Raw genomic sequence first — 144,179 nt, forward strand, 5'->3', positions numbered from 1 at the left:
TCTTTTTAAAATCTTTTATTTTCTCTGCATTATATTTATATTTTCTTTTAATTCTTGAACTCTTTTAAGGTTCCTGACTATATATGTCATTTCTAAGTTGTTTATATGAATTTATTTTTCTCCTGTTATGGGTCCCATGTTCCTGCTTCTTTGCATGTCTAGGTATTTTTCACTGGAAGCTAGACATTGTGATATTGCAGTGCCAGGTATTAATTTTTACGCATTTTTGTAAAGAGTGCTAAGTTATTTTGAAATCAGATTGATGCTTTGGAAGGTTTTTATTTAAGTTTTATTAGGGCTGATCCAGAATAGCCTTTATCAGAGCTAATTTTGTTCTACCACTATGGCAAATTTCCTTCCTTAAAAATGATGATTATGAAGACTATATAGTGAGGTGAAAAAAAAACCAACCAAACAAAATAAAATAGAAACTTAAATTTGGCCATTCCCACTATGGCACAGTGGGTTAAGAATCCAATTTCAGTAGCTCAGGTCACTGCAGGTTCAATCCCTGGCTTGGTATGGTGGGTTAAGGATCCACAGCAGCTCTGGTGTAGGTCCCAGCTGCAGCTCAGATTCAATCCCAGGCCTGGGAACTTCCATGTGCCAAGAGGCAGTCATCAAAAAATCAAGTAAATAAGAAACCTACATTTGTATTCATACTATTATAATTATTTAAACACTCAAATGCATCAGATATAATATTAAAGAAAATATTCTAAAATGTGAAAAGTGACTATACTAGTGCAGTGGGAAATGGGTAATATTTTCCCCCATTCGATGTACTTTGATAATATAGAAATGCTAAAATGTATATACACACAGGCAGGTCTTCCCCTCGGTGCCTTGATTTCCTACTCTGTAAAATGGAAATTTTGATAGTATCTATCATACTGATTTATTGTGTTAATTACATGGGATATAATGTATTTAAGCATTTAGCAGCCTAGGGTCTGGAACATGGTCAGTACATCTTTTTTTCTTTTTCTTTTCTCTTTCCCCCCCAACAAAACCACTGTTGATCTTGTGCAGGTCAATTTAATGTATTGTGCAACACTCCTAAGTCCCACATTTATATGTATGTATATACATGGGATAGATAGATAGATAGATAGATACATACATACATACATATAGCAATCCCTATTCATAGAGACTACAGAAAAAAATGTCATCCCCTGTTTCTAAATATCTGTGGTTGAAAACTACATGTAAAAGAACTACAGATTAAGAGGCACAGGAATAGGCTCTTTGAATAAATGTAAAGCTCTTTTATTCCCCCTCTATTTCTTTAATGAAACAGAATCCTTTACATGAATAACAAAACAGGAACAAAAAAATGTGGCATAGGAGTTCCCATCTTGGCTCAGCGGGTTAAGAACACAGAATCTGTGGGAAGGCGGGTTCGATCCCTGCCCTCATTCAGTGGATTAAGGATCCAGCGTTGCCATGAGCTGTGGTGTAGGTCACAGATGTGGCTTGGACCCAGCGTTGCGGTGTGGCTGTGGTGTAGGCCGGCAGTTGCAGCCCTCATTCGACCCCAGCCTGGGAACCCCTATATGCTGCGGGTGTGGCCCTAAAAGGACAAACAACAAAAATCAATGTGGTACAGTGAAAAATGTACAGGACTGGGAATGAGAAGATCTGTGATTTTTTTTAAAAAATCAGTTTATTAAGAAAAAAATGTAGGAGTTCCCATCGTGGCTCAGTGGTTAACAAATCCGACTAGGAACCATGAGGTTGTGGGTTCGATCCCTGGCCTATCTCAGTGGGTTAAGGATCCGGCATTGCTGTGGCCTGTGGTGTAGGTCGCAGACGTGGCTTGATCTGGCATTGCTGTGGCTGTGCTGTAGGCTAGTGGCTTCAGCTCTGATTAGACCCCTGGCCTGGGAACCTCTATGTGCTGCAGGTGTGGCCCTAGAAAAAGACACAAAACAAAACAAAAAAAACCCCCCAAAACAAAATGTAAAACAGAACAAAAACAGATCACCGAAAATCTGAGGTCTTGGTCTTTCTCTATTTCTCTATTTTGTTTGTTTGTTTTTTTTTGTCTTTTTGTCTTTTGTCTGTTGTTGTTGCTATTTCTTGGCCGCTCCCGGCATATGGAGATTCCCAGGCTAGGGTTGAATCGGAGCTGTAGCCACCGGCCTACGCCAGAGCCACAGCAACTCGGGATCCGAGCCGCGTCTGCAACCTACACCACAGCTTGCGGCAACGCCGGATCATTAACCCACTGAGCAAGGGCAGGGACCGAACCCGCAACCTCATGGTTCCTAGTCGGATTCGTTAACCACTGTGCCACGACGGGAACTCCTATTTCTCTATTTTAAACAAGTTCCTCAGTCTCTCTAAAATAGCTTCCTTCTTATAAAATGAAGTACAAACAATAACTAAGAGTTCTTCTGGCTCTAAGAGTTGAAGATTTTTATCTATTAAAGAAATAATTCTGCTGCAATACCTTCTTTTTGTGGCAAAGGTAAGACACTCAGACCAGTGTTGCAACTTGTAAATTGCAGAGGGGTGGGTTGCAGATTCTAGCACACTTCCTCCTAGTTAGATGCAATCAAATAAACTAGAGGTCAGATATCAAAGCCTAGGAAAAATTACAACGGCTTCCCAAGCTTTTTCAGATGAAGATTTTTATTGGTCTACATGAATCCGCAGTCTTGTGTTTTGCTCTTTTGCTCTCTTTCTGTCTGGATTAATCTGTTCACCTGGTTTAGAAGCTAAGCTAAGCTTCCCGTGTTTGATCACACATTCTTGAAATTTGAGAGTTTCAGTTAGTTACCAAAGGTGAAGCATTAAACCCTCCATGACAGAATGTAGTTTCCAGGGAGTATTCCCATTATATTGTTGAAATATAAAATGCTGTGAATTGGGCATTTTATTTGGGACTTTAGGTACATTCTTCATTTAATCTGCCTAGGAACATGGCAAAGCAGAGCTAGCTCTGCCATTTCACAGAGTTGGAAACTCAGGGACAGGGAGCTGAAGTAACTTTCCCTGTGGTGACATGTGCCAGTAAATGGTTCCACTTGGCTGACTCTGTACTATCATAATATCTAGATTAATCAAATGAATCATTTAGGTAATTCAAGGAAGACATCCACTAGCCTCCAAATTAAAAGAAAGAAATTCAGAAACATGCCTGTTATGTATTAAAAAATCTCCCTCCAATGTTAGTTATAATATTTTCTCCTGTGTTTCCTGTCCTGTTTTAAGAGAGTATCTGTATCAAATCTTGAAAGCTGAGTAGCTACTGATTAGGAGAATGACCTAGAAAGATTACCCAACAAAAGACACAATCTTTTTTTTTTTTAGGGCCCCAATGGTGGCATATGGAAGTTCCCAGGCTAGGGATCAAATCGAAACTACATCAGCCAGCCTACGCCACAACCAGAGTAATGCCAGATCAGAGCCGCATCTGTGACCTACACCACAGCTCATGGCATCGCTGGATCCTTAACCCACTGAGCGAGTCCAGGGATTGAACCATCAACCTCATGGTTCCTAGTCAGATTCATTTCCTCTGTGCCATGATGGGAAGTCCAAGACACAAACTTTCATGTGTGATTACCTTGAAGTAGTGAACTTTACCTTTATTCCAATCCGTTAGACACAATACTTTGTCCAGATGCAACTGTAAGATAAAATCTTCTATGACCATATTACAAATAGGGTTTAAAAATGGAAAACTTGAATTTAATAATGTTAAAAAAGACCTTTATTTTTTAAGGGTAAATAGGCTTATCATTCTTGTAAAAGATTGAGTGACAGTAATGTCCCTTTGTGTAAACCCTTTAGTCAGGGTCTTAACCCTCTAAGCCACAACGGGAACTCTGGGCTGTCTGTTATTGACAAGACACTGAACTGAACATTATGAGAATTGTCAAAATATGTATGGCACAATCACTGACCTCAAGAAATGTACAATCTCCTAGAGCACAAATAACTAGAATAGTAGAATGCTACAGATGCTCCTGGAGATGCGAGTACAGTGTTATAAGAAATTAGCAGAGGAAAAGTGGAGGTGACATAATTTTAGTTTTTGTCCATATCGAATATGTTTTACTCTTGGAATAATAATAAAAAGATCCCATGAGTTCCCATTGTGGCTCAGTGGGTTAAGGAGTGGATGTTGTCTCTATGAGGATGTGCGTTGAATCCCTGGCCTCACTCAGTGGGTTAAGGCAGTCCCACTGCCGCAAACTGCAAGGCGGTCCTCGCCTGCAGCTCTGATTTAACCCCTAGCCTGGGAACTTCTATATATCACAGGTGTAGCCATAAAAAGATAAAAAGGAAAAAAGCTTCTTTTACTTGTTGTTTAAAGAAGGGATATTGGTAAATTCATGGTAGAGAAACAAAGGTACAGAAGTAGCCATGCAAAGTCAGGAATACATAAACCAACTTCTTTTTCTTTGCTCAGGGAATTAACAGGAGAAGCGAAAGTCACTGCCTTCCCCAGCAAAGTTTCAAAGCAGTGATGTAAACTGGGGAAAACTAGGTTTCAATTAAGATAAGCAAATTAAAGGAATCTTTATCTCTGGAGGACAGAGATATTGACTATCATCTTGCACACCCATTTTAAAGCTGAGGAAATTGAAGCACAGATAACTGAAGATATTTGTCCAAAGTCATATAACCAATTGGAACAGAGACAAAACTAACATCCATGTCTCTAGACCCCATGCTTTCCCTGATTCGCGGCGGGTGTGTAGGGTACTGTCAGAGGCATAAAGAGAGTTATATTATCATTATTGGATATCTACAGGTGTGCCTTATACACAATAGGCATTCACTACTTATCCACTAAGTGATGAAAAATTAAATTAGTAATGCGTTATTCAGTGTTGAAAGGACACATAAAATAATACAATTGTCTACTTGATGTCCTAAATATCTAATAGAGATTTCAAATTTTCCATGTCCGATAATGAACCCCTGATCTTCCCTCCCCACCCCTGCTTCGCTCTCAGTTCTTCTCTCTTCTCCTGTTGATGGCAACTCCATTCTTCTAGTTACTCAGTTGAAAAACCTCGAACTCATGTCTGACATCTCTCTTTTTCTCCTCCCACATATCCATTTTATCGATAAATGCTGTTGCTTCTACCTTCAGAGCATCTCTAGAATCTGACCTTTCTCATCACTTTCCTTATCATCACTGCCTTAAATCAACCCACATGTCTTTCTCTTGGATTGCTGCACTAGTCTCTACACCAGGCTCCCTGTTTCTACGTCTGCACACATCCAGTCTACTCTCGAAAGAGAACGATTCTTTTAAAACTGAAGTCAGATCATCAGTCCCCTAACCCCAGCTCTAAGATAGACTTTCCTCTCACTCTGAGTAAAGGCCAAAGTCCTTCAGTGAAATAAATGCAGCTTTATTCATAATAACCAAGAGGTGGAAACAACCCAAATATCACCAAATGGATGTATAAGTAAAAAATGGGGTGTATCCATATAATGGAATAATACCTGATAGAAAAAAAAATATGCTACAACTTGGATGAAATTTGAAAACATTACCCAAGTAAAAGAAGCCAGTTAGGAGTTCCTGCTATGGCTCAGCAAGTTAAGGACCCGATATAGTGTCCGTGAGGGTGCAAGTTCAATCCCTGGCATCATTCAGTGGGTTGAGGATCTGGGGTTGCTGTGAGCTGTGGCGTAGGTCACAGACATGGCTCGGACCCCACATGCCTGTGGCTGTGGTGTATACTGGCAGCTGCAGCTCTGATCCGACCCCTAGCCTGGGAACTTCCATATGCTGCAGGGGCACCCCCACCGCCCCCGCAAAAAAAATTATCCTGATGGAGTCTGAACTCTGGTGGGGTTTGATAGGAAAGAAACAAGTAAAATGCATACATTTTCTGAAGAAACAGAAAGTAACGGCATCAGGAGAGACGTGGACTTGTTGAGTCAAGGGCTGAAGGAGGGGAACGTTCCAACAGAGGGACTATTCAGAGCAAAGGCCCCGCATCTTCCTGCCTCTACCGTTCCGTATTCCATTTCCCCATCCTCTAACATTTAAAGAAGGAAGAGTTTCTGCTGGACGGAAGAAAATAATGTACTCAGTAACTCAAGGTTTTGGTTTCTTAGGGCCGCTTTAGCAAATTACTACAAATGAGATGGCTTAAAACAACAATAATGGGGAGTTCCCGTCGTGGCGCAGCTGAAACAAATCCTACTAGGAACCTTGAGGTTGCCGCTTGGATCCCTGGCCTCCTTCAATGGGTTAGCGATCCCGCGTTGCCGTGAGCTGTGGTGTAGATCACAGACGCAGCTTGGATCCTGCCTGGCTGTGGTGTAGGCTGGCAGCTACAGCTCTGATTTGGCCCCTAGCCTGGGAACCTCCATATGCTACAGGTGCGGCCCTCAAAAAAGTAAAAACAAAACAAAACAAAAAAATAAAAAATACTGTGTTCTCTAAGTTCTGGAGGCCAAAACGATCCTCTTGGGGCTTTAGGAGAGAAGCCGTTGCTTGCCTCCTCCAGCTTCTGGTGGCTGCCTGAGCATCTCTGGCTGCATCACTGCAACCTCTGCCTCCATCTTCACAGGGTCTTCTCTTTTGTGTGTCCACGTCTTCTCCTCTTCTGTCTTTTGTAAGGATGCTCGTCACTGGATTCAAGTCCCATCCGGGTAACCCAGGATGATTTCATAGCAAGATCAGTAGTTTAATTATGTCTGCAAAGACTATTTTTCCCCCCCAAATAAGTTCACATGCATATATTCTGGCAATTAGGATATGAACATAGCTTTTGGGCAGGGACCATTCAATTCACTACACTCAGTAAATGTATTAAAGATCGACTTTGGCCTTATTATGGACTTCCTCACATTCCCCATCTTTTTTTCCAAGTTGAAAAGTTGTCTTTTAGGAGTAATTTTTTTTTTTGGGGGGGGGGAACAGAGGCAGCTTGTATGCAGAACTGAGGAAAATATCCAAGAATTATCTGAAGTACAGATATTCATATGACCATAACCGTTAATGTGGTCCAAGGGCCAGATGGGCTGGCCACTCTTTTGGAGTTGGGACGACTAAATGGGTTAAATTTCCAGGACAATTATTAATTCTCTGCTGGCAAAATATCAAAAAGATAAATTTAATCAGAGTTAACAATCTGGAAAATTGAAAGAATTCTTCTATTTCTAGCTTTTTTTTTGGTTTTTTTGTCTTTTTAGGGCTGCACCCACAGTATATGGAGGTTCCCAGGCTAGGGGTCGAATTGGGGCTGTAGCCACCAGCCTACACCAGAGCCACAGCAACACGGGATCTGAGCTGCATCTGTGACCTACACCACAGCTCACGGCAACGCTGGATCCTTAACCCTCTGAGCAAGGCCAGGGATCGAACCTGAATCCTCATGGATGCTAGTTGGGTTTGTTAACTGCTGAGCCACGACAGGAGCTCCTCTACCTTTCTGTATCCATTAACTACACAGCTGCTTCCTTCCTTATTCGTGTTTAATCCATACTTTTGTTAGCTTTTTATAGTCTGTCTTTATTGTGATATACCTGCAATAAAATATAAAACCTTTACAAGGTTTAAAATACAAAACCTTCACCTACTAATTTCACACTATTAAATTGTACATATGTATCCATGGGAGCACCACCCAAATTAAGTACCCAGAAGCCTTCTTCATGCCTCTGCTCAGTTAATAATCCCTTCACCAAAGGTGACCACTATTAGAGTTCTATCACCATAAACTAGTTACCAATTTTTAAACTTCTTATAAAACAATACAGTATGCATTCTTGAGTCAATTTCCTTTTTTTCAATGTTGTGTCTGAGAGGTTCATCCATGTTCTTCTGTGTAGATGCAGGCCATTCTTTTTCACTGCTGCATGGTATTCTGCTGTGTAATATATCCTAATTTACTTAGTCATTTTATTTTTGATAGCATTTGCACTGTTTCCATTTGTAGGGTATCATGAATAAAGCTGCTTTGAAACTTCTTGCACAAGTCTTTTTATGGACATATGCCCTCATCTTTGTTGGGGATAGCCGTAGACGTGGAATTGCTGTGCCATAGGATAGACATATACTTAGTTTTAGTAGATATTGCCAAAGAGTTTTCAAAGAAGCTATGCCAATTTTCATTCCAGTTGGTCCACATCCTCATCAACACTTGACATTGTCAGGATTTTTAATTGTAGCCATTATGATAGATATTTAGTGGTTTTAATTTGCGTTTCCCTAATGACTAATGATGCTGAGCATCTCGTCCTACACTTATTGGCCATTCGTATATCCTCTTTTGTGACGTGCCTATTCAAAATTTCCTCCCCCTCCCGCCATCCTTTAAAAAAAAGTTGGGGGTTGTCTGTGTTTTTGATTGATTTTTAGTTCTTTATACAGTCTGGATATAAGTCCTGTTTGTGAATATATATATTTTCCTAATCCGTCCTAATTGCCTTTTCACTTTCTTACTTGTGTATTTTAGCTGTCAGCAACCTTTTTCTGTAAAGGTCCGGATAGTAAATATTTTAGACTTTGCAGGAATGTGATCTCTGTTGTAATTATTCACCTCTGCTTTTGCAGCACAAAAGCAGCTGTAGAGAGCCATACATTAAATGTTTATACATTTAAGCATGGCTGTGTTCCAATAAAACTTTATTTATGGACACTGAAATTTTGAATTTCATATACATTTCACATATCATGAAATATTATTCTTCTTTAGAGTTTTTTCAACCATGTGAAAATGTAAAAAACATTTGAGCTCACTGGCTGTACAGAGACATATAGTGGGTTGAATTTAGCCTTTAGGCCATAGTTTAACTATCTTGGATCTATTTTATAAACATAAACTCTTATTTTTTAATGAATTCCAATTTGTCTCTCTTCTTTTGTCATTGTTCCTTTTTATTCCCATTTAGGAAATCTTTGTCTACCCTTTGTCATAAATAGGTTCTCCTTTGTTTTATTCTAAAAGCTGCATCTTATTATTCATGTTTTCAAATTTTTAAAAATTTAACCATTTTTAAAAATTGAAGCAGGAGTTCCCGTCATGGCTCGGTGGTTAACGAATCTGACTAGGAACCATGAGGTTACAGGTTTGATCCCTGGCCTTGCTCAGAGGGTTGAGGATCCGGCATTGCCGTGAGCTGTAGTGTAGGTCACAGACGAGGCTCGGATCTGGTGTTGCTGTGGTTGTGGTGTAGGCTGGTGGCTACAGCTCTGATTAGGCCCCTAGCCTGGGAATTCCACATGCGCAGGTAGGGCCCTAGAAACGACAGAAAGACAAAAAATAAAAATAAAAAATAAAAATTTAAGTATACTTCATTTACAATGTCATGTTAGTTTCAGGTATACAGCAAAGTGATTCGAATATATATAATGATACACATATATATTATTCTTTTTTGATTCTTGTACATTATAGATTATTACAAGGTATTGAAGACATTGAATATAGTTCCCTATGCTATACAATAAATTCTTGTTGTTTACATATGATAGTAATAGTATATATACAATATGTCAATCCCATCCTCCGAATTTATCTCTCTCCCGCTTCCACTTTGGTAACCATAAGTTTGTTTTCTATGTCTGTGGGTCTATTTCTGTTATGTAAATAAGTTCATTTGTATTTTTTTAAATTCATATTTATGTCAATGATCCATCTGGGATTAAATTTTGTGAATGGTTTTACACTTTTGTTTCTACGTACTTGAGTTCGTATATACATTTTTCTAGCTTTATTACGCAGCTCTGCCTTATCTACTTTGTGAAACTTTCCCTGATGGCCCTATGTGGAACTTACCCAGGGCTAGCTCTATGGCCCTGCTAGCTTTTTATTCAACAACTACTTTTTGATGATTTATTATGTATCATGCTAGGAACAAAGGTTTGGCTTTTGTCTGACGATTATTGTCTTTTGAAGAAAATAAGTCCTTACAAGAAAATGTGATAAGTGCCAGGACAATATTGCAAGTATGTATGTTTTTCTTGGACTAAAAAGAGTTATTTGAGGAAAGGGGTCATAAGCTTTCATTTGATTATCCCTAGCATCTAGCATGAATTCTAGTAGAGAATAGGTGTTCATGAAAATGTGAGTGATTAAATGAATGAAGAAATACCCATACATATACAGTGAATAAGCACACACATATATGTATATAGTGAATATGGATATGGAATGTGTCTATGTATGAATTCAGTAAATAATTACATCACTGTATTTGCATGTGTACACACATACACACACACACACATCTTCATAACTACTTTTCTTTCCAGACACACAGCTAAAGTATCACTTGTGAAAACCACTAATCTTGCCCTTGTATGCCTTAGATAGAGGACAAAGTTAGTCAGTACAGATTAATGATTAAAGTCTCAGTAGCTCCTGTGTCCGACTGCCTAGGTTCAAATCCAGGCCCTACCACTTAGTAGACTCATAATCTTAGAATTTCTTAACTTCTCTTTCCTCCAGTAACTTCATCTGTAAAAATGGGAAAACCTTCCTTAGACAGTTGTTTAATAAGTTCATACATATAAAATAGAGAACTAAAGGCTCAGTGAGGACAGGAATTCTCATCTTTGTTCATTGCTGTACCCCTAGCTCCTAGAATAGAATCTGGTACCTATCAGGTACTCAATAAATACCCATCATATAAATGACAGGAAAATATCAATAACCCTGGCCTATTATTACTTCGTGTATGATATGATATAACAATTCTGAATTTCCATTGCAACCATTCCCCATCCCCCAACCCATCCCCCAAGCCTGACAATTTTCACTTTGGGAGTCAGAGCATTTTTCCTCAGTGACACTAGGTGGCAGCATGGGTCTCTGTTTGAGTTATGGAGCACGCTCCAGTTTCACCCACTCGAGACAAATTCTGCCACCTCTTTATTTGTAAGTTCTTTCCCATTCTAGATTTTTTTTTTTTTAAGATTTAATGAACAACATTAACTGTTTGAATGTTCATAAAGTTGGCTCTTAACTGCTCTAATTTCTAGCTAAAGAAAAGATTATTGCTTGCAGAAAGGTAAAAATATTGACATGAATTGAGGCTGCTTTACAGTAACTCTACTGTTTTGTGTTCTTCAAGCTCCCTTTTTGTAACAAATAACTGCTTGACAAATCATGAACCTAAATCTTTCTTTTCAGTGACACAAGATGCAACATGCTGGTCTTTTCCAAGTCTGTAAGAAAATACAAAACAACATAAAACTTCTCCTCCATCTTTTTAATAAAGACGTGAGATTAATTCTGCAGTCCCTCTAAATTACTCTATGAAAACAGAAGAGAAGTAGAAATTTCTAAGCACCTTTGAGGGTGTAAAGAAAAGAATCTTGGTTTAAAAATTAAGAGATCTGGAATTTTAGTGCTTCAGGAATCTCCTTACCTCCAACTTTAAGCAAATCCCTTATCTTTCAAAAATTCGATACCTTTATGGAGTTCCTGTTGTGGCTCAGTGGTTAGTGGATCTGACTAGCATCTATGAGATGCAGGTTCAATCCCTGGCCTTGCTCAGTGGGTTAAGAATCCGACGTTGCCGTGAGTTGTGGTGGTGTAGGTCACAATGAGGCTCGGATCCTGCGTTGCTGTGGCTGTGGTGTAGGCCAGCAGCTACACCTCCGATTCAACCCCTAGCCTGGGAACCTCCATATGCTGCAAGTGTGGCCCTAAAAAGAAAAAAAAAAAAAAAAATTCAATGCCTTCATTTCTAAAACAAAGATAATCTCTGCCTTAACTCACCTGAAATGAGATCGGTGAATGTAAATGCCTTTATAAACTGTAAAGGGCTCTAATTTACACTGCGTGAGCTAATGTTAGAATATTTCCATTTTACCTTCAGGGAAAACCATTTATAGCCAGTTAAATGGGCTTGCCTCAGTTTTCTCATCCATAAATTGGGCTAATGATAGCAACCCCACCTACTTTGAGTTGTAAGAATAAAATAATAGATGTGAAAATGTCTTTAAAATGAAAGTACTCTTTCTTGTACAAGACTATTAGTTTAAGCAAATAGCTTTTCTAGAGTTTCACAACCGATCCTGAAGAAAACAATGTATAACTAAATTGTCTAGAAGAAATAAGCATGTTTGATTTACTACCTTCAGAAATCTCAAGAAATTGCACATTCAAAAAAAGATAGAGACGCTGAAGGTGTTATTATATTTAGGGGAAAATGAACAAAATTAAATGGTACATTCAGAGTCAGTACTGGATAAATATTTTTTTTTTTTGTCTCTCTGTCATATCTTTATTTTCAACCTAAGCAGTCTGATACAAGAGCTACCAAGACTTTTATCGTTAATCTATACTTATAGGGTAGATAACTAACAAGGACCTACTGTATAGCACCGGGAGATCTCAATGTTCTATAATAATCTATATAGAAAAAAAATAATCTATATATAGGAAAGATCATGATTATATTTTGTTTTTATCTGATTACTCACCAAATACTGATCATATGCACTAAAAACCTGATTCACTTTGCTGTGGACCTAAAGCTAATATAACATTGTAAATCGACTATACCCAATAAATTAAAAAAAAATTAATCTATACTGAATACATTTTAATGTCTATTTAAAGTAGGTATATTGTAGAAATATTCATTTAAAATATTAACATTCAATTAACATTTGTCAGCTACCTATTGTGTAATAGCTATTTTCAATGTATTATTTCATTATTAGTTGTGAGTCCCCAGAACCAGAGAAAATATCAGTCCCATTGCAAAGTGGAAGAACGAAGGTTCAGAGAGCTTGTTTAGTATATCTCAGGTCAAACAGCACAGCCAAGATATTCAGACCTCAAATCCTCAGCTTCTTCCTGCCTTGTCTTAGGAGTTTTACGGGGGGGGGGTGGGAGGTTAGGTGCAGTTTTTTTTTGGGGGGGGGGTCTCTAGTGCCTGTGGGAACACCCATGATATTTGAAACCAACACTTGCAGTGGGTAAGCCCAACAAGTTTTGGTTTAGGGTAAAAAACACCAGAGGTGGAATGTAATGCTTTTAAAGAACCTGGATAAATGAATACTTGTTAGCCCAAACTTAGGTCTCCTTAAGTGAATTTCAACGGCTTGGGAAATTTGGGCCCTGACCTTTTGACTACACAATTTTAAGTAAAGAAACGCAGTTACTTTTCCTTTAAATATTTCCAGAGCCAATTCATGCGTTTTCAAAAAATTTAAAAAATGATTAATTATTAAATGCGAGGGGTTAAAGAGAGAGAGAAATAAAATTATGAGGTAACAAGAGGTCTTAGAAATGAAGGCCGTTTAAATCTCTTGGGAGGTATCAGTTATTTAAGAATGATGTGCTGTTGTTACCACACATAATAAGTTAATCTTTAAAAGGCATTTATCCCCGCTGATGTTATAATAGTTTTTATACAGACTGGCTTAGTGAATGGGATGTCATTTTCAGATGTGTATTTTGGTAAGCTATGTTTACCAGGAATTTTAACTACTTAATTATTTTGAAATAACACCATTTTAAATCAAGTTTGTTCCATTGCATTTTACTTGCTAGTTAGACTGTTCAATTTTAGGATTTAAAGCAAAGAGGCCTTCAGATGTATGCATCCTGGGAGGCTGTTTTATTTCCTTTTGTCTAAAGAATGATAGTGACACTGTATTATGACTTGTTCAAGTCAATTTTAATGAATATCTGTAGTGTTCTGTTCCCTTGAAGAGTTATCCAAATGTAATAGTTGTTTGCATCCAACTACACGCATCAATTAACACCGTGATCTTTTTGTTATGAGAAAAATAGTCCACGGAGCCTTGTAAATGGGAATATAAAGCTCTTATTTAAACATCCATTTATTTTCCCTTTTACTGGCTCCTGGAATAACAGATTTTTATCCTTCTTAATAAGTAGCTGAGTTTAATCCAGGGAACCTCAGAGCCAAAAAGGTTCCTAGTATTCAAACTAGTGCCAGCCAAAGTTTACCATCCAGTAACTTTAAAGAGACCCAACAATGATTGCTGAGTTATAATACCATTTAACTACAGTAAAAGTCTGGCTTTTAAAAATGTCTATTCTTAAATTAATAAAAGTCATTTCACAGAGAAGAAAAAGCAGACAGGAAATGTAAAGGGAGGTAACTGTAAAATTCAAATAATAGAACGGGGTACCATACAGTGGAATTTAAGTGGCTGTCTGAGGGGCCACCGATGCCCTAGGACTTTTGAAGCTCAAAGGAGGGGAAAGATCAGAGTGGGCTGCTGAAGTTACAAGAACTTGCTCTCAAAGCTGTGGCTTGGCGATTTAGACCTTCAAGGATGATTATCGTAACAAAGAGAATTTGGTGGGCCAGGGAAGACCCTTGAATCCGGGAATTCCTTTTAGAATGTCAGTAATAGTGAAATCAGCCTCATATTGTTTCCGCAGTTTTAACATGTCAAGAGAAGGCATTTCTCACTGAAAAGCTGTCTAGGAAATCTGTTCTCTTAGTTTCCCTGGCTTTGACTTGCTGCTATTTGAAAGGAGAATGCTGTGTCTGATGGGCAGCTAGGTACCCTAGCTTCATCCAGAGCTGTCTTAGAGATTCAGTTACTCTTGCTTCCAGAAGACAGCAATTTTGCCTTCCTTTACCAGCCCACTTGTTCTACGCAGTCTGACTTGAGCTTCATTCAGCAGGCACCAAACTCTGTGTGCGGTACTGGGGAGAGGGTTTGGAGCTGATAATCTATAGAGCGGACTCATCTTTACTAACTATAACACCAAATCAGACTGTAATAGGTACTACAAGAGTGCTGCAAACCAAGTGCTGAAGGTGAAGTTAATTCTGTCCGGGGATCAAGAAAGGGCCCAGAGAGAAGGTGCTATTTCAGAGGATTCTAAAGCAAGAAAAGCATTTTGGTAGTTAGAGAAGGGATGGATGTGCAGAGACAGAGGGAGGCAGAGGCCAGGGTGTGGAGTGGGAAAGGACTATTGGAGAAAGGCCAAGTGGCTGGATCTAGGGATACTGAACCCTATAACAAGTCAGTAAAAAAAATCATGATCTAGAACATGATGGAAGATAGAAGGAAAGGTCCTTGCCTTGGAAATGTTTATGCTCTGTCTGGGGGAGAATTAATTCACATAGAAGACTGTGAAAGCACATGACAGCCTCTACTGCAAAGCGTTAGATTGCCCCCCAAGCTAGAGATATGCTAGCTCTGGGAGAGCTCTCCTGCTTCCCTGGACAGCTGCCCCCAACACTCAATACTGATACAAGCAGGCTGGGGGCCAGCCGAACTGGCAGGGATTTGGAGGGCTGGGAACTACAAGGAATAAAGTAAAGGTTAACACCTACACAGCATTTCCTATGTACCTAGCACGGTTCCAGGCGCGTCTATGGATTAGCTAATGACATCTTCATAATTACTCTATTTAGGAGAAAGTTATTATCTCCAGCTTACAGATGGGGAAACAGAGGCACCGAGCCACAGCCAGGATTCCAAGCCACAGGATCTAGTCCCAGAGCCAGTGCAGTCCTTTTCCTGTTCGGAGCCTCAGAATCTAGCCCAGTATCCAGTGCTGAGTGTTCAGATCTCAAAAAATAAACAAACAAACAAACAAAACAAACCCCCCCCAACAATTTATTTGAGTATTTTCAGGAGGAAACGATTCAAATCAAAACAAAGACTTGAAAGCCCCAAATATGTAAAGGAGGATAAAAGAGGAGAAACGCTTTTTTAGCTGTACAGCCTCAACGTTTGCCTGATCCAAGGCTGTTTCTTTTTATTTACATTTTTTTTTTCTCGTTTTGTGACAATTTAGTGTTTTTGAACGCTAGGGGCTCCCGGATTCTCTGGTTTGAAAGTAACTTTTCCTTTTAGGATTTTTTTTTTTTTTTTTTTTTGGAAGGGGGTGGGGGAAAATGTGGCCTTAATTATCCTACGTCTTAGGCTGCTTAAGGAAGGGGCTGTGCTTTCGGAATCCCTTCTGAGCCAAGTAAGGAGGTCCCTCTCTTTGCCTCTCTCTCTTTTTTAAAGGACCTCATGAAATAAAAGTGCCGAAAACAAACCCAGGCGATCACAGCGGCGGCGGCGGCGGCAGCAGCAGCAGCAGCAGCAGCAGCAGCAGCAGCAGGAGGAGGAGGAAAGTAGGAGTTGGGGCAGCGCTCCGAGGTGGCTGGGCTCCGCGCAGCTCCCATTCATTAAGCAACCAGCTGCGGAGGAAGGTGGCCGAGCGCCCGCGCTGCCCCCTCGCTGCTTTGCGCACGGACACGCCAGCTCCGCGCGTCCGGAGCAACGCAGCGCTGCAGAAGTTTCTGCTCGGGAGTTGACTCTCTTCCCCTTGGACTTTCGAACGATTCGGGGTTGAGACAGGAAAAGCGGAGGAGCACCAGGGAGCAGAAAGCACCACCGCCTGCCCTTGGAAGCGGGGCAGCGGGGCCGCACTCTCCCGCCGCGCCCGGAGAAGCCTCGGTCGGGAGGCGACCCCGGCGTCTGGGTGTGTGGCTGCAGTCGTGGGGCGTCTTGGCCAGCGCCATGCAAAACTACAAGTACGACAAGGCTATCGTCGCGGAGAGCAAGAACGGCGGCAGCCCGGCGCTCAATAACAACCCGAGGAAGGGCGGCAGCAAGCGGGTGCTGCTCATCTGCCTGGACCTCTTCTGCCTCTTCATGGGTGAGCCCAGCCCCTCTGTCCCCCCGGCCCTCAGCGCCCGTCCCAGCCCGGCCCGGGGCTGCGCGCGAAGCTCGGCGCTCGCTCCTGCGCGGGGCCCCGTCTCCCGGCCGCGCCGTGCTGCCCGTCCCGGGGGCCCCGCAGGCTTTTCCCCGCTCCCGGGTTCCCGCCCTCCCCGATCCTGCCGCCTCCCCGGCCTGTAAAGGAGTGTCGAGCGTGCTCTAGGCTTTCGCGGGCCACTTGGACACTCAATCTAAAAAGCTGCCTGCAGTTGGAAACGCAGGCAGAACCCCACGAAAGGTGAGGGCTTGTCCTCTTAGGAGAGGGAGGGGAAGTCGGTGGAACCAGGAGCCAGAGCCGGCGTAAAGCTGGTTGCCTTCCATCGAGTAAAACGGATCTCCTGGAGCGCCGGGCTCTTGCCTGGAGAGCGCTGCCTTCCCAGGGCCGAACGTAAACATCCAGCCTTTCCGCCGGGCTGCCTCGGCCCAGGACTTGCAAGCCGGCCTCTTCACTTGTTGCTCTCGTGAACGCCCTCCAGGGGTTGGGAGGGTGCTGTCTACCGGCTTGATGCAGAGTACCGATTCTGCAGACCCCTACTGTGTGCCAGGTGGTCGTTTTAACCAGCCGTCTCCCCGACTCGGTGCAGGAGGAGCGAGAAAGTTCATTTCACCGATGAGGAAACTGAGGCATTGGGAAAGCTAGCCAGGGTCATGCTTCAGGACCACAATTCATTGTACTCCCAGAAAATTGAGGCGGTAGCCCCGTTTCTGTTTTCCCAGCTAGTTGGAAGCCACTGCTGAAAGAGGTGGGAGTAAAGGGACTGGAGTGGGAGTTGGTAAAGAGGATTTATGAACTCGCCTCCAGGGCGGGGGGTGACTACTGACAGGAATGTACGGGAGCCCCGAGGTTTGGAAGTCGGCGTAGTTTTTTTTTGTTTTTTTGTTTTTTTTTTAAGCCAATCATAGTGTCAAGGAAAGCATGCTGGACTTGTCATCACAATACTGCCACTCTGCCACATGCGGGGTGTGCAACCTTGCTGCCTCTTTGGCCTCAGTTTCCTCATCAGTTGAGTGAGTGGGCTGAACCAGATGCTCTCCAAGGCCCCTTCCTGCATTAAGAACTCGGATTTGGTCCAGGGGCTGTTCTGCCAACTCTGCTAACTGAAGAAACATCTGTGTTCCCAATTCAGTTCCCTTAAAATAGAACTAACTGCTGCACGGAGGCTCAAGTCCCCTTTGAAATGGATTTGTCCATGCAGCGTAGGCAAAGCCCAGACTTCTGGGGCTGGAGTTAAGCGTCCCTGTGTTCAGGACCCTTTCTGCAGTAGAGTCCTTCCTGAAGTCCATCTGTCCTTGGCTTGACTGTCCATCGTCAATTTTGTGAGTCTGAGAAAGGAGGGACTTAGAATTTAAAAATAAGAATGGCTCCCTTTGCATAAGCAGACAGCCAAAGGTCAAATTGTGCTTTAGGGAAGGGAAGAAAGGTAACTGTGGTTCAGGTGGCAAATCCCATTCCTATCTCTTCATATAAATTCACCATTAAGATGTTATGTAAAGGCATTGTCACTGGGGGGCCTACCTTCCTGAAGGCAACTGAAGGCTCATTATGCACAGTGGGAAGATTAGTACTTAAAGTCTCCCTGCCAAGCTATTGAATTTTTAAAAGCCCTCCCTGGTCCTGGGGGAGTACCATGAACACATAAACACATTGAAGCTGTTTGCTGTAAACTTGCCTGGGGCTTCCCAGTATTTACTGGTGTGTTTTGTTGGGGGTAGGGTGAACTCTTTCTACACTGTCTGTTCCATGTACCTTCCTACCTCCTACTTGGTGATTAGGAAAGCAGAGCCAGAACATGCTTGACAGCCTTTGGACAGTTTTATTGTTCTCCCCTCCTCTTTCCCCCCTTGTGATTTCAGAAGGAAGTCCCAAGAGATGGTGTCTCTTATCAAAGGAAAGAGTGTGAAGGAATTCACAAAAAAAGACACACCTATATTAGCTATAGTTTAGCCAGGCACAGAGAAACCCCAAGACACTTGTTGTGCGTTGATGGTGTAAGTAAGATGTATGTTTGCACGTTTCATCTCCTCATCTGCCCCAGCTCTCCCTGTGTCTTCCCCGAAGCTAATATTCTATACCTAGCTGTTTTTTACTCACTCACTGTTGGTCTGTTCCAGCAAATAATTTTGTTTACTGCAAAAAAGTTAATAAGGTAACAGAACCTTCTATTTTACTGTCAGAATCATGTAGCTATCTGTGTTCAGGCTATGGGCCTTGCCATTAGCATCATGTCAAAAGGTCATTTTCAAAGTGTCTCCCTTATGCATAGGCCGAATTATAGTATCACTCATTCAGTGCCTCTCTACCACCTTTAATGAGAAACACAGTGAGGTAAACATTTACTTGAGAAATTTATGCAGGAGAACTTGATTTGGCTCCCACAAGAAAATTATTAACACAACATGTGATTTTAATATTCCACACATCGCAGTCCTAAAAAATTGTTTCTACGTGGTTCTCTTTTGCCTACGACTGTCAGTATGATTTAATTTTTATGTAGTTTATTGATCATATGGTCTGGATTACAAGGCCCTAATCTATGAAAAAGGGAGACAGTTTTCTGTTTATTCTCTCACAGAGATATACAGCAAGTTTCCTCTCCTTGTATCTGGAAAAAATAAAAGCTGATGTGCAATATACGTGTTATGTAAGTAGAAGTACGCAAGCAGTTTGACCCCTTTCACATACCTTTTTGGAACGTTAAATTCTTGGTGAATAAAACAGGAGTCCACTGTCCTTGTGAGGACCCAAGGAAGCTGGTGTCCAGAATCGCCAATGGGAGTTTACCTCTCAGTGAATCTTTGCTGATTATTGCTTTCGTAAATACAGTTAGGAATCTTTGCATTGCAGATTTTTCTGAAATGGATTTTGTTTTCCTTTCAATTGCATAATCTGTGTGGCCTCTGGGATTTTTCGTGCACAGTGCTCCTGCTGTACCGTGTTACAAGAGAGCAGCAGAGGATATTCTCAGGCAAGGGGGAAGGAAGGCACAGCTACTGTCTATAGCTCGGTTAGGCTCTGTTTCAAAAAAAAATACATGAGTTCATGTACTTTGCACTACAACCCTTATGAGGAGATTATCTCCATTTTACAGATGAGAAAACTGAGATTCACCATGAGTTCAGTCTGAGTTGATCCCTAATCCTCAGTGAGCATGACTGGATTCCATCCCCCTTTTCTCTCCTCCTCTGAAAAATCCTGAAACTCAGATTCTCATTAGAAAATTCTGAAGCTCCGTTTGCAGAAAGCCTTACCCTGCTGCCTTTTCCACGTAGTCATTTGCACTAAAGCAAATGAATAAAGGTGGTTCAACTCTTTGATCAGTGATATGGTCTCGTTACCCCAAGGCATGGTTTTGACTGGGGGACCAGTTCTAGCACTCAGTAAGTCCCAGATTTCGAGGGTACCCTTTTATCCCATGAGTCAATTTCGAGGGTACCCTTTTATCCCATGAGTCAGTGTGGTTCCAAGGAAAGCACAGATGACAGCCCATGGCTGGAGCACAAAAGGGTTTGGTAAATCCACGCAGAGCTTCTCTGCTCCCATCCCCCATTTCTTCCCTGTATTTATTCCTCAGGTGTTTACTGATTCCTTCTCCCAACCCATGTACTTTGATGGGTGGGCAGTGTTAGATAGGTCCAGCTTTTCGGCTTGGGGACTTTGCTCAAGGCCCTTCATCCTTTGAGATCGGTTAGCCCATCTGTGATCAAAATGGCCACTCCATTATGTTGCTGTTAGGATCAAAGGAAAGATTGGATATGAAAGTTATTTGTCATCTCACAAGACTTGGGCAGATCCAAAGGATTTCGAATCCAGAGCCCTCGACGAAGGTTTTGTGGTTGTCTCCATTTATTGTGTCTCAGAATCATAGGTAGACGAGACCATGAAATAAACTCAGTAATGTTGGTATAATGTGAAGACCATAAAGCATCCACTTCCGAGAGGTCACATTGGGCCAGGAAGTTGAAGACACAGGATTTCCATTCATTATTGATCTAAACTTTAGCTGAGAAGGAGCCCCTAAAATTTAGCAGAATTCTGGAGCCTCTAACCGTAACAGTGTACCCTGAGCCTGCTTTAGAGAAAGTTCGTTTGTTTAGAAAGACTGTCTTCATTGGCTTTTGATACTGGAGGGTAGGTGAGCTGAGCTTATGGTGGGGGTGGGAGACATTTGGGTGGGTTTGGCATGAAAGACCTCGCTCCTGTGTCATTCCCCACCAGGGAACAGTCAACAAGGCAAAGAGAAAGAAGCTCAAATGGGTGAAAATAGAGGAATGTGGATGGTCAGCAACTATGCTATAAAATTTAGTGGTTCTAGGACTTCCCGTTGTGGCTCAGTGGCTTAAGAACTGGTTAGGATCTATGAGGATGCAGTCTGATCCCTGGCCTTGCTCAGGGGGTTAAGGATCCAGCCAGCCGCTGCATAGGTTGCAGATGCAGCTTGGATCTGGTGTTGCTGTGGCTTCTGTATAGGCCTGTAACTGCAGCTCCTATTATTATTACTATTATTATTATTATTATTTGGTTGCCCCTGCGGCATGTGGAAGTTGCCAGGCTAGGGGTCAAATCGGACCTATAGCTGCCAACCTATACCACAATGACAGCAATGCAGGATACAAGCCAAGTATGTGACCTACGCTGCAGCTTGCAGCAACACTGGATGCTTAACCTACTGAGCGAGGCCAGGAATCGAACCCGCACCCTCATGGATACTAGTCGGGTTCATAACCCGCTAAGCCACAATGGGAGCTCCATTGGATGCTTCCTGATTTACCGTTAAATGGCTGAGATAAAATTTTAGAACTAATTCCATCTATGGGATACATCAAATCATGATGTATTATTGTTAAACTTCACTTTTAGTAGTGAAAGGGAGGCCATGTGATGTAGTGAAGAGAACGGGAGCCTTGGAGCCAGAAGTTCAGGTTCCAGGCCAACCAATGCCACCAGCTTCTTGTGTAACTGTGGACAGGGTGGTTGTTTATGGGTCCATATCGGTGAAACGACTGGTGAGGCAGGATGATGTCTAATGTCCAAGGCTGCCACGTGACATTCTGGGACCGATTTCTAATAGAGGAATGACACTTGCATTTTTTTGTTGTTGTTGTTTTGTTTTGTCTTTTTGCCATTTTCTTGGGCCACTGTGGCGGCATATGGAGGTTCCCAGGCTAGGGGTCGAATCGGAGCTGCAGCCACAGGCCCACGCCAGAGCCACAGCAACGCGGGATCCGAGCAAGGCCAGGGATCGAACCCGGAACCTCATGGTTCCTAGTCGGATTCATTAACCACTGAGCCACGACGGGAACTCTGACACTCCCATGTGTTGAATGTCTATGTGGTCCTTCCTCTCTGCTTAGCTCTTGATTGTATATTCACTCAGGGAGTCATCAAGGGTGAGGAGTCTGGAAACAGGAGCTCTAAACTTGTACTGAGTGAGGTCAGGACATTCTCTTGACTTTTGTGGGCCTCGGTTTCTTGATTATCATCACAAAAGAAAGGGACTATGTCATCTCAGACTCCTTCCAGCGCTCTGATTGAGTTTATGAATCTGCTGGTGGATCCTGTGATGTAGAGCCCAGTCATTGCTTCTTACAGAGTACTTATCAATTGAATTATGTTTTTTTATCAAAGAACTATTGCTGACAATTAGCTTAACTTGGTATTCACTCTGGAGGGACAATAAGCACCGCCTCTTCCTAGACTTACTTCAAACATGCTGGGAAACTGGCTCGATGTTCCCTGGCCAGATGTGCCCTCTGACCTGCTTCCTCAAATTTCTAGGAATTAAAGCCAACAAGTAAGCAAGCACAACAGGTGACCAACCTTCTTTTGGTTACTCAGTTATTAGCATCACTAAGTATGTATTTTTAATAACCCACTAGGTTTTGATAACTTAATCTACCACATGAACCAGAGAATATAGAAACAGATTTTCCTTAAGTTAACTGGTGAACCTCCCTGGGTTGAAATAAAAAGGGAGCTTCTGTTTTGTAGGTAAGCCCTGTTGACGTTTCAGCATGGTTGAAAACCTATATTTCCTCATTGTCCGGATTGGCTAGTTTTTTTTTTTTTTTTTTCCCTTAGCTCTTTCTTCCCTTTTTCTTGTACGTACTTAAGAGATACATCTCCTTTGTGGAAGACTGCTGAAGCCAGAGTTGGTGGCCTCTTCCACTTTCAGCCCTTTTGATTTCCTGTTGAATTTGGATTCTCTCTTGACCCCTTCGTGTGCAGTTGTTTGGGCTGACAAGACCAGCTGTTCACAGCATGATGCTAATGAGACCTGAGTTGAGGGCTTCTCCCCTGTGCAGGCAGTTATATTTATGGAGACTCCCTACCCTGGGTGTGTCAGTTCAACCTGGCGCATATTATTTTTGGAATGATCATTTAGGAGACACCTACCGTGTCAGTACTTCACAAGCGCAGCAGATAAGGAGACCCGTCAGGTGTCGAATCCAGATTCTCAGGCACCATCCGAGAGATGCCAATTCAGTAGGCTCTGGACCAGGGCTTAGGATTCTGTGTTTTATAAAAGCTTCTGGTGATTCTTATCAGGGAATTTGAGGATCATTGTGGTTGTTTAACAGCTGATGTCTTAAGGGCAGTTGAGGAAGGGCAGTTGATTTATATAGAGGGACTGAATGTTCTGCCTCTTTTTGCATTGTTAGGTTGTCTGTATTTTTTTTATTTCTGTGTGTGGCCAGTACACCTGTCTTTTTCAGTAAAGATACTCAAGATTGTTAGAATTCTTTCAAAAGGAAAAAAATGACCTCTGGGTGCTGGCCTAAAGGTCTCCTGTGATTTATAGAGTAAGGACTTGGTGGTGTCTCCTCATTACTGAGAGCCTGGGATTTTTATTTATTTCTGGTCTTTAAACTGAGTTGTCTGTAGTGGAAGTTGTTAGCCAAGTGACCACTCACTTTGGATAAACGAGGTGTTAACCCTGTAAATATTTTCTTTTGAGATATTGCAGTTTGAGTTTGAGTAAAAAGTGAAATGAATACATTAGATTTCTGAAGAGAGTCTTTAAAAGATCAAAGTTAGCTTGGTAAGATATTGTCGAAACAATACAAGCTTCGGGTTTACCCACATCTGGGTTTGAATCCTGACATAAAGTCATCCATAGGTGTGACTTGGCCAAAAATTGTTGAACCGTTTAGGCCTCGGTTTCCTCATCGGTAAAATAAGCAAGCAAACCTCGTGACACCCTTGTAGGGTGAAACTCAGGTGAGATCACGAACCTGAAAGCACTTTGAAAAGGTAAAAAGCACTAAAACATCAGGTGTTGTGTTGTTATCATTATTCACAGTAATAGTAGATTTTTCCTTTCCCAGTGTTCTTACTCTGCAATAGTTGCATAAAATCCTTTCATTTTGTGGCAGCAAAGTTGCCTGAAGTATATTTGGGGGACCAATTTTGAGGAGAATCCTAAGGAAGAAAACAGGCAGAGAGAACACAAATGTTTTCCATTAGCCAAAGAGAAAGCAGTGACAGGTTTGGTATAAGTCATAGTGTGGAAACCTCACTAGCTTTTTGGCGGTTACACCCTTCCCTTCTGGAAGGGACCTAAAGGCCATATCATCCTCAGAGGTGTAGCTACACCTTAGGAAGGCTGGGAGGGAATTTGGACAAGTGGTCTGTTTTAGGATCAACTCTTTTTCTTGTTTTTTTAAAGGGGCCTCACTCAGGCATATAGAGGTTCCCAGGCTAGGCGTCGAATCAGAACTACAGCTGCCAGCCTACCCCACAGGCACAGCAACTTGGGATCCGAGCCTCATCTGTGACTTAAGCCACAGCTCACAGCAATGCCAGATCCTTAACCCACTGAGTGAGGCCAGGGATCAAACCTGCGTCTTCATGAATGCATGCTAGTCGGACTTGTTACTGCTGAGCCACAGTGCGCGCGAACTCTAGGGTCAGCTCTTATGTGTGTCTTTTGACAGCCCCGGGTGGGGGGGAATCTAAAAAGAGCAGCTGAGGAGTTCCCGTCGTGGCGCAGTGGTTAACGAATCCGACTAGGAACCACGAGGTTGCGGGTTCGGTCCCTGCCCTTGCTCAGTGGGTTAAGGATCCGGCGTTGCCGTGAGCTGTGGTGTAGGTCGCAGGCGTGGCTCGGATCCTGCGTTGCTGTGGCTCTGGTGTAGGCCAGCAGCTACAGTTCCGATTCGACCCCTAGCCTGGGAACCTCCATATGCCATGGAAGCGGCCCAAAGAAATAGCAAAAAAGACCAAAAAATAAAAAATAAAAAATAAATAAAAAAATTAAAAAAAATAAAAAGAGCAGCTGTGATTGAAAATAATCAAAATGCTTATCAAACAAACTGGGCTTCTTAGCATATTTATTATTCAGGCCAACCATGTGGCATAGATATTAGGTTCCTTTTATAGATGAGTAAACTGAGGTTTAGAGAAGTTAAATAACTTGCACAAGGGTGCCCAGCTAGTAAGTGGTCACTGAATTTTCCAGAGCTCTTGCCAGCTTACCTCGCTGCCCACTTTTCAGTGCAGTTAATGCAGTGAAGACTCTTTTCTATTTATTTCATTTCATTCCATTTATTTCCATTTTACTGAGTGCGAATATGTACAATACGTTGTGCAGGGTCCTGTGTAGGACACAACATGAGTTTTAACTCAAGGATCTTATTGGGCAGTGGAGGGGACAGAATTTTATATAAATAATTGCAGATCAGCTTGGAGTGTGCTGACCCAGCCTCCCTGTGGACCTAGTAAGAAAATTCCATCTAGACAGTTCTCCAGTGCCTAGATTCATGGACTCTTTAGAATTTGAAAGTATCCTGGGGATTTCATTATCAACAATACCCAGGTCATTTTTTATCTCAGTCAGAAAAATAGGCCTCTTTGAACAGGGGATGGGTGGAGGTCCGAGGGGGAGGCACAGGCTTTATTTAAGAGACAGACAGGTGTACAAATTCCCCTTGCTGCTCAGCGGCAACTAGCCTTACTGGTATCCATGAGGATGCAGATTTGATCCCTGGCCTTGCTCAGTGGGTGAAGGATCTGGCATTGCCATGAGTTGTGATGTAGGACTCAGAGGCTGCTCGGAGCTGGTGTGGCTGTGGTGTAGGCTGGCAGCTGCAGCTTGGATTCAACCCTTAGTCTGGGAACTTCCACGTGTAGTGGGTGTGTCCCTAAAAAGTTAAAAAAAAAGAGAGACATGTGGGCGTTTGCTTATGGTTATTAGGTGAATGTGCTTAGGCAAGTTATGACTGTTTTTGAGGCCTCAGTTTTCTCATTTGTAAAATGGGATCGCATGTTTTGTGAAGTTGTGAGGCCATGCCTGGTATAGCGTCTGGCGTGGTATACTCACCAGCTGCTGTGGTCATTGTCACCTCAACCTATTCCACGCCCTTGGTTCACATAGGAGGAACCGGAGGCTTGGACTGGTTAGTAATTGTCCAGCGATAGTGAAAAAGCAGGACCTAGAACCCAGGTCTTGCCTTTATACCGTTTAGCTTTTCTGGTGTGTACTTGTCCGTTTGAAATTTGATATCATTCATGGGGCAGTTCTCTAGAGAGCTCTCTGCTCTTTTTTCTCTTGCCTGTGTCAGTGAAAAGAAAAACAAGGCAAACAGGTTTTGCTTTTATTAATCCAAATCAGGGGATGATACTTGAGTGAGGTCAGAGATCTGAGGGGCAAATTTGAAAGACTAGGCAGTTTTGTTTTGTTTTTGTTTTTGTTTTGCTTTTTAGGGCTGCACCCTTGGCACATGGCATATGGAAGTTCCTGGGCTATGGGTTGAATCAGAGCTGCAGCTGTTCCTACGCCACGGCCACGGCAACACAGGATCCAAGCCATGTCTGTGACCTACACTGCAGCTCGGCAACGCTGGATCCTTAGCCCTCTGATCGAGGCCAGGGATTGAACCCATGTCCTCATGGATACTAGTTGGATTGGTTTCTACTGTGCCAAAACAGGAACTCCCAGGACTAGGTATATCACTTTTCTTCAAACTGGCCTTTCTTCTGGAAAGTGCTTACGACCCAATGATCACAGCCAACTGATTTGAACTTGAACGGGCACTATCTTGTTCACATGATGTGTCCCAGGAGAGAAGAAAGTCAGCCCACGTTTTCCATTTTTTGCTTTTGACTGAGGGGGAAACTGAGTCTCAGACAAAATAATTTTCTCAAAGTCATGTATGAGGTGGTGATTCCAACACTTAAAAGAAGGCTTGGTCAGTTTCTCCAACATCCTTGTGAAACTATTCTTCCCTTAGGTCAGGGTTGAATTATAAATTATGATCTGCCTTAAAATTCCTCAATTTACAACAACGAAACCAAACAACACACATAAGATCCCGTTGGCGACTTATGAAAGGAACTTGCTGATGTCTGGATGCTTTGAAAGTATACATTGCAATCAGAGTATTGGTGGGAAGTGTGTTTTTGAGGTTTGTCACAAATTAACAAAATTATATGCCTAGAGAGTTTTGCAGAGAAATGCAAATCAGTGTAAGCGCCTTGTCATAATCAGCAGTATGCTTTGGTTCCTGTTTATGTGTCCCTGAAGCACATAATACACATGATTATATTGACACGAAGGAAGTCGTTCTCGTTGATGTTTCTTTATATCTGGCTCCCACATTAGTTTGTGGCGTCAATCAGTGTAATTCTAGAGAGCCTATTTAATTAAGTCTATGTTTGTACCCATCTTTCAAGTATGTCTTCTGTGGTTGTTTCTTAAGCATCTACTTAGTGCAACTACCCCCACCCCCTTCTTCCCCAGGGTGGGGTTGGGGGTGGGGTTCCTTGCCCTTCAAGAATTCCCAGGCTGGCAAATGGGTAACAGACTTTTGCATAATTTTACATACTGCTGCTGATTTGGGAGTCATAAGGGAGGGGCTATAGTTGCCTGGTGGAGAGCAAAGAGCTTGCCTGAGGGCATGGGGCTGGAGAAATAATAGCCCACCTTCCACTACTCAGGAGCGGTTACTGCAGCTGAAGGAACAATGGATGCTGAGATGCGCCCGAACAGATTTGGGAAGGGTCTGTGTTTGGAGGCTGGGGTGTAAGTCCTGTGAGTTGGAGGGGAAAGAGGATGTCGAGGATGAGGCTGGAGACATGTTTAGGAGCCAGATTATAAATGGAAAATTTCATGTAGAAACTGAACACAGTTTATACCTAGGAGTGGAATAGCTGGGTCATATGGTAACTCTATATTTAACTTCTTAAGGACCTGCCAACCTTTTTCCATAGCAGCTGCACCATTTTGGAAATATCGAAAGATGTGTTAAAATGTGTAAGGAAAAAAAGTTTAAAAAGTTGGACAGCATTTGGAATTAACATATTTGTGAACAAGTTTGAAGAGGGGATTGATTGAATCTGATTTGTGTTTGAGGGGAGGGAAACCGAAGGCCAGGAGGGAGACCAATTGGGAAGCCGAAGAGAGATGAACCTGAGGCAGTGGAGACCGAGAGAAGGATGGATGAGAAGGAGGTTAAAAGCGATTATGGGGTGGCCTGGGGGTTGGGAGGGCCTGGTTCCTCATCTCCTGGTTGGGAGGTCCCTGATGCACTCTTTTCCACAAACCCTTTAAAAGTGGTGTTTGGGAGTTCCTGTCGTAGCGCAGCGGTTAACGAATCGGTTAACGAATCCGACTGGGAACCATGAGGTTGCGGGTTCGATCCCTGCCCCTGCTCAGTGGGTTAACGATCCGGCGTTGCCGTGAGCTGTGGTGTAGGTTGCAGACACGGCTCGGATCCCGCGTTGCTGTGGCTCTGGCATAGGCTGGCAGCTGCAGCTCCGATTGGACCCCTAGCCTGGGAACCTCCATATGCCACGGGAGTGGCCCAAAAAAATAGCAAAAAGAAAAAAAAAAAATTGGTGTTTGTAGACTTATGAACTAATCTATTATAGGATTAGTAAGTGCCTCTTCACAACCTCATTAGAGAGATGAGGCTGTAAGTTTTATAAACACACACATACTCATGATACATATACATGTATACACATAACATACACATATGTTTGTATTTTTTGCTCTGGAATATTTAAATTTCTCAAATGCCTCTTAAAGTAAATGGGAAAGTCCTCTTGGTTTAGAGAAATGGTTTTCCTTAGGTTATAATGGTATTTTTGTTTTTTATTTATTTAGTTTTTAAATGATTATTTTTTCCATTGTAGCTGGTTTACATGTTCTGTCAACTTTCTACTGTACAGCAAGGTGACCCAGTCACACATACACATTCTTTATAATGGTATTTTTGTAATTGTTTTGTTGAGATCTAATCAATATACCATAACATGTATTCATTTCAAGTGTACAATTCACTGGTTTTTCGTATATTCTTGGAGTTGGGCAGCCATCGCCACAATCCCTTTTAGAACATTTTCATCACTGCAGCAACAAAAAAACTGTACCCGTAGCTGTCACTCCACATTTGTCCTTCTCTTCCCCCAATCCCGGGACAACTACTTATCAACTTTCTATTTCTTGGCCTTTCCCTCAGCATAATATTTTTAAGGTTCGTTCGTATTGTAGCATGTTTGTTCGGCATGTTTGTTTAGTATGCATCAGTATTTCATTTACTTTTATTGCCAAGTAATAGTCCATTACGTGGACGTACCGCCTTTGGTTTATACATCTGTCAGTTGACAGAGCTCTGGGTTATTTACATTTGGGGATTATTAGGAACAGTGCTGCTTTGAACATTCACATGCAAATTTTTGCTTGGATGTACGTCTTCCATTCTCTGGATACACATACCTTGGAGTGGAAATGCAAGATCATATGGTACCTCTATGTTTAACTTTCTGAAAAACTGTCAAACTCTTTTTCATAGTGACTGCCCCATTTTAGAAGTTATCTCGGAGTTCCCATTGTGGCTCAGCAGTAAGGAACCCACCTAGAATCCACAAGGACTTGGGTTCGATCCCTGGCCTCGCTCAGTGAGTTAAGGATCTGGCGTTGCAATGAGCTGTGGTCTAGGTTGCAGACATGGCTTGGATCCCACATGGCTGTGGCTGTGGCGTGGGCCAGAGGCTATAGTTCTGATTTGGGAGCCCCCCCCCAATGGCCTGGGAACTTCCATATGGTACCTGCAACCCTAAAACGCAAAAAAAAAAAAAAAAAATTAAGATTAATTAAATACGTGTGTGAGGGGGAAATAGAAAAGTTAAAGCTTCGGTTTTACCTAAGACCTTTGGAAATTAACATATTCATGAAACCGCTAGTGTTGCTTTGTTCTTCAGAGAATTTTTCACAAAGAAACAAAGTTTTCTATCAGTTTAGCAGTGTCACTGCATTTAAAATGAGTGAGCAGAGAACAATAAAGCTGCCTGAGGAATCGAGGCTGGGTGGTCAGCTAGACCCTCTCACCCGCTGAGTAACGTATTTCCATAAACCAGGGTGGGATAAGCAGATTCCTGCTTCAGCAAAATGAGAAACAGCTTTCAATTTTCAGAGTGCCGTGAAGAGTTAAAAGTACAAATATTAAAATCTTATATTCCTCGGATGTCAAGCAGAATATAAGATTTTAATATTTGTACTTTTGACAGTACTCTTAAGACTATGAAGTAGAACCATTGTACCTGGTACAGTTGATATTTTTTTCCCACCCTTTCCCCTCCTAGAGATATGACTGTATCCCATGACTATTTAAATGACTGTGCATCTTTAGATTCATGTGCTAGAGGCTAGGAGATATTAAAGAGTATCAGACACAAGCACAGATCTTTAGGATTTGGCTGGAGTGTCAAGTTGAAATTACAGTGCAGATTAAGCTATAAGTGCATGAGAAATTAAACCGCATATAATACAAAAGGATGAGTGAGGATAAGGCACTCAGCCTTTAGGACTAGAAGTTTTAGATGATGTCTTACTTAATCTTCCCAATAACAGCATAACCTAGATGTCAGTATCCAGTTTTGCAGCTCAAGAGATGGTAAATGATTTGCCCAAGTTCACACAGCTAATATGTGTTAGGCCTGAAGTTTGGATTCAAGCCTGACTCACTAACGACAGTTGCTAACCTGTATTGAGGGCTAGCTGTGTACCTCTCACTGGGCCAAGTGGCACGCATGCATTCTCTTATTTAATCCTCCTACTGAGCCTGTGAAGTCTTTATTCCTATTATCTCCGTTTACAGAACTGAGGTTCAGAGCTGTGAAAGATAACTTACCAAGAGTTAGGCAGCAAGTGAGTTTTTGAGGGTCGGGGTCAGACCTGAAGAGTCTGTCTCATGAGGCCATTCTCTACCACGAGGCTCTCCTGCTTTTGCTTTGTATCTGAAGCCCAAGTTTCCCCGCTGCTCTCTGTGGGCTCTCACATCAGTAACACCACGTGATGCATTGTCCAAAATGAGTTAGACTCGTGACGGTTACCCTGAATTCTCTGGACCCGTCAAGGTCCATTAGAGCCATTACAGGGCATCTCATGCTCTGCTCTGTACTTCAAAAATATCTGACATGCTCTGTACATTCCTCAATGATTAACTTCCCTAGACGAACTCAGGGCATCCACCTCTCCTGGACGAGTCAGGCACTGGCCCTCTGTGCTTGTGATTTGAATGTGGAATGACACGTGGCCATTTACTCTGGTCTTAGTGGTTATTTCCACTCAATAAGAGATACGATTGGCACACATGCTTTGATGAACAGAAGTGGAGAAGTGATTTAAGAACAGTTTACCTGGTAAATAAAGACATCTTCTGGATGTCACAGAGGGTCAATAAGGAACTGTGAGGGGTCTTTGGCGGTGACAAGGTTGGACATTCTAGCATGGGCAAACAACTCTGGATTTAGAGGGGAGGCCGCTGGGTCCTGGCAAGACTTCTTAAAGGAAGGGGGGACTTGAACTAGGCCTTTGTCACTCACACGAGGCAGCAGTAATAGGCCTCTCTGTTGGTGACCCTTTTTGTAGCATGGGCTCTGTCTGCTGTCTTTGTGGTCTGGGGTAACCTTTGGGTCACCTTGAGAAATTGTGAGCTGCTCTGGTTAGTGGCTGTGGATGCGGCACCTTTATTAAATGCAGTAAATAGAACTTCCACAAGTAGCCTCTTCCCCACAAATGCCCCACATTGTTATAAAGTTAGCAACCACTGACAGAAATTGGCAGGAGTACTCCCAGCCACATTTCGTTAGACACTGGCCCAAAGTAGCTGTTTTGGTCAATTTGGCTTCGGTAGGGAGGAATGGCCTAATATAGTATTTCTTATCCTTGCATTTGTCCTGCTGTCATCTTGTTATTTTTTTTTTTAATTTTTTTAAATTAATTTTTACTTCATATTGGAGGATAGCTGATTTACAATGTTGTGTTAGTTTCAGGTGCTTCAGGTACACAAATGCATCTCTCTATTTTTCAGATTCTTTTCCCATATAGGTTATTGCAGAATGGTCGTTTTGGCCTTCCTGGATGGTTTGATTAAATGCCTAGTGTCTTCTTTTGAAGCAGCTGCATGTACGGCTACCGGAGGGAGGAACATCTGGTAGGCTAAGATTTAAAAATATTTCTGAAGATGCCACCGACTTAGAGTAGTCCTCCCTTATCTGCGGTTTCCCTTTCCATGGTTTCAGCTACCCTTGGTCTGAAAATATTTAATGGGAAATTCCAGAAGTGAACACTTCGTAAGTTTTAACTTGCGTGCATTCTGAGTAGTGCGATGAACTCTCTCGCCAGGATCCCCAGCTGTCCACATGGTCTGCTACTGACCTCCGCACTGTCACAGCCTGATGCTGACCACTCGATGCTGATGGTCCTCCTTGTATCATCAGAAGGTCAGTAGTGGCCTGGGTCGCAGTACCTACGTCATGGCTTCTCTTTATCTCTATCTCATCTCTTAGGCCTTTTATCATCTCACATCATTCCCAAGACAGGTGAGTACAGTACAATCAAATATTTTGAGAGAGAGACCACATTCACATAACTTGTATTACAGTATATTATCCTAATTGTTCTATTTTCTTATCCGTGACTATTGTTCATCTCTTCCTGTGCCTAATTTAGGAATTAAACTTTGTCATAACATTGTATGTACAGGCAAATTCATTGCACATGTAGGGTTTGTTATCTGCAGTTTCAGGAAGCCCCTGGAGGTCCTGGAAGTAGCCTCTGAATTTAAAAGGGGACTTATGCCCTTGACTCTTTTGTTAGCAGGCTTCTCATTTAAATCTGTTCGGAGAGAGAGATGGGCTCCACTTACCCTAGTAAACTATTGCTTTGGATGGTCAATACTGTAGGCATCGCATGAATGCAGAATTCTTGGGCTGGCTGGGAAATTAAAGTATACTTCTTGGGTCAAAGCATTTCAATACAGGGCTTTCAATCCCAGGGGGAAATAAGCTGTCTTGATTTTAGGTTTAATTTTCCAAAGGCTGTTGATGGAGTTGATGAACCCTTAATGGTAATTTCCCTTAAGTTTCTTGCTGGCAGGTGGGGCAGCCTCGGCTGTGAAATCTGAACATTAATTAATAATCCCTTTCACTGAATAATTCTGCCGAAGGATAATGTATGCATCTGAGAACTTGAACATAGATCTTCTTTCTTGCCTCAATTCATTTTTCTCATTCTAGCACTTCAGCTCCCCTACCTGCTAAAGCCCACAAAACAAAACTCCAAAACCACCCTGTCCAGAATGTCATTCTCCAAATGTCAACAGGAAAAAGGCTGGGAAAAGGACATTTTTGGACCCTTCCATTAGAGTCAGGCACATTCACGTATCTCATCCAGTTAATACAAGACAACTGTGAAGGGGAGGTACCGCCGTTAACGGATTTTACAGATGTGGCAGTTGCCCTTCGGAAAGGTCAGGGATCCTGCATCTGGAAAATGATGGAGCACCTGGGGTAAGAACCACCTACCACCTTTGGATGCTCTTTCCCCCCACAGGGAAGCTGGCACTGGAATTTGCACTGGTTGCTCTTTTCAATGATAAGCATATGAAACACACAGCCAGCCAGAACATTTTAAAATGATCAGGCCTTGTGAAATGTTCAAGTGTGATTTGGGGTTTTAAAGCCTTTTGCCCATTTTAGCATTACCTGTTTCTTTGTAAACTCCTGGGGAAAGAGATTAGACTCCAAACCTCGGGGCTGGGTGGGGGAAGGGTACGAACTTTGCTGGCCGGTCTGCTAGGGGCTTGTTAACCTGCTTGAATTTCACAACAGCCTGTGGTGGGAGGAGGGGGTGGGGTTCTTTTCAACTTTCTTAGAACCTGGTCAGCACTGCCTGTCTCACCTCTTTTTGGTGGTTGGTGACACACTGTATTAATAATTCAACTAGTTCATCACCAGCAGAGATGGTTTATGAAGATTCCAGGGGATCAGCTTTACTAGAATCTCCTTGGAGCTGGTCACTTGGGCCGGACATCCACTTTGATTAAACATACTTCCAAGAGCATCTGAACTCCAGTTTTGTAGAGCCAGAGAAGAAAAGGGCAGAAGTTGCTAGCAGGAGAAACTTTGCAAAGGGAATGACCTTTCTGCAGAGGGATAGCAACTTCGGATTGTATTGTTAATTCTTATCGGTCTTCTCCGAAGGCGGTAGAAAGGCAGGGAGATGCACCCTTTTGAGTGCCGCAGCCTACACGTTGGTTGGCGGGGCTGTGGATTTCCCAGGCTATTGTAGGGCTCCTATTCAGCTGGGATTTGAATGGCGGTGTGATTTGCATGAGAGCAAGTGTATAAAGTAGGGCTCTTTCTTCCCCCCTTTCCTCAAAGAAGTTTTGTGGTGTTTCTTTTTCTGACAGAGTTGGCATGAAGCTTTGACAAACACAGACCCATGGAAAAGTTAAACAGGACTTAGAGCAAGCCCATTTTGTACAGATCCCTCACTATTAGAATGCAGAGCAGCTGGCAAGAGGCCCCTCAGATCTTAGGAGTCCTAGGGCGGGCCGTTCCTCCACTGTGGACCTGGGATGAATGGGAAATGCTCACAGGACCAATGGGAACGCGGATCGCTGCCTCTTTACCATTGTCTGTGGTCAGAAAACCAAGGAGGAGAACATTCCTGGGGCTCTGATATCTTATCTATCCCTCAGTATTTATTGAGATAAAATACAAAGAGATAAGAAAGAAATCCTAGAGGCGGATCCAGCCCTCCAGGGGCAGGTGAGAAGATGAGAAGATAGACACACAATCCTTCTTGGAGAAAAGGAGGCCAGGTGTCTTGAGCTGGTCATTAAATGAAATTTTAAAAATGAAAAGTCAAAGAGGCTTTCCTGGGCTGTGTGCCCAACTTTGCTGTGTTCGTCCCTTTATTTAGGGACAATAAAGTGGAGACGATACTTCACTCCTAACCTACCTCCTGGAGCTCCTGAGAACAAGGGTATGGTATCATATATATCGATCAGAAAATGCTTTGAAATTGTAAAGTCACATTTGTGCGATAAAGGCATACATTTTTTGCCCTCTGAATCTGCTCTCTCTTCTCCATTCTCCCTACTTCTATCCCTCTTTTAGGTGGATGCTATCACATACCTGGATCTGAAAACATTCCTTTACAGGTTTTATTTCAAGGGGGATAATCTCTCCTGAATATCATCTATGCCTTAACTATAAGGAATCGTTTCTCAGCACTGCAGTTCTGATCACATAGGCCCTCCTTTTCAGGATTTTTGTTTTTTTTTTTTCTTTTTGTTTTTTAGGGCTGCACCCACAGCATATGGAGGTTCCCAGGCTGGGGGGTCGAATCGGAGCTATAGCTGCTGGCCTACATCACAGCCAAGCAACTCCAGATCCGAGCCTCATCTGTGACCTAAACCACACGGCAACACTGGATCCTTAACCCACGGAGCAAAGCCAGGGGTTGAACCTGCATCCTCATGGATCCTAGTTGGGTTCCTTAACCGCTGAGCCATGAAGGGAACCCCCTGTTTAGGATTTTTATGACCCCCTCATTGACTGCGGAATAAAACTTCTTGGGAGTTCTCTGTTGGCCCAGCGATTAAGGATCCAGTGTTGTCACTGCTATAGCGTGGGTTTGGTCCCTGGCCCAGGAACTTCTGAATGCTGTGCACATGGCCAAAAAAAAAAAAAAAAAAAAAAAAACAAAAACTTCTGAGCATATTTGAGGCCTCTCAGAATCTGGCCCCAGCCAACCCTTTCTGCTTTCCATTCCCTTGCTTCCTGTCCCCCACCCCTCCACTCCCCATTTATGCCCTGGTCCAGGCATCTCCCTCCATTCTGTGGCTATTCCCTCTTATAATCAACTCCAGTGCCACCCTCTCTGAGAAGCCCTCTCTGATTTCCTTTGGGTAGAATTAGTCCTTCCTGGGGCTTCCAGAGCACTTTGTATTGACCTTTCTTCTGTCAAAATTTTTGGCTTGGATTAGAGTTTTATCCAGTTCCATCTTAATAGAGTATGACCTCTGTCTATAACAGATGCTTGAAAATTTTTATTTAAGTCAAGACCTTCAAGAAAATGTCCTGGAAAAGTCATTTTAGTAAATACAAATAGGAAGTAAAAAGAAAAATACAAATTCTGTTGCCTCGACTACCACAGTCCTAAGGCAGCCACTGGCACAAGTATCTCTTCTTGCTGTAAATAGCTGAATTATTATTAAGTATAATTATAAAGCTAAATACTGCATGCTTAATATAGACTTCCTGCAAATCAGTGTGATGAAATGGAAAAAACCTTTGCATGCTAGAGTTTGTAAGAGCCTATTATAAAGTATTAACTAATCTGAGAGATTGAGAGTAGGTAATTACTTAAAGGCAGTTTGATATTTTACATTCTTTTTTTTTTTGTCTTTTCTAGGGCCACACCTGCAGCATATGGAGGTTCCCAGGCTAGGGGTTTAATCAGAGCTGTAGCTGCCAAGGCTACCCCAGAGCCACAGCAATGCCAGATCGGAGCCACGTCTGTGACCTACACCACAGCTCATGGCAACGTCGGATCCTTAACCCACTGAGCAAGGCCAGGGATTGAACCCGCAACCTCATGGTTCTTAGTCGGATTCGTTAACCACTGAGCCACCACGGGAACTCCTTACATTCAGTTTTGCATTCATATAGTGTTTTGAACTTGGTCAACAGACTGAATCTGTACTATGATAGCTTTTATTAAAAACAAACAAAATTTTAACTTACTCTGAGAGCTAGGGCTGTGTTTTAGGATGATTTTTCTCATCCTAGCTTGCCTTAAGGAGGGGCTCTGAAACCTTCTGTTGGGGAAAGATGCCCAGGCAAGCAGGGGGTTAAGAAATCTGGGTTTCAAAGTTTCTGCTGTGTCAGTGGGTTAAGCATCCCACTGCAGCATCTTGGATTGCTACAGAGGCGCAGGTTCCATCCCTGGATGTGTTAAAGGATCCAGCATTGCTGCAGCTGTGGTGTAGGTCTCAGCTGCAGTTCAGATTCAGTTCCTGTCCTGGGAACTTACATATGCTGCAGGTGCGTCCATTAAAAAAAAGAAAAGAAGTGTGGGTTCCTGCTCTTTCTTACGCACTTATTGAGTCACTTTAGACAAGAAACTTTCCCTCTTTGTGACTGTTGCCTCATCTGTGACATGGGACAGTTAAATCTTCCAGCATGCAGAATTCTCTAGTTGTGTCTTAAGTGCTTCCTCTGAAATCTGTCTTGGTTCCTTAAAAGCTTATGAAGTTCATACTGAAAGAGGAAGGGAAGGATTTTCTCCTTTCAGCTCTTTTCTGTTTGATCATATTATTGCTGTACTTGTTCTTACTTTTATCACTTCAAAAGTATTTGGTTCATTGCTTTTACTCATTGAAAAAACTTTCAAAAACAGTCTCCTAGTATACTGGACACTGCACATTGTATGTTTGTCTTTTTAGATATTTATCTGGCTTAATCTTGCTTCTCATAATTCTGATGGGGCTGAGACTGAAGTCCCAAAATGTCCAATTCACAAGAGAAAGGAACTAGCTCCTAATGTGTTTTCCTCAATCCCTGCCATATCCTTGTGGAATGGGTGCATTGCTCCAGTTTTATAGACGATAAAACTAAGGCATAGGGAGTTCCCATTGTGGCTCAGCAGAAACAATTCCAACTAGTATCTATGAGGATGCAGGTTCGATCCCTGGCCTTGTTCAGTGGGTTAAGGATCCGGTGTTGCTGTGAGCTGTGGTGTAGGTCACAGACGTGGCTCAGATCCTGCATTGCTGTGGGTGTGGTGTAGGCTTCAGCTGCAGCTCCAATTTGAACCCTAGCCTGGGTACTTCCATATGTTGCACGTGTGACCCTAAGCAATAACAATAACAATAACAAAAATCTGAGGCGTAAAGCGGTGGGGTGTTAGGAATTAACCCCCGATCTGTGTATCTTATGTCAAAACTCAGGCTTCAAGATCCTTTAATCAGTCTTCCTGCTTTCAGCTGGATCTAGGGCAACCCCTCTAAACCATTTTTCTTGGTTAGTATCAAGCCTCTGCTTAATAATTCCAGTGATGGTGAAGTTTATTCCTTGGAAGCAGTTCTAATTGTTTAAAAAGTTATGTTAACATAAAATCCAACTTCCTGTAATTTTAACCCAGCATCAGCTAAGTTTTGTACCATGTTGGCAAGTTGTTATTAACATTGATAACAAGGAGTTCCCTGGTGGTTTGGTGGGTTAAGGATCTGGTGTTGTCACTGCTGTGATTCTGGTTATGCTGTGGTGTTGTTTGATCCCTGGCCTGGGAACTTCTACTTGCCATGGATACAGCCAAAAAACAAACAAACAAACAAACAAACAAAAACCCATATTAATAATAATATTAGTTTTATAATTTAAAGATCTTGAATAAATGGAGGTGATGCATTATTTCAATAAGTATTCATTACCTTTTGTGTACCAAGTACTGTGCGAGGTGTGGGGATCTAATGATGGATCAGATGTGGTCTTTGCACATGAGTCTTCTAGAGCAAACACTGGGCAGCTGCAGTTCTAGAAATACAACGAGGACACTACCAGAGGTAGTGTGAATGGAGCTGGGGGGTTGGGGGGCAGAAATGACACACTGTTTGGATGGGCAATCAGGAAAATTCTTGTTAGGGACCATTGTCAAAGAAAGCATTGCATTGAAGAACCCCCCCCTGAGCAGAGTGATTCCTCTGCCTCAGCTTTAGCCAGTACTGATCACCATCCATTAGAATAATCTTAGAATGCAGAGAGTGGAGGGGCCTAAGCATCAAGAGTTTTCCCCTGCCCACTCTCATTGTATAGATGGGAAAAATGGGTCAGAGTTCCCCTGTGGCTCAGTGGGTTAAGGATCTGGTATTGTCACTGCTGTGGCTCTGGCCCTGGAACTCTGTATGCCTCAGGTACAGCCAAAAAAAAAGAATATGAGTGAAATCCAGAGGAAATAAAACCCTTACCTTGGGCAGGTTCACGTTTAAATCCAGTGAGTACCACATTTAACGCATCCGTTTACGCTGTGGATTTGGTTATTCTGCAAATCAGATAATGGTCCCAGGTGTCAGTAATCTACAAAGCCTTTTAAACCTTAACATCTCAAAGCACAGTAATATACTCTTAGAGTAAAAAATATTCCAAAAATAGTATGTTCAAAGGGGATAACCCTCTTACCACCTCTGCAAATCCCCACCAGCCTTACTTGGGGTGCACAGGTATTCTCACTGGTATACAGACTTCATCTGTATAGGTCTCATTGTTTCCTAGACACACCCCACAGATGTCTGCCTTCTGGCCTTGAATCCTGCCTTTGCTCTTCCATGCACTCTCCCCTTCTCTGCCTATGGGAAAGGGTATCCATTCCTTTTTTTTTTTTTTTTTTTTTTTTTTTTTTTTTTTTTTAAAGACTACACCTGTGGCATATGGAAGTTCCCATGCTAGGGGTCGAATTGGAGCTGCAGCTGCTGGCCTATGCCACAGCCACAGCAAGGCAGGATCTGAGCTGAATCTGCAACCTACACCACAGCTCACAGCAACGCCAGATCCTTTAACCCACTGAGTGGGGCCAGGGATCGAACCTGCATCCTCATGGATGCTCATCGGATTCTTAACCTGCTGAGCCACAATGGGAACTCCCAGAGTATCCATTCTTCAGGCTGGTTTCTGCTCACCCCATACCCTCATCATACCCCAACGCTGGGGTATTTTCACCTCCTCATTTCCAGTCCTTCCAGCTGTGACACTAGGTAGTGACCCTCAATCACTTATATGCTATTGGTCTTTCTTTCCCTGAATACTGAGACAGTTGAATTAGATGATCTTTAAGCTCTGCTGAAGTCATCAAATATAAAAGACTGCACACTGAGGACAGTGCTTCGTAGTTGACTGTGGTGGGTTGCTGAATCATGTCCCGGGGCTGTGACATAAGAAGAGAGATAGAGGGATTCACCCTAAGAAGTTCCCCCAGTTGAAACTGCAGAGCCGTAAAGTTTTAAACTTTAGGAGGCAGTGGAAAGAGGATGTGTCCTGGGGGGCAGTGCTGGTCTCAAATCTTGGCTCTACCATTTGCTCTCTTACAACCTGAGGCAAGGGTTGTAACCTCTCTAACATCAGTTTCCTCATCTGCAAAATGGGGACAACAACTCCTGTCTGACAGATTGTCCCAAGATTGTCCCTACTGCAGACAGGAGGCTATTCCACATCAATCTCTACCCTCTTTCCTAAAAACTTGTTGTTTGGAAACTGTTATCTGTCATAGCTGGCAAGCTTCGCAGCAAATAAGCCTATGAGAGAGCGTGTGTAATATACAAAGTATGGATTAGATGGAGTTTATCTGATCTGTGGAAAGTAACTCTGGAGTCCTTCCAGGGAATCATGGAGCAGCTGCACAGATGCCATTACCTTCCCATCTGCTCTTGCTAAAGGAAGGTGTTTTCCAATTTGGAGAGAACATTTTGGAAATTTGTCTTTCATGCATTCCAGTGTTCTGAGGCAAAGCTTGCCTGAGAGATTGAGCAGAGCGTATTAACCAATATCATTTAAAGCTGATTAAAACTATCATCTTAATTAAATACAAGAGAACAAGAAGTTCTCAGTCTTCTGGTAGCAATTAAAGACGAAAGAGTCAATTTGAAGTTGTTTTTCCAACTCTTAAAATAATACTCCCCCCCCCCCATGAAAAGAGTTCCTTCGCTATAGACATGCCCTCACATTGAGGTTTTTGAAAGCTGTGAGGACCACAAACCTGCTGGCAAAGCCTTCTGCTGCCAAGGCATCGGAGTTCTCAAAAGCAAGAGGGTTCAAGCTCAGGATACGCTGATTTGGAAAGAGAGCCCAGACAAAGGGCCTTTTGAGGCAGGAAGCTGGGTTTTGGCTGGAGCACAGAGCAATGTGGGATTGGAAAAGCGCCCTGGGACTTGCTGAGGAGAAGAGGGACTCAGAGATGGATGGAGGATGTATAACGTTTCTCCATACGACGAGAGTTTCTTTCAAAACCCTCGAAAGTTGGTTTCAGGAGCTGTTATCTTTCCTCTGTCCGCCTCATCCGCACGCCTGTACAGTGGGGACCTGAAGACACTGTATGTCTTTGAGCCGAATAGGAAATGATACATGACGGTCCGCGTTCCCCTTCTCGCAAGGTGCCCGGCCTGAAGACCAGTGGTTTTCTTCCAACACCCAAAGCAACCACACTCGTGAATTCATTCATTCACTCACTCACTTAATTGCCGTATTTACGGATCACCTGCTGCGTGCTCGGTTGGGGTAGCTCTAAAGCTAAAGGGCGCAATGCTCCCGCAAGGAGCTCAGCATCTCATTGACCGAAACTTGACGTGCTTCCCCCTGTGTTCACATACACGGGACCCTCCTCCCCGCCGTCACCCAAACTGTGGGTGACCTGCCCTGCCGTGAAATGCCTAATACTCACCTTCACAGATGCTCTACATAGCAGCACCTGACCAACAGGGAGCCCAGCAGGGACCCTTCAGGAAGAGAAGGGCTGCAAGCGTGGGAGAAGGCTCAATGCTGTACCTTAAGGAGGAGGAAATAAATGCTGCTGGATTCTATTCTTCACTCTCCCCCCACTTTTCTTCATTTTTATATATTGTATAAATTATATAATATGTAAAATTTATAGATATATATTAAATTTTACCTATCCCGCAAAACCTTCCATGACCAGATAAGACTCATTTCCTGTCAACTGCTTGCTAAGATAGATGGAGGGAGGAAGGTGGAGATAGAACAGTAGGAACCACAGAGGGGGAAAAAAGGGGGGGTTTTGGTGGAACCATTGGCAAGAGAACTTACACTGGAGGGGCTGGGCCAACAGAGACCATTTACATTCAGGAAACTGATTTTCCGGAAGGGAGAGGGCTCACAGATGTGCAGAAAAAAGGGATAACCTTTCGTGTTACTGATCTTACGTGTTTGCTCTGGGCACAGTCTTTAGGGCACTAGCCTGCAGTGGACCCCTGTCCCTGGCAAAGCAGTAAAGCTATCTTTTTCTCCTTTACCCCCCCCCCGCTCCCCTCCCAAAAAATTTACTCTGTGCCCTAAATGCGCATCAGTAATGTTGCCCATGCCTGTGTGTCTTCCAAGAGTCAAGAATCCGAGCCTACTCAGTCTCTTTCTTGTAGCCTATGTGCCAGTTCACCGCGAATTGCGCCTACACAGTCTCCTGTTTTACAGACCTACGCTTGGTCCACAAACGCAGACACGCTTGAATTCAGAGGTGCGGTGGCCTTGCATTGAGTCTGCGTCGGTTGCACCAGTATCAGTTAGAGGTTATCATGAGAGGTAGGGATGGCTGTTCCCTCTTTTGATTCTCACTGCAGGTGGTAGTTTCCATGACTTAATCAGAAAAGCAACAATAGCTGATGAACCAGCTGTATAACATTCAGAAGAGCAGTTCCTGATGTGTCTCTAGCTACCCGGGCCACACAGGTAGCTTTTCTCTTCCTCTTTGAATTAGAGTATTTTTAGGGTAGATAAAGATTTGGGGAAAATACTGTATTCCTATGGGTATTCAGAGAAGTATAGAAAATAAGTGAGCCTTTATGTGGAATCCGAACAGGGAGATCTGAGGCAGGGACCTCTGTTTTCGACTTTTTTTTAGTTCTAGTGTCTAACTCTGGCTAATACGTATGAGTCGTAAAGTAAAAATTGAACCAAATAGAAAAACCCAAGTCATTTTTGATACTAGCGTACACTTTTAGTCTTTTTTTCTAAAAGGTAAATTAGTCTTTCATCATTGATATTTTAAAACTACCTTACTTAAAATTTGGGGAGAAGGGGGGGAAATCACCCATAATCCACCAGCTGACACAAATATTATTACTATTGGGCATATTCCCTTTTAGTCATTTTTGTTTGATTTTTCTTTCAGTTATTTAGGTACATAGGTAGGATTTTCTGTGTTGCTAGCAGTCGCCATAATCAAAGTTATTTTGCCTTTGCTTGACCATATGAGCATCAGAATGAAGCATCACCCTTTAATCACACACAGATTTCTCATTCACTCCCTTTCTCTTCCCTTCACCCCGCTCCCCCACACCAAACTCTCTGGGGTGGGTAATTGTTGCCCCCATTGGCTTGGATGTCTCTAACAGTACCACACACTGGATGGCTTAAACAGCAGACTCTCTTGTCTCACAGCTATGGAGACAGAAGTCTGAGGTCAAGGTGATGCGAGGGGATTCTTCCTGCAGGCTGTGAGGGAAGGATCTATTCTTGACCTCTCTCCTTGGCTTGAAGATGGCTGTCTTCACGTTCGCACTGCAGTCTCCCTCCGCCCCTATATGACTGTCTCCGTGTCCAGACCCCTTTTCAGCAGGTCACCGTCATTACTGGATCAGAACCCACCCTAGCATCATCTCTGTAACTTGATTACCTCCTTAAAGACCCCATTTCCAAATAAGGTCGGTCATACGTGGAGGTCCTGGGGGTTAGAACTCCAACATATCAATTTAGGGGGAGCACAATCCAGTCCTTAACCCCCCCCCCCGACACCCATTTATATGTGAGGAAATCGAGGTCCAAGCCAAGTAGCTGGAGATTTGAATTTAGGCCCAAGTGACTCTGGAATGATGTGTTATCATCACATCCTGTTCTCTCCCCATGAATTGAAAATACTCTGAACAAAGGGGAAAAAAAAATTCTTTCCTGATATGAATTTGATTAGCATGAGCTAATGTTTGATGGTAATTAACTGCTAAATTTAACTGGGTTTGACCAATCGAAAGCTGTATAAATCATGCTGTTTAAAAATAAAAGTACAGCACACCACGCTTAGTTAGAACGTCTTGGTGCTCTAAAGCACTTGCTCAGCCTGTGCGCAGTTTCTTACATTCTTCTGTGAAAGTACCAGGGGATACAGTGAACCTGTAGGCTTTATGGCACCCCAGTAATCCCTGGCAACTGGACCACACGTTGCAGCAAAACCGATCAATATTGCTTATCAGTCAGCAATTTTTATCTTGTTTCTCTATCTATCTTTGTAGATGCCTTTTCGTTTTTTGTTTTCCTTCTCCTGCCTTAGTGACGATGGCAAGCTGCATGCACACACCCCATAGACATATCCCGCCAGTAGGCCCCAGGGCAGGCTAGGACCAGGGTAGCAATGACCAGATAATATAGCCAGTCATGGTGCAGTTGTGCAGGGCATGGATATCTGTGTCCCTTTGTCACTGAGTGCACTCGGGCAAGTCACTACTCTTGGTCTTAATTTCCTCACATGAGTTAGGAAAAAAAAAAACGACTTGACCTATCACCATTGCATACCCCCTGTTGCTCTTATGTCTGCTTTGTTCACTATTGATGCAAAATAAATAGTTATTGGACAAAAGTGAGTGAAAAGAAAGTAAACACAGAGTCTCCTTCGTGTGACATGAACCAAGGAAGAGCCAAGTGACGCTGCATCCAAATCAGCAGGAAGTGCCCAGAAAACCCTGGATATTTTCCTTTAGCTGAAAGTGATCAAGCATGGAAAAGACATGGGTATTTTAGAAAACTCTGCATAAAAGTTGCCTGCTTTAAAGGAAAGGAAGAGCTCCTATAAGGGGACATAGGGCCACCCAAGTCATCTTTCTTCATTCGGATGTATTTGGTGGGGAAGACCCTGAGCAGGAACAGTAGCTTCATGAATTGAGTGCACACTGAATATGGTACGGTAACTCCAGACTTCACAGTAACCTCTCAAGATGGGCTCTCCTGGCCCCATTTTTAAAATTAATTAATTAATTAATTAATTAAACGGCCGTACCCATGGCATATGGAAGTTTCTGGGCCAGGGATTGAATCCGAGCCTCAGCTGTGGCACCATCCTGGCCTCATTTTACAGATGGCCTGGAGAGGTGAGCAACTTGCCCCATGTCACAGAACTGAAAACGGGCAGATCCAAGCTTCCAAAGCAAATCTAGTTGATGGTAGAGCCTGTGCTTTTCCTGATGATCCATATTGCCCGTCCCGCACTCCCATCTCCTAACAAAACTAAAGCCTGGGTGGCTTTGGTGATACGTATTGAGGAACCCCACGTGAAGAACATCATGGACTTCTTTATAGGCCGAGGTAAACCGTGTCTCTCTCCTTCTTACAGAGGCCACGCCATCCCATGTTCTTGATGCAGTAACATTTATGGAGCCTCTCTGTTGCATGAAGCATTATATGAAGCATCGTGGCATGTGGTGTCCTTTTTGTGTCCCATCTCTGAGGGGTTAACTGACATGATTAAGGTGGACAGAGAACCTGTGAGTCTGACTGCACAATCCACACACGTGGAGATAGACCACGCTGTGCTTTGCCATGGGCTTCAGTGACCCACAGATGGCTTGCTGTCCCCTTTAGCCATATACTTCTTCTCTACACCTAGTAGTCTATACCTGGTTAAGCTCCCGAATAGTGCTGTGTATTAAGATAACCTGAGAGAGTCTGAGACTAGCAATGAATTTCAGAGGGGTGTTGGAAGCCAAGAGGGGAATAGCCCTAGTCTCCTTCCTAGAGAGCAGAGAACCTTTATTTGAGGTGTGCTGCCCAGGACCTGGCTTGGTGTTAGGGCTGTGAGAGGTTTTAATACATCTTATTCAGGATTGATGGGGATGTGTCTGAAAAACGGAGAAGGGTTTTCCTTGGGAAGGTGCTTGTCATGCATCAGTGAGCAGGGAGCTTCAAAGTTCCTGCACTCTAATCCTTCTTCCCCATGGCTGCCAGGGTGCTCTTTCTCAAACACAGCCTGGCCATACTGCCCACCTCACATATATTCCTTAATTTCGAGTCTCTGCTGTGCATCCAGCACTGTGTGGAGAATAAATAAAAACCCCCTCCCTGCTGGCTAGGAAATCAGTCTTGTTTGAAAGCCATATGTATTCAAAACATAATTTTAGAGCTGTTTAGAGATCACTCAGGCTAGCTTAGAGAGGGCTCTGGAGAACTCTCTTCTTTTAGGTTGTCCATCTCCCTGCTGAATCTCCAGAGTGAACTTCGAAGGCTCCAGGCAGAAAGGTTCATGCCAAATATGCTTCTGGGTGTTACCGAGTAGGGCAGCCTCCCCTCTTTCTTTAATGACAGGGAGGCTTGGCCAGGAAAAAGAGACTTTGTAAAGTCTTTGAAGAAGCCAACTTTGGGCTCCAGGACCCAGCCCCAGGCTTCGTCCACTGCCCGGAGGCCTGCTGATGTTACTCTCCACTCTGTTTCTGTCTTCAGACCAGGCAGTCCTAAGGCACATATTTTTTTCTTTGAAATACATATCTTGAAACCATATGTATCTCAGGGTTTTTTTCCCCTTCTGAGATAGGCCTGTGATGTTTGGTGTCTGAAATCCCTCTTTCTTTTTCAGAGCCATCCTGGCAAAGATACTACAAAGCTAGGTTCACAATAAGGCAGAAAAGAAAGTGAGAGAATTGGAGTTCCTGTCGTGGCTCAGTGGTCAGCAAATCCAACTAGGAACCATGAGGTTGTGGGTTCGATCCCTGGCCTGGCTCAGTGGGTTAAGGATCCAGCATTGCCGTGAGCTGTGGTGCGGGTCGTAGATGCGGCTTGGATCTGGCCTTGCTGTGCGGAGGCTGCAGCTCCGATTCGACCGCTAGCCCGGGAACCTCCATATGCCGTGTGTGCAGCCCTAGAAAAGACAAAAAAAAAAAAGAAAAAGAAAAAAAAAGAAAGTGAGAGAATTACAGGTGTGGATTTCACCAGGAACCCTAGTAGGAAAGATGAGTTTTCTTTTTCTTTTTTTGGCCATGCCCATGGTATGTGGAAGTTCCTAGGCCATGGATCAAACCCGAGCCACAGCAGCAACCCGAGCCATTGCAGTAACAACACCGGATCATTAACCCACTGCCCACAAGGGAACTCTGACAGATGAGTTTTCCATGGGGATGACAGGGAGCTTTTTGAGGGCAGGAGCCCTGCCTTGCTCCTCTCAGCATTTCCCAGCCCTCGCACACAATAGGTGCTCAGTAAACACTAGATATTTAGTAGGCTTTATACTTTCATTTATTTGGTATATGCATATAAAAATTGCATTGTAAAAGCCCTTGAATTCAAACATGAAATTGTTTTCACATTTTAGAGTAGTGATTCCTAAATCACCTTGGGATAGAATCATTCTCTATTTTTTATTATTATTGTTTTTTGTCTTTTTTTTTGGTGGGGGGAAGGCTACACCTGTGACATATGGAAGTTCCCAGGCTAGGGACTGAATTGGAGCTATAGCTGCCAACCTACACCACAGCCACAGCAATGCCAGATCTGAGCCACATCTGTGACCTACACCACAGCTCACAGCAATGCCAGATCCTTAACCCACTGAGCAAGGCCAAGGATCGAACCTATGTCTTCAAGGATGCTAGTCAAATTTGTTTCCACTGAGCCATGACGGGAATTCCTCTTTTCTCTCTCTCTCTCTCTTTTTTTTTTTTTTTTTTTTTTTGCTTTTAAGGACCTCACCTGTGCTGTGGCATATGGAAGTTCCCAGGACCTACACTGCAGCTCATGGCAACGCCGATCCCTAACCCACTGAGCAAGGCCAGGGATCAAACCCGCATCCTCATGGATACCAGTCAGATTCGTAACCCGCTGAGCCGTAGCACAACAGGAACTCCCAGAATCATTCTCCTAAAAATAAGAATTCTCAGGCCCTTGTCCCGGGAATTCCAATTGAGGTCTTGAGTTGGTTCCATGTATTTTTTAAGAGATGCCCCTGATGATTTAGATGATTGGCCACATATGAGAGGCACTGTCCTGGGGATAATCTTGTTCGATCCTCCTTGTCACCCTTAGAGACAGACATGAAAATAAGCACCGGCCTTAAGGCCTGGAACCTTAGAACGCACACACACAAACACACACACAGAGCTGTGTGCAGAGGGATACAGAAAGGATATATGCAGAACAATTGGCCAGTATGCCCTGGGTCAGATGGAGAGGGGCGATGGGCAGAAATGATTTGCAAGCCTAATTAGACCTGCTCCCAGTTCTCAAACCTGCAGCTCTAAGCCTCCTGCTAATTGGCAGTCCCTTAATAGATTAGGACTTGGCATCGGGTTTGCATGTTATTATAAACCACACACAGAAAAACACAGTGGCTGAGGAACTCCTGCCAAACCCAGGCCTGGGTTTTTGTGAGGCTTTTTGAAGTGTACTGGTCTTTCAGGATTTTGTATAGTCAGTGTGCTAAAAGGCAGCACACCATTCCTTTGGATGGAATTTTGAAGGGTGAGTTTGTTGAATAATTAATTCTCCTAGACCCATTCTGTCATCTTGATGGACAGGCAGGAGCCCACAAATGCAGCCCCTGCTCTCTGCGATCCCTGGAGCACAGATAGGAGAGATGATTTCTCATGGGTGGATCCTGTCCTATGTTTGAGATCTGTCCCTGTCCCCTTGTCCCTTTCAAGCACTTGGTTTGCTGGGGTGGGGGGCACATCATCAGAGCACATCTGCTGGAGCCACGCTGTGTGACACTCCACAACAGGAAATCCTCACCGCAGCCCTTCCAAATGCCATGACCTGTGTTGCCATGAGCACACGGAGGTCCTGAGAACTCACTAGTCCAGGGTCACACCCCCACACCTGGGTCTGCTCACTCCAGACTGCCACCAAACCCAACCAAAGCCGGAAGACCCTTTTTCGTTATTCTCAGTTGATCAATCCAAGCAGCAAAAGGGTTTCCTGCCATTTACATCCTGCGAGGGCATACCTGTTTGCCTCCCTGGGTAATTAATCAGTGTCCCCCTCCCCCTGAGATTATATAATAGGGTGCCTGGTCTGAGGTGGGGCTGTCAGTTACAGAGGGCCACTGTGCAGAGGGACAGAGCAGTTCTGCAGAAGGTGGCTCTGAGGGAGGGCAAAAGTCTCTTACCGGCTGCCCAAGGTGCAGTGCAGCCCAGTGTTCCTCGAGCCTTTGAGCAAGTCCAGAGCCTTGATCTCTGCTCTTGTCCATCCATTTAGGTTCCAGTTGAGGATCCTTCCATTTCCCCCCCCGCAAGTCCATTTCTACAAAGGGAGAGCTGTGATGGAGGCTGAGAGTTCCATGAAAACCTTCCATTTTTCAGGCAAACATACCAGCCAGCTCTCATGGCAATACCATGGTGAAGGGGAATAATGTTATTTGGCACTTCGCCCTTTTAAGAAAGTGTATGTGTCTGTGTGTGGGGGTGGTGGGGAGGGTGGGGGACAGGCAGGGTTGGGGGGAGGGTAGAGAGAACAGTGGGGGCTTTGTAATTTACTGCAATAGAGGGGTCAGGTGGGCAGGGTCATGAGGAGAGGAGGGGTGCAGAGAAGGCCTGAGCCACCCTGCTTTGGGGTTCGGTACCCTCTCCTCCCCCTCTTCCCAATGCATACATTTTCGAGAGTTTGTAAAGGGGACATTGAGGAGTTTTTATGTTTTTATTTGGAAGAAGGACTCTGGACATTGTGTCGCTCTGAGAGAAGCTGGTTCCCTGCTGCTTTGCAAGGATTAAGGGCCTGGCTTCCAGAACTGTTGAAGAAACATCCCAGGAACTACCACCCTTTTCTCTCAACAGCTGAAAAATGCATCGTGGAGTGGTGGCTTCCTGGAGAGTTTTGGCAAGAAGTTCCCTCTGGAACAGTAGGGTTCCTATGGCACTCCACTTAGGAGTTCTCTGCTGCAGCTGGCTCTCCCACATACATCTGAATGCCCACCTTTTGTTTCCCTGATCCTGGTGGGGAAGGGGCGGGGCTGCCAGAGCCACCAGGGGTGGCCCCAGAGCGAAAGGATTTCTGTCTAAGGAGGGCTGACCAGTTTATGAGAGGCATCCTTTCTGAGGTTCCCTCAAAGGCACCAAAAGGTAGGAGGTGTGATTGATGGCTGCGTGGCACTGTGCAAAGCCAGCCTGCCCCGGTGGTATTCCTGCTCTGCTGCTCTGTGACCCTCTTTTTCCTTTTTTTTTTTTTTTTTTTTTTTTGTCTTTTTTTTAAGACTGCACCCGCCGCACATGGAGGTTCCCAGGCTAGGAGTCGAATTGAATGAAGCTGTAGCCACTGGCCTACACCTGAGCCACAGCAACGCCAGATCCAAGCTGCGTCTGCAACCTACACCACAGCCCATGGCAACTCTGGATCCTTAACCCACTGAGGAAGGCCAGGGATCGAACCTGCATCCTCATGGATGCTAGAAAAGCAGATTCGTTTCTGCTGAGCCACAATGGGAACTCGTGACCTTATTTCTCATCTCCAGTGCTGGCCTTTGCAAAATCAAGCTGATACTGCTTACCTGGAAAGGATCATTGGGAAGAATAAATGAGCTCCAGCTCCAAAGTGCCTTCAGTAGTATCCAGTTTGCAGCAGTAACTCCCACTTGCCTCTAATCCACACCGCAGCGTTGCAGATACCTCCTGCTTTGACTGAGCCAAGAGCTGCCAATCATGAATTTGGCTGATATCTGAAGGTCTACAGATGTAGCGATGTTTTCTGGAGCTGTTCTTTATAAATGAGCTCTGGAGGGCTCTGATTGGCCAGGCTACCTCCACAGACTTAAAAGGAGTGTGCCCCTCAGTTGCCTGAGCCAGGGTAGTGGGCAGGTGGTGATGCCCAGCTCTATGTAAGGATGCCATGGAAACACAGTCTTCAGTTTATTCAGAAAATGCCCTGCACTCCTTGGATAAAGGTGAAAACTCCAGCAGAAGTTCCTGCGTGGTGCAGCGGGTTAAGGATCTGGTATTGCTGCATCTGTGCAACTGTGGCTCGGGTTTGATTCCTGGCCCAGGAACTTTCACATGCCCCAGGTGTGGCTAAAAATTTTTTTTTTTAAGTGAAAAAAAAACAACTAAACTTAGGAAGGTCCATAAGACCTGTGTGGTAAGGCCTCGTTCATTTTGCATGTGAAGAAAGGAGCCCCAGGGAGCGGAAGTGCGATGATATAGTTAGTAGCAGAATGAATACTCATGGATACAACTTTTTTGTTATCAGTTATCATTGGTTAGTATTTGTTTTGTAAGGTGGACTTGGCTAGAGAACTAAACTACCCCAAACTCATTTGTGCTGTCTTCTCCGTGCTCTCAGGCCTTACTTCACTGAACACTGGCCTGGAAGTCAATTTCCTCCCCAGGATCCTGGCGGAGCTCACCCAGCTCAGTCCACAGGCGGCTCTGCTCAGTCGGTGAAACGTTGGCTAATTTACTAGAACAAAGTAGAATGACCCCAATATATCTATCTGGGCTACAACTAACTACAATCTATAGCAATCCTAGCGGTGCTTCAGTTAGAAACTCTTTTCCTCTGAGGAAGAAATTTCTTCTGGAATGAATCACTTTTTTTAGCTCTGTTTTTCCTTTTTAGCATCTTCTCAGTGTGTGTGTTTTAGGAATTAGAGGGTCTCCCTCAAACGGCTTTTCTCATTTTTCCTCAGGAGTAAAAGGTGGGAAGGAGATGAGGGTGGAACACAGAAGCAGTTTTTTTTTTTTTAGAGGGGGGCTGCTTTTTGGTTCTGGACTTTTTTTTTTTTTTTTTTGGTCTTGCTTTAAATACGTCATTGGTATTCAAATGACAGCCAGGAATCATTGAAATGCATTTACTCTGTCAGTCAATCAACTGGTATTGCGTCTGCCTCTTGGCTGCCAAGACTTGTGCTAAAGGGCGTCCTCTGTGCTCCCTGAACATTTTAGAAATGCCTCCGTGGACGTTCCTGTCACATGGCATCGAGGGGAATTGTCCCCAGCGTGTGCCTTCTTAGAGAGCAGGGACCACTACATATTAATTTCTGTAGCTCATAATTCTCTCCATGAGGAGTTTCCGCCTTCGAAGCAGCCTTTTTCTCCTTCACTTTCTCACCACCCAGTGCAATTTGGAGAACTCTGGTGGGGGGGGGGGATGCACCAAGCAAGCCTCAGATGTCTGGGAGAGACGTTTGACTTCTGCTTTAATCAGGTGTTCCGTAATGCCACTCACTCCCTGGGTACGGCTAAAATAAAAATACCGCCTCTAAGGACAGCACAGAGAGAGGAAATAAACTACAAATTAAAAAGTGATTAGTGAGTGTTTAGGCAGAAGGTCAAAGGGATTATTTTGGACTTCAAACTTTTCAGCTTTCAGGGCTTGGATTCAGTTACGAAATTACATCCCTGAATTATTTGTGCAGGTGGCAGCTGTCAGATTTGAAGAAGGTTTCTGTGCTTTACAAAAGGAACATTGACAGGGCTGGGAGTGGGGAGCCTGCTCCTGGGGAGAGGGCTGTCTTCTGCACCACGCACTGGAGTGGCTCCAGTCTTGTGCAGGTCGCGTCACCGTCCTTGTCTGAGCTGACACAGCCCTGTCCTGCTTCATCTCGCCACCTTCTTTGAGGAAACCAGTCCAGCCGGTTGATTGGCATCATGTAAACAGGCCAGAGAGTCGATTTTCAGGATTAGGAGTGCAGGGAACTAACCTTTGTTCAATACCTACCCCATGGTATTTCATCCTCTTCAAAGTGGCTGTTGGTGTCCTCTTTTTCACAACTGGGACTCAAAAAGTTCAGCAATTTGCTGAAGATCGCTCAGATTGTAAGTGGCAAAACTGGTTTGCACACCCAGGTCTGAGCTGCTTTCTTGAAATCAGCGCTCTTCTTGTTGGGAATTTTCTTCAGGGCAGCGATTCCCCAGAGGATCACAGCAAATAGATTAGTTGGGGTGGGGGTGCTGCTGAAAGGGATCCTTAGCCCTTGGGCCTGCAGGGCAGGGTGGCAGTGGCAGCTGAGTCACTGGGCAGCATCCCCTCAGTTTACCCCTTCAGAGTATTTTCTGATAGTTTCATGACGCGAAAAATCTGGGCAGCTGGTGAAGATTAAGTGTCCTAAAGATAGATCAACCCGTCCAACCACCACCCTTCTGAGACTTGAAGCTGGTTAAGTTCTCCATAAGATATTCCTGATGCAATTGTCTGCTCCTTATGAGGGCATGTGGTCCTGTGTGGCTTTGGGGGATTGTGTTAGAGAGATAGGATTTGGGATATGAGAAAGAAGAAATTAAATTCAGAAGTAACAGGGTGGGGGCAGATCTAGGGTCAAAGAGTGTACTGGGGGAAGAGCCCTATCTTCTGAATTTTAGTCCATTTTCTATACATTTGTTCAATACATGTTTGTTGAACACCCACTAAGTGTCATGAATTGCTCTTTGTGCTGGTGAATAAAATATATGGATCCTTTTCTGAAGAGACTCTCAGCTAGCAAGGACACTTACCAACAAGGAGTAATTAGAATACTAGGGGGTGTGTGTGTGGGGGGGATGTCAGCCTTCCCGTCTAGTAAATGGAGTAAATGACACCTAAGATCTCTCCAAAATTTTACCAGCATATTCCTGAAATATGCCTGACTCCATTTAGAGTAAGATTTGTAACACTCACAAATATCCAATGGATTTTATTTTTTGTTTATTTTTTTGGCTGCTCCCAGAGCATACAGAAATTCCCAGGCCAGGGATGGAACCTGTGCCACAGCAGTGACCTGAGCCGCAACAGTGACAATGCCGGATCCTTAACCCACTGAACAAGGCCAGGGATCGAACATGCATCCTCATGGATACAAATTGGATTCATTTCTGCTGCGCCACAGCAGGAACTCCAATTTGGGGATTTGAAAACATAGATGGGGGCACAGTCTTGGGTTAACATTGAGACATAGTCAAAGACACCATCACATACCGATACACATATGTATACGTATGTCTGATGTGGTCATTACTTATCACAGAAGACATTGCTGAACCAAGAGTTAATTCTTTCTTCTTTTTTTTTTTTTGGTCTTTTTAGGGCTGTGCCTGCAGCATATGGAAGTTCCTAGGCTAGGCATTGAATTGGACCTGAGCCACAGCAATGCCAGATCCAAGCTAGGTCTGCAGCCTACACCACAGCTCAAGGCAACACCAGATCCTTAACCCACTGAGCGAGGCCAAGGATCAAACCTGCGTCCTCATGGATACTAGTCAGATTCTTAACCTGCTGAGACACAGTGGGAACTCCAAGAGTTAATTACTTCTATTTTTATAGGTTCAGCAAGGACTTTTATGTTCTCCAGAACAGGGGTAGAAAAGCCAGGGGCCAGGTAGGTAATGGAAGTGACAGAAGTAGACCAGTATAGGAAGGTTGCCAGTACTAAAGCAATGGCAGTGGAACTGGTATGCAGCCTTGGTGTCAGAGAGATGGTGGGGAACAGTGGTGCCCTGGAGAAAGTGAGCCTGTGTTGCCACCACTGCGTATGTTGCTGACCACATGCTGTAGCGCCGGCTTAAAAAGCCGAAATCTGAATGTTACATGAGACCTCCTATTAACAACTAATGTAAAAAACCTTAAACACTGGGTGGGCCAAACAGAGCATTTCTGCAGGCCAGATTTGGCCATGGGCTGCCAGTTTGTCACCTTTGACCCAGAACTTGGACCGTGCTGTTTGGTGGCTTAGCTTGGCGTGCCCTGGCGGCCTTGGGTTGCCTCCCAGCAGGATTTTGTTCTGCTTCAGCTCTTCATGTTTGGCCCTACATCTGGCTCCAGTCTTGGCTTTTTGACTATGTTGAACTTTGGCCTTCCAGGTGTCTGATGTCCTGCCAGCCCCCAGGTCGTTTACTTTACTGCCACGTGAACCTGGTGTTTTGTGTACACCTGGGCAGCATGGCTTGGACCGGAGCACACTGCTGACGCATGAACGCTTAACTATTGGAAAAACAAGATGAAACGTTCGTTTCCACCCTTAGTGTAGACTTACCTCCCATTCAGCCTCCTGTGATCTTTGAGAATGCGTGGCCGGGTTCCTGCTGTGGTATTTCTTCCCTGTGTCAGGGTGACAGGTCCTGCTAACTACTATCAAAGCCCCTTCTGTTTGCATAATCCCAAGAAGTCCCTGGAATTAAAGGATTTTATAAGCATGGTTTTCCCTGGGGATCAGATTGCATTTGGGAAGGGGCTTTTGACAGAACTCTGACCGTGTCTTATTCCCTTCCTAAAAGCTTCCTGTCACGTGCAGACGCAGGAACTAACATTAATGGAGCCACACAATGATTGAATATTGTATAAGGTGACTCGGTTAGTCCTCCCAATCCACTCTGTATGTTGGCAATGCTTGCACAGTGACGGACATGGTGTTCAGAGAGGGAAAGTGACTTGCCCAAGGTCATATAGTAAGCATGACAGGTGACAGAAGTGGAATCCTATCTGCTTGGCTCTGAAATTGCTGATTAAATTGGGAAAAAAGGTAACTCTCCCAGAGTGGGTTACATGGCTAAGAGACTTCTTTGAGAAAAGATATTTACGTCTTGAAGGGATGAATCAGAGTTTGCCAGTGGTACTTCAACCCAGATGTTACAAATCTTACTTCCCAGAGTTGTCAGGAAGATCCCAGGTGATCCTTTATGTAAGAGCTTTAAATCCTCTGCGGGTGATTCTCGATGCTTCCTAGCTCTGGGCAATGTATCGCAAATGAATATATCTGGGTCATAAAGGCGACTGAGGCAGGAGTTGGCTGGATCTGTGCAAATCTGTCTCAACGTCTGAGACGGAGCCCTTCCTTTTTATCATTGTTCAAGATCAACACGCACTTTCCAGAGCTCTGAAACTTTGCAAATAACCAGCATAGGCAGAGTTCATGTGTACCTAGCAAGAGTGGCTAGCTGGCCCCATCTCAGAATGAACTTTCGAGTCAGAGTATCATATTACATACCCGGGTTACACTTCTTATCAACAGAGTGGACACTGAGGCCATTATCATTTCTCTGGCCCTCCTTGCTTTGGCTATATATGGATAATTAATTTAGAGCATTGTTTTAAGTGTTAATCAGTTGATATATCCAGACCTCTTGGCACACAATAGGTGCCCCATGGTGTAATTTTACTCATCCTTATTTTATTTACCTTTTCTTTTTGTCTTTTTTAGGGCTGCACCCGCGACATGTAGAGGTTCTCAGGCTAGGGGTTCGAATGGGAGCTATAGGCACTGGCCTACAGCACAGCCACAGCAAGAGGGGATCTGAGCCACATCTGTGACCTACATGACAGCTCACAGCAACGTCGGATCCTTAATCCACTGAGCAAAGTCAGGGAATGAACCTGCATCCTCATGGATACTAGTCAGGTTGGTTAACCACTGAGCCATGATGGAAACTCCGCTCATCCTTATTTTAAAAGAGGATCAAAAGAGAGAAAGGAGATCTTGGAAGTTACCCCGTTTTACTTGGGACAGAGGAAAGTCCTTCTGGCTCTGGTAGTCTTGTAGTACTAGAAAGAAAATATCTCACTTGCGAAATATGTAACAGTAGCAAAAGAGGTCTGGAATTCTCTCAATGAAAGGTATGAATCATGGACTGTTGGTCAGTTTGTTTTTGTTCTTGATGGATGTTCCTCGTGGCAGCCTTTTAACTGGAAAAACCAAAACTGTTAGGGTTTGTAAGGTGGCATATTAATTATTGTAAAGAATAAAATGATTTTTTTTGGCTGCACCTGTGGTATGCATAACTTCCCAGGCCAAGGATCAACCCCCAACCACAGCAGTGACAACACCAGATCCTTAACTGCTAGGCCACCAGGGAACTCCAGAATAAAATGTTTTTACTTTAAGCACTTCAAATAGGAAAGGCCATCCAGACACAAATTTTCACACCCACAATTACACTGAAGACAGGTGACTCTTGATCATGGAGCCTGAGACTTTCTGAAGTTGAGGAACCCCAAAATAATGCCCATGGTTGTGTCCCCAGCACCTCATACATCGCCCAGTACTCAGGAACTGTCCACACATACTTGTGGAATCCAACTAAAAACCCAGGACGTGGGCCCAGGAAACCCAAGTGCCAGGACTAGACCTGCCATTCTTTTCTTCATTTCTACCATGTCGTTGCTTTGGATTCCAACAATCTTCTTTTTGTGAAGAAAGGGCCTGAACTTTCCAGTGCTGAAGAATTGAGCATTTGTCAAAGAGAACCTCTAGATCCAGGACATGGCATGTTCACACCCGCCAGTAGCAAGTGTTTTTCATGGCAGCCTCTTTCAAAGGTGGGAAACGCCTTCAGAGTCAACCTAGTTTTGTCTCATCTGGATTGTGTCCAGTCTAAAAATCTGGACAAATATCGTAAACCAAAGAAAGTTTGCACACTTTGAAGACCAGTAGCAATTAATTACTTTAAATAGAAACCCTGTCACTTACAAGCAACATAAATATTTGTATTTTGAACCTCTAAGTAGTAGTTGGGTTGACCATTCTGGCCTCGAGTGATTAAAAAAAAAAAATCAGTTGGTCATATTTTAACAGGGAATACATTTATAAAGAAAGGGAGGGTCAGGTCATGGAGTAAGAAAACATGAGCCAAAAGAAAGACAGACCTGGGTTCAAATCCCAGTGACTGGTTGACTCACTTGGGAACCTTGCAGAAGGTACAAAACTTCTGGCTTGTTTTCCATTGGGTACACATGAAAATATTGACCTGTAGCGTTTCCTAGCTGTTGTGGAGTTTAAAAGACATTAATTCCTAATTAGACGCTAAGCTCCTTGAAGTCAGAAGCCCACTGGATTTCTAACACCTGGTCCAAATGGGTGCCATTCGCTTGCTTTGACTTCAGATGAGCCGCTTAACCTTTGTAAGCCTTCATTTTTTCATGGATGAAGTGGGTAAAACAGGAAGGTCCGTAGACCTCTACCCTGTAGGTGAGAAGCATGATTTCAGCAACCACATGTGGATTCTTTATCCAGTATTACTGTGTGAGTAGATACGTAGGCTTTCTGCAGATGTAAGCTGAATTATTACTGTCGCAAATGCTGGGCTTGACTTATCTTCAGGTAACGAGCGCGCAGGTGAAGTGGAAAGTTGGACAGCTCTGGAAAGGGCACTTGCGGGACCTGGTCTGTGGGAGCGATGGGAAACCTCTCCCCTGTGTTCTGATTTCAGTCGTGCAAAAGGACAAACATGTCTCATTTACTCTCCCACCCTCACTCTTTCCCTCCCCTCGCAAGGGCTTTCTAAAGAGCACTTTGAGAGTGGGAGGCTGGGTTTAATTTTGCACAAACTTGAAGCTGGGGCTGGGTCACTTGGGTAACACTTCCCACATGACTTTATCAATGGGTGGGCCACGGAAACTTATCCCTTGTTTTTATACGCCCCACCCCCAAACCGCCCAACCTGCCCAAGTGTTAGTTTTTCAAAGCCCAAGAACTTTCAAAGGCCTGAACCCAACACAGGGGCCTTTCTTCATGCTTTGATTTTCTGCCCATTAAGTGTTTGTCATTGAGTTCATATTTCGCCTCCTCGGCAGCCTACACATCCCAAGAGGTCCCTGGAGGTTTGGGGAGTTAATTGATCCTTGATTAAAAGAAGGAGAACTGCTTCAGTCTAGGTCTAGCATCTCCAGATGGGGTGTGTTTTGTGTGTGTGTGTTTGTGTACATACATTTTGGTTCTGCTTTGCAAAAAGCTCGTAATGTACCTTTTGATTTATCTAGAAAATAGATAAATCTCCATTCCAGGATGTTGACTTCAGAGTTTTAATTATATTAGATACCAACATGTGGGGTACATGGTGAATGTTCAGCAAACAGTAGCCCATGCTCTTGCCTTGACTCTTTCCAAACAAAGCGTTTTTTTCTTCCAAGCACGTGAGGTTTGCTGAGCTTCCGTGACTGCATTAATCCTCAGAGGTGCTTCCTTCCCTCTATTTTAAGGGACTGACTGACTTTAGAAAACACCCAGGTGTCAGATCCTTTGAGCCTGGTCCAGCTCCACCACGGACTGGCCCGGTGACTCTGGTAAGTCACTTTAATCCCTCTGAACCTTAGGGTGACTTAACGTGTTAGTTTTTATGACTGCCTCTCCAAGGCCACTGGAAGACTGGGACTCCAGCTCCAACTCAGTAGCCCCATCCGTGCCGAGAAGAGAGCAGGCAGTGGAGCTCTCAGACTGCCGAGGTTTATGTGGGGGTCCCTGGAGTCTTGTGTCTCTCATCCCCGTCTGTAGCCAAATTTAAAATTGTATCCTCATCGTGGCAACAGCCCTCAGTTTTTGTGGATGGATTATTGCAATCCTTCAACTACACTGAGTTTTCATGAGTGCATTTAGCCCCTGGACCCCAGAAACTTCCTCCTCATAGAAGGGGCAAAGTAAGCCTCACATCTGGGCTATCTTGTTTTTTTGTTTTCTTTTTTGGCCACGCCTTGACATATGGAGTTCCCAGGCCACAGATCAGATCAGAGTCACAGTTTTGAGTTGTGCGACAGCTGCGGCAACACCGGATCCTTAACCCACTGTGCCAGGCTGGGGATCGAACCCGTGTCCTGGTGCTGCAGCGATGCTGTGCATCCCACTGCACCACAGTGGGAACTACTGGGCTGTCTTTCGTGTCCCTGGTAAAGTGTTCTTTTGTGCCTTTGCTGTACCCTCTACATACATCAGTCTTCGTATGAAAAGTATTTTAGTGCACTTGTTTTCACGACTCTCTTATAATACCGTGAACCTCTGGAGGGCAGGAATTTTGATATTCTCACCCCTTGATTTGCCATGGCTAGCACTGGGAGTTTGCTTGAATGGGATGATCAGGGGAGTTCCCATCATGGCTCAGGGCAAATGAATCTGACTAGTATCCATGAGGACACAGGTTTGATCCCTGGCCTCGCTCAGTGGGTTAAGGATCCGGCGTTACCGTGAGCTGTGGTGTAGGTTATAGATGTGGCTCAGATTCCGCGTTGCTGTGGCTATGGTGTAGGCTGATTCGACCCCTAGCCTGGGAACCTCCGTATGCCACAGGTATGAGCCTTAAAGAAAAGAAAAGAAATGATCAGGGACTACAGTGGTTGGTAAGAAAGGTGGTGCCAACGTTGGCAGTGGAGATCCTACGTTAGAGCAGGGCAGCCTCTTCTCTGTGTCCTGCAGAGGCAAGGCACAGTGTTACGTCTCTTGAGGACCAGCTGCCCCGTGGGGGGGTCATGTTTATGCCTTTCCCATCAACTGAAGGGACTCTGAGGTTACTCTTCTCCTGGAACCAAGTCAAAATTTGACTGGCATCACCCCCCCCCCCCAGTCATACCACAAGTTTGCAGGGGAAGACAGAAAAAGCCACTGGGTTTTCTAAATGCTGTCTCCACGCCTTTTAAGAGAATAAACAGAGTGTATTCAGATCCAACATCTTGTCTGTTTTTGCTCATTATCCACATAACTGGAACCGGAAACCCTCCCCAAGGCTTGGACAAGGAAGGAAGGAAAAGGATTTGGATCGCTCCCAGATTAAGAGCACAAAGGAACCGACCACTCAGATTTCTTCCCTAACCGTCTCTGCGGGATGGTCCCCGCCTCCTTCCTTTTCACACTGGTTGTGTGTCCATGCTGTGCGCCAGACCCTGTGCTGACACCACCCGTGCTGTGGCCTGGCTTCTTCCCATGAAAGAACAACTTCCTGTCCTGATGTTATTCCATTGTACGTGTCTTCGCTTACTAGATCGGCCGCGTCCTGCGGGCAGGGCTTGTGTCATCTTTGCATGCCCTGTCCTCAGTGTGCATATTTAAGACACAATAAATATTTGCGAAGTAAACGAAGGAGTGAATGCATTAATGTATCCCAGCAAACCCAAAGCAAGCCTGCCTTCTTTGCCTTTGCGCAGATGCGGAGGGGATTTGGGCAGTGGGAAGTTACTTGCGTGAGTGGAGGGAGCTGTGTCGAGATCATTAACTGAGCTGACTCCACCACTCTTATGGGTTTTATTGTCCTTAGGAACATATGTTTTACAGGCCTATCATGTGAACTCTATTAAAAATAGACGCTGGGGGGCCAAGAGCCGAGCACAAATGTAAGGAACTCGGGGTCTGTTCCCTTCCTGAGTTTATTAGCAACGCTTTGGCTCCCAGGCACCACAGAGGCTGCGGCTGGGCTCGCGCTTCAGCCGTCAGCACGACGTGTGGAACTTTAAAAGCGGACTATTAATATCATACGGCTGGCCTCGCAGCTACCTTTCATCGCCAACTTGGCCACACTTCCAAATGTTTCGGCGGTGGAATGAAGATGGTTCAGGCCCCTGTGATCGCTTTTCCCTCCCAGCCCCCAGCCCACGAAGAGGGGCTCACGGCACTCACCAGGTCTAAGCCAAAACGTATCTTCACCGTCTCCCCTTCCTCCTTTTCTCCATCACCGAGACGGGGTTTCAAGAGCTCACGGTTATTGCCTTCGAGGGCCCTCTGTGTTTACTTTAAGAAGGTCAGGCACAATGCTGTGGTGTGTTGCTGGGCTTTCTTTTCAAAGCACCAGTATGAATTTGATAAAGTAAATTGTTGTTCTAGCAGGAAGCAGTTAGGGGTCACAAAATAAATAGCTGTAGAATTCAAATAAATCCAAAGAATAAAACCAAATAAATCCATGTGTGTATGCACAGTGATACATAAATACACTTTTTAGAAAGTGTGCCTTTTTTTTTTTTTTTTTTATCGCTGCCGTCTGGACCAAAGTCATTGAAAAACTGGAGTTCATGGTACTTTTTTTTTTTTTTTTTTTTTTTAATAAGGGCAGCCTGGGCCTTTGAGCACCATGACATGAGTTAATTCTTTTTGAGAAAAAAAAAAAAAAAAACATGAAAATGGAATCTTATCGTTAAAACAGTCATTTATAATGGGTGTTTTCCACTAGTGAAGTTCACAGGACGGAACCAATCTGCGAAGTTAAATTAGGGATTTGGGCCCTTTGGGGTGGACGAAGAGACTCTGAGGGAGCTAAGGATTCTTTCTGAGCCTCTGTTCTCCCCACTTACAGACCATCGATAATAGTGTTTTTAAATGATTTTAAAACGAGCGCTCAGGGTTGTTGGGCAATTCGATGCAAAAATGGATAGAAAAAACCTTACACATTGTTGATGCACATCGATGGCACCTGTTATCGTCCAGATGTTTTCCCTGGTCTTTTTCAATCCTGACATTGCCGTTGCTCACAGTTTACTTTAACTTTGTAAGGTGGTGTTAGGGCTTGATATCGAACTTGAATGTACGGGAGGAAGTGCTGTGAAAAAAAAGAGCATGAACCAAGACAGAGGCTCTGGGTCCTGTTTGGTTGGAAGGTATGCCAGAAGGTTCAGGTCATGGGAAACTCCCGGAAGTCATACTCGGGGACTTTATCTTACCCTCTGCAATGGGGACTCAGTGAAGAGGCTTGAGCAAGGCAATGACATGCTCATGGCCATGATCAGGAAGTAAACCAGTGGATATGTGTGAGCGGCATGGAAGGTCAGAAGGCCACTCTGGAGGCTGCTACTGTGTCCAAGAGCTATAATGGGCCCTCGTTTTTTTTTTTTTTTTTGCCTGAGGTTTTGAGAGCCTTTTCCTGGCAGGTGATGGAATGAATCCATTTTCCATGACCTTTCAGAGAATGGCATCTGAGCTGGCCACTGATAAACTAGTGGCAGCTGCAAGCATGCCTGTGTCCCTAATGCCCCTGGGCTCTGTTCCAGGGTTGCGGGCAGCGGGGCCCAGCTCCGCTCTGCTCAGTCTTCGTCAATGACTTTGAATAGTGAAACCAAAGCCCTGAACATGGCATTCCCTGAGCAGCTACTAGGTGCCAACACTGTGCTTGAAGTTTTCTGTGCTTTGTTCTCCTTCACTCATCACCACAACTCATATGTGGGGAAACTGAGGCTCAGGAAGATGGAGAGAGAACCGGAGGTCACATTGCTAGGAAGTGGCAGATCTGGGGTTCAAATTCATGTTGTCTGACTCCAGGTCTTCAGTTTTTCACCCACAGAACCTTGGATGAGTTTCTTGAAGGGGAGATGGTTGGCTTCAGAGAAGAATGTACTTGGAGGCGTCATACGACAGCATGAGACTTAGGGCTGTTTTAGTGGTGATGGCACACTGGGCTTTGAGTTTTAGCAGGTTGTTGTAGAGCAGTAGGGGAAAAAAGCTCCTGCCCCACTGCATCCAGGTCCTCCCTCTGTGCGCTTGATCGGGACAGGAGGATCACCCTACACTCTTCTCAGTGGGGACTAAGGGGGGAAGGGGTGTGTGTAGAGAAAGCTCCCTCTAGGCTATAGCTCACTACAGATGCAAGGGATTTGCTTCACCGTCAGTGCTGCTCTTTGGGGTGGTCTTTGCTGTAGGTCATTCTTCGGCTTCTTTGCACTGATGTGTTCCCCCTTCTCTCTCTTTTTTTTTTTCTTTCGGTATATGAAGCGGGCCTGCCCTTCATCATCATCGAGACAAGCACCATCAAGCCTTACCACCGGGGTTTTTATTGCAATGACGAGACCATCAAGTACCCGCTGAAAACCGGGGAGACAATCAATGATGCTGTGCTCTGCGCTGTGGGCATTGTGATCGCCATCCTCGCGGTAAGCATCCAGACTGCCACACTCCACCTGGCTGACTCCCCTGGGTCACATCATAAACTATCCGAGCTAGCAGGGTTTGGAAGAGCCAGTCGAATTTCCCTGGATGAACACTCTCTTCATGCAGTTAATAGTATTACTAATAGTTTATTTAAAATGCAATATTTTAAAATACTAAATATATATATATGATAAAAGTAGACTAAGCAACCTCCTAAAATACTTTGCATACATTACCCTTGCAACAAGAAAGTGTAGACATTGTTCTAACATTTCTTCTATAAGTTAAGAAACTGAAGTTCTCGGAGTAAAAATAATTTGCCCAAGGTGACTCAGTTAATAAGTGGTCAAATTGGGATTTGAACCTAATTGTCCCGAGCCTCAGAGTCTGAGCTCCGAGCCTCTGTGTTAGATGAGGGAAATGCCTTACCAAATATCTCAAGCATTTTCTGTATTCTTTCCACACGATCATGGTGTAGCTCTGACAGCGATAATGCCACTGGCATTTCTGGCCTATTGTTGAATTCGCTTGTCCAGAGGCTGTGGTGCCAAAGTGCAAATAAAAAACGAGACTTGCAATCCAGACACCTAGGTTCGAGACCTGGCCGTCCACCGACAAGCTGTACATCTTTAAAACCAGGGTGATCCTCTTGTTTCAAAGCTTTGCAGCGAGGAGTGAAAGAGAGCATTAATATGGAAAGTCTTGGCAAAATCTTACTTGCTGACCAGGTTACTGATACGCAGGTGTACAGCCGAGAATTTACATCCAGATCTTCCCCTAGAGGATGAAGTCAAAAATGCAAAAATGTGCCACAGACTTGACAAGATCCAGAATTATTTTGTGCAACAGTAGCCTCATGGGAATCAGTGCATGGTCTACCTGAGCTCCACTTAGAAAGTCACTGCCCTGTTTTAGATGTGTCCATTTAGGGCAGGGGAGGCGGAGAGTAACCGAGGGTGCTCCAGTTGTGATTTGTAGTTCATACACTTGCACAGCCGTCCGTTCTGCCCCTGCAGTATTTTGCCTTGGCCCTGAACCCCAGCCATGTGGACAGAGGGATAGGTATCATGTCCACCGAAATTAAAAAAAAAAAATCTCTCTTCCAGATCCTTGAGTCATCTTTGTGTTAGTCTTGGCCTGATTATCTTTAGCAAACCCAGAAGGAAGAACGTTAATAAGAAACGTGTGAAATAGGTGCTGGTATCTGTATCATACAAATGGAAAGTCAGAAGCTCAGTGGGGTTAAATGAAATGCTCAAAGTCTACTGCCAGTGAACAGTTGGAGACTAAGCCTGGCTTATGCTGACACCCTCGATCCCATCTTAGACGTGCTCTCCCATTGGAGGTTGGCTGTCCCAGCCGTGCGAACGGCTCAGTGAGATAGGTGGTTAACTACTCTTGCCTTCTCAGCATCGAATGCAAGCTGCTGATGGTACAGGAAGCACACATTTCATGAAGTTTTTCTTTTGACTTCCCCACTCCGGGGGTTGGTTATAAATGTTGAGACCCCTCTTTGTTTTGTAAGAACATCGTAAACCAGGCACACAATCAACAGTTTGACATTCGGGGAGGGGGCAGGGAGGCGAGCAGAATTCTTTCCAACCTTTAAAAGAAAAACAGTCCATTTGGCAACTGTAGTAGTTTCTTAAAAGTGGACTAAGGATCTTTGTGTTCAGAAGCTGAGAAATATAAATCTGATTTTACTGTTTGCTCCAAATTAACAGTGCGGAGCTGAGTTGTCTGGGGAGAATGGCTTCGCCTAGGGAAAAAAAAATGTGACCGAAGGTGAATACCTGATCAGGCTTACTGAGGTTTGAACAGGTGTTTTTGACACTTGGAGGATCAGTTAATTGAAGGCCTGAGAAGCGGCGGCTAACCTGGGAGCAGTAGAGATAAAGACAGCACAGGGGCTGGGATGTCCTGCGATCTTCTCCGTCTTTCCACGCCGTTGTTCGTGGCTGGCTTTGTAGGCAACTCCCAGACACGGTGACGGTCCGGTGGAGAGAGGCGCTCCTCAGAGGCCTGGGTCCCCCTGGCTTTGTGACTTGCTGGTTTCTCTAGGCCTCATGTTCCTCGGCTGTAAAATGAGAGTGGTGTCTGCCTTCCTTCATGGGGGCAGCTGTGGGAAGCCACTTTCCTGGGCATGCGCCTTGCTGCCGTGGGCTCCTTAGATGCAGGAGACAGGCAGACCTCCCTCTCTGAGGTCTGCGTGTCTCATCCATTCTCCCTTCCCCAAGCCAAATTCCTGGTCAGCAGCTCTTTCCCTGCTGTTTGCCAAGACCAGCCCCTTCTTCCTCACCAGATGCTAGTGTTTCTAAGAAAAAATCTGCTTTGAAGAGATTGGTTGTGACTGACCTCTCTCCCCCCCGCCCCGTGCCACGTTGATGTTTTAGTTAAAATGCTCCCCGACCTCCCAGGTTTCCTTGAAACAGTCACGTGCTGTGGCCTTGGTTCTAGGATGGGCAACAGCGATGCTTCCCTGTCCTGTATAGTGTCAGCAAAATAGGCTTGAGCGGGGCTTCTTTCCAGTTCTGAGAAAGCCAGGCAAGCAAATGCGGCCATAAGCCGTGTCCTTGGTCAGGTGCTGCGCTTGTGCCATTGAAACCTGGGACGGTGTTCAAGCCTTTCACCCTCGGGGAAAACCACCTCTAGACAGGGTTTTCTTGTGTCTCAGTTTCGCATGAGGTGAGGGGCCTAAGTTCTGCGATGGCACATGTAGCAAATTAACAAACCTCATTGCACCTCCGTCTGTGAAATGGAGATAATATGTCTACTTAGGAAGGTTTTCAGAAATAAATGAGCTGATGTATATAAAGGAACTCAGTGCCTGACACATGCAGTATACACAATACATGTCTACTGTTTTTATTGTAAGTGAGCAAACAGAGTCGAAAAGTGGTGAAGTGACTTCGCCAAGACCTTCTGTCTAGTGAGAGTAGACTCAGGAAAGGAATTCCCGCCTTCAAACTCATCACACCTCCTCTCCTTCCTTGTAATTTAGTCCTTAGACCCCGGGTCCCTTGACTCTCGTGCCAAGGCTCTTTGCAAGAAAGCTTTTACCTCCTGACTCAGCTGCCCCTGCATTTCAGCTGGAGGCATGTGTGAGGGGGGCTCCAAATGAGGTCTGCTTGCCCGCAAGGACCAGCGTACTCTTGAGAAAAAGGAAAAGCAAAGACCTCAAAGGAAAAGTGAATAATTCACTGTAATACAGATGATCAATTCTGGAAAAGCTGTGTAACTTGAATTCAACAACAACAACAGCCCCACGTCCCCACTCTCCCACTGTGACTGGTCAGAGAGCCTGGCTGGCTCCTTCCAGAATCTGCTTCTGATCAGAGGGCGTGAACGACAGTCAGGGGGGTGGAGGGGGACCTGGAGCTGGAAATCTAATCATGCTGCTACTTGCTGCCCTGGCCGCCTCCTGCCGAATGTCAGGTTTATTTAAGACAGCACGAGAGGCCCTGGCCGATTTGGATACCCTTGCTCCTGTCTGAATGGTCCCCACAACAAAGGGATGGCATGCCCGTGGAGTTTAGAGTGTGGTTTAGAGATGCAAATCATCAGAAGTTATAGAGAAAGCAGACACCTTTCTGTGGGAGAGATGTGGAAAAATCCAGTCATTTTGACCTCTTTTTCAGCTGTATCTCGAATTCTGGAATTATAGCATAATAGGAATTCCTTCCAAATCCACAAGGCAGTGGTTCCTATCCCTGCCTTGTCAGGGTTTAATGACTCTAACAGCAGTGAGATGAGGAGTGAAAACAGTAAATATCATCTCCTATCGAGCCTCCTCTCCCTCGGCCTTGCATTGCACTGCGAAGAGAATTGTGGGCAGAGATTTTGATACGGAAAAAAATGCTCAGTATTCTTTTTGAATAAACTTGGGCTCAGTGCTTGCCTCGGTCAGACCCCTCAAGAGGTTTAATAGAGATTATTAATATCTAGGAGTTGAAGTGTGATGAGTCATGGGTGATCCTCTTCTCCCTCCAGCCATAAAAATGCTCCTTTCCCTCAGATCCTATTGATGCTGACCCTGTAATGCTATTCGTAACTAGAGAAAAAGCTCAGACTGAGGTTTGTGGCCTAACTTCTTTTTTTTTTTTTTTTTTTTTTTTTAATTTTAGTGGAGTACAGTTGACTTCCAAAGTTGTGTTCGTTTCAGATATACAGCAAAGTGAATCAGTTATACATGTACTTATGTCCATTTTTTTCCCATATAGGTTACTAAGGAACATTGAGTAGTCCTCCGTGTGTTAAATAGTAGGTCCTTGCTAGTTATCTATCTTATCTATAGGAGTGTATGTGTGTTAATCCCATCCTCCGAGTTCATCCCTCCCCACCCTTTGGTAACTACAAGTTTGATTTCAAAATCTGTGAGTTTGTTTCTATTGCATAAATGAGTTTTTTGGTATTGTTTTTATTAGATTGCACATATAGGTGATATTATATGATATCTGTCTTCTCTGACTTCACTTAGTCTGATAATCTTTAGGTCTATCCATGTTGCTGCAATGGCCTTATTTTGTTCTTTTTTATGGCTGAGTAATACTCCACTGGGTATATGTACCACATCTTCTTGATCCACTCCTCTGTTGATGGACATTTAGGTTGCTTCCATGTCTTGCCTATTGTGAATAGTCCTGTGATGAACATTGGGGTGTATGCATCTCTTCAGATAATGGTTTTCTCGTGGCCTAACTTCTGTGCTTATTCATTCTGTGACTTATCCTTCAAGTTCTGGCAAAGCCACTGACCCCTATGGAAAAGAGCCATACCTACCTTTCCTGTAAATTAATGACAGTATTTTACCAGCTCCACAGGTTCGTGCTGGGGGTTGACTTAAGGGACATTCCGTGTGTCATCAGTGAGAGTCCTCTTCTTTCCTCTAGTGTCATACAGTTGACAGAGTGACCTTTATGTGGACATTTTCTTCTTTGCACCTGGTTGTGATCCTGGGGGTGGATTGGTACAGCTGAGGCACCTGGGTTCAAGATATGAAATGACTTTCTTGTAACTAATTAATGGCAGGGACAGACCAGAAGTCTTCTGATTCTAAGGCAAGGCTTTTTTTTTTTTTTTTTTTTTAACATATGACACGCCTGCTGCCTTCTAAAGCCAGCCTCCCTTCCACATTGCTTATCAAGCACCCAGGGCGTGGGAGGTGCTGGGGATCCAGTGTTGTACCTCACCCCAACAAGTTGCATGTTGTCTTTTGTCACTAAACAGCCAGAGGCTGCCCCATCTCAAGCAGACAAATAATAGCACCTTGAATACACATTGCTTTGTAACGTGATTCGTGTCCACATCTTGTCTCCCCAGCTAGATAATAGGTTCCTGCAAAGCAGAGATCAGGTCCTTTCCTTCTGCACGTGGTAGGTACTAAATAAACACCAAGCAAACATCTCCTCCTGGAAGCATTCCTTGGCTGCCTCCTCCCCTGCCTTCCAAAGGTTGCAGAGATCCCTGGGCTCATCTCTGTCTTTGCAGTCACTGTACTGAGCTGTCATGTCTGTGTACTTGTCTATTTCCTGGTTATCCTGACAGCTGCATCAGGACAGGGACTGGTCTGATTTGATTTTGGTGTGGTTTTTTTTTTTGTTTTGTTTTTGTTTCTTTGTTTGCTTTTCAAACAAACAAAGGTTCAGTAGTACCTTTGGCATATAAAAGTTCCCAGGCTAGGGGTCAAATCAGAGCTACAGCTGAATCAGAGCTATAGCTGCTGGCCTACGCCACAGCCATGGCAACACTGGATCCTTAACCCCATTGAGTGAGGCCAGGGATCGAACCTGCATCCTCCTGGATACTAGTTGGGTTTGTAATCCACTGAACCACAACAAGAACTCCCTGATTTGATTTTGTAATGCTAGCGCAAGTCACAGACTGGGATGCTCAGTACACGTGAAAATCACAGAGGAGGCTACACATTTTGGGCAGAAACTCAAAAGCCTCAGACCAAGAGATGTCAGAGAGCCTAGGGAGCAGGGACAGTGTCCTATTTGTTTCTCTAAAATCTTAACGATGGTCCATGATGCATATGGGGCCTGCTCTGTATCACATGCACATTTCGGGCTGGAGAGACAAGAAGAAGAGCTTATACCTCCAGGACTTGTTTATTCAGGATCAGGCTTCAGTTGCCCCACATCTGGACTTCATTACTTCCTCCCTCCCCACCCCCCCCATCTCCCTTTATCTCAGAGAGCTCTGCCAAGAAAACAAGGTTCCCCAAGATCGCCTCCTCATTAAAGGTTAGTTGAGTTGAAGTCGGGCTGGCCCGGCGGTGCCTTGGTGGGGGCCCCAGTCCCCCCGTTTACAATGCACGACATCTGTGCAGTTACCGGGACCACCCACGGAGAGTGGCCGTGTTAATCCTTCAACTGTGTCATCCCTGATCAGAAGGCTTCAGAGTTCTCCTGAGACCTTACCCCTGGGGGTGGGGGTGGGGCGCTGTTTGCGACATTGAGATTAGGATTTAGGTTGTTGCCTTTCCCCGTCACCCCCACCCCCACTCTCTGCAGCAATTCTGCCTTAGTTTCTATCCCTCTTAGGGGTTAAGGGCATATTGGAAAATGTATCTAATATGAAGGTGATAACATTCTTCATTTAGGTGATAATGCTGAGGAGGCTAAGAAATCTGTGTGAGTCAGTGTTAGGGGGTTGGGGAGAGAATCAGATACCATTGGCGAGCTATCTAGTGGGCTGGAAACTAATATGCCTTATCTTAAACCCTCTTTAGCAGCTACAGGGGGTAGGTATTATTTACCCCGTTTTACAAATGAAGGAGGGTCCTGAGGCTTAAGGGGGAATGTGGCTAGAGTGAGATTACTCAGCTTGGTGAATGGGGAGCAGGAATGGAAACCCAGGTCGGCCTGGCTTCAAAGCCCAGCATGTGGACTGACATCGAAGACCCACTCCCTGCTGGCGGCTGTGCAGAATGCCCTTTATTTTGTGGGCCAGAAGAACTTGAGTTCCTGCGTGTGCAGAGCCCAAGGTATGGAGGAAGACGAAACATCTAGACCACTGGGCAGGTGACCCCCTGAGATGCACAGGGTGAGGCATTGTGATGGGCCCCTTGGCCTCGAGGTGGATGCCCACAGATACTGTCCTCGGAGCTTAAGGTCTAAAGGGGAAGCAGGGCCGGTGCAAGACTGACTGTAGCATCAGACCCTCAAGGAGGCTAAAGGATTGGTCAGAGAATTAGAAGAGTCAGGGCAGTGCAGAGTGGTGGGCCCCACAGAGGTGAGAGCTTCAAGGACAAACTAGGCAAATGCTGTAGATGGGCTAAGGTGTGAGAAAAGTGCTGCGGGAGTTGAGCGAAGGTCACCGAAGGTTGTTTTCATTGGTGAAGGCTTCAGCATCACCATCATTCATGCAGCACTTGTCCCATTTAACCATCACAATCGGACTTCCCGTGTGGCTCACAACATGATAACTATCACAACCACCCTGAGCCCTTGGTGCTGTCACCGTATCATCCCCTTTTGGACACAGGAGGAGACCAAGAGTTCTAGAGCTCAGACTCTTGAGTAGAGGAGCTCAAACTCTACCCCAGCGTGCTAGTTGGCACTTGAGCTCTACTTGGAAGGGGAGGTGGAACTTGCATCAGAAATCCTGATCTTCCAGGCAGAGGGGATTGCCTCACTGAGACGGAAACAATAGGGTGTTTTCGAGAAATGTAGAGCAGACCTGTTTGACTGGAGAAATAGAGTGTAAGGGAGTAGACAAAGATAAAGTGGGAAGGGATTGCTGCAAGATTGTGAAACTCATTGAGTGTTAAGGAGTTTTTACTCCAGTTAATTGGCTAGAGGTTGATGAAAGTATTCTCAGCTTACTTGGCCAATTTTCTAGCCAAGATAAGGATGCAGCCTGGACCACAGAGGTGGTAATGCAAGAGGAAGGGAGGGAAGGGGATGGTGTGAGACACCTTGCGTAGGTGGATGAACGGAATTTGATGACAGCAGGGTAAAGAAGAGGGAGGGGTCTAAGATTTCCTCTCCTTGCAGTTATAGGCTTGGTGGCATCTTGGCAGAAATAGAGGAAAGAGAAGTGAGGTTTGGGGCAGAGGTTGGAACGAGGGTGACTAGGTTGACACGACATGGCTTTGATAACTGCTTGGAAGATTTGGCAGAAGACTGGAACAAGAATGAAGGGATAAAGGGCAAGCTGAAACTAGAGAACGAGGGAGCTCCCGTCATGGCACAGCAGAAACAAATCAGACTAGTATCCATGAGGATGCGGGTTCGATCCTTAGTCTTGCCCAGTGGGTGGGGGATGGGATCTGGCTTTGCTGTGAGCTGTGGTGTAGGTCGCAGATGCAGCTCGGATCTGGCGTTGCTGTGGCTGTGGTGTAGGCCAGCAGCTGTAGCTCCGATTGGACCCCTAGCCTGGGAATTTCCATGTGCTGTGGGTGTGGCCCTGAAAAGAAAAAAAAAAAAAAACTGGAGAAAAAGATGCCTTTTGGAAGTCATCTTCACGGAGGTCATAACTGAAACTATTGGAACAGCTGAGATCTCAGTGGAGCGGCAAGGATACAACCCAAGGAAGGCCCACATTTATCTGGTAGAACACAGAAGTGAATGACTGGAAAGAGAGAGGTGTTTGAGAAACAGCAAGAAAAGCATAGTGGCAAAATTAGGGATGCTAGGAAATTCAAGGTCATAGAAGAGAGGGGGAGGCAGTAGGTGATGCTCCAGAATAATCGGGAGACTCTTGCATGGATAGGCAGAGCTGGTCAGCTAAAAGACACGAAGCTTTGGGTCCCTGACTTTGGAAAATATGATGCTTCATGCTTCAGACTGCCTTCTTAAAGCTTGTGGGCTTAGGGCGGCCACTGCTGATTTCAACCATAAATAGCTTCTGTGACCTCTCCCTGGCTTCTTTGCTGTCCATATTCTAGATTTTGGAGTTTCAACCTACCCGCAAAGCCCAGAAACTCCGCTGGTGGCCTTGGACAGATCTAGGTCCCCAGTGCCCTTTCCGGTCTGTGAGGCGCTGATCTCCTGCCAAGAGGCTGAAGACAACTGAGTGGGAGAACGGGAAATTAAATTCCTCTTCAGTTATTTCTAGTCATTACCGATAACTGCGTTTCCTTTGTCGTAGATGGAGCATTCAGCTCAAACAAAATACAGTTACACTTCTGTCTCCATCCTTAGAAGCAGGACCCATTTTTCCTTTCCCTTGGGACTGAGAAATAAAGTGAGAAAAATGATCCTCCTTTCATTATTCTCCATCATCCAGTGTTTGTTGAATGAATGAATCTCTTCTAGGCTGAAGGAAGTTCACTGATCCTCAGCGCTGAGATGTGAAGGGGGAGCTTGGTGCTTGGTGGCCGGCAAGGTTAACCTGACCTTCCCAGGTGCTCTGTGAACCTCTGACTCACTTCACTGGAGAGGTCCATCCTGCCACCTGCCAGGGCTTCTGAGAGAAAATAGCTGGCTTGATGCCATCGGATAGCGTAGGAGGGCCAGTCTGCGGCCAAAGCCTGCCACTGCCCATGCCTTATCCCCAAGGGTGATTCAGTGGCCCCTCCGGCCTTCACTATACTCACTTAGAAAGTGTAGATAATAGCTTAGTAATTCATAGGATGTTGTGAGAAGCAGATACCAATGCAAAGGAAAATGACTTGTAAGCTGTAACACGCTATGCAAATGTTATCATTCGAGCGGATCAGAATATAGGGAAGTTTGCCCTTCAAACTCAGCAGGGGAAGAAGATGAGTTCTCAGTCTCTGAGACGGTTGGGACACTGTGCAAAAGTCTTACTTTCCTTTTCTTTTCTTTGGCCATGCCCATGGTATGTGAAAGTTTCTGGGTCACGGGTCAAACCTGTGCCATTGCAGTGACCCACGCTGCTGCAGTGACAAAGCTGAGTCCTTAACCTGCTGGGCCGCAAGGGAACTCATTTTTTTTCTCCTTTTTTGGCCACCCAGTGGCATGTGGAGTTCTGGGATCAGATCTGAGCATGCCTCACTCAATGCCGGATCCTTTAACCCACTGTGCCGGGCCAGAAATCGAACCTGTGCCCTGGCGTCTGCAGAGATGCTGCTGATCCCATTGCACCACAATGGGAACTCCTCTTTTTTTTTTGTCTTTTTGCCTTTTCTAGGGCCGCACCCACGGCATATGGAGGTTCCCAGGCTAGGGGCCTACGCCAGAGGCACAGCGACGCAGGATCCAAGCTCATGCCAATGCCAGGTCCTTAACCCACTGAGCAAGGCCAGGGACCAAACCCTCAACCTCATGGTTCCTGGTCGGATTCGTTAACCACTGCGCCACAACGGGAACTCCGGGAACTCCTTTTTTATTTATTTATTTACTTTAAGTCTTACTTTTCTTGGGATAATCTACAGAGTGGATTGTTAACACACAAACAATGCAGTAGGTGTTGCCCCTGCTCTCTGGGATTGAGGTGTCCCTTCTGCTTTGTTCCGCTGAAAAAGACATCCTGGATAAGATGGTCAAAACCATCATACTCATGCCCAGTATTTTCTGGTTCTGCAGGGGTGGTACTTCCAAACATCAGTGTGTTTTCCAAGGAGCTCTTGGAACGCTCTTGGAAAAGATGTTTTATATAAGTACAAGCATTTCTTGGAGATACTGTGGGTTTGGTTCCAGATCGCTGTAATGAAGCCAATGTTGCAATACAGCGAGTCACACAAAATTTTGGTTTCCCAGTGCATATACGTTATGTTTATACTGAGCGGTGGTCTATTAAGCATGCAGCCTCCTTATGTCTAAAGCCAGTGTACATTCCTGAATTAAAAAACACTTTATTGCTAAACAGTGCTGACCACCATCTGAGGCTTCAGCAGATTGTAACCATTTTGCAGTGGTAACAGTAAAGGCCACTGACCACAGATCACAGTAACAAATGTAATAATAATGTAAGATTTTGAAGTATTGCATGAGTATTACCAAAACATGATACACAGAGACCTGAAGTGAGCAAATGCTGTTGAAAATTGGTGCCGATAGACTTGCTTCACAGAGGGTTGCCACAAATCTTTAATTTGTGTTTAAAAAAAAAAAGTATCTTCAAAGCACAATGAAATGAAGTTCAATAAAATGAGGTATGCTTGTATGTGTTAATTTTCGTTTGTTTCCTTTTTCTGAGAGAAGGAGAAACATGAATGTTTTCAGGGCTTTTCTGGTAGGTGCCAGGCACTTGACACATCAGCTTCTTAAATCCCTGGCAATAAGATTAGACATTACTAATCTTATTTCACAGACAAGGAGACCTAAGCCCAGAGAGGTGAAGCCCCTTGTATAAGGTGGGAGACAGGCTGCAGGCAGAGCTTTTTTGGCTCCAGAGTCAGTGCTGCTTTTACCACCATGGACTCTCTCCTTTCCAAAGTGTCTCTCTTATGAGCGTTTTTCCAAATTTCCTCTCCGGAACAGTTCAGTGGTTGTGGCTATGCGGGCAGTTGAGCCCCTGTTCACCAGAAAAGATGAGACTGGGAGCTGTCTTCGACTTGGAGACATCTTTCCAAACAGCCATTCTCGGGCAAGGACCAATGGACTGATCCCTTTCTGTCCCCTCACCGCTTAATTGCAGTGCTTTCCCACTTGATTAGTTCCCGGACTCCGTGCCAAGTGCTTTAAAAGGCAGGTAGGGGAGACTTCTCCTCTGTTCCCCTGGCAGCCTGCCATCACCCGCAGAATCTGCTGCTTGCTGTTTCAGAAAGGGATCCACACTGAAGGCATTTTTTCTCGGCCGTGAAATTTACATATCACAACCTTGCTGACCGAAGCAGGAATGAGGACTCCAGGGGCTGAGTCTGGGAGCGGGGACAGAACCTTTGGAGGGGGAGAGAGAGACGGGGAGGGAAGAGCTTATTTTATTACCCAGGAATAAAAACATTGTGAGTAATGAATAAGGTCCGAAAGCAGTAAATCTGGAACTCCAGAGGTAGGTGTGTAACGTGCTGAAGAACAATCTAAGCCCTCGCCTCTTCTGCAGAGATGAGGTATTGGGGCTGCTTTTCACAGCCCGAATTTCATTAAATGGTCTTTTAAGGGTTAGGATTACAAGAAGTCAAGTCCGACTGGTTCATAATGATGATTTATGGCTGTGTTGTCGACTCCCCGACCCTTCTGTACAAGGGGATGGAGAAAATACATAATTTGTTGCTCATTAACTCCAAGATCTGTCAGGGCTGCCTCAGAAGCCATGTGGTCCTGGAGTCATGTGTCTGCTAAATGGCTTCAGCCTGGTTCTGTCCTTGAAAATACGTAGTTGTTATTCTACAGTGGAAATCTTTTTGAATAACAAAAGAAATAATAAAAATGAACTCAATGTAGTCAGCTGTGGGTCTTTGAACTTGAGAGTCAGAATATCTGGTCTCTACTTTTAATTGGGTCAGCCTCCTAGCCTCAGATCCTTCTGATGAGTCACTCTTTCTCAGTGCCTTAGTATTCCCACCTGTAGACTGGGTATATTGTCTTCACAGAGTTGCAGATTAAATGAAACTGAATTATGAAAAAAAATAAAAGATTTCTATTATTAACATTGTTATTGGGAACTTGAGGGGCCATCAGATGTTCTCTTTATAATCCTCCCATGAGAGGAAGCGCCTTTTTTTTTTTTTTTTTTTTTTTTGGCGGTACTCATGGCATGTGGAAGTTCCTGGGCCAGGATTGAACCCACACCACAGCAGTGACCCAAGATGCTGCAGTGACAATGCTGGATCCTTAACCTACTGTGCCACAAGAGAACTTCGAGGAAACATTTTATTTTATTTATTTATTTATTTATTTTTAAATTATTTTTCTTTCCCATGGCACATGGAGTTCCCAGACCAGAGATCAGATCCAAGTTGCATTGCCACAGTTGTGGCAATGCTGGATCCTTAACCCACTGTGCCAGCCCTGGGGTAGAACCTGTGTCCTAGAGCTCCAGAGTTGCTGCCAATCTATTGCACCACAGCAGGAACTCCTGGATGAAACATTTTAATTAGCAGCTTGCTATATGCAAGATGGTGACATTGAAAACTGAAGTTTTATTTATTTTTTGGTCTTTTTAGGGCTGCACGTGTGGCATATGGAGGTTCCCAGGTTAAGGGTCGAATTGGAGCTGTAGCCACTGGCCTACACCACAGCCACAGCAACACCAGATCCAAGCTGTGTCTGCGACCTATACCACAGCTTGCAGCACCGCCAGATCCTTAACTTGCTGAGTGAGGCCAGGGATCGAACCTGCGTCCTCATGGATACTAGTCAGATTCATTTCCGCTGAGCCATGATGGGAACTCTGAAAACTGAAATTTTAGAATGAGGGAATGTTAGAGCTGAAAAGAGTCCTTGAGCTGTCAGCAGACACTTTCTCCCTAAGATGACTGAAGCGGAGAGGTGATTTCCCTGAGATAATGAGTAAGTTCATGTACGAGATGCTGATTGGCAGTGGAAACCCACATGTTCTTTTGTTCTGTCTGATGCTGATATCACACTGAAGCCAAGCCAGTTTAGAAACAGTTTCTTAATCTGAGGCAGGGATGGTGCACGGGGTCTTGGTTCTGCTCCCTGCCTGTGGTGTCATCCGCAGGAGGTGCCTTTCCTCTGCTACCGCTTACTGCCTTTGCTTGGTTGGAAAACTACCGGTGGAGGTAGCACAGGAGAACTAGGAATAAACGTCATTGCACTTATGAAGTAATAAATCACGTTGTCCAGCACCCTCTTTCTGCAAGTGGAGAAACTAACTTATCCTAAATCACTCAGTGACTAGAGACTCGAACCCTGGCCCCTTGACTCCTGGTTTCGTGTTTGTCCCCCCTGTGTCTAAAGTCATGTGAGCATGATTTATAAATAAAGAAGAATAGGAAAGAGAGAACCCTGTGGTGGTGATAAAACATCTGGAATGTGTTAGCCAGTAAAGGTTACATAGGGTAAAAGTATAAACAGGTTCAAAAGGGGAATTAGACCAGGAATGGTAGGAAAGAATGCTGGGTAGAGTCAGAACACCTGGGTCTAATCTTTAGATGTGAGTTAATTTGGACCTCAGTTTCTTCCATATATAATGGATCCTTTCATTTCTGACTGGCTAGGCTTTTCCGATTTTACTCTGCAGCATGTTGTCAGAGGACGCTTGGTACTGTTTAGAGGACGTTTCCAGTTTTGCAATAAAGCAACTGTGAGGACCACCATCCCGCTCCCTTTCATCCATTTGTTCTCTCAGCTGATTGTCCTGCTCTCCCAGGAAAGGATTAAGCCAGGACGTCAGACCGGACTGACCTCTGACCATCTCTCTCTAACACAGAATCATATGGTCTAGGAGACTCAGTACGATCTAGGAAACCCAAGGGGAGCCCTTAAATCAAGCGCTTATAAACACAGAATCTCTGTATAAATGTTAGCACTGCTAGGAGCGCTTCTCACCACTGCACCTGCTTGCCTCTGAGCCCAGCTGGCATTGCATGGCCATGTTCCCTGAAGATGGGAGCCCTGGACCTGGATCAGACCCTTTGCCTCGACGCCTTCCCCAGCTGCAAAAGAATAACTGGAGGCTTTGAAAAGGAGTGCCCGGATATGTCAGTCTATTGCTTCCCTTGCGGTTGTGAACATGCTCTCTGATCCCTGAAAGGGCAAGTGTGGCTCATCAGCCTTCCTTTGGAGGAAGTGTGAAAGGGACTCTGTGGTGAGGGATGAGTTGAGCCCTGGACTGTGGTTGCCACCAGGAAGTGGCGGGGCTGTGCTGTGGAGTTAAGACAAAGGCAGCCAGGCACAGGATGGATAGTGGTGCGTCACCAACGCAGAATCAGTAGGCATTTGAGTCAGCTGCCTGAACGCCCCCCCCCCCTTTGTTTCTGCTTTTTAGGGTTGAACCCATGGCATATGGAAGTTCCCAGGTTAGGGGTCAAATCGGAGCTACAGCTGCAAGCCTACACCACAGCCACAGCAAGGTGGAATCTGAGCTGCATCTGCGACCTACACTACAGCCCATGGCAACGCTGGATCCTCAACCCACCGAGTGAGGCCAGGGATTGAACCTGCATCCTCATGGATACTAGTTGAATTTGTTTCTGCTGTGCCACAACAGGAACTCCCCGCCCCCCCCCATTCTTAATGTAAAGCCGGCTAGTTTGGGTTGTGGTGCGTCCCCTCTTGGAATCTCAATCTGTCTCCTAGCGTTGTGAGGATTTCATAAAATAAAGTATATAAAAAAGCAATATGTGGATGCAGGAGGTGATCAATGGTTGGTGATTCTTTTCTTCTTAGTGGTGGTAGGTCTCCCCCCTAAGCATTAAGGAGATGGCTCAGTGGGATGGAGGAAGGGCATGAAAACGCAGAACCCAGACTCCCTCCCTGTCCTTCAGGATGGAGGAGACAACGCAGGCTGCCTTGGGATTTCCCAAACTCTGAAGGGCCCTGTATGAAAGGTCCTCGGTTTGTAGGCTTATGTTCTTCTCATCATGCCACACTTCTAAAAGGGAAAATGAAAGAATCACTTTCCATGACCCAGAGCATGTCCTGGTCATGTTACCTCCATTCTGTCAGGGACCCTACAGAGTTGAAGTTACTTTTGAAGGACACGAGGTAGCTGGCAGAGATTGGATTCAAACCTGGGACTGGATCTGGGAGCAAACACCCTTTCCTACAGAAATCTCTGCCATGGCTCAGCATGGCACAGGCTGAGGCCCTGTGTAGGGTTAGATCGTTGTTGGTGACCCTTTACTGCAAATCCCAGAATCCAGAGATCTGCTCAGACCCTCTGATATCCTGGCCATCCTTAACCATGTCCTCAATTCTTTCTTTTTTTTTTTTTTGGCTTTTTTTTTTTTTTGGCTTTTTTTGCTATTTCTTGGGCCGCTCCCGCGGCATATGGAGGTTCCCAGGCTAGGGGTCCAATCAGAGCTGTAGCCGCCGGCCTACGCCAGAGCCACAGCAATGCAGGATCCGAGCCGCATCTGCAACCTACACCACAGGTCACGGCAACGCCGGATCCTTAACCCACTGAGCAAGGGCAGGGACCGAACCCGCGACCTCATGGTTCCTAGTCGGATTCGTTAACCACTGCGCCACGACGGGAACTCTGTCGATTCTTTCTGTTTGTCTTTTTAGGGCCACTCCTGCAGCATAGGGAGGTTCCCAGGCTAAAGGTCAAATTGGCACAGCAGTTGCTGTCCTACATTGCAGCCACAGCAACGCCAGACCCCAGGCACGTCTGCAACCTACAGTGCAGCTCATGGGAATGCCGGATTCTTAGCCCACTGAGCGAGATCAGGGATGGAACCTGTGTCCCCACAGATCCTAGTCCGGTTCATTACCACTGAGTCACAACAGGAACTCCCTCCTTGATTCCTCATTTACTTTTTTCCTATAACTAAATATTTAATTATCTCTCTCTGATTAAAACAAATATATATATGTGTGTGTATATATATACCTATGTATACATATTGTATGTGCATGTATGTATAATACATTTACATATTATATGGTTTATATGTGATATATTTACATATAAATATATTTGATTGCATATTTTTCTTGTTACAAAGGTACTGTATGGCCATGTAAGCCTTTTTTTAAAAACGGAAAAAACTGACCTTGTTTGCACTTTGATCTTTTCTCTCATGCATATTTGTTTATATTCGTTGTTTTTGTTGTTTTTACTTTTTAAAAAAATTTATTATTTTTTAAATTTTATCGGAGTTGACTTACAAGGTTGTATTAGCTTCAGGTGTACAGCAAAGTGAATCAATCATCCATAAATATATATCCATTCTTTTTTCCCATATAGGTTATTGCAGAATATTGCATAGATTTCCCTGTGCTATACAGTAGGTTCTTGTTGGCTATCTTTTCCCATGCATATTTGTGTCTGTATACTTAAAACATAGAAAATAGAAAACTGGAGTTTTCTGGCCTATGACCTGCAGTTACATACTGAGCATCGTCTTATGCCACTGAATATCCTTCACAGCCTCACTGTTGATGACGGGTCTCAATATCGTCTGACTTCCCTGTGGGTTGCCTTTCAGATCATCACGGGGGAATTCTACCGCATCTATTACCTGAAGGAGAAGTCCCGGTCGACAATCCAGAATCCCTATGTGGCAGCCCTCTATAAGCAAGTGGGCTGCTTCCTCTTCGGCTGTGCCATCAGCCAGTCCTTCACGGACATTGCCAAGGTCTCCATAGGGCGCCTGCGTCCTCACTTCTTGAGCGTCTGCAACCCCGATTTCAGCCAGATCAACTGCTCCGAAGGCTACATCCAAAACTACAAGTGTAGAGGCGAGGACAGCAAAGTCCAGGAAGCCAGGTGAGATTCCACCTCGTGAGGCACTGTCACGTTCACACCTTTGCTGCAGGCAGTTCAGTAAACACCTACTCCGTAAAATGACAGGCTCAGTGCTGGGCCTGGGTGTAGATGGTGAATAATGCAGAGTCCCATTGTTCAGGAACTCACACTCAAATGGTTGAGACAGATAGTGAATAGACATTTACAAGAGAGCCTCGCTAAGTCCCTCCAGTCATTTATTCATTCTTTCATGTATTCATGCATTCACGGATATCTGCTAGGTTCCAGGCAGTGTGTCCAAAGCATGACCAAGGATGCAAAAATGGACAAGGCAGTGCCGCTCTTGGGGGTTCACAGTCTAGGGAGGAGAGACAGATGGACAAACGTGTCTCGAGGATATGAATACGGCCCTTACCCGCCCTCTCTTGCTCTTGCAGGAAGTCCTTCTTCTCTGGCCATGCCTCCTTCTCCATGTACACTATGCTGTATCTGATGGTAAGTACTCTGCCTCTGATTCCGATGGAGTCTAGCCCCAGCTTAAATCCTTTCTCCACAGAGAGCACTCACATGTTTAGGGACAGACCTCACTGGGAGATCCTTAGAAAAGAGGTTCGCTAGAAGAATTAGCTTCTATTCTGAGCTCTGCCCCTGTGTTAGCAGCAGCTGTCTTACTTTCCAGGCTTTTCCCATTTTCAAATAAAAATGCTCTTTGCGGTGGCTGCTGGAGAAGGGTTGAGCACCCACTTTGGGATTAAGTGATAAAGGCACCGGTATAACATTTTATGGTAACAAGCACTGTTTCCTGAAAATCCATTAACTCGGCCGATCCTTTCAAGAACCTTGTAAGTAGTTTCATCTTTATTGTGGGCAAGGATCACTAAGTAAGGCTCAGAGATGTCAACTGAGCTGCCAGAATTTACATGGACACCAGAACTAATGCTCAAATCCATGCCTTCTGATCAAATTCCTCGTGGTGTTTGCCGTGCCAGTCCTCCGCAGTCCTCTACTGATGGGAAGGCTTGAAAAAATCATAATCCAGGAGTTCTCAGTGTAGTTCAGTGATAATGAAACCAACTGGTATCCGTGAGGATGCCAGTTTGATCTCTGGCCTTGCCTTGTGGGTTAAGGATCCGGTGTTACCGTGAGCTGTAGTGTAGGTCACAGACGAGGCTTGGATCCCACGTTGCTGTGACTGTGGTGTAGGCAGACCCTTAGCCTGGGAACTTCATATGCCACAGGTGTGGCCCTAAAAACAAACAAACAAACAAACAAAAAAAATCGTTATCTGGCTCCAGAGTGATTTTTGACTTTTCCAGACCCTTTCTGCATGCTTGGACACACGTGACTATGACTTCAGAATAACCCAGTGCAATAAGAAATCCTTAGCCCTATTGCTTGGGTTCAAAGACCAAGGCCCAGAGAGGATATGCAGCGTGTTATGGGGCCTTCCGCTAGTGGTGGAGCCAGGATCTGCCCTGGTCGCAGGATGCCCTGGCCGTGGCCGAGGTCCTGCCCTGACTTCCTGGAAACTCCAGGACAGTGCAGGTGAAGCGCCCTGCTCCCCTCCAGCTGCCACGCAGACAGGGCTGGTCTGTTTCCCTTTGTCAGTTAAATGTGGTCCCCCTGCCTTTCCTCTCCCCTTGAATGAGGTCCCTGTGCCAAGGCACTTCCTGCTTTCAGCTGCTCTGGTGGGGTTCAGAGCGGGAAGGCGCTGAGAGGTCGGTTGTCGCCCAGAGGAGCATAAGCTGTTTGGAAAAAGAGCGTTTTGATGCCGACTCATTTAAAAAACATAATTAGGAGGTGGAAAAAACAGCAGAGAGTTGTTTTGTTTCCCCAGTCCTTACCAAGTCTGGAGGCCTCCGGGCTTCCCGTTACCTAGGCTGCAGAGCTGAGAAGTGGGCCCCAGCCTCTCTAAAAACATGAAATGTAGATTTTATTGCTTCATGTATAACCCTTCTCACCCTTCTTCATTTCCTTGTTGTTGTTTTTGTTTTTTGCTTTGCTTTTGGAAAGGGCAGTTTAGCAAGGACAGTTCAGTTCCTTTTCCATTTTTATATTTTACCCAGGGCTGGAAGCAATTTTACAAATGTGATTTCAGTGTTTTGTAAAGTAGAAGTGCTGACAGGTTTCTGGTGCCCTCTCTGTGCCAGGCACTGTGTTGAGCTCATGCTGTAACTTATAAATTCTCTCAGTAACTGAAATGAGATGTGTTTTGGTTACACTGCTTTCAGTTTTAAACAAATAAACCTGAATCTAAGGGGCAGGAAAAGCCTTTGAAGGCTGATCTTTATGACTCCAGCGTGGTTGTATGTTGTTTTCTTTGTGCTGCGCAGCAGAAAACAAAACCAAGCAAATCTCTGCAGGGTAAACTTAAAGAATATAAGCTCCAGGAGTTCCCTGGTGGCTCAGTGGGTTAAGGACCTGGTGTTGTCCTGGCTGTGGCTCTGGTTACAGCTGTGGCATGGGTCCCATCCCTGACCCGGGAACTTCGGCAGGTGTGGCCAAAAAAAAAGAATAAAGCTCCAACCCCAATTTCAGATTTCACTTGAGGGCGACCTACCTTTTTTCAGATCTGCTTTAATGGGTGAGAAGAAGCCCTCATACCCCTACCGCTCGTCGCCTCCTACCAGCTATGATTATGGCACGAGCTGTCTCTGGGGCTGATGGGTGAGTGGTGGGTTGTGATGAGATGTTTATTTGCATCTCTGAGGAAGGAAAAAAATTATAGTGCCTTTATATTCCAGGAAGGAAGGGAGAGAGGAAAGGAAGAGAGTGGGAGAAGGAGAGAAGTCTCCTTAATCCTTCATCTCTGAAGTGTATTTTTACACACAGTCCCCCGTGTGCACACCACACACTCTTAGGAGCTCTTGCAAATATTCACACATTCAGCGTCCATATCTCAAAGACGCCCACAGGTACACTGCAAACACAGGGCTCTCTCTTTCTTTCTTTTTTTTTTTGTGCTATTTCTTGGGCCGCTCCCGCGGCATATGGAGGTTCCCAGGTTAGGGGTCGAATTGGAGCTGTAGCCACCAGCCTATGCCAGAGCCACAGCAACGCGGGATCCGAGCCTCGTCTGCAACCTACACCACAGCTCACGGCAACGCCGGATCATTAACCCACTGAGCAAGGGCAGGGATCGAACCCGCAACCTCATGGTTCTTAGTCAGATTCGTTAACCACTGCGCCACGACGGGAACTCCCAGGGCTCTCTATTTCACTCAAAGATAATCTTGTCCTGAAACACCCTTTGAAGGTAAGGGCTAAACAAGTAAAGAGGACACCGCTCTTCACCTGGGCTCCTTTTTATGAGATATACACAGAAATCTCAGCCCTTCGGAAGTCCAAGTTGCAGTTTCTATAAAGGAAGTTTGAAGAACACCACTGCCACCTGTTTGGGGGAATGGGAAATCCTGAAGCCCATCAGAGAAGCCCCTAGACCCTCCCATGATGCTTTCATGTTGGGCAGCAGGAAGTGCCCGAGTTGGACGCATGAGAGTCTGGCCTCCCCCGGGTCCTACAGGCTTCTGTTAAGGTAGCCTGTGATCCGCAGCTTCCTTGCACCCTTGAGGAGAATCCCATTGGAACCAGCTGGCTGTGGCACTGACAGCGTTTGCCTTTAGAGTTGGGCAGACCTAGGTGATTCTGGCCGTGCCACTTACTATTGGTGGAACCGTGAGTTGGTTGCTTAGGTTTCGAACCTCACTGCACTCATCTGTCAAGTGGGGACAAGTGTGTCTGTTTTGGTAGAGTTGTGGCCCTGCTCTCCCCATCTGTTACATATAAGAGGGAAAACACGGTGTCTACTGATGTCTCAATCTCTGTGGTTCTGTTTGAGGTTCGGGCTACCCTTGGTGCCGAGAGGGAAGATGGGAAGCCATCAGATACTAGCTTAGGCCCACATTCCTGTGGAGTTCAGAGAGTGGCAGACCAGAAGCACCGGCCATGCCTTCTCCAGAGCTTTTGGCACCAGCCGCCATCTAGAACCGCCCATGGCTTTGGAGGGCGCTCCATGTTGGGTTTTGATTTGTGAATTGGATAGCTTGCAAAAACCATGCCCCAAACACCAAATTATCTCTGGGCATGGAAGCTTAAGGGTGAGGTTAAGCCTTGGTAGAGATTAATGCAAATCTTAATCAGAGAAATCCACAGTGTATTTAACCATAAACGGTGCTTCCTACCCTCAAGCCCTGGTCTAAACTCCGGAGGACCAAACCACATTTGGATTGGCCCGGCACCTACATGGTCAGGGATTGAGGTTGACCTGGCTATCTGGATAAAATGCCAACACTGGAGCAGGCACCGATTCACGTAGCATACCTGGAGTTACCTCTGTTGTACCAGGCACCCTGCCACCTCCTCGGGCTACTAGATGAATCAGACCTGGGCCTTGCCCTCAAGAAACTCACTTGTGCTTTCAACATTCATCATTCAGCACATATTTAGCAAGGGACTATTATGCACCAAGACCTGTGCTAGGGGCGGGAATATAGCAATTGGCAAGGCATGGTCATGGCCCTTGGGGAGTTCATTCTAGAGGAGCAGGTAGACAATGATGATAGTCTGGTCCATGGTGCAGGAGGGGACGAGGGTGTATAGGTTATTATGGAAGCTCAGAATTGCGGCACCCTTGCTAAGCTGGAATGGAAGGTGAGAGCCAGGAAGGGCTTCCCATATGGTAGTCCTGTGAAAGTGAGAGGGTTGGAAGAACTACCTGCGCGCAGGTGGAAGGAGGATGGTGGTGAAAATCTGCAGCTTTGATGGCCGGTAAGAAGCAGGGCGTGGAGGGCATGCTGAGAGCTGAGAAGACTCCTGGAGTCATCAGTCCCAGCTCCTCCTTTTGCAGCTTAGAGCAGGATCAGCAGCAAATTTGCATGAGGCCTTTCCCAGCCTGGAAATCTGCACGTGGCTCCTCTCCTTCCTCAGGCCACTTTGTCAGAGAAGGCTTCCCTGGCCACCTGCTCCTGTACTCCCGAACTCCCTTTGCAGCCTTATTTATTTATCCCCGAATTTCTCACCATCTGGTATTCTCTGTATCTCCACCAGGGAAACTACAAGCTTCATGGAAGAGAGGTTTTTGTCTCTTGATTCACTGCTGTATCTCACTTCCCCAAACAGTATCTAACACTTAGTTAGGTATACAATGCATTTTTTTTTGAGGGGGGGGTCTTTTTGTCTTTTTAGGGCCACACTGGTGGCATATGGAGGTTCCCAGGCTAGGGGTGGAATCGGAGCTGTAGCCGCTGGCCTATGCCAAAGCCACAGCAACGAGGGATCTGAGCCGTATCTGCGACCTACACCACAGCTCACGGCAACGCCAGATCCTTAACCCACTGAGCGAGGCCAGGGATCAAACCCGAGTCCTTGTGGATTCTAGGTGGGTTCGTTAACCACTGAGCCATGACGGGAACTCCCAGTGCATGTTTGAGGAATGAGTGGATGGATGGATGGATGGATGGATGGATGGATGGATCCATCCTGGGTCTTCTGATCTCCCAGGCTGTGCTCCTTTCCATTCCAGTCAGTGTTCTCTTCATCTCCTCATCACTGATGCGATAGATCACAAAGGGCCTGTGTGATGTAGGGAAGGTCTTTGCTGCCTCTTGGCTGAACTGTTTACCCCTTGACTCCTTACATGGTGCCGTGAGAAATGTGGATGCGTCCAGGGGGTGTCGGGTACCAAGGAAACCGGGAAGTGGCTGTGTTCTGACAGCCATGTTCTCCAGCCTGTGGTTGTTAGTCATTGAGGTTTTGTTCACAGTGTTTAGAATCCCAGACCAGTGGGGTCTGGTACGCCCACGAGACATGCCCGCAGATCCTGGGAGTGTCTGGTGAAACCCCTTCCAGGAACAAGATTGTTGTTTACAAGGGGGAATAAGCCACTGTACCAGATGTTTTTCCTCTTCTTCATCTCTGCCTCACCCATCCACCCATCCACCCACCCATCCATCCATCCATCCATCCATCCATCCATCCACCCATCCACCCATCCATCCATCCATCCACCCATCCACCCATCCATCCACCCATCTATCTATCCATCTAGCAGTTTCTGAGTACCCGTTCTGTGTCAGACCCTGTGTGAGCACCTGGAGACACCAAGAGAGCTCACATTTTGTGAAGAAAGGCTGGAAAATAGATAGCTGCAAAGCAGTCAGTTAGCATGCTCTCCTGAGCTTGAGATCAGGTCACAGACTCTTCTCTAACTCTTCCCAAAGCTGTACACCTGTATTTCTGACATGGGTATTGTAAAAGTGTGTGACAGATGAGTTAGAGGAGGCCACCGTTCCAAATGTCCCATTCAGGTTGCCCTTTAGTCCATGACAGTGTGTAGTCCCCTCAAATTGCTTCTTTTCTCCAGAGACAAAAGTCCAATGTGAAAGACCAATAGCTGGCACTAATTCCTTACGGAAGCCAGTTGATTTCTGTGGTTAGAACATGGACTTTAAAAAGGCAAATCTGGGAGTTCCTGTTGTGCCTCAGTGGGTTAAGAACCCAACATAGTGTCCACGAGGGTGCAGGTTTGATCCCTGGCCTTGCTTAGTGGGTTAGAGAGCCAGCATTGCCTCAAGCTGCAGCATATGTCATAGATGTGGCTCGGATCTGGCGCTGATGTGGCTGTGGCATAGATCAGCAGCTGCAGCTCGGATTTGACCCCTAGCCCGGGAACTTCCATGTGCAGCTGGTGCAGCCATAACAAGAAAAAATAAATAAAAGGCAAATTTTACTCAATGTAGATCATGGCCCGTTGTTACCTTGAGCAGGGAGCATGGCCTCTTTTGTCCTTGATCTCTCCATCTGTAAAATAAGCAGGATGGTTGTGACAATTGCCGATGATGTATTTTCAGGCACCTTGCTCGGTGTCTTAATGCTCAGCAAACCAGCCATTCTTTTTCTCCCCTGATAGTGACAGAAAACAAGACCCGATTCCTTTTAAAGGAGAAAAATCAACTCCAGACTCCTCTTGGTCCCTAAAGTAGTGGAATAACTTCCCAGTGTCGAGTCAGTCACCAGGCATGTGAACCAGAGCCAAGTGTGAACCATGGAGGAGATGGGAGAAGGGAGAAAGTTTCTCCTGGTGGGTATCAGCGATCTGGGTAGACTTCCAGGAGGAGAGCGGGCGGGGACAGAGGAAGGACAAAAGCCTCCTTCTCAGTCTTAGCCCAGAGCTCCCAAGAGCAATGGAAATGAAGCCAGAGGACAGTACAGACCTGTTTCACCAGTATGCAAATCGTGTAATGAAGCCCAAATGACTTAGCTAGAACCAGGGAGGCTCACCCCCGTCTGACCTGCTGGTTCAGCCCCAAGGGGGAGGGGGAGGAGGACGAGGAGGAGGAGCCAGCTGGAACTCAGACCTTTCTAAGGAGGTTTTGTTGGAATCCCATAGGACCCCAGTTTTGAAGCTCGGACCAGGAAGGAGAAGGGACTGCTCACTGGAGTGAATTCTGGGTGCCAGGGACTTTCACCCCCGGGGGCGGGGAACAGACACACACCCTTCTGGTGCAATCTCCATGTCTGCCACCCAGCAGTTCTATTTAGCAATTGGAAGAAAAACTTAGTCCCAGAAAGGGACTGAAAGATTATTCTTTTCTGGTGAAGGAGCTTATATTCTCCATGCCTGTGTCTTTCATTCAGTTTTGAACAGAATGGATGCTCACAGCAGTTTTTTTGTTTTGTCTTTTTAGGGCTGCATCTACAACATATAGAGGCTCCCAGACTTGGGGTCTAATTGGAGCTGTAGCTGCCAGCCTATGCCACAGCCACAGCCACAGCAACGTGGGATCTGAGCCGTGTCTGCGACCTACACCACAGCTCACGGCAGCGCTGCATCCTCAACCTACTGAGTGAGGCCAGGGATCGAACCTGCGACCCCATGGATGCTAGTCAGATTTGTTTCTGTTGAGTCACAGCAGGAACTCCCACTTTTTTTTTTTTTTTTTTTTTAAAGTGAACGAATCTGCTTATGTCATAGAGGAGAAAGCAGAAACTCAGAGAAGCAGAATGCCTTGGCCAGGTTCAGACAGCTAGTGTGTAACAGAGAGAAGATTCCAACCCAGTTTCTCTGATGGCAAGTTAGACACTTTCTACAGCAGCATCACACTGATGCTTAGGAAGTGGATTCTCTGGGCCCAGAGGCCTTCATACTGATGGGGAGGTAAGACCCAAAGAGGACAGGAGCTCAGGGCTGCTGACCCCCATGAGAGGTCAGCGTGATTGAGGCTTTCTGATTTTGTCCAGCTCTGCTCACCCCTTTCTGTGTGTGTGTGTGTGTGTGTGTGTGTGTGTGTTTTGTCTTTTTAGGGTTGAACTGGCAGCATATGGAGGCTCCCAAGCTAGGGGTCAAATCGGAGCTGTAGCTACCGGCCTACACCACAGCCACAGCAATGCTGGATCCAAGCCACCCACAGCTCACGGCAACACTAGATCCTTAACCCACTGAGCAATACCAGGGATCGAACCTGAAACCTCATGGTTACTAGTCAGGTTCGTTAACCACTGAGTCATGACAGGAACTCCTGCTCACCCTTTTTTAACCATGCTTTTCAGAGTACCTGGGGCTTTGGTGAAGCCCCTGCAGGAGTTTTGATTCTGGGAAAGATTCCTTCCTGTTTGTTCTAGGACAGCACATTGCACCCTTGGGGGCGGGAGGTTTGACTCTCCTGACCCCCAGAGCATCCCCAGGGGAGCAGGGCATTCCAGGAGCTCCTGACCCATCCTGGTGATGCCCTGGCCTCTGGCCTGGAGAGAGCAGCTCATGTGAGCTGGGCTACAAACTGGCAAAATCCCCTCCTTTCGGTGGTCAAGACCGGAGTGAGGTGGAGAATGTTGTTATCACACCCTTTGATCAACCTCAAAGCCGGTTGCCCTCTGCTGACTCCTCAGATCAGAAGTAGTCACTGGGTGAAAGGTCATTGTGCCATGTCTTTAGTAATTTACTTGTGGTGGTGAAATCAACCAGCGTCATGGAGTAAATCACCTTTCGAGGTGAAAGGGTGACACAGATTTTTGAAGAGTGCCTTGAGTGCCTGTCTAATGCCAGGCGGGGTGCTGTGATGTCTCTTTCGTTTGTTTGGTTGGTTTTTTTGGGGGTTTTTTTTTGTTTGTTTGTTTTAAATTATAGTTGATTTACAGTGTTGTGCCTATTTCTGCTGTACAGCTTAGTGACTCAGTCATACATATATATACACACTCTCTTTCTCATTATCCTCCATCATGTTCTCTCCCAGGAGACTGGATGGAGTTCCCTAGGCTGTACAGTAAGATCTCATTGCTTATCCATCCTAAATGTCATAGTTTGCAGCTACTAACTCCAAACTCCTAGTCCATCCTGCCCACTCCCCCCTTGGCAGCCACACGTCTGTTCTTTCTGTCTGTGAGCCTGTGTCTGTTCTGTAGGCAGGTTCATTTGTGCCCTATTTTGGATTTGTTTGATCCTGGCCACCCCTTGAAGGAGAGGTACTGTCGTGTCTGTTTCACAGATAAGAAGACTGAGGCTTAGAGAAGTTAGTCAGTGGTGGGGCTGGCACTGGAATCGGGGCTGTCTCAGATACCCTCTCAAATTCACTTTAACCTGGAGCCCCGCTGCAGACACCACATATCGATCCTGAGATCTTGAAACATCTCTCGATAAATGTGTTAGTTAAGGATGGATTGGGGGGAGCAAGCTTCCACCTGCCCCCTGAAATTCCCTGTCTGCCTGCTTCCCAAAGGGATTCGTGCCCCACGATAGCCCCCTGCTCCTTTCTCATTCATAAGCACTCCCTTCCTGAAGCTATTCTGATGACAAGCCTCTTCCTCCCTCCTCAAGTTCCTCTCCTATATTTATTTTTTTCTTGTATTAAGCTCCAGCCGTAAGCATCTGAGTCAGTGGGAGGGGAGATGTGTGCCTCGTCCGGTTGGGAAACCCACCCTTCCTCTGCCTGGAGATCTCCAGGACTGGTGACCTAAAGTCTACATGGAGGGGGCGGGGAGAGTTGGAAGATTTTTTTGAACAATCATTGTCTGAGGATCTGCAGATATTTAAATTGAGAGAAATGAGAAAATCTCAAAGATGCCAGGTTCAAGTTAAGGAAAGTGGTTAGGGAATAAAATCACCTGTTTTTTATTTGATCTACGTTGTCACCAGTCTGTGCTACAGCCTGTAAGATAGTGCTTGTTCTACTTATTTGATATGTGTCTCAGATAGGAAACTGAGGCTAAGTGAGGTTTTTTCTGATGAAAAATCTTACTCTTTCTGTTAACCGCTCTACCCCTGTCCATCCACTGCCAGGAGTGACTGGTAGCGACCGCACTGCAAATGCGGCCGTTCTTGTTGCCTGAACTTGCCATTGTCCTAAAGACCATGATGAGTTGGAACCACCAACACCATCCCCATACTCACTCTCAGAAGGAAGAGTTTTTTTTTTCTTTCCTTTGTATAGCTGCACTTGTGGCATATGGACATTCTGGGGCCAGAGGTCAAATCAGAGCTGCAGCGGATGGCCACAGCCATAGCGAAACCGGATCTGAGCTGCATCTGCGACCTACATGGCAGCTTGCAGCAATGCCAGATCCTGAACCCACTGAGCAAGGCCAGGGGTCGACTCTGCATCCTCATGGACACTGTGTCAGGGTCTTAACCCACTGAGTCACAACGGGAACTCCTAGTTTTTTTTAATTGGTTATTTTTTATATGAAAAACCATTGGTTTTTCTAACTTGTTTAGCATCTAGTAACAGTGCATTCTTTATTTTATTTTATTTTATTTTACTTTATTTTATTTTATTTTATTTGCTTTTTAGGGCTGCACCTGCAGCATATGTAAGTTCTCAGGCTAGGGGTTGAATTGGAGCTATAGCCACCGGCCTACACCACAGCTCACGGCAACGCCAGCTCCTTAGCCCACTAAGCGAGGCCAGGGGTCAAACCTGCATCATCATGGATACTAGTTGGGTTTGTTTCCGTTACGCCACGATGGGAACTCCACTTTATTATTATTTTTTTTTATTTGTTATTCTTCCATTTCCAAGAAGACATTCATATAATTTCATAATGATTCCAAAGTTGCCTGCTAATTTCCAGGTCTGAACTTTTCAACATTGCCTTCCAAGTAGTTGAGGATTCAGTATGAGACACTTTTCCTAGGCGGGCAACAGTGACTCTGGAATCTTCCACTCTTCTGTCCCCGCAGGTCTGGCTGCTGGCTTACTCTTCCCTGGCCACCCAAAGGAAGGTGTCCATTTGTCTCAGGAAGGGCAGGGTCCCTCCCTCGCCACTGTCCCGGGCCTATCTTTAGGCCGTCCGCCCCTCGCCTCCGCTCTCTTCCCCTTTCTCTGGTCTCTCCCAGTGCCTTGCTTTGATTTGTAGTCGGAAGTTCCTCCTTGTCCCGTTGCCTCTTCCCCTTCATTTCCCAAGTTCCCACAGGAACCTGAGAAGGAGGTTGGGCCCAGAGGTTAGAACGGAAACTGCAGCAAGATAACTCGGAGGGACAATGCCCAGTTGACGTCATTTCAGCTTCTTTGCCTCGGCTAGAGGTGCCTTGCCTTTTTTTTTTTTTTTTTTTCCCTTTTTTCTTCAGGTTACTCTTCTACCCCACCCAGTCCAGTATCTGTCAAGCTCTCCAGCATCGTCTGGTTGGTTTATGTGTTTCCTCATATCCTTGTGCCAAATCCATAGTTCCAAGCGGTGACTTAGGAACGTGTCCTTTGTAGAGTTGCTTTCTTTTGCAGCAGACACATCCATCCCCTTGTGACTATCATAAGAGCCTCCCCCGCTCATCGTGCATGAATTTCGATGACAGGACTGAGAGGCAGGTAGCCTAGGGATTGCATAGCCGTAACCTCCAGGAAGACACACAACTGCATCGGATGAGTTGTCATCGGTTGTAACAAAAAGGAACTTTGACTAACCCTGGCTACTGTTCTTTAATTGGTTTCAATCAAGAAGATGATAAGAGGAAACTAACATGAAGTGTCTAGTATGAGCCAGGCAGCAGGCTAAGGCCATTCTCATGAAATATTTTCCTCAGCTCTCTTTAGCTTATCTCCCTAAAGAGACTCTATTTTTCCTTCCTTTTTTTTTTTTTTTTTTTTTTTTCTGGTGGGGGTGGGGGCTGCACTTGCAGCACAGGGAAGTTCTCAGGTGAAGGGTCGAATGGGAGCTGTGGCTGCTGGCCTACACCACAAACATAGCAACACTGGATCCTTGACCCACTGAGTGGGGCCAGGGATCAAACCCACATCCTCATGGATACTAGTTGGGTTGTAACCTCCTGCTGAGCCACAACAGCAACTCTCTCTCTCTCTTTTTTTTTTTTTTTCTTTCAGTAAAAGAACTAAAGCTCGAGGTTAAAAAAAATGGACTTGGGGTCAGGTCCAAGTTGAATGCTCTTTCTGTAGTGAGCAACCCAAGGTCCGGGTGGTTCCACATAGTAAGAGTGTCCTGTGTGTCAACCTCATATTAAGATGCAGGTGGGACCAAAAAAAAAAAAAAAAAAAAAAAAGATGCAGGTGAGTGGCCAGTCTCTTAGTGTCTCTTCTTTCTGTCTCCTCCCTCCAGCTGTACCTGCAGGCCCGCTTCACTTGGCGAGGTGCCCGGCTGCTCCGGCCGCTCCTGCAGTTCACCCTGATCATGATGGCCTTTTACACAGGACTGTCCCGTGTGTCTGATCACAAGCACCACCCCAGCGATGTCCTGGCTGGATTTGCTCAAGGAGCCCTGGTAGCCTGCTGCATAGTAAGTAGCCCCTTGTCTCAGCACCACGCAGGGCCCCAGACAGCTTGCTTGTTAAATGTTTCCAGCTCAGTGACCAAAGCCGGGGGGGCTCTCAATTCCTCTGCTTGGTGTCTGAGGAGCCACCCTGCCCAGGACTCCTTGGATGAAATGAGGATGCTCCTGCTGTCCCACCAGCCTGGGAGTTTTAACCCAACAGACCCTGTGAATCCTGTTCTCCATAAACATGGAAGGTTTGGGCTCAGAGCTGCAGCTGTGAGAGATCTGAAATACTGTCCGACTCAGTCCCTCTATCCATGAGGGCCTTTAGGGCTCAAGAGGGGAAGAAACTTTTCCCAGGTCACATGTTAAGGGTCTGAGTCCCTGACTCATGGGCCTCACATGCTGCCTCGGTGGTCACTTACTTTCAGAAACACTTCCCAGCTTCTTGGAAAACATCTGCCCTTCCCACTGTGACCTTTGCAAGACGTGGTCAGACCCTAACCTGGGTGTTGGCTGGGGAAGAAGGAATTTGGTGAAGGCAAGGCCCTCTCCTTGCCTCAGGGCTTTGTACCTCAAGTGACAGCTTCCTGGAGCATGGCCTTGGGATGGACCACATTCGGATTTGCCCCAAATGCTGGGGTTACTCTTCACGCACTCCCTGTCTGACCCCTAGTGAGGGTGAGATGAGAGACCTCTCTGAGCCTTCATCTCTTCTGGAATCTCTGCTTTTCTTGCCTGTTAGAAGTTTGGTTGGTTTTTTTGGTTATTTTTGCTTTTTAGGGCTGCACCTGCAGCATATGGAAGTTCCCAGGCTAGGGGTGGAATCGGAGCTATCGCTACCGGCCTACACCACAGCTCATCTGGCCTACACCACAGCTCATCTGGCAGCGCCAGATCCTTAACCCCCCACTGAGCAGCCAGGGATCAAACCCACATCCTCATGGATCCTAGTTGGGTTCGTTAACTGCTGAGCCACGAAGGCAACGGCTGGTTTTTTTTTTTTTTTTTTTTTTTAAAGACTCATAAAGGTAAACTTTTTTTTCTTTTTTTAATCTGTAAAACATTAGATTTTCATGCTCAAACTTTTGAAGGGCTTATTCAGCAAACATGACTGATCACCTGCTCTGACAGTGTGCTTTCCTGGGTCCTACTTGGGGCGCTCAGCCTGGTCCATTGGGGATCCTAGAATACAGTAACGACTGGGTGTTTGAGCATCACCCATGCAAATGGCATCGTTGTTGGTTTAACCCTTGCTCATTCACAGAGTCACCGAAGAGATCTAGACCAGCCCGTTAGCCTTTCTTTGTTTCTCAGTCCGGCTGCAGCCCTGTGTCTCTGCAGCCACCTCTCTGCTCTCCTGCCTCTGTCACCCTGTGTTGAAACTGTGAATGTGTGTCTCCCTTTAGACTCTTCTTGGGGGACAGGGACCCTAATGTTTTTTCTCCCTGTGTCGCCAAGGCCTCTGTGGAATTCTAGGTCAGAATAAGTAAATGTATGCTAATCAGCCTAAAGCTAGAATCCATGAGTTAATCTGCCCTTTCTTGAGAGCATTCTCTTGAAGGCAGAGGGATGGATAAGGCTCAGCCTTTGTTTTCAAGGAGCTCCTAGTCTGGTTGCGCACAGCCAGGCCGAGCACAGGAGCTATGCAACATGGGTGTGTCACGGGACACGCCAGAGCCCTCCAGCAGGCAAGGGAGGCCTGGCTCTGTGCAATGGGCAAGAAGGGGCAGCAAGTTGGGGTGATCCGAGTGGGCACCACAAGGAAAGTAGCATCTGAGCTGCATGCCAGCCTTGGCCTGGGAACCCTCGCCTAGAGAATGGCTGTTTCGAGGGCTTTACTCATTAGTTTCTTCCTTCCTTTCTCTCTCTCTCTCTCTCTCTCTTTCTTTCTTTCTTTCTTCCTCTCTCTCTCTCTCTCTTTCTTCCTTCCTTGTCAAGGCCAGAAGGGAGAGAAATTAGGAGAGCAAACTATTAATGAGAGCAGCTGTCACTGATCAGCTTGTTCTCTGAAGCTTGGCCCTTTAATGTGAAGTGACAGTGGGGGATGGGTGTTGCAGCCAGGGTAACCCTTTGCTGACTGTGCCCTCTGAGCTTTTGCTCTAGGCAGGAGGTCGGCCCCCAGGGGCTTACTGTGGTCTTTCCTTCTCGGCGCCACTGCCCTAATTAAAGTCTCCTGCACCCCCAATTAAAAAAATTGAAAGGTGGGAGGGGGTCCTTCATAGCCTTCCTCTCTTTTACAGAGCGCTCTCTACCCACAATGAGACAAAGAGTCCAGGAGAACCAGGGTTTGTTTCCGAGAAGGGAAATGAGGGATCTGACTTTTATCCTGTTTGGCTCTGGTGGATGGTAGCACTGGATAGGAATTTGGTCCTGGCGCTTGTAAAGCACCTACTCACTGCTGGCTGTGTTCTAGATCTTGACCTACGGGCTCCTTTTAGGCACATGGACCCACTGTATATTATAGCCATTTTACAGATGAGGTAACTGAGGCTCAGAGAGATGGCTTAAGTCACCCCAGGTCAGAGCTAGTAACAGCTGCTGCTGGGATACTCACTAACTCCAAAGCTTTGCCCTCTGTGCTTGGCTAAGAGGCAGGGTCACTGGAGCAGAGGCGGCCAGAGTTACTTACTCAAAGCAGAAGCAGCGTAGACAGCCGCTTACAGAGCAGAATTTTTAAGGGTGTCAGGGTCCTCCCTGGCTCTTTGGGCTGATCCAGTCACTGCTTTGACTTTTGAAAGCCTGTTTTACAGGGTAAAGCTGTCTAGAGAAGAGGGATAAACATCTTGCCCTGTCTTTTGCCCACTTGGCCCCTGAACACATGAGGGTAGGAACCTGGTCTCATCTACCATTTTTTCCCCAGTGCTGAACTCGCAGCCTGGTCCTCAGGAGCTCAGGGTGCTTACTGGCTTGGAATCCTAGCATTTGAGTGAGCCATTTCATTTAAGCCATGCAAGAGGCCAGGCAAGATGCTGGAGTCAGCCTCAGAGCTGGAAAATGCTCAGTGAGTCACTTCCCATCTTAAGATCTGTCATCCTGGTTTTGAGTGTGAGGAAGACAGAAGCAAAACTCAAGACCCTGGGTTGAGCCAGAGATGGGTTTTGGGAATCAAAAAGCCATGTGAGGACACAGCGTGACAGGAGAGGAGACTGTGAGGCAGATAAATGGAAGGCGTCTGCCTCGCTGGATTTGCAGTTTTATCGGGTGCTTTCCCAGAGTTGTATCGTGTCACTTGCAGCCTAGAGGAGCCTGTGGTTTCTGCTCTGCTGTGTCTTTCAGCAGAACTTTCCCGTAAGAATCAAGGCTCTCCTGGAAAATCCCAAGCAAAGCCAAGTTCCTTCTCACCCATGAATGTGGCTGTTTTCAATGGATCTGAACACAGGGGCATCACCTGAGGTTGGTTAAGAGAACCCAAAAGAGGGAGTCAGGAAAGGACAAGGCCACCACACAGGGAGCCAAGAGACCCGGAATCCGCTTCCCACTCTGCCTGATAACCTCCTAGCCAAGCTTCAGTGGACTCCCCATCAGCAAGGGGAATAACATTTACTCGCATGCATTGAGAACTCGTGTGCGAGCTACTGTGTTAATAAGCACTTTACATCGATCATCTCCAGGCCCTGGAAAGTCCTAAATTGAACCTGACACCCATCATTGTCCTCACTAAAGAGATAAACAAGAGACGGAGAAGGATGATGTAACCTGGAGGGATGGTAGAGGGTAGGGGGTCAGCTCCAGTCCATCCAGCACAGACCCAGCTCTGAAGATCCCAAGCGTGTGTGTGTGTGTGTGTGTGTGTGTGTGTGTGTGTGTGTGTCTGTCTGTCTGTCTGTCTGTCTTTGTAGGGCTGCACCCACAGCAGATGGAGGTTTCCAGACTAGGGGTTGAATGGGAGCTGTAGCTGCTGGCCTACGCCACAGTCATAGCAACGTGGGATCCGAGCCGCGTCTGCAATCTACACCACAGCTCATGGCAACACTGGATCCTTAACCCACTGAGTGAGGCCAGGGATCGAACTTACAACCTCAGGGTTACTAGTTGGGTTCATTAACCACTGAGCCACTAGGGGAACTCCCCAAACCTCTTTTAAGGCCTCGTCTCCTGCTCCTCTCATACCTCCTCACCTCCATGAAAACAAACCTCCAGATTTTCCATCACCCAAGCTCTTCTCTTAAACAGCTGTCCCCTTGTATTGGAGCCCAGTTCCAGTTTCACCCCATCTCTGACGAAACCTTCTGTCTTAGTTTCCATGTTGCTGCTGTAACAAATTACCAAACGTAGTAGCCTAAAACAACGCAAATTTATTTTCTCACACTTCTTGAGTTCTCGATTTCAAACGGGTCTCACTGGGGTAAAATCGAGGTGCTGGCAGGGCTGCATTCCATCTGGAGGCTCTGTGAAGAATGTTTCCTGAAGTCTCCAGCTTCCAGAGCCTGCCCACATTCCTTGGCTGGCGGCCCCTCCACCATGTTCAAAGCCAGCCACATGGCACCTCCATCTCTCTTTCCATCCCTCTGGCCGCTGCTTCCGTCGTCGCATCTACTTCGGTGATTGTGACTCTCCTGCCTTCCTCCTGTGGGGACCTTTGTGATGACATTGGACTCACCTGGATAATCCTGGCCCATCTCCCCATCTCACGGTCTTGCTTCATCACATCTGCAGAGTCTATTTGGCTACATAAGGGAACAGATTCTCAGGTCCTGAGGGTGAGGACGTGGGCATCTTGGGGAGGCCATCGTTCAGTCTTCTGACCTTGTCTTTCTCTGTCTTTTCTAAAGTCAATTAGAAGATTGAGTTTCTGCTCAGTGGGTTAAGGATCTGGGGTTGCGGTGAGCTGTGGTGTAGGTCGCAGGTGCGGCTCAGATCTGGTGTGGCTGTGGCTGTGGTGTAGGCCAGCAGCTACAGCTCCGATTCAACCGCTAGCCTGGGAATCTCCATATGCTGCAAGTGCGGCCCTAAAAAGACAAAAAAAAAAAAAACAAAAGAGAGAGAGAGTTTCTTGTAATGCTCCCATGGCTCTTTGTCTGTTTTACCTACTGTGACAGTCAAAATTGCCTGTTCAAATGTCTGTCTCCACAACTAGACTGGGTGCCTTGATGGCAGCATCCATAGCTGAACCCTCTGGTTCCTCATTCTCGGTGCCTGGTACAGCAGCTGACACACAATAGGTGCTTGATAAGCATCAGTTAAAGAATGAGTGATGAATTAGCTTGTGACCTGCCCTGGAGTCTAGCTTCCTCATCTGTGAACTGATCTTGGAGGCCCTGTGGCTGCGTGACCTTCTTCCCCAGAGATTCCGCAGCCCTGCCAACTTTGCTGTAGCTGAGCTGGCTCTGCCTTGTCAGCCTGCATTGCCCATGTAGGTGGCACCTTTGGGGGGGTTAATGACAATTCTTCAGATCCCAATGGGGGGTACAGTGCATCATTCTAGAAAGTGGGCTCAACCACTGCAAAGCCTTGGGCCACAGCCATGATAGCCAAGCACTTTTACTTGAATCTATGGAGAGTCAGTCCTGGCTCAGCAAGCAGATGTTTCTAGACAAAAACCACATGCTAATCTGGAGCGGGTTTGGTTCCTTCCCGTACTGCTTAGTAGTTGAACCCTTATCAGGGAAGAGAGGCAGTGGCACCCAACACAGACAAAAGCCCTACACGGCGTCATGGATGCCACATGGAGACACAGGCATGCAGGGTCGCATAGGCCTGCACACTGATGTGTCCCTTCGCACATGCGGGCAGAGCGAATAGGACGGAGGCAGAGAAACCCAGAGGCACAGGGACAGACCCAGTCGTACCCAGACACAGACATCCATCCTCTTTCTGTCCCCAGCACTCAGAACCACACATACAGACAGCCAAGGCAAACAGACACATTCTAACCCTGCAGTCCCCGTGCTGTGTACACGTACACACACACACACACACACACACACACACACACACACACACACACACACACACACACGAGTCACCCCTCCCAAGATGTGAACTCTACAACTGGGCTCACCATCCCCACCCCTGGAGCAACCCGGGACCCGGACGGAGTGACAGACATGGGTTCATTTCCTGTCTGGTGACAACTTGCCTATGTGGCCACCTCCTCTCTGACCCCCCAACAGATGCAAATTATGGGGCCCTGGGAGGGGCAGGGCAGGGCCAGGCCGCCATCGCTGTGGGTGCAGCAGAGGAAGCAGCTGCTCGTGAGTTTCATAAACACGTAGTGGAGCCTTTCCTGGTTTTCCTCCTGCGGGGGGTGTGGTGCAGACAGCACTTGCTCTTTTGTGCCGCTGTCTTCCTCCAGGATGTAGGGAAGGGCGAGGGTGTTCTTTGTCTCTGCCCCAGTGAAGTGACCTTGGGAGAAGAGATGGGCTAGAATGTGAATGGAAGGAAGGTTCAGTGATGACAGTTCCCCACAAGGGAAACTGAGGCGCATAGAGAGGCTGGGACACACCCAGAGACATGCAGTGGCAGCGTACAAACCAGATCCGGGCTCCCTTGATCCCGTCTCAAAGACTAAACTAGTGAACCCCAAACATGTGTGGTCCATGCCATGCATTTGTGAGATCTCCTTCTCCAACAGGAGATCCCCATTCTTCCCCTTGGAGTCGCCCCACTGCTGCCTGGGCACAGGGGGATGGACGAAATGACCTCCGAGTCCCTTCTGGCCCTGCAGAAGCCTAATTCTGCCCAGGAGCCTGGAGACTGACCTTGCCACCCTGGCTGCCATTCTCAGGTGGGTGGGGGGTGCCAGGAATGTGGGTGTGGGAGCGAGAAGGAAGCAGAGGCAGAGCTAAACTTTGCTCCCAGTAAATAAGGACAGTTGGCAGAGTTCTTCTAACATCTCCTGTCTCATTCCCCTGCTGAGGCAAAGCGGGTGGATGATGAGGCTGAGACTCAGAAGTGGGGGGGTGTCTTCCTGCCAGGTAGGCATACCAGGCAGGTCACTTCCCCTCAGGTGCCTTTCCCATCCCATGATGTGGGGATGATTGGTCCTAACACGATCTGATCTTTGAATTGAAGATTCAATGAAGTAAAGATGCACCCAGGAGTTCCTCTTGTGGTGCAGTGGAAACGAGTCCAACTAGGAACCATGAGGTTGCGAGTTCGATCCCTGGCCTTGCTCAGTGGGTTAAGGATCCTGCATTGCCGTGGGCTGTGGTGTAGGTCACAGACTCGGCTCAGATCCCGTGTTGCTATGGCTGTGGCTTAGGCTGGCGGCTACAGCTCCAATTCGACCCCTAGCCTGGGAACCTCCATATGTCACAGGTATGGCCCTAAAAAGCAAAAAAAAAAAAAAAAAAAAGATGCACCTAGCTTGGCACCTGCAGCCCATTGATTGAATGTGTATTACATGTTAAGTACTATTCATTGTTTTAAAGATTCAAAGCTGAAACGAGTTGGTCCTTGAGGAGCTTATAGTGCATTAGCTTCCCAACTTGACCACCATCTATAATAAGAAATATCTTACAGCATAACCCAACAGAGGCACACACACCTAAGCAAAATATTTCACAAGACAAGACTTAGGCTTACTATGTGTGATCCATGCTAAAATTTTTTACTTAAACTTTACAAATGTTAGTAGCAGAGTTCCCTGGTGGCAAAGCAGGTTAAGGACCTGGCATTGTCCCTGCTGTGGCATGGGTCCCATTCCTGGCCTAGGAACTTTCGAATGCTGTGGGTGCAGCCAAATTAAAAAAAAAGAAAAAAGAAAAGAAAAAAGAAATGCTAGTAGTGACCACCCAGTACATTGCTTTTAGAACTTACTGATGACTTGTGACATGCAGTGTGAGAAACCCTGCTCTAGTGGGGCAGCCGTGGAAACACCCAAGTGCAGTCGAAGGGCACTGCTGTTGGGATGGGATCCGTCCTGGGGGTGGTGGGGGTGGGGCAGAAGGGAGAGCTCATTCTTGAGGGTGTTGGAAGGCTAGAGAGAATTCCTGCAGAATTCCTTGAGAGGTGAATGGATCTTTTCCATGAGATACGAAAGGTAAGGAAGGGCATTTCATGCAGAAGGAATAACACAAAGACGTGGAGATGGATGGGAACATGTCCTGTCTTGTGACCCTACGAGTTCAGAATGACAGAACTTATAGGATAATTGGGGAGAGTCAATAATAGTAGCTGCCCTTACCTTTTCAGCTTTACAAAGTGGAGTGTCTGGAAGTGGGTCCTTGCCTTCCTCCAGCCTCTGTTATCCTTGGGTACCACATTCCTGATAGTAACTGGCGGAGGATTTGAAGAACCTTTCATGGGTGAAAGCATGTTTGCATGTATTCGTCCACTTCAGCCTTATAGAAACTGTGGGGAGGTAAATTTTGAAAGAACATTAGCACATAAATGCAGGCAGACCCATCATCAGAAACCATAAACCTCTTCCTTTTGCATAAATGACTAGCCCGGGTCACTCAGTAGCAGCAGTCTGGGGACCAGATCCTGCTCCTGACTTCTTGTGTGACACTCTACCTCATCAAGTTCCCTCTCAGATATGCCAGGAAATTACTCAACCCAGACGCTGGCCAAGTTCCCAGTGCCGAAAAGTCACTTAAAGCCCTTTAGTGAGGTCAAAAAGTATTGCAATCAAGTAACTCCTATTTGTGTCAAAAGACAAAGCTGTCAAAGATGGCTGTTCTTTAGACAGCACTTATTATACTTGGGGCATGAGGATGAGCAAAACCCAAGGCAAAGAACCAATGAGATTGTTTGTTACGGTGGAGCAAGATGCCCAAAAGATATCCCGAGGCCAAGGCACGGGAGTGTAGGCAACAGGGTAGCATGGGTTTCCATCCCCAAAGGCGAGTGGACTAGACGTATTGAGTGCTGTGCTTGCTGGGCTCTGAACAGAGGTCATTCCGTCGAGTAGCTCATTGTCTCAAGAGGAAACCATGACATAGCATTTAAAGCATTATGTATGCACTAAAGGGAGGCCTCGTGCTAAGACGGAAGGTCATCCAAGGTTCAGTGTGGGTACCAAAGAGCAGCTCGAGAAACGGCTTGTGAAGCCCACTGTCCAGATAAAGGAGCTGCTCTCTGAGACGCACATCCACTGAGTGGCAGACGGAGGGTTTGAGCCCATCTCTCATCCCCATGGACTGTCCACCACAAATGGCTCTCCCTCCTTTGTCTATATAACAAACAAGAGTGTTTGTTCATGCAGATTCCAGGCCACACTTTTAGGAGGACTGGGTAGGCCCAGGAATTTGCTTTTTCAAGAAGCACCCTGATGATTCTGAAAGAGATGCACTTTGGGAATACCGCAATAGACAACTCTGTTTTCTTCTGGTTCTGAAATTCCAAAATACTTCGCTTATATTTATTAGCTCTGTGCTCGCATCTAAGCTTGATGGGGGCTTATAAAAATCTCGACATCTAAGGATGATTTCTATTGCAAGGCATTCTCTTATATACTCAGGGACTCTAGAAACATTTAAGGGACAATTTTGTTGTCATCATCTGCACTTCACAAAATGACCAAGATTTGCTGACTCAGTAATTTGCAGCAATGGGAGTGGAAACCTGGCTGCTGACCAGGCTTTTTATTTTTGGCCACTTGGTTCTTGGTGGGTTCCAGGCAGGCGGCACCCCTGCAGAGCTGGGCTGTGTATGCCCTGGGCCCTGGCATCTCCGGAACTGGTGAATGCCAGCAACAAGACATTGGAAGCATCTTCCTTTTTGGTTGTGCTGACTCAGTCCCCAGAATAGCCCCAGAAATTATTAGACTTGGAGACAGATCCTATCCTCTGGAAAACTCCCATCTCATGTGGCCTGGCTTAATCTCTGTAGGCTTTCACCTATTCCTAGTCTTAATTGTTTGTATTTCCCCCCTTGAATTTTCCTTTTTTCTAGTGCCTTCTCTTATTTCTTTCTTTCCACCCAAGGGGTAGGGGAAGAGAATGACTTGATGTAGGTTGACTCCAAACACACAAGCCAGCGATCATGGCTCTGTTTATTAACAAGCCACACTTGTGCCCTTTGGGACACCATATAATCCTTAGCATAAACCGCCGAGGTGGGTATTGTATCCCTCATGCTGCTGAAAGTGGCAAGACTTGGATGTGAGACAATCTGTCCTACTCCCAAGAGCAAAGGTTGTCACCAGTGCTGCATATGCCAGGTGAAGAGTGGCAGATGGTGACCCTACAGCACAGTAACAAGCATCGCCATTTATAAGGAGACTCCTGAACATTTCTTATCTAGTCATCACCTCGAATGGGATTCCTCCAGTCTGGAGTTGCCTTGTTCCTGTGTCATCTTGTTCATGATAGAAGGGCCACATTGTCCTGAGTGCTTGGGTGAATCAGATCACTGTATCCTCAGATCACAGAATAGCCTTCCTGACCCAGGGAAGGTCAGAACCACTTCCCCAAGCCAGTATCAGAGGGAAATGGAGTATTAGAAGGCAGAGGAAAGCAGAGCTCTAATTTTTTTCCCTAGTATGGCTACGCAAACTTTTAAGAGTTTTGATTAGGAAGAAGTGCAAGATTTCTAGAGTTAGAGAAAACTAGAAAGAAAAGCATTACTTTCCCTTGCACACCTATCTCCCGGCACACATACACATCAGCTCGATCAACCACAGTTGTGTTTTAGAAATCCATCTCTTCCTTGTCCTCACTGTGTGGTGGTGTACAGGACTCGTCTTCTAGATTCTGCAACAATGTCCTGACCGGTACCCCTGCCTTCAGCTCTCTGCTCCCTTCCGAACACCTTCTTCTGCTAAATGATCGTGATCTTAGTGCAAGTTTTCCCTCGGTGCTGCTTCCCTGCTTCAGCCTTGACAGTGGCTTCTAGGGCTATACATTCTGTAAGGTATCATTGGGGGCTTCTCCCGTTCCGGCTCCCCCTCCAGCCTTGATGACTGCTTGGCTCTCCCCATACTGAGCTTCCCCAGGCTCCTGAACCTTGCTGGACCCCTTTGCTTAGAACAACACCCCTGGTATTCACCACCTGCTTCAGGCCTGCCTGTCCTTCAAAGCTCAATTACACTTCCTTTGGGGGAAAACTTCTAAAGCCCTCTCCCCTGCCCTCCAGTCTGGGTTATACGCCCATTGTAACCCTCAAACACTGTATTGGACTGCTCTATATACCCGATCTCTTCCCTCATTGCCCTGTGAGCTCTTGGAGGGCAAAGAACTCCGTCTTAGGTATATTTGTCATCTCAGGACTTGGCACAGAGCAGATGTTCAGCAAGGGTCTACTGATTGCACGTCTCAAAAAAGCAATTAATGAAATGCAAAGAATGGGAGGAGTGGAATTGAAAGCATGCGCTCAGGGTAAGATCACTTAGAACTCTTACTGGCGCTTTGCGCATGGATTTCCTAGTTGCCGAGACTGGCTGATGAATAAATACATCATTCCCTTTCCAGCCGCAGGGAAAGTCTGTGCAGTGAGTGGGGCTGCGGGCGTAGTGGGTTTGCCCAGCAGACCTGGACTCGCTACCTAACTTCCCAACCTGGTGCTCTAGGTTTTCTTTCCGGGTGGAAATCATTTTCTGCCGGAAGTAGAACTGCTGCGAGCCAAGGTTTCGCTTTTCCAAGTCCCTTTTGTGTTCTGCTATTCAAGCGCGAAGAAGACAGAGCCCTGTTGGAATCCTGGCGGGATCGTCTTTCATAATCCCCCCAAAAGTGTTTGCATAACCTCGAGCCACGCTGAAAGTGAAATCCAGCTGAAGGGGCTCCTGCTGGACCGCGCTCAACTTTTCATCTTGCCGCTGGGCTGTGTGCACCCCGTGTGTGAGGATGTACATCCCCTGAAGTCCGCGGGAGTTCTGTGTGCCGATAAGATGCAAGGCCAGAGGGCTTGCTTCCAGTAGAGAGAAGTGTAGAAATCCCACAACAAACATTGCCTAAGCCCCTGGTGTGTGCGGGGCTCCATGCGGAGTGTTGTGGGTGATGTTGGAGGATCAAGGCTGGGCTCCATCGTTAGGGAGCTTCCCCTTTAGGAAGAAGGGCTGAGAAGCAAAAGTTTTGGAAGCAGGAGAGGGCGTAACTTGCTTGTGGCTCAGTCACTTCCTTGATGCCCAGAGCATGAGGGAAAGAACAACCTTTATTGAACTAGGTGCCAGATACCGGTTTAGTTCCTGTCAAGTACGCTCTATCTTTACCCTTCATTTCATTCCTATCTTGCCATTAGGAAGTGGAAACCCTGATATGTAGTGGATATGAGCTCAGGAAATTAAATTGGGAAATAAGCCAGTAGATGGAGGTGGTGTCAGGATCTTGAGGGGAGGAATGTTTGCGTGGGGGTGTCCCCTGCCGTATTTGTCCCCGGCAGATAGGATGTAGGCTGGGAGAAAAATCTCTAGGAAACAAGGTCAGTTAATAGCCTATCTTTGGTGGCACTAGCTGCTAGGCTGGGGCAAGTGGAGTTGAGAGCCAGCCATGGAAGAATTGAAGCCTCTTCCTTGGTGACAAAGCAAAGGAGGAAGGGGAAGTAGTTTCTAGGTAAAGATGAAGATGTTGGCTCTGCACCTGTCAGAAGACAGTTGAAATGTAATGATCTCCACATTTAAATTTAACCAAGTTCCTTAGTATTTCCTTACACCGGGGGCACCTGAAAGCCCCTTTCCTTCTGTTTGTAAATGATTCCTGGGCAGGGGAGCATAGGGCCTCCTGGCAGGAGTGGGTACAAATCTTCTCTCTCCTGGATTTCAAGTTTGCCCAACCTTTCTCTGCCACTGTTCTCACTGTTCACAGGCCCTTAGAAAAGAAAGGGGCTACAGGCTTTTTCCTTTGCAAAGTGGTACTACATTCAGTAGCACTCCCGTTGTAAATGTATGAAAGCATTCCATTTCTTGGCTAACATTTCACTTTTTTGTCATAGTGTAGAAATCACCTAGCCTTCTTTTCTTCATTTTTTTTTTTTTTAATTGGCAGCAACATGCAGTTGCTCGATGTGGGACTCCAGTTCCTAGCCAGGGATTGAACCCAGGTCTCAATGGTGAAAGTGCTGAGTCCTAACCACTAGACCACCAGGGAATTCCCTTTTCTTAATTTTTTTGTTTGTTTGTTTGTTTTTTAGCGCCGCACCTGCAGCATATGGAGATTCCCAGGTTAGGGGTCCAGTCGGAGCAACAGCTGCCGGCCTACGCCACAGCCACAGCCACGGGATCTGAGCTGGTCTGCAACCTACACCATAGCTGACAGCAACACCAAATCCACTGAGCAAGGCCCGAGATCAAACCTGAAACCTCCTGGTTCTAGACAGATTCGTTTCTGCTGTGCCGCGACGGGAAGGCCTTATTTTTTTTTTTTTTATTTCATAAAAAAAAGTAATGAAATGTTTGAGCAGTTATATGTGTAATGGGAACAAACGGTTTTATGGTGGCCAGAAAAAGCCTCTGTTTCCCTTTTGCCTTCTAGTCACCCCATTCACCTGGGGTAACCAGCATCACCAGTATCTGGCTGTTATTTTTTTGGTTGCACTGTACTGATTGCTTTATCACTGCAGAAGGAATGTTGTGGAAATTGGCTCATGAAAGGATCCAAGCCCTTCTGTGGCCAAGCCCTGGCTGCTAGAGCCTTGGAATCGGTGCAGTCTTGTTAAAAACTCATTTTTTTGCCTATAATATGTCAAGAATGAAATCACAGGGCCACCGTTGTTAGTGAGCACATTGCATCTGCAGGACAAAGATTCTTCCATCCAGAAAGCTCTTAGACATAGGCACTTTGAAGTGTTTTGGTCCCCATTGCGAAACACAGCCATGTGGTTCCCATTAAATTACGTGATTGACAGCTGCCCCTTTTGGGTTCCTTCATACAAACTCCTGTTGCTAAATGGCTCAGGTGGATGTTTGATGTATTTCTTTTGCCACCTAATACAAAGCATACATTTTTCTTACTCATAGTCACTCATCAGGTTCTTGAATCTTTCATTATCAATGAATTGAGACAGGAACCGTGCCGGAGCCGTCCTTACACCCTTCAGTGGGTGTTCACTAAGCATTTCTCAATGATTCTAAGAACGGCTGGGTGAGGTCACATGCTCAGGAGAAGGAAGGAGGTTGGGAATGAGCGATAGGAGCGTTTTCATTGACCTTTCCTCCGGGTTAGTTGCTGACTCCTTCAGCCAAGAGACCCTGGCTTCTTGACCCCCATCAACTGTTGACATCACTGGGCTTTCAGGAAAAAGTGGTCACGGCCACTTCCTTGCTCCAGCCCCTGCTCATAGGAATTCATATGAGCTGATCTCTTTTGGTTACACCCTCGATTCCTTTGTGAGGAAAGAGAAAGTATCACGGACTAATGATGGTGACTAATTATGACTGGCTTCCTTTGTTTGAGAACTTATCTTTTACTGCTATTCATTTGCCTTGAGAAATAAGGAAGTGGGGCTAGCAGATAGGGAGCACTGGACCGAGAGCCCCCCATGGCTGTGCCTCCTGGGCCACGTCACTGCCCTTCTCTGGGCCTCAGTGTCCCTCTCGGTGCAATAAGAATCGGACTCTGTGGGGGTTCCCTTTGTGGTGCAGCAGAAGAAAATGAATCCTGCTAGGATCCACGAGGTTGAGGGTTCGATCCCTGGCCTTGCTCTGTGGGTAGGGGATCCAGCGTTGCCATGAGCTGTGGTGGCAGACGAGGCTTGCATCCCAGCTTGCTGTGGTGTAGGCTGGCTGCAGCTCCAATTTGACCCCTAGGCTGGGAACTTCCAAAAAAAAAAAAAAGGATCGGACTCTGTGGTCACCATGGGCCCTCCCTATTCAGAGATCTGCAGTTTGGGAGCCCGTTTTCCTAAGATCTGTGCTCCTGCAATCTTCCCTTTGTCTCTGTCCCCAAGGCCCAGAGGTCAGCGACTGAGTGGGATCTCTGCTTTTGTGCTTCTAGGTTTTCTTCGTGTCTGACCTCTTCAAGACCAAGACGACTCTGTCCCTGCCTCCCTCTGCCATCAGGAAGGACATCCTTTCACCTGTGGACATTATCGACAGGAACAATCACCACAACATGGTGTAGGCGCCGCCCAGCTCCTGAGCTGTTTTTGTGAAATGACTGCTGACAGCAAGTGTTTGCTGCTCTCCAATCTCATCAGACAGTAGAATGTAGGGAAAAACTTTTTGCCCAACTGATTTTTTTTTTTAAAAGGAAAAAAAAAAAAAAAAAAAAAAGTCTTACTTTGTGGCCTTCCCAGATAGGTAGCGTTCACCTATGTGGAAACATCAGCAGACTAACAGCCAGTGGGGGGATCCTGGATGTGCACTCGGTTTACGTGTTCATGTTCTAGTGAACACGGGCTTGTTCTGGAACAAACACAAATGATTTTGAGTAGAGTCTGCGGGTCACCTGACCTCTGTGACCTGAGGGATCCCAGGCCTATGAGAACAGCTCAGATTCACATTGTAGCACACAGGACGCCGGTAATAGCACTGAATCAAGACAAAAATTAGCCATGGGGGGCTCCCCTTTGGGTCTTTCTGTCCACACCACTCGATTCTCTACTGTGACTTGGGTTCAGGAAACTTGTTTCGTGTGTTCATTCGTTTTCGATTGTTCTCAGCAGAAGGAAAGAGCACGTTTTCCAGTGATGGGATCCTGAATCCAAACTCACAGTCGGGAGGCCTTATCACTCACTTCCTCAGCCCGCAGGCCAGCAACCACAGCCCCTCACTTTAGTGATTAGGAGACTCTTTGTGGATGAGTGAATTTCACAAACAGCACAATTTCAGAAGAGCCCGAGGGTGCAGGCCCTCCTGCGTCTTCTTTTCGATGCACCCTCCTGTGATGCTGAAATGTCAATTGCAGGATGCTGGCGTTGTGTACAGCCGTTGCCCGGGCGCTGGCACACTCGTAGTGACAGACAGCTTCGGGTCCGGCTTTCTCCCTTGAAACCCTTGCGGGGGGCCCACCCGGATTGCCTGTGAGGGTCCAGAGACGAGCAAAGACGTGGTCTGCCATCAGCTGATGGAAAGCAGCCTTCCGTGTAAGAGACGGAGGGGTGAAGGGGGCTGAAAAATGGAGCAACCCTTTGGCTACTCCGAAGTCGGAATGAGCCAGAGTAGCAGACGGTCTCACGTCCCAGAGGCTGCCCTTCCAGATGACGGAGCTGATCCTCTGTGGGAGCCGCTCGTGCTAAGCCGTGTAAAGCACTATTGTCTTGGGGTTGATCTCTAGGGCAGTTCTTGGTAGGTTCTGCTGGGCAGAACACGTGGGTTAAATCTCCGTAGAGTTTCCTCGTCTTCTATCCCTAAGTGTCCTTCTAAGCAAGGTCCCTCTCGAGGCAGCCGACAGGGACCACTTCTACTGAACCTTTGAGGAAAGAAGGAAGGAAGAAATGCTTTCAGATCTCGGATGCAAACCTTTCAAAGGGCTACCTGTAACCACATGGGTCAACCACATGCACATCCTTAATACAGAAGCCGTCCTTTCATTTCAACCTATAGCAAGCTATGATTTTTATATATAAATATTATATAAATAATGTATAAAACATTAAAAGTTAACTATGTAAAATATTATTTCTGAAACAATTTTAGCTGTATCCACTATGATTATAAACTGTGTCTCGACCTGTGTTATTTACATTAGCTGCTTAAAAAAGCATTGAGTTAATTTTTTTTAATATCAACTAAAAATATCGTAGTTCTGTGGTAGACATTGTTTTTACAATGAAAGAAATAACTGCAACTAGAGAAAACTGTATAAAAACATTAAATTGTCAGTATTTTTGTAAGGTTCCCTTTTGTAAAGAGAATAATATTCAAAGACTTTTGTGGCACATACAAAGTGAAAACTTGTATCTGCGAAACTATACTTGTATTAAATGTGCTTTTTAAATAAAAGCTCACAAGGACTAAGGAGGGAGTCAGAAGCCTGGAATGTTTGAAGGGGTTTGTTTCGGGTGTGGGGAGGGGATGGAGGGCTGTGCTCCTCCCGTGTCCCCTGGAAGTAGGGTGGCCGTGGTGTAGATAGTGGCTCAGCTCTTTCATCTCTGAGAGCCTGTTTGCAGAGGGAGGCCCTGGCCCTGCTTTCTTTGCAGGCTCTTCTAAAGCACTTTTGTATTCTAAAAGGGGGTTTCCATGGGGAGGGAGGAGCTGTGGGTCCCCCAAAGATAGATAAGGTGCAGGCCCTAGATAAGGCGTGCTTGGGGAGGTCACTCAGGGTGTCTCCACGGCCAGCAACACCAAAGGAAAGAGGGTGCAGGGCTGAGCATGGCAGTTGGTTCCTGCTTTCCTTTCCTGCCCCCACCTGGAAGAAGAGGGGAAGCTGGACAGGCCCATTTTGTGAGAGCCTGCGTGCCAGGCACTTTGGCCTAGTTGTCACTTTTTAAATTAAAAAAAAAAAAAAAAAATTTTTTTTTGGCCACACCTGCTGCATGTAGAAGTTCCCATAGGCCTGGGATCGAACCCTCGCCGTAGCAGTGACAATGCTGGGTCCTTGACCACGAGGCCATCAGGGAACTCCCTGTTTGTCGTGTTTGATCATTCCAGCAGTTCTTATTCTGAGAAATGAGGAATACTAAGGAAAGCAACCATGAAATGGTTTGTCTAAGATCCTAGAGGCGTAAGCTACAGGCCAGAACTTGGATTCATTTCCTAGGGCTGCTGTAACAAATGAGCACAAATTTGTGGCTTAAAACAACACAAATGTATCATCTTATAGTTCTGGAGTTTTCAGGGGGCTCCTTTTCCTGGCCTTTTCCAACTCCTAGAGGCCACTAGCTTTCTTTAGTTTGTGGTCCTCTTCCTCCCTCTTCAAAGCCAGCAGTGTTGGGCTGAGTCCTCATCCTGCCATCTCTCTGGTTCTCCTCTTCTGCAACCCCTTCCACATTTAAGACCGTGATGGTGATATTAGATCTACGCAGTCCAGAATATTCTATCTACAGTACTGTTAGTTGATTAGCAAACAATTCCACCTGCTACCTTAATCCTTTAATTCCCCTTTTGCCTGTCCCATAACATGGTGACTAACAGGTTCCAGGGCTTAGGACATAGACTTTTTTTTTAGGGCTGCACCTGCAGCATATGGAAGTTGCCGGGCTAGGGGCTGAATCAGAGCTGCAGCTGCTAGCCTACACTTCAGCTAGTGGTAATGCCGGACCCTTAGCCCGAGGCCAGGGATTGAACCTGAATCCTCATGGAGACTATGTTGGGTTCTTAATCCGCTGAGCCAGAATTGGAACTCCAGGATGTGCACATCTTTGAAGGAACCGTTATTCTGCCTACCACAGTTCACTCTCTGGCCCCCAAGGATTTACATCCATGCTGTGTGCAAAATACGTTCACCTGCTCTCAACTTTCCCCGGTCTCAACACATTACAGCATCAACTCAAAAATCTCAAATCTCAACGTCCAAACACAGTATCTAAATAAGATAAGGATGCAATTCTGGGTGTAATCTGTCCTGAGGCACAATTGCTCTTCTGTAAATCCCTGCAACCCCAGAAATAAGTGATCTGCTCCTAAAATTCAGTGATGGGACAGGCATAGAATAACAGATACAGACATTCCTAATCAAAAGGGGACATGGAAGGAGAGAAGGAGTCATCGATCTCAAGCAATTTCAAAATCCAGCCAGGCAAACTCCATTTGGTTTCAGGGCCTGGGAATAAACCCTTGTGAGTTGTGGCTTCCTTTCCTGCCACCAAGGCCAGCCTGTTCTTTGCTGCTAGACAAGCCCCACTCAGGTCCCTGTATATTCAGCGTTTTCCTGTAATTAGAGTTGTAAATTTGGACCCTGGGATGCAGCGAGGGAGACTCTTAAGGCCAGAGTCCAAAGTTTTCCCTTCACATCTGGGGGAACAAAGGTCCTGATAGATAACATAGGTTGCTGGCAGGAGAAGGGGGGATACACAGCAAGTTACTGGGATGCAGCGAAGGAGACTCTTAAGGCCAGAGTCCAAAGCTTTCCCTTCACATCTGGGGGAGCAAAGGTCCAGATCGATAAAGTAGGTTGCTGGCAGGAGAAGGGGGGGATACACAGCAAGTTAGTGGAGGAGATGGGGAGACCAAGCGAAATCATCCCATACTATGAATCTCCCAGTCTTCCCACTATACTTTTCCAATAGCCCTTGATGAACTAAATTAGTCCCAAGAAGTAACCTCATATCATGGGTACTTAAGGAAAGATGGAGATATCCCATATTATGGGGCAGCTCTGGGAGGCAGATTTGAATTATTTTAGTTTGTTGACTAATACGCATTAAGTACCATGTACCCGGCACTGGCAAACACACAGAGGCAGGACAGTGTATAAAAAGGATGGGATCTCCTGCTGTATAGCACTGGGAAACATATCTAGTCACTTGCGATGGAGCATGATGGATAATGTGAGAAAAAGACGGTGTGTGTGTGTGCCCCCGCGTGTGTGAGACTGGGTCACTTTGCTGTACAGTCGGAATTTGACAGAACACTGCAAACCAATAATGGAAAAAATAAAAATCATTTAAAAAAAAGGATGGGATCTCAACTTCAAGGGTCCTATGGGCTAGAGAGGAATGCAAAAAAGCAAATAATCACATAAATAGGTAATTAAGAACAAGGATGAGAGTTGTGAAGAAAGGATTCAGGAGTTATGGGAGATGTTAGCAGGAGGACTTATCCTAGCTGATGGTGGCCTTCCTGAGATCTACCAAGGGCCAGATCTACAAGTTCACACCACTTGTCGGCACTAATAAAATGCATGAGAAGCACTCTGCCAAATATGGATCTAGGAGAAGAGACAAGTGAGTACCCAGATAATGATGGCAGTGTGATAAGGGAGGGAGGGGCCCACAGGGAGTGCTGCGGGGCATAGATGGAAGGAGTTGGACTTTGAAGTCTGTCCCCGTGAGGACCCTCTCCCCGCCTCTCATAAGCATCCCTTCTTGAACATCCAACTCTGAAAAAAATGCCAGTTTCTGCATGAACCCTTCCAACGATGACAATTTTGCCTTTAACAGCCCTTTGCAGTTTGGGGAAAACTTGAGTGCGCTCATCACATTTGGATTTTCTTCATCTCCTTCGAAGAGGAGATGAGGCACGAATGGTCCCACATATCAGAGATGAATGTTAGGCTCAGGAAGGCTTTGGCCATTTTCTTTTGATACCAAACAGTGTGTAAATAGTAATGAATGAGAAAAAGAGAGACAACCCACTTTTAAAACATTCTGACAGAGGATATACAGATGTTAGATAAACATAGAAGCACGCTCGGGTTTATCAGTCACGGGGAAATGCAAATGAAAGTCGCAATGAGTTATTGCTACATACTGTGACATGGTTATTTCATTAAAGAAAAACGATTGTGCAAAATATTGGTGTAGAGGTGAAAGAAGCAATTCGAATTCTGATTCACAGATGGGGGTGTAAATTGGTATAGCCACTTTGGAAAATTTTGACAGTATCTACGAAAGCTAATAATATGCATACCCCATGGTCCAGAAATTCCACTCCTAAATATATAGCCAACAGAAGGATGTATGTATTCTCACCGAAACACTCAAACTGGAAACAACACAAATCCCCAGCAACAACTGAGTACATAATTAACTAGTGGAATTAAATATTCATATGAGGAATACCATTTAGCAATAAAAATGAACAAGCCCCTGCAATGCATAGCAATATGAGTGAATTTCACAGACAGTATATTGAGTGAATGGAACCACGCAAAACAGAATACATACTGTGTTTATTATTATTATTATTATTATTATTATTATTATTATTTTGGTGGCAACTGTAGCATGCGGAATTTCCTGGGCCAGGGATCAAACCAGTGCCACCATAGTGACAATGCCAGATCCTTAACCCCCTGAGCCACATAGGAACTCCATGTGTGAGTTCATTTTTATGAAATGCAGAGCAGGCAAACTCAGAGCAAAAGAAATAATCAACACTAAAAAGAAATATATGTATAGGTGTGGCTGACTCATTTTGCTGTACACCTAAAAGTAGTGCAACATTGTTAAGTCACTTATACTCCAATAAAATTTGTTTTTTAAAAAAGAAACAATTAACACAATGAAAAGATAACCTACTGAAGGGAGGAAATATTTGCATACCTTATATATCACATAAGGAGTTAATAGTCCCAAAATATAAAGAACTCATACAACTCAACAGCAAGAAATAAATAATCCAGGAGTTCCCGTCGTGGCGCAGTGGTTAACGAATCCGACTAGGAACCATGAGGTTGCGGGTTCGGTCCCTGCCCTTGCTCAGTGGGTTAACGATCCGGCTTTGCCGTGAGCTGCGGTGTAGGTTGCAGACGCGGCTCGGATCCTGTGTTGCTGTGGCTCTGGTGCAGGCCGGTGGCTATAGCTCCAGTTGGACCCCTAGCCTGGGAACCTCCATATGCCACGGGAGCGGCCCAAGAAATAGCAAAAAGACCAAAAAATAAATAAGTAAATAAATTAAAAAGTAAATAAAATTAAAAAAAGAAATAAATAATCCAATTTAAAAATGGACAGTAGACCTGAATAGACATTTTTCCAAAGAAGGCATGTGAATGGCCAACAGGTACATGAAAAGATGCTCAGCATCGCCAGTTACTAGGGGATTGCAAATGAAAACCACAATGAGGTGCCACCCCGTGCCTGTTAGAATGACTAACTTCAAAAAGACAAAGTTTAACAATTGCTGGTAAGCATGTGAGGTAAAAGACAGCCTTGTGTACTGTTGGTGGGGTGGTAAAGTGATGTAGCCACTATGGAAAACAGTATGGAGGTTCCTCAAAAAACTAAAAGTAGAACGATTATATCATCCAGCAATTCCACCTCTGGGTACTTACCTGAAGGAAATGAAAACACTACAGATAAGTTCCCTCTGCACCCCAATGCTCACAGTAGCATGATTTACAATAGCTAACCCATGGAAACAACCTAAGTGCCCATCAACAGATGAATGGACAAAGAAGTTGTGGAATTATATATACAATGGAATTCTAGTCCAGTATAAAAAAAAAAGAGGAAATTCTGACATTTGTGACATCTTGGATGGAACTTAAGGGCATTATGCTAAGTGAAATAAGTCAGAGAGACAAAGACAAACACTCCGTGGTCTCACTTATGTAGGAAATGTATTCATATAGTCAAAGAAAAAGAAAAATCAAATTCATTTTGAAAGAGATCAGATCTGTGGTTACCAGAGGCAGGAGATGAGGGCAGGTGGGATTGGATGAAGGTTGGGAATAGGTGCAGACTTCCAGTCACCAGGTAAATAAGTACTAAGGGTGTAATGCACAACGTGACTGTAGTTAACACCGCTGTGTGGTGTATTTGAAAGTTAAGAGAGTCAATCCTTAGAGTTCTCATCATACGGAAAATGTAATTTTCCTTATCTTTTTTTTGGTTGGTATTACAAGAGATGATAATTTTTTGGATGTTAAGCAATGTACTATGGTGGTGTCCATTTCACAGTATACATGTCGAATCATTATACTCTACCCCTTAAACTTATACAGTGCCAATATATCAATTATATCTCAATAAAACTGAAAGAAAAAAGAAAAAGAAAAAAAACCCAGACAAGCAAGCAAAAACAATACACGTCAAGTAAGAACAGAAAATTCCAGAGCGATGATTATACCTTAGAAAAATTCACTTGAACCAAAATAAATATTTGTCCTACTTAATTCCTAGCATTGAATTGGCCTGGTGGGAAACCAAGGAAATTATTTGACTGTCATAATGCTGCCCAATCTTCTTCTCCTTTACCCATTTTCCATCACAGATTCTGAAAAAAGGGGATCACTGTCTTTCCCAGCCTCCATGCAGCTGATCCTGTTCTACGGACTTAAGAAAACAGGAAAGCACTTGAGATGTCTCGTTAGCCTGGTAATTGCTGCTTCCTTCCTTCAATATTGTCTTTGTGGCTGTGAGGTTTGGGGCCATGGCAGCCACCTTGCCAGACAGAAGGAAAAAACCAGAACCTCACAGAACAGTTGACCCAGTGCCCTGAAGGGATCAGGTCTAGCACCACCTGCACCTGAAAAAAACAGGGAAAATGGGGAAGTGTATAATAAAACAAATTCAATACTAAAGGAATAAGAAAATGATAGTTTGACAATATATTGGCAATTTTTACTTCCTAAATAGCACTTAAACTCATTCCTTCCCTTTGTTCCCTTTATTTACATGAAGCCTCATTAACTCGTTCTTAACCAATTGCAATAGCCTCTTTACCAGCTATCACTGCCTCCTTGTCTACCTTTTGGTAAGAAGTCCTCCACACAAGGGACAAAGGGAGCTTTCCAAACACAAATTAGACCACGTCACTCACTTGCTCAGGGAATAAAATCCTTCACGTAGTATTTATTCCTCTTCTTCAATGTGAATTTATTTCAAAAATGTAATAAAATACAGAGAATCACATGAGACATGTGTTTACCACTCAGCTGTAAGAGATCAGCGTACTGACTTATTCATTCCAAATATTGCCATTAAAAAATAAGCTGTTAAGACACAATTTAAGCCCATGTCCTTCCATTCCACATAGTCTCCTCCCCCTCCCCCCGCCCCCGGTAACTATGACCCTGAATTTGATGGGTATCCTCTCAAATCAGGTGTTCTTACTTGACCCAACATATGTATGCATCCATGAGCTCTAGTTTTATGTTTTAAATATGTCTATATGCAAATAGGATCGAAGTAGTGTGTTTTTTTATAATCTGCTCTAATTACTCGACATTGTGATTTTGTGATTTCAACATGATGGCACACAGCTCAACAACGTTCATTTAACACTCGGTAAGAACACTACAGGGGTAAACCATATCTTATTAATTCATTATAAAGTTGATGGACATTTAGTTTGTTTTCAGTCTTTTGTTGTTACAGGCAAGGCAGACAGGGACTCCTTTATGTATTTCTCCTTCAGTGTCAATATACAAAGAATTGGACTCTCTAGATGATAGAGAATAAACACCTCCACTTTAATAGATATTATTGCCAAAATGCTCTCAGAAGTAGTAGTATCAAATGTGTGCTTTTATTATTAGCAGCATAGGAGATTTCCAATTGATTTCCATCCTGAACAATTGGTATTGTTAGACTTTTACGTTTTAGCAATCTGGTAAATATGAATAAGTAAAATCCCTTTGAATTTTAATTTTCATTTTGCATATTAAATAGGCTGAACTTGTGTGGTTTATAAGTTTTTATTGTGAGCTTATCTATAGCAGAGTTTGTGTTTTCTGTGGGAGTTCCATGCACCCTGGTCTCTAAAAGGCAGCTTTGTGTTCACTTCTACCAAGAAGGAACCCCAGGGGTCCATAGGTCCCAGCCTATGCAAATCTAATTATGTTATTCTCTGTTTCAACTCTCTAAGGAAGGATTTCAGAAGAGAGTTCAGTCTTATTAGATGGATATACAAGACTGTGATTTTGCCTCTACATACCTCTCCAAGTTCAACTTCAGCCAGAAGGTGTTAACTTTGTTTTATAATTTCCTTTAATTTTGGATACATGGTGCTCCTTTTTTAAAAAAAACTAAAATGTAGTTGGTTTACAATGTTGTGCCAATTTCTGCTGAAAGTAAAGTGACCCGGTCATACATATACACACATTTTTTTTCTCATATTATCTTCTACCATGTTCTATCTCAAGAGCTTGGATATAGTTCCCTGTGCTATATGGTAGGACCTCATTGCTTATCCATTTTATTTTATTTTAAAAACATTTTTACTATAGTTTATTTACAAATTCTGTCAGTTTCTGCTGTACAAAAAAGTGACCCAGTTATACATATATATATACATATACATTGTTTTTCTCATATTATCCTCCATCACGTTCCATCACAAGTGAATGGATATAGTTTCCTGTGCTATACGGCAGGAATTCATTGCTTATCCACTCCAAATGCAATGGTTTACATCTACTAACCCCGAACTCCCAGTCCAACCCACTCCTTCCCCTTCCCCCTTGGCAACCACAAGTCTGTTCTCCATGTCCTTGAGTTTGTTTCTTTTCTGTAGATAGGTTCATTTGTGCCATGTTTTAGATTCCACATATAAGTGAAATCATACTGTATTTGTCTTTCTCTTTCTGACTTGCTTCACTTAGTATGACACTATCTAGTTCCAACTATACTGCTGTAAATAGCATTATTTTGTTCTTTTTTATGGCTGAGTAGTATTCCATCATGTATATGTACCACTTCTTCTTAATCCATTCATCTGTTAATGGACACTTAGGTTGTTTCCATAGCTTGACTCTTGTGAATAGTGCTGCAATGAACATGCGGCGGCATGTATCTTTGGAATGCCTTTTGATTTGGTCCATGTCCAAATGGGGGAAAGGGAGCTGTATTCAGATCAGGGAGCTGTTACATTTTCTTCAGTATTTCTGTGTTTTTTCTGGAGGAGTTAGTTCTTCATTAATGAAGTCTGCTATGTTGCTAGATTTGGAATATCATCATGGGACTCCTTTCACAATTTGCGATTTCCCTATCCATTTACCCCTATTTCTTTTGATACACCTACCTTTCCTCTTGTCCTCTAAAATCCAGCTATGCTGAACTGCTTAAAATTATTGCAAACTCATATCACTTTGCTTTTCAGATGTAGCTACTTCTTCCTAGTCATTGCCAAGGGTCAAATCTGTCTTACGTTCTCTAGGAAAACTCTGAGCCCAGAGGTTATGTTGGATGGCTTAGCTAGCCTTCTGCTGTTTTCTTGCTCTGCAATTGACTAGATGTCTATCTTATCTATTCTCTGTGGACTCTTTGTAGGCAATGACAATGACTTATCCCTCATTTTGTCCTTAGGATGGAGTACAGTGGCTAGCACAGAGTAAGTACTTGATAAATTTTTATTTTTTTGGCCTCATCCAGGGTATGTGGAAGTTCCCAGGCCAGGGATCAAACCCATACCACAGCTATAACCAGAGCCCCAGCAATGACAACACCATATCCTTAACCCACTGAACCGCAAGGGAACTCTTGCGATAAGTATTTTTGATTGAATAGGTGACTAGACTAGTTCCTCCTTTAAGATATGTATGTGGAAATACATGTGTGTGTGTGTTACTTATATACACAAGTATGTATATGTATTTGCAAATATATGATTGTGTATCTCTGGATATGCATTCAAATGTGTGTATTTGTGTGGGCAGGGGCTGGAGGGGTCCAAGTATATGCATGTACACACGTTTGCTCTGCCTTTCTGAGTGGGTGACACATACTGTTAGGTGGCATTTGTGGGGATGCTATGATGTTTGTGGTGACAGTGGAGAGGGGAAATAAAGGATAATTGCCACTTTGGTGACCAAACTGTGGAATATGTGGTCCAAGCGGCTCTCAGAAACTCGCCCTACGGAAGGTGTCTGCCCCGGGGGTGGAATCCATTGTGCGTAAGTAAACACCACGCTGCGCTTGGGTTCTGCGTGTTGAGGAGGAGGTGGGATGAGTTTTTACATCAGTGGACAGCCTCCGTGGTTAGTGATTCCTGTGGACCTGATGGCTTTAATCCCAACTGAAGCTATGGGCCAAGTTTTCACTTTTCATTTGCATTTTTAATCCTTTAAGGCCAGTTCCTGCCTCACCCATGGGCCTCTTTCCATCCCATTAAGGCTCTGCCTTCTATTTCTGTGTTTCCTTTCCTCTCATTACTCTGGCATGTGCGGACAAACAGAAACTCCCTACCAGCATGCCCACTCTACATCTTTCTCTTTCTGCTCGATTCATGGGAGGCTGTCTGGGGGTCCACCTTTACTGGCAGAGGAGGTGCATGACCATGACGTCATCTCTGCTCAGTTGGAGGACCCCAGCATGAATCAAGACATCAGAGGAAATGAGTGCTGATCCCCCGAGGAGACAAGCTCATAAAGTCATCATCAGTGACAGCAAAGAAAATTAAGGAAAACTGAGGTCAGCGTGGTAAGAGGACAAACAGTGTTTGTTTATTCATTCCGCTTTCATCCAGTGACTATTCACGGAGCTCCTACACTGTGAATTAGACGTAGTTCCTGTCCTCAAGGCATTTACAGTCTAATGAGAGAGACTTGCGTGTGGACAGACAGAAAGACAAAGGTAGGCCCAGAATACTATGGAAAGCCACAGAAGAGGACTCTAAATGACAGGAAGAGCAGAGAGGAAGCAAATCATACATATATTAATAAAGAACCTGGCTCAAAGTCAGATAGACTTGGCTTTAAATCTCCACTCTGCCATCTAAGCCCCTCATTTAAGGAGCCTGTTTCTTCAGTTGGCTGTTGGAGATAACATATTTATGCACAATGGTTGTGATGATTAATGAAATGAGTTTTTATCATAGAGCCTGATTCACTGCAAGCATTTAAATGGAAGTTATTTGCTATCTTTTTTTTGTTGTTTTCCTGGATGTGCCTGCCTCATGTGGAAGTTCCCAGGCCATAGATCAAACCTGAGTCACAGCGGCTGCTGCTGTGACAATGTCGGATTCTTAACCTGCTGCACCACAAGAGAACTCTGATATCTTCTATTTTATAAAGATGATGCTTAAGGCTAAATTTTGAAGCAATATGTAGGAGGTGGTAGATGCGATGGTTCAATGAAAGGGGTCATTTGAGGAAGCAGTGGCAGATGAAGTCAGAGGCCAAATCAAGTAGCTTTTTTTTTTTTTTTTTTTTGCTTTTTAGGGATGCAGCTGCAGCATATGGAGGTTCCCAGGCTAGGGGTAGAATAGGAGCTACCACTGCCGGCCTATGCCACAGCCACAGCAATTCGGGAAATGAGCTGTGTCTGCAACCTACACCACAGCTCATGGCAACGCTGGATCCTTAACCCACTGAGCGAGGCCAGGGATCAAACCGGCAACCTCATGGTTCCTAGTCGGATTTGTTAACCACTGAGCCACAACGGGAACTCCTTAAATCAAGTAGTCTTGAATACCTACCTAAGAAGACTGACCTAGCTAGCATCTGAGCTCCATTTTCCGAGATTTTCAGAACAGAATAAATAACATGATGAGATTTGCATTTTGTAAAAGTTTATCTGAGGCAACTTGACAAAAGTGCTAAGAGTCTGAAGCACAGCCATATAATTTGATCTAATAATTTACTTCTAGGAATTTGTCATAAGGAAATAATCAGAAATAAAGACAAAAATTCACATGCAGGGATATGCTGTTTTATAATAATGCAATTGGAAACAATCTAAATGTTGAATAACTGGAACATGATTAAATAAACTATGATACATCAAATTGATGAAATATTTTAAAGCATTAAAATACATTTGACAATATTTCAAAGTATAGGAAGGCATTCGTAATAAAACACCAACCCAAAAATAAGAATTCAAAGCTTAAATACAATGATTCTGGTTTTGATTTAAAATAAACAAATAGATGAATAAATAAATATGTGCACAGCAAAACTATGGGGAGGAGCTGTACCCAAACCCAAAATAACTATAGTTATCTCCGTGTAGTAGAATTATTGGTGATTTCTGTTCTCTTTTTCAAGTTTTTGCATATCTTTAGAATGAATATGTAGCTTTTACATATTTTTAAATATTTTTTAATTATCAGAATTTGATATACATACAAAACAAGGGTTTATATAGGAGAGATAGCATGAAATGGGACAATTAGTTGACTATTGAAATAATCCAGGAGAGAAGTGATAAAATTTTAGCCAAGGCATTCCCAGAAGGGATGTAGAAGCAGGGCCAGAGTCTAGAAATATAAAAAGTTAGAACTGAGAAGACTTCATTAATTATTAGATATAGATGAAAGCAGAGAGGAGAAATGATACATGGTGCTCAGGTTTCTGCCTTGGGCAATCAAATGAGTGTGTACTGATCTCAGAGAGAGAGGAAAATAGGGAAAGGACATTTGGAGGAGAATAGTAGAGATGAGAGCTGTTTGGCATATGCTGAACTTCAGGTGTTTGTGAGATGTCGAGATGGACGTGTCCAGTAAATAGTTGGATAAATAGGGCTGCAGTTCATTTGGTCATTCATTCATTCAGCAAAAGTTTACTGAGCACCACTCTGTGCCAGACAATTCTTTGGTTTGGACAGCAATGTGCAAAACAAAGTAGAGCTTGCATTTCAGCTGGGGGCTAGAAGCTCTAGCTCAGAAGAGACATTTTGAGGAGTCAACAACTTAGACGTGGCTGATGGAGGTGGAGAGAGACACGAGAAATGGATGAGATAGATGGCCAATGGGGGAGCATGGAATGAGAAGTGTGGCCTTATTTTGGATCAAGTTCAGTCATGCTATGTCTTTTCTATGGCTTAGAGGCTTTCCTAAATGCCTGCAAACCTCTTAAATATGATAACCTTCTGACTGCGCTCAACTCCCAGTCTAGCTACCACTTCTGTGAGAGGTGGACAAATCATTGTATCTCTCTTTAATTTGGTGGTCTTATCTCTAAGCTAAGAATAATACGGGTTTAACCCGCATCAGTAGACATTTCCTGCCTCAGGACCACCGCAGCCTCTGTTCCTTCAGCCTACAAGGCTCTTCCTGCTGACCTTCCCTTGCTGGGCTCCTTCTTGTCATTCAGCTCTCTGCTCCACTAACACTCCTGCAGAGAGGTCTTCCCTGACCCTCCAGGATAAATCAGTATACACCCAGGCTCTTGATACTCCAGCACTCTATTTTAACTGCTTTCTGCTGTTTTCTTTTACAGTTTTTTACTTCCTGTCAGTTCCCTCACACACTAACCAGAATGTGTCATGAGAGCATGGACCAAGCTAGCCTTGTTCTTTATGATAGTCTCATCTCCTAGAACAGAGCCTGAAATAGAGTGCACAAGCAGTAATTTTTGAATTATTTTGAATTTGAATTATTCGAATAATTTTGAATAAAGGATTTCCCGGCTTTACGAGTAACAATTAAAAAACAGCTACTGAAGATTTCTGTGTGCCAGGTACCTTGTTAAAGCGCTGGGGATGCAGAATTAAATCTTAACTTGCTTCTTCGCAAACAGGTTTACAATCTCATGGGAGATACAGACGTGGCAGGCTTGAGGGAGGGCAGAGAGATTGGGCGAAGGGCAAGCGCAGAAATCCATGTTTGGGAGGGGTGGTGGCCGGAGGACATTTGGCTCTGATTGAGATTATTTCCTCAATAAAATCGGAGCATGATTAGCAGCTGTGAGGAAGCGGAGGTGTTCGGGCTGACGGGAGAGAAGACGGTCATTTAGAGGAGTGGCATGGAATTCACTTGAGAAGTGTAGCAGGACTAGGGCTTGGTTTCAGGAATTTGTTGAAGGAGGCCCCCCCCCCCGCCCCCAGGGGTGTGCTCCTGCCGCCTCGTGCCGCCGGGTGGGCGCAGGTGAGGGCGGGCAGCAAAATTGCATTCAACCAGCTTGGCGGTTAGGCGGGGGCGCATGCGGATGGGCGCGGGTGCAACGGGGTTGAGGCGGAGCCACTAAAATGATGGAGCCTAGATTGAAGGTGCGGAAGGAGGGCAGGGACGGCAAGAGGTAAGGCTGATGGAATCAAAGAATTATTAAATCCCTCGGGTGTGTGTGTGTGTGTGTGGGGGGGGTGACTTTCTTTTTAAAATTTCAGCCGGCATATTTATTTTTTCAAAGTGCCCTTCCTTTATCTCCGATTCTCCTCCTGTTCTTTCCTTCTGCCGTCGTTTTCACTGGTGGAATATCTTCTAGCTTCTCAGAGGAAGTCAGTTACGGCTTCTTTCACCGTTGCTTGTGTTGCCCGCGTGCTCCGCTTTGTGCCTTTCCTTGGAATTCTCCCGTTTGTTTTGGTCCCAGGCTTTCCTCCAGAGTCTACGGGTCCCTGCGGTCCCTTCAGGGTCTGGGGGAGAAGGAAGCGCTGATTGGTTGGCCCGCGAGCGGGGGCGGGGCCTGTCGCGGGTGGTGAAGGGCTCGGAGGGCTGGCGGACCGCAGCTCCAGGCCGAACGCGCTCGCGTCCTTCACTTGTTCCCGGGTCCGCGAAGCGGGCGTCCGGGTCGGGACTGTGGGGAGCCCCAGCCAGATGCTTTAGCATACAGTGCAGATGCTTTGGTAGCTCGGCATTTATCTGGGAGGGTGTTTGCGGTGAGATCACAGCAAAAGGTTTTGTTTGGCTTTTTTCTCTCCCTCCACCCCCGCGACTTCCTCGGGTGGGATGGCCTGGCAGGCACGCGCCCAATGGGAGCAGCCCAGGGCCCCCAGCCAGTCCTCATTTTGAAAGGCACGGGGTCGGATGGGTGGTTGAACATTACTCTGCGATGGCGGTTTATCCATCTTGGAGACCTTAAGGCTGGAAAGTTTGTATTTCCAAGCAGCTCTATCGTCCACCAACACTTTATCTCATGCTTCCTTTGTGCCCCACCCTGGGGACGTTTCCGAGAAAGGCAACTACCAGACCTTTGCAGCGACTGCCTCTAATTCTCATGTTGCAGCTTTTGGCTGTTGAATTGAACATGGAACCTTCACAACCAATGTCGACCTTTGTCTCCCATTTTTTAGGTAAGGCAGTTGAGTCTTGGAGAGTTGAAGGGACTTGCCAGCATCACCTGAATAGGCTGAACAGGCTTCCTTGGGCCGGGATCTGCTTTCAAAGCCCAGGTTCAAACTATTACTCCCCCTGGAGCCATGCCCTCAAGGGGTACTGGGTTTGCTGGGTGGGGAGAACTAGGTGAAGCTGAAAGTGTTGAGTCCAGGTGACTGCTTTTAGCGCCAAGGCTTATTGTTGGCTTGTTTCTGTATCATTCCAGGAAGTATCCCCAGGGGAAGTTCATTTAACCTGGCCCTCCGGGGTGAGCAGGGAGTCCTCCAGGCAGACATAGACTTTTCAGGACCAGGGAGCTGAAGGTTCAAAGGGGCAGAGATTCTGACACTCAGAGTGTAATGAGGAAAGGCCCTTAGGGAGCCCCTGCCCCTTCCTTTTAATGAGGAAATAAATGGAGGCCCCAGAGAGGGTATTTAATTCTTTAAGATCGCAAGAGTGACAAAACTGGGGCTGGAAGCTGGGTACTTTGCCCTTTAATCTGTGGTCTATCTTTATTAGTCAGACATAATGTAAGAGTGGTACACACTGGCCCAGCACTTACTCAGCAAGTACTTTATATACATTCTCGTCTGTTAGTCCTTGGGACAACTCCAGGAGATAGATGGAGAAAATTGAAATCAAGAGAAGGAACTTAATCAGAATCACACTGCAAATCCGTGCCTGGAGCCCAGGCTCTTTCCTCTGGGTTCTAGCAATGATAAGCAGATAAGAAGAGTGTGTCCAAAAAAACCCTTTCAACATATATATTTTTGCCTCCCTTATTCAGATGAGGAAACTGAGGCTCAGAGACATTCAGTGACTTGCCCAAAGTCACAGAGCAGTAAAGTGGTGGAAGCAGCGTTGGAGACCATGCCTGGGTTCTCTCTAGTTCTGGCACAGCAAAGCAATCAAAGGCCCTCACCTCTTGATCATTTTTCATACCTTCCAGACTGCTCTGCCTTGGGAATTTTGTCCTCTCCAGGCAAAGTGGTTCTAGTCCTTTTGTCAAGTCTCACTTTTCCATCGAGGAATCAGCTATCTGAACAGGATGAACAGGGCAGGGTCTTCCATTTCTTGGCTGCCAATGTGTTGGTTTTCTGGATTCCTCCTCATTTTCTCCTGCACAGCTTTGTCATCAGGAGGTCCGGATCATATTATCCCTAAAAGTCCAAAGTGTGAGATGCTTTTAGTGCTGAGGCCCTTTGGAGAAGCCACTTGATCAAGCCCCTTTGGTTTAGGTTTGTTTGCAGGAGAGGCATCCAGGGGCAAAGCCTGGTCGGGACGGCCAGCGCTTGGAGGCCTGGGGTCTGCTTGAACTGAGTTAGCACCTCTTAAATCTGGATGAAGAATGATGAGTAGGCAGAATTATGAATTGGAGGGTGGAAGAATGAGTCTCCCCAAATATTTTTGTTCACCAGTAACCCCTCACAAACGGAGAGAATAAGATACATGAGAGTGCTCAAAATTAATTAGATTCATCTGGCTTGTCTTCACTGCTAAATAAGGTGTCTCTGAGGGCTCGGCTTCCAGAAGCAATGTTTGGAAGGAGAGTTTCCACCTCAGAAGGAAGCTCTGGAGCAGATCCCAGGAGGTCTGGGGATGGGGGTTGGGGGCTTGAGCCGGCTCTGCCAGTGACTGGCTGTGTGATCCTGGAAAAGGCAGTTCACTTCTCTCAGCCCATCATTATTCATGCACTTATTCGGTCATCTAATACACATTCCTTGAAGCGCTACTGTGGCCCTGGCACTGTTTTAACGGTTGAGGCCACTTTTTTTTTTTTTTTTTATTTTCCCACTATACAGCAAGGGGATCAAGTTATCCTTACATGTATACATTGCAATTACAGTTTTTCCCCACCTTTTGTTCTGTTGCAACATGAGTATCTAGACAAAGTTCTCAATGCTATTCAGCAGGATCTCCTTGTAAATCTATTCTAAGTTGTGTCTGATAAGCCCAAGCTCCCGATCCCGCCCACTCCCTCCCCTTCTCATCAGGCAGCCACAAGTCTTTTCTCCAAGTCCATGATTTTCTTTTCTGAGGAGATGTTCATTTGTGCTGGATATTAGATTCCAGTTATAAGTGATATCATATGGTATTTGTCTTTGTCTTTCTGGCTCATTTCACTCAGTATGAGATTCTATAGTTCCATCCATGTTGCTGCGAATGGCATTATGTTGTTCTTTTTTATGGCTGAGTAGTATTCCATTGTGTATATATACCACCTCTTCCGAATCCAATCATCTGTCGATGGACATTTGGGTTGTTTCCATGTCCTGGCTATTGTGAATAGTGCTGCAATGAACATGTGGGTGCACGTGCCTCTTTTAAGTAGAGTTTTGTCCGGATAGATGCCCAAGAGTGGGATTGCGGGGTCATATGGAAGGTCTATGTATAGATTTCTAAGGTATCTCCAAACTGTTCTCCATAGTGGCTGTACCAGTTTACATTCCCACCAACAGTGCAGGAGGGTTCCCTTTTCTCCACAGCCCCTCCAGCACTTGTTATTTGTGGATTTATGAATGATGGCCATTCTGACTGGTGTGAGGTGGTATCTCATGGTAGTTTTGATTTGCATTTCTCTTATAATCAGTGATGTTGAGCATTTTTTCATGTGGTTGCTGGCCATCTGTATATCTTCTTTGGAGAACAGTCTATTCAGGTCCTTTGCCCATTTTTCCATTGATTGACTGGCTTTTTTGCTGTTGGGTTGTATAAGTTGTTTATATATTCTAGAGATTAAGCCCTTGTCGGTTGCCTCATTTGAAACTATTTTCTCCCATTCTGTAAGTTGTCTTTTTGTTTTCTTTTGGGTTTCCTTTGCTGTGCAAAAGCTTTTCAGTTTGATGAGGTCCCATGGGCTTATTTTTGCTCTAATTTCTATTGCTTTGGGAGAGTGACCTTAGAAAATATTCATGATGTTGATGTCAGAGAGTGTTTTGCCTATGTTTTCTTCTAGGAGTTTGATGGTGTCCTGTCGTATATTTAAGTCTTTCAGCCATTTGGAGTTTATTTTTGTGCATGGTGTGAGGGTGTGTTCTAGTTTCATTGAGGCCACTTCTAACAACACAGCCCCTGCAGTGGGAGACCTCATAGCCTCTCAGGGGAAATGGCCAAGGTCAGCGATTGTCATTGGATTCTAAGCTACTCTAGGGTATGGGAAAGGCTGAGGGCAACGGGACGCAGCCCTTACAGAAGAAGCTGTGTGAAAATTTGCAAAAGGTGCCTCCTTTTCTGGACACCCTAGCAGGGTGCGCAGCTTGGCAAGCAGAGTCTAGGCAGATCTCCGTGCCCCCAGGCACCTCCTGGGCTGATCCCTCTCGCCTGGTGAACTGCTTCCTTCTCTGAAGGCAGCAGCCCTGAGTGTCAAGACTGAGATAGAAAGGTCTGGTCCAAGGGGAGGTGGCAGAGGCCGTTTCAGGCTGAGGAAGGAGCATGTGTCAACCCTGCAGGCTTGAGAGAGTGGCCTCCGCTGGAGGACCTGCCTGTGGTTCAGTGTGACTGAACGGGAGAGTGGATGGTGTATTCATAGGGGGGAATTAGAGAAAGAGTGAGTTGGGAAGCTTGGCAGAGGCTGCCTCTCCACTTAGGAGGCAAATAGTGGACCTCAGTCTGAGCATAGTGTTGTAAAGACAAGGGAAATAGGAAACAAAATCAACCCAATCCTTTGCCCTGGAGGAAGATCACATGCTGGTGAGATCCTGGCGGGAATTCCGGCGTCTCTGATGGCATCCCGAGGCCATATTGATTTCTCTTCCAGCTCCCCTCTTGCGGTGTGTAAAAGGCCTTTGAGAACTGGGAACTTCTGGATCATTTCAGTGAATAATCACTTTTAAGTCTTCATCTGAAGGACTAACACTGCTGCCCAGGAATTTGGGGGCCTGCTTCTGATACCAAGTGCCTACCTGATCCTACCTTCTGGGAAGAAGGGAACTTTCATCATGATGGTGATGCTACAGGAAACGTGATGCTTCCCTGCTCTCCAGGCCCATCCTGACCAGGGAAAACCCAGCCCTCTCTGGTCAGCTGGGTAGGCTGTGGCCTGTATAGGAATTCAGTGTGGCTCATCCTCAGCCCACGAGTACCTGCTGTGACCACGTTCCTTCCTCTTCTGGCTGAAGCGCCAGTGCAGATGAGAGAGTCGCCTAATAAACAAGAGGGAAGCTCTGTCTCTGGGTTAAGAGAGGCTTGTGCCCAGGCTGGAAGCTGTGTCTGGCCTAATTAGTGAATAGATCAGATTTGGTAAAAAAGGCTGATTTCCTAGGCCTTGGGACCCTGTCCTCTCTCTCACTGTGTGCTCTAGGCAGGTCAATTCCCTTTTCTGGGTACTAGTTCCTTCCTCTATTTTCAGGAAGTTGGGCTCATTCAAACATGAATGATAGAGTCATTTAAACTCTTTGGTATTTCATCTTAGTGTGTGAAACAGAGGTGCTGCGGTTGAGGCCAGTGTGGGGTCTGGAGATCTGCTGATCTTGACCTCACCTTGTCCCACCTCATCCTCCTTGTATTTGCACCGCTACCAGATATTGCCCTGGAATTATAGTGGAATTTGGCTTGAAAATAGTTGAATTCATCATTTTTCCTTTAATTGGGCTCCTCTGGCCCCTGGGCTCAGGGTAGGGGTGAAGGCAATTGAAGTTTTGTGGTAATGTTTACAATTTTATGCATACATTGAAATGGTTATCCAACCCTCTCCCCATTATATAAACATAATCTGGATTCCTAGATAACCCTCCCCCCACCTCCATTTCCTTGTATAGATAGGGGATTTCAGGAGCCTTGTTTGACTTTCTGTTTGTGACTGTGGCAGCTCCATGAACATGTCTAAAGTGTTTCCCATTTCATTTCCATGTGATGTGTTTCCCAAATTGGACAAATCTGTGATTTTTTTTTTCTTTAAAAGGGATGTATTTGTTAGAAGATAGTATCATAAACAAGATAGGAATTGACTTCTCTGTCATATATGAAGTCCAGGTAGGTGGTCCAGGGCTAGAATGATGTCTCTTTGAGCATCAGGACCTCAGCTGTTTCCATCATGTTGCTCTATGGCCCTCGACTTATGCCGTCCATCCTGTGATCAAAATGACAGCCCCGGAGTTCCGTCGTGGCTCAGTGGTTAGCGAATCCAACTAGGAACCATGAGGTTGCGGGTTCGATCCCTGGCCTTGCTCAGTGGGTTAAAGGATCCGGTGTTGCCGTGAGCTGTGGTATAGGTTGCAGACACGGCTCGGATCCTGTGTTGCTGTGGCTCTGGCGTAGGCCGGTGTCTACAGCTCCGATTAGACCCCTAGCCTGGGAACCTCCACATGCCGCAGGAGTGGCCCAAGAAATGGCAAAAAAAGACAAAAAAAAATGACAGCCCCATTTCCTGCCATCAAGTGTGCATTCCATCCAACAGGAAGGAGGAAAGGGGAGAGCCTACCTTTATTTTTATTTATTTATTTATTTTTTAAGGATAGACATTGCACACATTACTTTTTTTTCACCTCCACTGCCTGTAATTTTATCATATGGCCTACCTTCAAGGGAGGCCAAGAAATCTCTTTAGCTGGGCAGTCTTGTGAACAACTAAAAATTCTATCATTGTGCAAAAGGAGACTACAGATAAATGGGCCACATGGAAATCTCTGCCAAGAGCCTAACCATTTCTCAAATTTGAGACACATGGATTTTTACTGTTTTTGTCTAGGTGTGAAATTCTGTGATATGAGTAGAATCTTAAAAACTTCAACCTGAAGGACCTCAAGACTTTACTAAATCCAGTTTCTTTCATCAAATGATAAAGATGTTATGATGTTATGGACCCATTTTACAGATAAGGGAATGATGGGCTCCGGGGTAGGGTGGTAGAAGGTGTGGGGGGGTGTGTGGAGAGGTTAGGTGACCCACTCAAGGTTAATTTGATCAATAGCACAGGGGGAGGTTAATCTTATGAAGATAATCACAGGAGTGGTGGGATTTACAGGACACCGGAAAGAGCTCTTTTTTTTTTTTTTTTTTTTGGTCTTTTTCAGGGCCATACCTGTGGCACGTGGAGGTTCCCAGTCTCAGTGTCTAATCAGAGCTGGTAGCCTCCGGCCTACACCAGAACTACAGCAACGCCCGATCTGAGCTGCGTCTGCAGCCTACACCACAGCTCATGGCAACGCTGGGTCCTTAATCCCCTGAGCGAGGCCAGGGATCGAACCTGCAACCTCATGGTTCCTAGTCGGATTCGTTAACCACTGAGCCACGACGGGAACTCCTCGATGTGCTTTTTAGTCCTAGTCTCATGACATCCTGGCCCTTCATACCGAACCACTTAGACTATCCTTTGGAAGGCGAAGTGGCCTCTGACCCGGGGACTGGGCTGTCCTAAAGGAGACTGAGCTGTGCAGTCATACACGGCTGGCTTTCAGTCCTGGTTCTGCTTGTTGTGACTGTGTTTGTTGCTTTGGGCAAGGCATTGTCTCTTGACCTTAGTTTCCTCTTGTTTGAAAGAAGATAATATCTGTCTTCCTAGTTCCAGAAGGAACTTCCATCCTCCCCGCCTCCCCCCTTTTTTTTTACTCACTCCTAGAATGAGTCAGTAAAGAGACCTGGTCTAGAACGTGGTACTTCGAAGTGAAAACCAACGATTTTTTCCTTTCTTCTTTCCTCTTCTTTCATTTTCTTTCTCTTGTTTCAGTTTCTTTTAGACATTTAGACTTTTTTTCCCACCACGTTCAAGAGTCACAGGACCCAGAGGACTGAAGAAAAAAATGTAGCAGTGGGTACACACTAGATGCTCTTCAGAACATGTGGTGCCCAGAAATAGTTGCCCTGACTGGTGAACTTCTACTTCCCTTTAACATTTTTTTTTTCACTTTTTTTTTTTTTTTTTAATCTAACAAGGAGAACTACAGTACCTCTTGGGTTTCCCCTTCTGACACCTTATCGCTGGACCCTGAAGGGGCTGTTTTCTGCCTTCCTCTGCATGACTTCTGAATGCTTGACAATGTTTATATAATTTATGCTTCGTTCGGGGCTTTCTCCACCTTGTTTTTTTTTTTTTTTTTTTTTTTTTATTTTCTCCACCTTGTTTTTAACTCTGGTTTCCTGTGAGCTCCTTGAGGACCCGGTAGGGGACACCTGTGTACCTCTGCAGCTTGGCCTAGGACCTGGCCGCAGGAAGGTTCTGGGCAATGTGTGCTGACTACATATAGACTTAAGCCCGTCAGAGGAATGTGGATCCGGGGAATCCACCTCTTCCCATGTTAGAGCAGAGAAAACTGGAGGCTGATTAGAGATGAATTTCCTCTGAGCAAGGCCTCTGTGTTACACTTCTTTGCCTTCATCGTGGCACCTATGAAGGACAGAAGGAAGGGGGAGTGGAGGGAAGGAGAAGGAAGGCAGGGGATGGGGAGGAAGGGAAAAGGGGGAGTGAAGTATAAAAAAATACCAGCTTTGAAGAAAAGGCTGTCTCCCTTAATCGTGACAGCACGCCTGTGAGACAGATGTGGCTACCCCATCCTGTGGAGGATGAGATGAGACCCAGAAAGGTGTAGTCACCTGTCCAAGTTCCCACAGAGCATACGAAGCAGAATGAGAAACGGAAGCAAGGGCTGTGAGGCCAAGGTCAGACACTTATTCTTGAACCACGAGTCAGAGTTTCTGACATGGTCAAGTGTGGGAGTTCAATGGACTGGGTAAGAAGCTAGGCCCATCTCAGGGATTCTTTTACGATGCTCTGTGACCTTGACAAAGTCACTGGCTGTCTCTGAGTCACTCAGCTTCCCCATCTGTAATAAAGGGGGCCCTCTCTGAGTGTGAGGGTCCCTCTTGGGTCTCAAGGTTGGGATTCAGTCTCTCTCCCCGAACTCCTCAACCATCAGGGTGAGCCATTTAACAATGATAGATTCTTCTAGGAGGAGCTGTATCTCTTTAGCGAGGTCAGGCCAACCAAACTTATTTGGGGTTTTTGATGGGACTTCTCTTAATTGATTGGGGTGAGGAGTTCAGAGCTAAGTTGCAGGACTGGCTTTTCAGTTCCAAGCTGGAAGAGACGGGGGCCTGGCATGATTTGAGGTTGTCTGATGATGGCTGTGCCTGTCCCCTCTGATTGGAGAGAATTCTGCACCCAGCAACACTCTTTACTCCCTGGAGAGTGTGAAGGAAGCTGCTGAGCAATGAATAAATAAGCTGTCGTGGTCATGGAAGAAACAATGTCAAATTTCTGGGGCTTTCCTATTTTGACTCTCCGTATTGCCTGGATGATTTTTTTGCAGTTTTTTTTTTTTTTTTTTTTGTCTGTCTCTTTTTCTTTTCCTTCCTTCTTCTCCTCTCTCCTTCCCTCCCTTCCTTTCTCCCCTCTTTCCTACCAGATATTTTCTTATTCTAGGTTTAAAAACATTTAGGATTTAAATTTTAGATTTTAAATGACGATGCTCTCCAGAATCCAGCTCTCAGTGATTTTTACGTTGTCTGATCATGGGTATTTTCTGCCTCTTCCTTATTCTTTTAACTAATGTTCATTAACAGTAGCAACAGTTCCAACTGAGAGAACTTCCTCAGTGGTGGGTACCAAGCACTATTCTTTCAGGGACTACAAGGCACGACATTCTTTCAATCAGTACATGTTTATGGAGCCTCCAACCATTTCCAGGCACCATCATGGAAGAGATTCGGTCTTGACCAAAGCAGAGTCTCCTTTCCTCATGGAACTGATGCTGTAGTTGGAAACACAGACAGGGAGGATTAAACAAATATTTTAACGTATTTTCAGGTTATTTAACTCCGTCTTCTTTTTTTTTGTTTTTGTTTTTGTTTTTTAGGGCCACACCCAAGGCATATGGAAGTTGCCAGGCTAGGGGTCCAATCAGAGTTACAGCTGCCTGCCTATACCACAGCCACAGCAATGCAGGATCTGAGCCTTGTCTGCGACCTACACCACAGCTCATAAGCAACACTGGATCCCCAACTCACTGAGCAGGATTGGGGATCAAACCTGCATCCTCATGGATACTAGTCAGATTCGTTTCCTCTGAACCACGATGGTAACTCCTTGACTACATCTTCAGAACCACCTCACGGCAATTTATGATTAGCCCATTTTTCATATGCAGAAACACAGGTGCGAAAGTTACCTACCCAAAGTTATTTAAGTTTTTTTTTTTTTTTTTAATTTTCCCACTGTACAGCAAGGGGATCAAGTTATCCTTACATGTATACATTGCAATTACAGTTTTTTCCCCCACCCTTTCTTCTGTTGCAACATGAGTGTCTAGACATAGTTCTCAATGCTATTCAGCAGGATCTCCTTGTAAATCTATTCTAGGTTGTGTCTGATAAGCTCAAGCTCCCTCCCCCTCCCATCAGGCAACCACAAGTCTCTTCTCCAAGTCCATGATTTTCTTTTCTGAGGAGATGTTCATTTGTGCTGGATATTAGATTCCAGTTATAAGTGATATCATATGGTATTTGTCTTTGTCTTTCTGGCTCATTTCACTCAGTATGAGATTCTCTAGTTCCATCCATGTTGCTGCAAATGGCATTATGGCATCCTTTTTTATGGCTGAGTAGTATTCCATTGTGTATATATATATATATATATTTTTTTTTTTTTTTTTTAATTTAAGTTTTTTTTTTTTTATTTTCCCAAAGTTAGATAAGAAATTGGAATGCATCCCGGCCCATGGTCTTTGTAGGACCCAATGAAGCTTTTTATTATGATCCCAGAGGCTATGAACCGTGACGCTATGCGGCTGCAGCTTCAGAGCACCCCCCCCACCACCCTGGCTTGCATGGGCCCTTTCTCAAGTCACTTCGGACCTAATTTTTCGTCCTTTCCTTCGTGAGGGCCCACCATATTTTGTAAACCTCAGTCTTTACACAACCCAAAACAGTCCTCACTGTCATAAGGATTCAGAAACAATTCAGAGTTTCCTCAAGAACAGAAGCCAATGGAGGAGAATGACATGAAACTGAATCATCCTACTACACAGAGATACGTGCTATAATGGAAGCATTACGGACTAAATTGCGTCCCCCTCCCTCCAATTTATATATTGAAGCTTTAACCCTCAATGTGATTGAAGGCCTTTAGGGAGACAGTTGGGGTTAATTGAGGTCATGAGGGTGGGGCCCTGATCCCATGGGATTGGTGTCTTGGGATCAGACACCAATTGGAGAAAGAGAGCTCTCTCTCCCTCTCTGCTCTCTCTCTCATTGCACGCACAGAGCAAAGGCCGTGTGAGGACACAGAGAAGGCTGGAAGAACGCTCACACCAGAAACTGAGTTTGCCGGCATCTTGATCGTGAACATTTAGCCTCCAAAACTGTGAGGAAGTAAATGTTTGTTGTTTACGCCACCCGGTCTGTGGTATTTTGTTGTGCTATCCTGAGCAGATGTGTATAGGAGGGCTGTACAAGGCAGATGGATTTGAGGATGGGGGAAGCATTCGGCATAGGAAACAGCCCGAGTAAAGGTGTGGAGGCCTGAGGTAGCGCCACATACCTGTTGAATTGTGGATAGTAATTGTGCACTCTGGTGGGGCACTCTGGCAGTGATAAACAGTGGCAGGTGGGTGGGGGAAAGATCACAGACTTATGGGATGCTATGCTAATAGCCCAGGTGAGAATGGGTGTGGTCCGTAGGGTTGGAGACAGGGACCTGTTTTGAAACTGGAAGGAGAGACTGGCAGAGAGAGGAGGCACTAGAATCATACTCATTTGTGTGCCTGGGCGAATGGTGCTTGGAATATTTTGGCCATGTCTAAAGTGACTCAAATATATACATAGACTTAAGTTACTTAGGAGGAGAAGGGTTTGGAATTCTTGTATTTCAAAGAAACATCAGGTGGAGGTGTGCTATGGTCCTAGAGCTGCAGGTTTGATCAGTTGGATGCTCTGTGGTTTGGGAGCCTGCAAGGTGGGAACAGGTGGCCAAGAAGCATGGGGAGCAGATCTGCCGGCGGCAGCCTTCATTAGCAACATAATGCTTCTTAATAAGATGCTGGTTTTGCTTCTTTGTTTTGTTTGTTTGTTTGTTTGTTTGTTTAAATAAACCTGAAACTTGGGGCAGAGAGGTTTATAATGTCTTGGAAGGAGTCAGGGTCAAACTTAGTAACTACTTGACTTGAGGCAAAGAATACTTCCATCTGACCTGAGTCTTGGTCCTGACCCAAACTGCCATGTGCCTTTGGGGTGGATCATTTACTGTCTCTGGGCCTCAGTCTCATTTTCTCAAAATTGAACCACTTGGGTTAACTGATGTTTAAATTTCCCTTTAGTGCTCATATTCTATGTATCAAGGTTTAATCAACATTATGTAAAAAAAATGCACAGAAATCAAGAGTTCAGGGAGGAGTAAAGTCTTATTTCCAAGGACAATGTCTAAGTCAATGTCTAAGTCAGACAAGCTTTAACGCCTATGTCGTTTCATCTCAGCATGGACTCATAGACTCAGAGAGGAGTCTAGGGAGAAGAGATTATCTGGATACCATCCAGTTTAGTTTCTTTATTTCACCCTTGATGAGAACGAGAAACAAGGAAGCGCATCATCACCCAAGGTCATACAGCTGGTTAATAGAGAAGAGTCAGGCATTGAACCCCAGTCTCCTGACCAGGGCCATGAGGGACATATGACCACCACGTTATGCCCTGTATGACTCCATAGACTCTGATGTGAGTAGTGGTTCCCCTGGGATTAGGGAAGCAGAGGTCCTGTTCTTGAGCACTACTCGAGCATTCCTCTCATACCACGTTTCCAATCGTTTAAAGTGCCTCTTCCTCCCTCCTGGATACCCGGCACCCTCTTTTCTTCCCTTCTACTTGCTTGGTGGAATTCTATTCATCCTGTAGAAATCAGTACAGATGTACCTCCCTGGTCCCCTTCCTTCCGTTTTTACATATGTCTATGGAGAGGCATTGCATGGGAATTGGTTTCTTACTTTTCTCTCTGCAATTAAGCCAAAAGGATGGGAACCATGGCTTATTCATCTCTGTACTTCTAATATCTAGCCCAGGTGCTCAATAATGTCTGTGAAATGAATGAATACCACAGATAAATGATGGAGTGAGTGCAAAATGAGGTCTGCTGGAGAATCAAGAATCAAACAGGAAAGGCTGAGGAAGCCATGTCCCACGAGGTGTAAATGAGACTAGGTTTTCCTCTCATCTGGTTATTTCTTGGCCCTACAGGTCATCACCCTCATTACGGACAGCTCCCCTCAGCTGTAAGCAGGAAATGCCTTGGTATCAGGCCCGATGGCCCATATTGAAGACATAATCCTTTGGCCCATGACTCACCAATGGATTCCAGAAGGCTCAGTGTGGGTGGCCTTCCTCAATCAATCAAAGGTTGGGCGTCCCCAGCTTGTGATTGGATCCCCTTCCTGCCACCCAAGCTTAGAGGCCTCTCAGATGCAGCGGGTATGGAGACCTCTGGCCATCAGGCCTGCTTGAGTTCTAGCCACCCACCAGGAGACTCGGGGAAGCATCCATAAAAGCTCGTTTTTATGACCACTGACACCCCCTTGAGCATGGTCATCATGATTATTTAACATTTATAAGACACCCTCGGTGCTGTGGGGCTAAGGGAAAGCCAGTTTGGCAGCCTCAACACAAACGGATGTTTCTAAATAACCCCGCAAAGGTGATCCCTCCCACCTAGATGAGATCATTTGCAAGTATGTTCAGGAGCTCATATGGGCCGGGGCAAAACTCAATTCATTCTGTATAATATCAACCCAGGGGAACTTCAGTTAACCAAAGCCCTGCGAAGGAGAACCCTTAATTAATCAGACCCAAATCTTGATTTTTATACTTCTGTTGATTTGCCCTCTGAGTGATGTTGATATGCGAAGTCATTTGTTCAGGTTTTTCTCATTCAATAAAACATATGGGCTGCTGACTTTATGCGAGACCCTGTGTCCGCTCTTGGCATTAAGAGATAAATAGCCTGTGCCCCCAAGACAGCTCAATCTCATAGAGAAGAGAGACCTGGAAATAAGAGTGTTGCAGGTAATCACAGAGAAAGGCCAAGTTCACAGAAAAGTGGAGGCCTATGGATTTCTCATTGTGGCTCAGTGGACACAAATCTGACTAGTATCCATGAGGATGCAGGTTTGATCCCTGACCTTGCTCAGTGGGTTAAGGATCTGGCGTTGCCGTGAGCTGAGGTGTAGTTTGCAGACATAGCTCGGGTATCATGTTGCTGTGGTTATGATGTAGGCCAGTGGCTACAGCTCCAATTTGACCCCTAGCCTGGGAAACCCCATATGCCATGAGTGTGGCTCTTAAAAAAAAAAAAAAAAAGAAGGCCTAGAGGAAGGAGTAGTTAACAGGTTAGGCAAGCTTTATAGGAAGGAAAGCTCAAGATGGCATTTGATGGATGATGATGATTTCAGGGTAGGTAGATGTAGATCTTACAGGGAGAGGAAATGAATGAGCCAAGTGTGGGAAGGTGAAATGTCATAGGGTATTCAGAGAACCCCTTGCCGTGCAGACAGGCTGGAATCTACAGTGTGACGGGATGAGGTGGGACACCTAGGCAGGGGCTTGATTATAAAGGGCCTTGCCCATCAATTAAGACACAACTGTTGCAGTTGGAAGCACTGGTGCCCTGCTCAGAATGCTTTTCTCCCTTGGTTTGGTGACATCTCACTCTGATGGAGCAGCTCCTACTCTTTGGCCCCTTCTGTTATCTACATGGAACTGTCTTTCTTTGCTCATGCCTTAATACCGGTGTTCCTTCAGGTCCTCCCCCCACCCATCCATTTTTCTCACTCCAGACCCTTCTCTGAGCAATTTTTCCACTGCAGTGATTCCTCAAATGATATCCTCCATCCAGATGAGTTTTTGCCTGAATTCCAGATGTAAACATAGATCTAACTTCCTAGTAGACAGTTAGATCTCTGCACAAAGGAGGCAGCCATCTGCTTTCTAAACCTTCATTCACCCCGTGTTCCCAGTCTTATGAAAAGAATCAGCATCCAGCCCCTCATTGTATCCTCTAACCTGGAATTATCCTAGACCCCTTACTTACCCTTATAAGCCACGTCAGGTCCATCAGCCATTCGTTCATTCATGCATTACACATTTATGGAGTTTGTATTTTTGGTCAAGGTTTTGCTTAGCAGTTGGTGCTGTGGAGATGAGTAAAATGGAACCCTGGCCCTTGAGGAGGAATGAGAAGGGACGTGAACAGGTGGCTGTCGCTTTGGGTGCACAGTGTAGCAGGAGATGGCTGTGGGAATATGGAGAAGGCACCTACCTCAATCAGCTGTGCAGCTAGGCTGGTGTCATGGGATCAGGCAACGCTTTCTTGAGGTGCTGTTACCTGCTCAAAAAATGGACAGCAATTAGGGTGACAGCAGGTGGGAAATGGTGAGACAAGGGGATTGTTTCTGGGGAAGGGAATGGCGTGAAGAAATGAATGGCTGTGATAAATGTGCAGTGTGGTTGTAACTACAAGTGGTTGAGAGCTGCTGGAGAGAAATGAGAAGAAGGCCGAGAAGGGACGAAATGAGATGCGCTTGGATCATAGGGCCTCATGTTCCCTGATGAAGAGTTAAGATGTATCTCAAGGGAAACAGAGACCCCCCCCATTTGGAGAAGGGGGCTGACCTGGTCAAGTTAATTGTGCAGGAAGATCATACCAATGGGTAGAATAGGTTGACAGGGAATGAGGAGCTGCTACAATAAGAAGGCCACAGGAGAGGTGATGAGGTCGGACCTGGGGCAGGTGCTCTGGGAATGGAGAGGAAGTGCCCCCCGGGGAGACCTTTCTCCAGCAGGGTCAGGTGCCTGTGCTCATCATGTGAATATGGGAACGATCCAAGGATAGAATGAAGGTACTGAGTCTTTTCTAGCTGAATGATCGGTGAATATTGTTGGTGTTGTTGAGAACACAGGAGTAGAAGCAGGCTTCTGGGGGTCAATAAGTGTCTTCAATTTTAGACTAGTTTTGAAATATTATAATCCAAGTGCTTTGTGAGCTTGAAAGATTTTCTTCACATGGAGGACTGGGGCTGCTTGCAGCTCCTAGATCTGACCTTGACCTCTCCAGGTAGAATCCATAACCTTGAACTGGGCACAGAGGGCCAGGACAGCACAGAGCGCTACTAGGCAACATGGACAGTGGGAGTAAAGTCACAAGTCACCTTTGCAGACCCACAGGCTGCCAGCTGTGGGGGAACTTCTGCTCCCTGCCATTTTCCGTTAGGAGTGCTGGGCCACTGGAGAAACACAACCACCCCCTATCACACCAGAAAGGGAGGAACTTCTCGAACCCTGAGCATCCCTGCCCCACGCCCCTCCACTGCCACATGTTTCTCATTAAAGGGCTGATGGAGGGGCTGCTGGGATTGGCAAATTCATCCCCTCTCCTCCTCCAATTTAATCCTCTAGAAAGTCTTGTGATTTTAGAGGGAAAAAGGCTTTGAAGAAGATCGTGTGGTTCTTAGGGAAAAATGAGTTTTAGGGTTCTTTCTAGATAATGGTTTCTTTTTTTTTCTTTCTCTGTTCTGTTTTTTGTTCATTTTGTTTTAAAGGGCAGGTGTTTCCTGTTGCCTTTGGACAGAGCAACATCTCTCTGGTATTTTCTGAGAGCAGGTGAAATGGAGCCAGCCTGAGGGAAGGATGGTGAGTTCTAGGTTGCCAGTCCCCAGGGATTCCTTCCTGGTCTGCAAGGGGCTGGTCTAGACAAAGGCCAAGTCCTTTAGGTCCAAGCCTCTAAGATATGCTTTTGTTTCTTGGCCATGTCCATGGCATGTGGAAGTTCCCTGGGCCAGGGATCCAAACCATGCCACAGCAGCTGCAGCGATAGCACTGGATCCTTAACCTGCTGAATCACAAGGGGACTCTGACAAAAGGATGCAGCTGCAGTGACAGCACTGGATTCTTAACCTGCTGAACCAAAGGGAACTCTAACAAAAGGCTCTTCTTCCTTCCCCTGCTTTAGTTTCCTTTATGTCACTTACCATGACCTGAAGTCATAGTATATTAATTTCTGTGTGTTTAGAGTCTGTCTTCTCTGGTGGAATGTAGCTCCCTGTGGGCAGGGATTCATCTGTCTTGCTCAGGTCTGGATCCCCTTCACTTCAGGGCTGATACTGAATTAGTTTGCAGGGGCTGCCATAACAGGTACCACAGGCTGGGTGGCTAAAGCAATGGACATGTGTTTTGTCCGTCTCTTTCTTTCTTTCTTTCTTTCTTTCTTTCTTTCTTTCTTTCTTTCTTTCTTTCTTTCTTTCTTTCTTTCTTCTCTCTCTCTCTCTCTCTCTCTCCCTTCCTTCCTTCCTCCCTCCCTCCCTCTCTCTCTCTCCCTCCCTCCCTCCCTCCCTTCCCTCCCTTCTTCCTTCCTTTTTCAATTTTTACTGCTGCACCTGCAGCATACGGAGGTTCCTGGGCTAGGGGTCAAATCAGAGCTGTAGCTGCTGACCTTCCCCACAGCCACAGCAATGCCAGATTCAAGCCACATCTGCAACCTACACCATAGCTCACTTCAATGCCAGTGAGCGAGGCCAGGGGTTGAACCCGCATCCTCATGGATGCTAGTTGGTTTTGTAGCCTCCTGAGCCCTAATAGGAAGGGAACTCCTGTTCTCCTTCTGGAGGGTAGAAACCTGAACTCAAGGGGTCGGCAGGGTTGGTTGCTTCTGAGAGCTGTGGTGAAGAATCAGGTCCGCATCTTTCTCCTATAGCTCCGGGGGTTTGCCTGAGCTTTGGTGTTCCTTGTCTTGCAGGCACATCACCTTGCTCTCTGCCTTCATCTTCATGTGGCATTAACCCTGTGTGCGTATCTGTGTTCGAATCTCCCTCCACCTTTTAATTTTTTATTTTTAAAAGGTTTATTGGAGTATAGTTGATTTACAAGGTTGTGGTTATTTCTGCTGTACAACAAAGCGATTCAGTTATACATATGCACACATCTATTCTCTTTCAGAGTCTTTTCCCACATAGCAAAGCTCCCCTTTTTATAAGGACACAATTCACCCTCTTCCCCTGTGACCTCATCGTAACTGATTATATCTGCAATGACTGTATTTCCAAATCAGATCACATTCTGAGGTGTTAGGGGTTAGGACTTTAAGATATGAAACCTGGGGGTGCCGGGCACAGTCCACCCCTCCGTAAAAGGCACAGCGTTGATAGGACATATTTGTCAAAGGAGGGAACGGATGGATAAAGGCACAGAGGCAAGAATGAGTGTGGTGCCTTTGGGGAGTCTCGGTTGTTTGGGATTCTTGAAGCTTCAAGGGCAAGGCAGGGGCTGTGGGAAAGAAGACACCCAGGAGGTATGTGTACCTTGTCTTTGGTTCCTGGTAAGCACCCAGTCACAGGCAGCAGCGATGATCTTAATTCCCACTGGTTGTTGGGTGGACGAATGACTGTCTCTGTGGGTGACACAGGCCTGCTCCGGGAAGACCCAGCTCTCAGCTCGCAGAGCTGAGTGTCAGCAGTTTGGGTGGCACCATCCTGTTTACTGAGAGTCACAAGCGGGCCAGCTTCCTTTGCAGGTCGCAGAGGCCCGTATCTTCTGATGCCCTCTACCCTGGTCATCTCTTCTTTACATCACCACGAGAGGCTTCCTTCTGCCCTCTGATAAACAGCCTGTCATTCCTGAGCTGAGATCAGATACGGGTTACAGGGATTCTGGGATATTTCCTTTCGGGTCACCACCACCGAGACATAGTTTCTGATTAATCAACCCCCATGATACAGCATGAGCAAGGTAACAGAATATAAACAGCAAAGGAAGCCAAGATTCATGTGGAAATGTCCCTGCGATATCAGGAGAGGAAGTTGAAAAGGAGCCAAGGGGGCTCCTTGGAGAATAAGCTGAAGTCAGAGGAAGATAACCTTGGAGCCGAGTGAAAAGGACTCTGGTGTTGACTGCCTGTCATGAATCCAGCCTCTGCCACCCAGGAGCCCTGGGATCTGGGCAAGTCATCCTCCCACTGTGAATTGCAGTTTCCCCAGCTCAAAGGGAAAAGGCATGAGAGCTGAACATAGAGCTTGGTGTTTAACAAGAGCTCAATGCATAGTAACAGCAATAATACCATATGCAACCTCAGCGCTTACAATGAGCAAGGCATTACTCCTTTTTTTTTTTTTTTTTTGGCTATCCCATGGCAGTTGGATTTCCCAGGCCGGAGATGGAATCCAACCTGTGCCACAGCAATGCCAGATCCTTAACCCATTGTGCTGAGCCAGGGATTGAAACTGTGTCCCAGTGCTTCAGAGATGCCTCCATTATCATTGCACCACAGTGGGAACTCTGCAAGGCATTATTCTAAGTGCTCTAACCCCATTGCGCCACGTGGGAACTCTGCAAGGCATTATTCTAAGTGCTCTAACCTCATTGCGCCATGTGGGAACTCTGCAAGGCATTATTCTAAGTGATCTAAGTACAGTCATAAAACTCATTACACAGTTGGGAAAACTGAGATTCAGAGGGTTTAAGGAAGTACCCAAGATCACATGGCTACTAAGCGGTCAGCTGAGATTCAAATACAGGCAGTTTGTCCTAGAACTTGGCTTTTAATGATTATGCCATGTAATTGTTGACATATTCATAACTGATATTAATATGCTTTTGCTAGAAGGTGAGAATTTGGGGCATTTTCAGTCGAGGAAACGGGATGTAAGATAAAAACCAGTAGTTATTGAACAAACCTGAGGTACCAGGCAATAAAATACCAACATTATTTCAGTAAACCCTCACCTGCAGCCTGGAAAAGATGTGTTACCACCTGCATTTTAGAGGTAAAGAATTCATGACTCAGACTTATGGCCCAGCTAGGATTCAAACCCAAGTCCGTCTGCATCCCAAGCCCAAGCTGCCTCCACCACACCCGCTGCCTCCGGGAAATTCACTGGAGATGCACTGCAGGGACTGCATGACATCCAGAGCCCTGTCCCCATGGGAGGCTCTTCTGACTGGCGTCAGAGCTGAGTAAGAGAAGGAAGACCATCAGCAAGTTCACAAGACACTGGGTCCAAAATGTGTAACACTCCCAAAGGAAGTGAGGAGGGCAATAGGAAAAATACTGCTGGGTTCTGGTGGTCCATGAAAGTGCACAGGAAACATCAGCAAGTAAGGAAGATGGATCGGAGAGCTTATATTTAAAACTGGCTGGAGGTAAGGAAGGAAGCGATCGACCTAATTTTAGAAAGCCTCAGACTCCGAGGCTCCGAAGGTATGAGTCGGGGAACTCTGGTGAGGATTGTTCGCCATTTATCATCTGCTGGCTCTGCAGGAGGGGTTGGGGCCGATCCAGCTTGAAAGCATCCTTCAGCGCAGTAGAAAAAGGATGCGCTTTGAAGTCAGGTAGATCTAGTGTTGAGCTACATTTGGTCAAGTACTTATTTCATCTCTCCCAGGCTTGGCTTCATCATCTATGAAATGGGATGGCAGTATCTGCCTGGCAGTTTCTGTTAAAGATTAAATGAGAAAAGATTGAAAGGGTCTAATGAATTGCCTGGCCTGGGGTAGGCAATCAGTTAATGTTCATGGATGAATCTCGTGGCGCCAGGAAATGTTTGGAAAAGGAAGTTTCACTGAATCACGATACAGAGTATCATCCGTGGACTAGCATTTCGTTATTAATTTTTTTTTTTTGTCTTTTTGGGGCTGCACCCACAGCATATGGAGGTTCCCAGACTAGGGGTTGACTCAGAGCTATAGCTGCTGGCCTATACCACAGGTGCAGCAATGTGGTATCTGAGCTGCGTCTGCGACCTACACCACAGCTCCTGGCAAT

The 144,179-nt window shown here is 45.5% G+C and overlaps 1 protein-coding gene across 2 annotated transcripts; it reads left to right on the forward strand.

Moving 5' to 3' along the window:
* On the forward strand, positions 15,820–109,901 carry PLPP3 (phospholipid phosphatase 3). 2 transcript variants are annotated; one of them, XM_005665388.3, is made up of 7 exons: positions 15,820–16,589; positions 32,278–32,375; positions 63,043–63,200; positions 80,171–80,451; positions 80,868–80,925; positions 92,968–93,144; positions 107,937–109,551. In XM_005665388.3, exons 2-7 carry the CDS (start codon positions 32,345–32,347, stop codon positions 108,060–108,062), a joined length of 831 nt encoding a protein of 276 aa, XP_005665445.1. In that variant the 5' UTR covers positions 15,820–16,589; positions 32,278–32,344; the 3' UTR covers positions 108,063–109,551. The 2 variants fall into 2 exon arrangements, with proteins under 2 accessions (XP_005665445.1, XP_003128019.3); XM_003127971.6 differs by lacking the exon at positions 32,278–32,375 and having other exon boundaries at positions 15,822–16,589; positions 107,937–109,901.

Source organism: Sus scrofa, chromosome 6, assembly GCF_000003025.6.
Source record: "Sus scrofa isolate TJ Tabasco breed Duroc chromosome 6, Sscrofa11.1, whole genome shotgun sequence".
Classification (NCBI taxonomy): domain Eukaryota; kingdom Metazoa; phylum Chordata; class Mammalia; order Artiodactyla; family Suidae; genus Sus; species Sus scrofa.

What these genes read in the sequence shown, in the direction of transcription:
- PLPP3 (XM_003127971.6), top strand. Translation starts at nt 16,451, where the DNA reads ATGCAAAACTACAAGTACGACAAGGCTATCGTCGCGGAGAGCAAGAAC. An exon ending in AGCAAAGTCCAGGAAGCCAG is followed by an intron (nt 80,452 to 80,867) that starts GTGAGATTCCAC and finishes TTGCTCTTGCAG; the next exon opens with GAAGTCCTTCTTCTCTGGCC. An exon ending in CCCTGGTAGCCTGCTGCATA is followed by an intron (nt 93,145 to 107,936) that starts GTAAGTAGCCCC and finishes TTGTGCTTCTAG; the next exon opens with GTTTTCTTCGTGTCTGACCT.